The sequence below is a fragment of the Mauremys mutica genome, chromosome 8, assembly GCF_020497125.1.
Source record: "Mauremys mutica isolate MM-2020 ecotype Southern chromosome 8, ASM2049712v1, whole genome shotgun sequence".
Taxonomy (NCBI): domain Eukaryota; kingdom Metazoa; phylum Chordata; order Testudines; family Geoemydidae; genus Mauremys; species Mauremys mutica.
In genome coordinates this window covers 112,499,940-112,644,118 of record NC_059079.1, presented here as the reverse complement: position 1 = coordinate 112,644,118, position 144,179 = coordinate 112,499,940, and the positions used below count along the sequence as shown (strand labels likewise).

The 144,179-nt window shown below is 47.3% G+C and overlaps 1 protein-coding gene across 1 annotated transcript; it reads left to right on the top strand.

Moving 5' to 3' along the window:
• Positions 1 to 26,745: 26,745 nt before the first annotated feature.
• On the top strand, positions 26,746 to 129,330 carry LOC123376342 (complement factor H-like). The gene is given in 21 exon segments (XM_045028260.1): positions 26,746 to 26,818; positions 30,091 to 30,201; positions 32,460 to 32,654; positions 34,397 to 34,567; positions 37,350 to 37,529; positions 39,331 to 39,531; positions 56,785 to 56,952; positions 60,156 to 60,332; positions 70,732 to 70,908; positions 72,233 to 72,406; positions 72,848 to 73,030; positions 81,432 to 81,614; positions 82,049 to 82,264; positions 102,626 to 102,799; positions 105,705 to 105,914; positions 108,148 to 108,324; positions 113,670 to 113,846; positions 119,776 to 119,952; positions 124,616 to 124,798; positions 125,970 to 126,170; positions 128,433 to 129,330. Coding segments are annotated over 21 exon segments (3,543 nt in total). The 3' UTR covers positions 128,468 to 129,330.
• Positions 129,331 to 144,179: the final 14,849 nt, after the last annotated feature.

Genomic DNA, 144,179 nt, shown 5'->3' with positions numbered 1-144,179 from the left:
AAGATAATGGGTCTGATCCTCCACTGTCTTACATCTTACAAAGCACTTTACAGAGAGAGAGAACGTACAAAACTGAATGGCCATGTTTTGCAGTCACTAACGACAGAGCAGGTAAATGGCTGCACAAGATGCAGGACACTGAAGAATCAGGCTCTATCATTTTCATTTTTTCTGTTTTTTCCTTAGCACCGTGTAGTCTTACAAAACAGCAACTGGAGACCAAAAATCTGCTTCTGTCCAATAGGCGAAGACATGCACAATTGATTCAGAGTGAGCACACACTGGAATTTATGTGCAGTGAAGGATATATCCTCACAATCCCTTCAGTCAGGAAGTGTGTTAATGGGCACATGGACTTGCCTTCATGTATCTCTGGTAAATCTGCATTATATTTTGATAATTCAGTTTTTCAGTTTAATTTTGAAGGACATAAATCCACACTGTGTAGAGGTCAAGCATAGGAGTTTATTACACACAGCGCTGGCGGAGTGTCACTTTGCTTGTTAGGCTCAGAGACACTGTCAATCAATTGATTACAATAGAATCTGTAGATTTTCCATGGACGGGGAAAATGACGGGTAGGCAGTTCCACACCCCGGGATAGGTTTTGCAGCAAGACAAGATAGCACATTAACCAATGGTTAAAAGATTACATAGTGTCTCCACCCATGGTCTCAAGTTAGCAAGTTAACATTTAATTAATACTTTGATGAAACGTTATTAGTATAAAACATATATGTTGAATTCTGATTTGGGGTCCATAGGAATGAAGCAACTCCTTTGATTGTCCAACAGGTACATTCCTAGGGGTTAAAGCAAAAAAATGGCAATAAAGATTGTCCCCTTCATATCTTAAGGCAGGCATTGGTCCCTGGGAAGGGAGGTGAAAAGATGCCATATCTTATACTAACGTGCCAATTTTCATAAATTCAAGGTTAGATCTGTGGGAAGAACGTTCCCTACAGAAGAGACTGACACAATAAGAACAGAGATCCTTTGTTCAATTTGCAACTTTGAATAAGACACAGTTATTTAGTTCTTAGCTCCAACGCCTGGCAATTTGCTGACCAGGCCTATTTTAGCAAAACAAGATTATCTGTTTACCGCAGCTTTCTCTTAGCTAATCACTATTTGCTAGGCCTCTGGTCTCTTGACCAAACTCTGGACTTTGGGTCTGAAAAAAAGCTGGCACAATCCATATACCAGATTGTTATATGAAATGCACATGGATTTTAACCCTTCAGTTTGATTTCTTGTGTGCAGTCCAGTAGGTGCATGTAGTGTTCTGGACTGTGACACCTGCCCTTTCCATTAGACATAATCACTCATGAGGCACTGCACCACCCTCTGTAGGCATCTCTTACATGATGTTATTATGTATTTTCCACAGGGCTCCTGCCTCATTCAGGGTGAATTAATTGCTGTTCAGAGGGCCAGCACAAGGTAGGGCATAAATGGTGCATAGACCTTGTGCTGGTCTTCTGTGCAGGGATGAATTTCTCCTTCAGTAAGCGGATTAGATGGTAAATGAGAAGGTTTTTTGTTGTGTATTTGGTTGTCATGGTTTTGTTGCTATGGCAACTGAGTTCGATTATTATGGGTTAGCTCAACCGGTTTCAACCGGCTGAGGAGCTCTCTGTATATATGTAAATAAAATGGAGGTTTTGGTTAGCTGCCTGCTCTCTGGCCTCAAGTGATTGCTTCCTACACCGGCTGCCCCAAGGATATAACACTGGCGACGAGGATGGGATTCCGGTGCTGCTCCAGTAACAGAAGGAAGTAGAAGTTAAGGTAAAGAACAAACAAACAAGCTGCTTGTTTGCACTGACTGTGAAAGTGAAACTAAAAATCATGGCTACTCTGACCAGGCCCCTGGAGCCTTTTGATGAGAATACAGAGCAGTGGCATGTGTATACTGAGTGTTTTGAGCTTTTTGGTATTGCAAATGACATTACAGAAGCGAAGAAGGTGCCAATATTCTTAACTGTTGTAGGTGCTAAAACCTACTCTCTGCTACGCAGCTTACTACACCCTGTTAAGCCTGAGACTAAATCTTACAGTGACATTGTGGAAATCCTGGGGTCTCATTTCTCCCCAAAACCACTGGTAATTGCTGAAAGATATAGGTTCCACAAAAGAGACCAAAAGGAAGATGAAACAGTTGTACAATTTGTAGCCATTTTAAAAAAGCTAGCAGAACACTGTGAATTTAAAGAAATGTTACATGATGCCCTGCGTGACAGGTTAGTGTGTGGCCTGTACAGTGAAGCTATACGGAAGCGCCTACTGACAGAGGCTCAGCTTACCTTACAGAAGGCTGTTGATATTGCTGTCTCCATGGAACTGGCTACAAGGGAGGCACAATACATCGGTGCACCCCCTAGGGTGCAAAAAGTGTCACAAGAACCGACCCACAAAACTGTGCAGAGTCAAGAATGTTACCGCTGTGGTAAGCCGGGTCACCAGGCATCAGAATGCTGGTGTAAGGACCTGGTGTGTCGACACTGTGGCAAAAAGGGACACATTGAGTGTGCCTGTAAACAAAAGAAAAAGAGGCCTGTGGTCTGGCCGACAAAAAGAGGAACCCTGCATACCCTAGAGCAGACCCAGGATGATCAAGGTGACACCTCATCACAAGAGGAAGTGCCACTGCATGTTTTGTCTTTGGCAATGGGCTCACATGAATACTGGGTAACCCCGTTATTGGATGGCAAACGTATACGCATGGAACTGGACACCGGTGCAGCCGTCTCACTGATCTCCGAGACTGTGTATAAAGAAAAGCTACAGCATCTTCCGCTTAAGGCAACAAAAACTGTTCTGAAGACGTATACGGGAGAAGCTGTGCCTATGCTGGGCACTATTGATGTTAAGGTGGAGCTCAATGGACAGGTGGCTAAATTGCCACTGTTTGTGGTGAGAGGTAACTACCCAGCCTTAATGGGTAGGTCTTGGCTTGGGAAGATTCAACTGAACTGGGCAGAAGTGCACCGGATGACTAAAGAAGAAACCAGTCTAACCCCTATACTAAGGAAACATGCTGCTGTTTTTGGAGATGATTTGGGAAGTATGAAGGGAATCACTGTGACATTGAACATTAAACCTGGCAGTCCACCAAAATATCTGAAAGCCCGAACTGTGCCATATGCCATCAGGCCAAAAGTTGAAGCAGACCTGGAGCGCCTGGTCACCAATGGAGTCCTAATACCAGTTACCCATAGCTCATGGGCCACTCCTATCGTTCCAATCGTGAAGAAAGATGGCTCTCTCCGGATTTGCAGTGATTTTAAAGTCACTGACAACCCAGTGTTGTGTGCAGAGCAATACCCGCTTCCCCGCATCGATGACCTCTTCGCAGGCCTGGCTGGGGGACAAAAGTTCAGTAAGATTGATCTGAGTCAAGCATATTTACAGATGCACGTCGATGAAAAGTCCCAAGAGCTGTTGACTATTGTGACTCATAAGGGGCTTTATCGATACTGTCGTCTACCCTTCGGAATAACATCTGCTCCCGCCCTGTTCCAGAGGGCTATGGACCAGATCTTGTGTGGCTTGTCAGGAGTTCAGTGCTATCTGGATGATATCCTGGTCACTGGAAGAAATGAAGAGGATCACTTAAAGAATTTAGAGGCTACCCTACAAAGACTGGAAGAGTATGGCCTACGAGTTCGCAAAGACAAGTGTGAATTCTTCAAGCCCTCTGTTGAATATTTGGGACACATCATTGATTCTGCAGGTCTTCATAAGGCCCCTGCAAAAGTTAAAGCTATTGTGGAGGCTCCCCCACCTCGAAATGTAAGCCAGCTGCGCTCGTTTCTAGGACTCCTGAACTATTATGGAAAGTTCATCTCACAGTTAGCCACACTGCTAAAACCACTTCATGAGCTCCTTGGGCAGAACAAGGCCTGGAAATGGACTGAAGCCTGTGATGTTGCGTTTAACAAAGCTAAGGATGCATTGCTAAATTCTGAAGTTCTAACGCACTTTGATCCATCCTTACCACTGCAATTGGCCTGCGATGCCTCCCCTTATGGAGTGGGAGCAGTCGTGTCACATATTATGCCTTCAGGTGAAGAGAGACCTATTGCTTTTGCTTCACGCACTCTAAGCAAAGCAGAAACTAACTACGCCCAAATCGAACGTGAGGCATTAGGAGTTGTTTTTGGAATTCGGAAGTTTCATCAGTACCTGTTTGGGCGAAAATTTACTCTTCTCACAGACCATCGACCTCTGACATCAATTTTTGGACCTTACACAGGCATTCCCCCATTAGCTGCTAGTCGTATGCAACGTTGGGCATTGTTACTTTCAGCACACACATATGAAATCAAATATCGGAAATCCACTCTACACGGCAATGCAGATGGCCTCTCAAGGTTGCCTTTGCCGGTTAAACACGAAGATAGTGCCCACAAGGAAATCTTCTACTTTGAACAGGTAGAGAATACACCCATCACTGCTACTCAGATAAAGAAGGCAACTCGCGTTGACCCAGTATTGTCCCATGTTATGGACCTGGTGATGCATGGAACATCTCGACAAACCTCTCCGGTCTCATCAGACCTTGTTCCCTACATGTCCAAGCGGACGGAGTTATCGGTCCTATCTGGTTGTTTGTTGTGGGGGAGACGTGTCATTATTCCACCACCACTGAGATCACAGATGTTAGAACAGCTACATTCCAGTCACTGTGGAATAGTGCGCATGAAGGAAATTGCATGAAGCTATTTTTGGTGGCCTGGACTGGACAGCGCTATTGAAGAGAAGGCAAAAGCTTGTATGTCATGTCAAGGTGTGAGGAATGCATCCCAGTGGGCACCCCTACACCCATGGGACTGGCCTGAAAACCCGTGGCAACGTATTCACGTTGACTTTGCTGGCCCCTTTGAAGGAAGCATGTTCTTGGTGGCAATAGATGCCCATTCTAAATGGCCAGAAGTCTCTATAATGCAGTCCACTTCTGCAGAGAGTACTATCCAAAAACTACGAGGACTCTTTAGTCGTTTTGGTCTGCCAGAACAACTTGTGAGCGACAACGGACCGCAGTTCGTTTCTCAGGAGTTTCAAAATTTTATGAAAGCAAATGGGATACACCACATCACGTCAGCACCATATCATCCGTCCACCAACGGATTAGCTGAAAGATTTGTGCAGACAATGAAAAACGCTTTGAAATCAGCAAGGGGACAACACTCCATTCAAAAGCGTCTGGATACCTTTTTACTTTCCTACAGAAACACACCTCATGCTACGACCCACGCATCTCCAGCCTTTCTAATGATGGGACGACAGCTGCGCACTTGCTTTGATCTGCTGAAACCTTCTGAACCCCGACAAATTGTGCAACATCAACAGCAATATCAAGTCATCAGATGGGCACCCAGAGCAAAAGACCGAACCTTTAGCCCGGGACAGCCAGTTTTGGCTCGGAATTATACTTCCAGAGCTAAATGGGTTCCGGCCACAGTCATCACTCAAACAGGACCTGTTTCCTACACAGTCCGGACTGCAGAGAATCTTACCTGGCGGCGACATGTAGATCAGCTGTTGCCAGGTCATGCCAGTCCTCAGGACCCATCTGCAGTTGAGGGGTCTGACTTCACCTCTTCTGGTGAGGGATCGAATCACGAGTCACCTGTTTCTGACTGTTCTCCTCCATTACTGCCGGCAGCTGAGATACCCCTTTGCCCAGCACGAGCTGATACCACCTCCTCACCTGTTCGTGCTGCAGACCCTGAGCCCCTAGTGCTTTCGGGTGCAATAACACCAGTAGTTCACCGTAATCCACCTAGAGACAGAAGGCCTCCTCATCGGCTGGATCTTTAGCTAGGGAGAACCCACGGTTATGGGGCAAAATAATCCCCAGGGTTTAGCCGGGAATGGAGGCAGTCTACCCTCCTTCTCTAGTCTAGTTTGTGTTTTATTTAGGGGATGTTCTTATTAGGGGGGGAGGAATATGTTGTGTATTTGGTTGTCATGGTTTTGTTGTTATGGCAACTGAGTTCGATTATTATGGGTTAGCTCAACCGGTTTCAACCGGCTGAGGAGCTCTCTGTATATATGTAAATAAAATGGAGGTTTTGGTTAGCTGCCTGCTCTCTGGCCTCAAGTGATTGCTTCCTACACCGGCTGCCCCAAGGATATAACATTTTTGACAGCATGCGCTGCCATTTGCCCACTTACCCATCTCCCTGGATCTGCTTCTAACAACTGAAAACACTGTGCAGCGTCACATTTAGCATCACTTGTTTGGAATGTCCTTCCTCCTGCCTTTGGCATTTGTGAGTAATGTGGCCAATAAGGCAATGGGCTGTACATAGAAAGGTGAGGATGAAAAGTAATATTGAATAGTTATCTCATTCAGTGAGCACTGGCCAGCCTGTGCACTGAATGAGGCAGAGGTCCTGCAGGAAAAATAGGGTGTGATCAGGTGACTAAAGACTTCAGTGTAATCCATATACATATTTTGAATGCTTCACTTTGTAATCTTAATAATCTTTTAACATAGATTTTGATGGAGTTTTGTATGTAATACAAATATGTATAATCGAGAGTGTGAAAGAGAAAGGTACATACAAAATACAAGATATACAATTAAATACTTTGCTTGTAAAAATTAGTATCTGAATTAAGTGAATAAAACCCAAGAAATTCAGAGCCCCATCTTCAGCTGGTGTAAACTGACATAGCCCCATTGTGTTCAGGCGAAGTAACCCTAATCTACACCAGCTGAGGATGAGGCCCATAGTATTTTGGTCATTGTGCCTACCTTAGCCACATGAGGTTTTTACAAGTGGTTTCCCTAATTTGGACAAGGAGCCATTTTACACGTGCAGTATGAAAGCCAAAAAATTACATCATAACCATTTTTGCATAAGATTATTATAATTGTCATTTTTTCCCTTTAGAAACAGGAAAAAACTGTAGCCGTCCACCTACTATTGAGAATGGAGACATAACTACTTTCTTGGAAAAAGGATACACATCTGGCTCCTTTGTGGAATTCAAATGCCAACTATTTTATGCAATGGAAGGACAGAACAGATCTTTTTGTGACAATGGGAATTGGACAAAAGCACCACTTTGTTTAGGTAAAAAAAATACTGCTTTCTTAGGCTTTGAGATTTATGTAGAAATTCACTGAATCAGACTCATCACTTGTGTAAACACAAGTGCTTACTTGGGGGGTTACCAAGACAACCACACCTTTTTCTTGTTTTAGAGCCATGTGCTATCTCAGTGGAAGAAATGGAAAACCAGATGGTAGAGCTGAATGGGAGACCAAATGAAAACATATCGCAATTGGTGTACCTAAAACGTGGTGATTTTCTCGAGCTTCGTTGCAAACCAGGATATGTACTTGCAACTAATTTATCTCAATCTACTTTTATGGTGCAATGCAATGGAAATCCAATTGTCTATCCGGAATGCAAAGGTAGGTGGAGATGGGCTCTAGTGGGTATCTCAAATATCCTGCTTTCTGTAGAGGGCACTCTGCAATGATAGGAATAAGTGAACGGGAAAGAGCTGCTTCTTTGCTCTCATCACTACAGTGCAGCGGGGAAAGCCTTCCAGACTGGACTTGTGTTAAGCTAATTACTTTTCAGGGGCTAATAGACACCGTGAGGCAGATTCTCCCTGGTCCACTCTGGCCCCTCGAATTAATTTAATAACCAAGTGGCATTTATTTGTCATACAACAATTGTAAAAATGTAAATGAGTTACTGTCTGTTACTAGGCATATCTAAGGCTATTTCAGATGTTACTGAATCTATTCACGGAGTATTTAATGGCAGTACTCAGATGCCTTCTCAGAAACACAGTGTTGGGAGCATCTCAGCCCTCTTTTGATAACAGAACTGAGGTCTATAATGGGAAAACTGAGTTTGTGCCTGGAGCTTGGTTTGTCGGTATCGGGTATGAAAGTGCTGGGAGTGGGAGCAGTGTACAGATGGTATGCAGTGGTGGATTAGTCACTGGGCCAATGGGGCCCATGCCCAGGGGCCCTGGACAATTGGGGGGCCCTGGATAAATGGGCGCCCCTGTAGCCCGTTCCGCTCTGTCCACCCAGCGCTCCTGCCTGTGGGGGGAGTCCCCGTGCCCCACCCCTGGTCTCTGGCAGGAGCACTGGGTGGGCAGAGCTGGGCAAGCCCCTGTGCCCTGACCTTGCTCCCTGGCAGGAGCACTTAGTTGGATGGGGGTGACTGCAGGTGGAAGGGGTGAGGCCCACTTGCTCTGGCCCAGGGCTCCACAAAAGGATAATCTGCCTCTGATGCTATGGTCAACTGCTGGGTGTAACACTTTGTAACTACAGGATAACACAATGTCCTTTAAATTTCTAAGCTACCAGTCCTGAGACAGCATATTTACCAGAGCTGGATTGAAAAATGGAGAAACAATTTTGTGAAAAGTGTTGACATCTGATAGTTTTACCATTTTGCAAGGTTTAAAATAGAGCAATTTTCATTTTAATGTTTTCCCCACAAAATTTTAACTTCAGTATATTTAATGTTATTTTTTCCCATCAATCCTTCCCCCCCTTTTTTTTTGCATCTTACTGCAAATAAATGAATAATGTCCAGGGTTCTTCTTCGAGTGATTGCTCACGTGTATTCCACAGTAGGTGTGCGTGCTCACCACGTGCACCGGTGTCGGAAGTTTTTCCCTTAGCAGTACCTGTGCCGGGGGAGCAACGCTGCGACCCCTGGAGTGGCGCCTCTATATTGCGCTATAAGGGGAGCTGCGTGCTCCCCCCACCCTCAGTTCCTTCTTGCTGCCAGTGAAGGTAGTCGGAACTTCTGCTCCAGCTTTGCTGCAGCCTTTCTAGTTGACCGTAGTGGTACCATTAGTTTAGTTTTGTTAATAGTTTCAGTTGTTAAAGTGGGATCGGGGCATTCCCCGTGCCCCAGGTTTCAAGTCCTGCGACTCCTGTCGCCGTTCTATGACAAGAAGTGATCCGCATGCTGAGTGTCTCCGCTGCTTGGGAGAGACTCACGTGAGTGAACGCTGCAAGATCTGAAGGTCATTCAAGCCACGGACTAAGAAGGAGAGGGACATCAGGCTTTGCTCTCTCCTGATGGAATCGGCGCTGGCCCCAACTCCGGCACGCCGACCGGACTGGGGGCGCCCGGCACCACGTCCCTCAGTGCGTAGCGAGGTCCTCTCCACTAGCTGGCACTGCTCCATTTCCAAGAAGCAGGGGAAGACATCCATGTCGCAGTCGCGCTGAGAGAAAGAGAGGGGTGAGGCTGGTCCCGTGCTGGGCAGCCCTCGATTTCCCCAAGCCCCTTCCCCCCCGGGCCCAAGGTCTCTGGCTCGTGTTGAGTGGAGCAGCCTGGTACCGTCCGCGAGTGCCTTTCCTTCCGTCAGGATGCCGTCGACACCAGAGGCCCTGCAGGCCACACGAGACATCATGAGCTTACTGGTACCTGGGGTGCCTCAATGATGAGGTTAACTGTAAAGAAATAAGAAGTGATGGAATGGATAAGACAGAGTCTGTCTGGGCAAAAATCACATTGGGAAAGAAAGCTACTAGAGCCTCCCCTGAGATAGTGCCTGGGGTGTGCTACAGACCACCGGGATCTGATTTGGATATGGATAGAGACCTCTTTAATGTTTTTAATGAAGTAAACACTAATGGGAATTGTGTGATTATGGGAGACTTTAACTTCCCAGATATAGACTGGAGGACAAGTGCTAGTAATAATAATAGGGCTCAGATTTTTCTGGATGTGATAGCTGATGGATTTCTTCACCAAGTAGTTAAAGAACCAACAAGAGGGGATGTCATTTTAGATTTGGTTTTGGTGAGTAGTGAGGACCTCATAGAAGAAATCGTTGTAGGGGACAACCTTGGTTTGAGTGATCATGAGCTAATTCAGTTCAAACTAGATGGAAGGAAAAACAAAAATAGATCAGGGACTAGGGTTTTTTATTTCAAAAGGGCTAACTTTAAAGAATTAAGGACATTAGTTAGGGAAGTGGATTGGACTGAAGAACTTGTGGCTCTAAAGGCGGAGGAGGCCTGGAATTACTTCAGGTCAAAGCTGCAGAAACTATCAGAAGCCTGTGTCCCAAGAAAGGGGACAAAAATCATAGGCAGGAGTTGTAGACCAAGCTGGATGAGCAAGCATCTCAGAGAGGTGATTAAGAAAAAGCAGAAAGCCTACAAGGAGTGGAAGATGGGAGGGATTAGCAAGGAAAGCTACCTTATTGAGGTCAGAACATGTAGGGATAAAGTGAGAAAGGCCAAAAGCCATGTAGAGATGGACCTTGCAAAGGGAATTAAAACTAATAGTAAAAGGTTCTATAGCCATATAAATAAGAAGAAAACAAAGAAAGAAGAAGTGGGACCGCTAAACAGTGAGGATGGAATGGAGGTTAAGGATAATCTAGGCATGGCCCAATATCTAAATAAATACTTTCCCTCAGTCTTTAATGAGGTGAATGAGCCGCTTAGGGATAATAGTAGGATGACAAATGGGACAGAGGATATGGAGGTAGATATTACCACATCCGAGGTAAAAGCCAAACTCGAACAGCTTAATGGGACAAAATCGGAGGGCCCAGATAATCTTCATCCGAGAATATTAAAGGAACTGGCACATGAAATTGCAAGCCCATTAGCAAGAATTTTTAATGAATCAGTAAACTCAGGGGTTGTACCATACTACTGGAGAATTGCTAACATAGTTCCTATTTTTAAGAAAGGGGAAAAAAATGATCTGAGTAACTATAGGCCTGTTAGTTTGACATCTGTAGTATGTAAGGTCTTGGAAAATTTTTTGAAGGAGAAAGTAGTTAAGGACATTGAGGTCAATGGTAATTGGGACAAAATACAACATGGTTTTACAAAAGGTAGATCATGCCAAACCAACCTGATCTCCTTCTTTGAGAAGGTAACAGATTTTTTAGACAAAGGAAATGTAGTGGATCTAATTTACCTTGATTTCAGTAAGGCATTTGATACAGTTCCACATGGGGAATTATTAGTTAAAATTGGAAAAGATGGGGATCAATATGAAAATTGAAAGGTGGATAAGGAACTGGTTAAAGGAGAGACTACAACGGGTCGTACTGAAAGGTAAACTGTCAGGCTGGAAGGAGGTTACTAGTGGAGTTCCTCAGGGATCAGTTTTGGGACCAATCTTATTTAATCTTTTTATTACTGACCTTGGCACAAAAAGTGGGAATGTGCTAATAAAGTTTGTGGATGACACAAAGCTGGAAGGTATTGCTAACACAGAGAAGGACCGGGATATCATACAGGAAGATCTGGATGACATTGTAAACTGGAGTAATAGTAATAGGATGACATTTAATAGTGAAAAGTGCAAGGTCATGCATTTAGGGATTAATAACAAGAATTTTAGTTATAAATTGGGGACACATCAGTTGGAAGTAACAGAGGAGGAGAAGGACCTCGGAGTATTGGTTGATCACAGGATGACTATGAGCCGCCAATGTGATATGGCCGTTAAAAAAGCTAATGTGGTTTTAGGATGCATCAGGCGAGGTATATCCAGTATAGATAAGGAGGTGTTAGTACCGTTATACAAGTCACTGGTGAGACCTCATCTGTGTGCAGTTCTGGTCTCCCATGTTTAAGAAGGATGAATTCAAACTGGAACAGGTACAAAGAAGGGCTACTAGGTTTTCCATTCCTTGGATCATCCTATCTTATGAAAGGATACTCAAAGAGTTTGGATTGTTTAGCCTAACCAAAAGAAGGCTGAGGGGGGATATGATAAATATATCAGAGGGATAAATATTAGGGAAGGAGAGGAATTATTTAAGCTTAGTACCAATGTGGACACAAGAACAAATGAGTATAAACTGGACACTAGGAAGTTTATACTTGAAATTAGATGAAGGTTTCTAACCATTAGAGGAGTGAAGTTCTGGAACAGCCTTCCAAGGGGAGTAGTGGGGACAAAAGACATATCTGGCTTTAAGACTAAGCTTGATAAGTTTATGGAGGGGATGGTATGATGGGATAGCCTAATTTTGGCAATTAATTTGGCAATCGATCTTTGATTATCAGCAGGTAAGTATGCCCAGTGGTCTGTGATGGGATGTTAGATGGGGTGGGATCAGAGTTACTACAGGGAATTCTTTCCTGGGTGCTGGCTGGTGAGTCTTGCCCATATGCTCAGGGTTTAACTAATCACCATATTTGGGGTTGGGAAGGAATTTTCCTCCAGGGCAGATTGGCAGAGATCCTGGAGGTTTTTCTCCTTCCTCTGCAGCATGGAGCATGGGTCACTTGCTGTAGGTTTCTCTGCAGCTTGAGGTCTTTAAACCACAATTTGAGGACTTCAATAACTCAGACATAGGTTAGGGGTTTGTTACAGGAGTGGATGGGTGAGATTCTGTGGTCTGCATTGTGCAGGAGGTCAGACTAGATGATCATAATGATCCCTTCTGACCTTAAAGTCTATGAGTCCCGCGAAAAGCCGCCGCTGGGTGCTCATCAGACATCCCCAGAACAGCACAGCCCTCACTCTGAGACCCGCTCCTTGTCTTGTTCAGTGCGGTCATCTCACAGCTTGCTTCAACCGTCCACACCTGTCAGACCACCAGAACGGGAGTCTCGAGGCCCCTCCATGCCATGTAGTGATGGGCACAGGCACTGGGACAGGCGCCGTAGATGTTCCTCTTCACATTGCAGCTACTGAAGCTGGTCCCGCCATCATTGACGTCGATGCTCACGTTCCAGGTCCTGCTCGGCCGGACATTGCATGTGGGGCTCCCCTCGCCATTCACCGGCACCAGATCGCCGTAGCTCCAGACGGCGGGGCGAGTACTAGAGCAGCATGTTTGCAGGGTACTTCTCCTCGACATCGAGGTCCTGATCCCGCGGAAGGCACCGTAGCAGCCACCATTGTTCTCGCTGCTCCTATGGGACCGTGGCTTGACGGTGACCTCAGCATCGGCAACCAACTGCCCAACTCTGGGTTGTGCAGCTCAGCTGGAACAGCTGCTGCCACAAGGCCCCCAACTTGGTCAGTGGTAAGGGGCACTGTGGCAGGGACAGTGGTGTCAATGGGCACAGTGGCCACAGATGCCTGCCCAGACGGGATCCCGTTCAGTGGTCGGGGAATCCCAGGCTCTGTCGGCTTTCCCTTCCCGACAGAGGGACAGGTCAACAGGCCCTGGGTCTGCGGCTCCACACCCGGACTCTGACCTGGGACTTGACCCCCAGGTACCGCCCGAGGCCCTTGGCTCCATGCCGTCCCTTTCCCCTGTACTGGACGACACCATAGCGGCACCACAGCCCGCTATTCCACAGGAAGATTTCAAGGTGAATCAAGACCTCCTGAAAAGAGTGGCATCCAACCTGCAACTCCAAGCTGAGGAGATGGAAGGTCCGTCTGACTCGCTTTTTAATGTGCTGTCATCCTCGGCACTGGGCTGCCTGGCCCTATCCTTGCACCAGGGAGTGGCCAACATCTCTAATACCTTGTGGCAGACTCCTGCTTCCTTGGCTCCTATTTCCAAAAAGGTGGAGAGGAAGTACTTTGTGCTGGCTAAGGACCAGGAGTACCTATATTCCCACCTGGCACCTAACTCACTAGTGGTGAAATCTGTAAACCATCGGGAGGATAAGGATGCCAGGAGTCTAGACGCATTTGGAAGGAAGGTTTATTCTTTGGCAAGCTTCCAGCTCAGGGTGACCAACCATCAGTCCCAGCTGAGCCAGTATGATTTTAACTTATGGGGGTCCCTACCCAAGTTTGAACCTCTCCTCCCAGAGTAGGACTTCAAGGACTTCAAGGCTCTCGTAGAGGAAGGGGTGGCGACGGTGAAAGTGAGCCTTCAGGCAGCATCGGACGCTGCAGATACAGCAGCCCGTTCGATGGCTTCCATGATTTCCATGCACAGGGCGTTGTGGCTCCTCCTGTCCGGGCTGTTGGCGAAGGTCCAGTCCCTTATGCGGGACCTGCCCTTTGATGGTAAAGCGCTGTTTGCCAACCAGATGGATGTCCATCTGCACGGGATGAAGAATTCCCGTACCTCCCTGCAAATCTTGGGCCTCTATGTTCCTCCGGCTAAGGACTAGCCCAGGCCACAAGCATCGGCTTCGCCTGTGCGAAGCACATACGAGCCCCCGTCTAAGAGACCGAGAGACCAGAGGCATCAGCCTCACCATCAGTCCCGCCCAGTCCCGCAGACCGGGCCCTTCAAGGGCAAGAGGCAGGGAAAGAGGCGGTGTTGACTATTTGCAGGGGGGCAGCAGGCCTGTTGCCTGGGAGACCCCCGATTAATAAAGTTTGTGTTCTGCAACCGATTGTCTGCCTTCCGAGTGGCATGGTCCTGAGTCATGTCAGACCAATGGGTCCTCAACACCGTTTCAAAGGGCTATATGTTACAGTTCAGTTCACTCCCACCCCCCCATCCCAGCTGGGCCATGGGGACTTGGAGCAGGCCCACCTCCTAGGGCAGGAGGTGGCGCGTCTGATGCACCTGGGGGCGGTCGAAAGAGTACCAGTACAACTCCAGGGCAGAGGCTTCTACTCCAGATATTTCCTGATCCCCAAGGCGAAGGGCAGTCTCAGGCCCATCCTGGACCTGTGGGCCCTCAACAGGTTTCTGGTCTGCTCCAAGTTCCGCATGGTGTCCCTAGCCTCTATTATTCCCTCTCTTGACCTGGGGGATTGGTGCGTGGCCTTGGACCTCCAGGGTGCATTTTTCCACATCCATATATTTGAGGGGCACAGACGCTTCCTCCAACTCCTGGTGGGGTTGGACCACTATCAGTTTACGGTCCTCCCGTTTGGCCTGTCCACAGCACCGAAGGTCTTTACCAAATGTATGGCGGTTGTAGTGGCCTATCTCCGATGGGAAGGTGTGCAGATCTTCCCATACCTGGACAATTGGCTTCTCAAGGGCAATTCTCGATCCCAGGTACAGACCCATGTGGAACTGCTCCTGTCTGCATGTGCAGATCTCGGCCTAGTGGTAAACGAATGTTAGTTCCAGTGCAGCACATAGAATTCATTGGGGCACTGCTGGACTCCCGAAGGGCCAAAGCCTCTCTCCCTCTGAGCAGGTTCGAGACCCTTAAAGGTCTCAGCACTTTGGTCACGGCTGTCCCAGTGACAACGGCAAGAGCATGCCTTCAGATCCTGGGGCACGTAAGTGGTCTGCCATGTCAGGCTTTGAATGAGGCCCCTCCAGCTCTGGCTAACCTCCCAGTTCTCCTAGACCCAGGATGGGCTGAACAAAGTCCTCACGGTACTGTCCCTGGTAGTTGCCTCCCTACAATTGTGGTCACACCCGAACAACATGCTGTGAGGGGTTCCCTTCCGGGAGGTGTCCCCATCATTAGGCCTGGTGTCCAATGCATCGGACTTGAGCTGGGGAGCCCACATAGGGACCATGCAAACCCAGGGAAGATGGTCTGTCTCAGATTTGTCCCTCCAAATAAAGGTCAGAGAGCTCAGGGCGATATGCTTGGCGTGCATAGTTTTCAGCATGCACCTTCGCGGGAAGGTGGTCAGAGTCCTCACGGACAACACTGCCACGATGTACTATATCAACAGGCAAGGCGGGACTTGTTCCTTGGTCCTCTGCCTGGAAGCCCTGAGCCTATGGAAGTTCTGTATAGCCCAAGAGATCTCCCTTTGGGCTTTACACCTGCCCAGTGTCCGCAATGTGCGAGCTGATCATCTCAGCAGGATTTTCTCCCACCAGTACAAGTGGTCGCTCCACTCGGAGGTCGCTCTCCAGCTCTTCCAAGGCTGCGGAGTTCCCCATGTAGACCTCTTTGCAACCCGTCAGAACTGGTGTTGTCCCTGGTTCTGCTCCAAGTGGGCGGAATAGAGAGGGGGGTAATCTTGGACGCCTTCCTCCTGCAGTGGTCGGGATAGCTTTTCTACTCCTTCCCGCCCTTTTCCCCTCATCAGCAAGTTCCTGCAAAAAGGAAAAGCAGACAGGACGTGTGTCATCCTCACAGCCCCAGACTGGGCCCACTAACACTGGTTCGGGACCCTCCTGCACCTACTAGTGGTCCCCCCGTGGAGGTTACCGATTCGCCCGGACCTCCTCTCCGAGGACGGGGGCCACCTCCTCCATCCCAACCTAGCAGCACTCTATATGATGGCATGGTTGTTCAGTGGCTAGACGAGGAGGAGGGGAGATGTTCAGAGGAAGTCAGACGGGTGCTGCTGGAAAGCAGGAAGCTGTCCACACGAAGGACGTACCTGGCTAAGTGGTCCAGGTTCTCTAGGTGGGCTGGGGAGTGGGGAATCTCCCCATCGCCCACACTGCTCCAGCTCATCCTTGAGTACTTCCTGTCCCTTAGGACCCAAGGGCTGGCTTCTGCCTCTGTCAGGGTACATTTGGTGGCCATATCGGCCTTCTACCAGCTGGTGCAGGGCCAATTGGTCTTTTCCCATGCTATGACCTCCCACTTTCTGAGAGGTCTGAACCGGTCATTCCCATATGCTAGGCCCCCTGTTCCACAATGGGACCTAAACTTAGTGTTGTCCTGTCTTACGGGACCTCCCTTCAAGACCTTGGGCAGGTGTTCCTGGTCTCACCTCTCATGGAATGTAGCATTCCTGGTAGCAATCACGTCAATCCGATGTGTCTTGGAGCTCAGGGCCTTAACCTTGGAACCCTGTAGCAGGGTGACCCCCCTGCTTCGGCACAGAGGGGTTTAAAAGTGGCCTGGCAAGGCTTGAGAGCGGCAGTTCTCAAGACTGGGTTAATGGAGGAAGTGGCTGCAGGTGAGGCCACGCCCCAAACTGAACCACAGCTGGCCCCTATAAAAGGCCAGGGAGCCAAAGGCAAACAGTCTCTCTCTGCCTTCAGAGGGAGATGGGCCTGGGTGCTTAGGAGCTGAGATAAGTACCTAGGGTGAAGCAGGGCTGGGGAAGGGCTGAGGAGCTGAGGAGCTCTAGCCAGGAAAGCCCCAGGCTGCAGCCTAGCACAAGGCCAACGGGTACTGGGGGTTGCAGAGGGCATCCCAGGGGTAGGCCAAAGCAGCAGGTCCAAACCCAACCGTGCCAATGATGAATAGGCTGATACTGCAGTCTGCCCCAGGGCGTGGGGCTAGACAATGACTGACAGTAGCCACATACTGAGGCAAGGTAGGGATAGAGGGCGGGGGTTCCCTGAGACAAAAGGGGAAGCCCAGAGCGAAAAGGGGTTACTGCCAGGGGGCAGCACCCCGCAGAAAAGGGGCACCGGGTCCAGGGAGGGACACGGGGGCCTGAGAACAGGTGGATCACCAGCCTGCAGAGGGCGCTCCGGTGCTGAACAAAGCTAATTCCCAGAATAACCAGCAGGAGGTGCCGCAGGGGTGAGTCGACCCGTTTACAAACCCCCATATACTGTCTTCCACAAGGATAAGGTCCAGCTTCACCCACATCCCGCATTCCTCCTGAAGTTGGTCTCCGCCTCCCATATGGAACAGGACATTTTCCTTCTGGTACTCTGTCCCAAGCCCCATTCCTCCAACGAGGAACATGGTCTTCACAAGCTCAATTTGTAGAGCGCTGGCCTTCTATCTAGATGGGACCAAGCCATTCTGGAAATCCGCGCAACTCTTTGTTGCCTTGGCCGAGCGTATGAAGGGGCAACCGATTTCTACCCAGCGACCTTCTCGCTGGATCACCACGTGCATACGCACGTGTTATAATCTGGCATGGGTTCCCCCTCCACCAATCATCAGGGCACACTCAACAAGGGCTCAAGCCTCATCGGCTTCTTATGTAGCCCACGTCCCTATCCAGGATGTTTGTAGGGCTGCCACACAGTCCTCTGTCCACACGTTTTCTTCGTATTATGCGATCATCTCCCAGGCTAGGGATGATGCTGCATTCGGTAGGGCGGTACTGCAGCCCGGAAACCCCTAAACTCCTATCCACCTCCATCAGATCTAGCTTGGAGGCACCTACTGTGGAATACACATGAGCAATCACTCGAAGAAGAAAGGACAGTTACCTGTTCCGTAACTGGCGTTCTTCAAGATGTGTTGCTCAGGTGTATTCCACATCCTGCCCTCTTTCCCCTCTGTCGGAGTTGTGCGGCAAGAAGGAACCGAGGGTGGGGGGAGTGCACAGCTCCCTTTATAGCGCGATATAGAGGCACCACTCCAGGGGTCGCAGCAGTGCTCCCCCCATACAGGTACTGCTAAGGGAAAAACTTCTGACACTGGTGCACGCACACCTACTGTGGAATACACCTGAGCAACACATCTCGAAGAACGCCAGTTACGGAACAGGTAACTGTCCTTTTCATCTCACTTTTTCCTTTTTCCACTCTGGAAATTTTGAAAACTTCTCCAACTTTGATTTTGCTACTCTGTAACTATACAAAGATGAAAAAAAGAAAAAGTGGAGGAAAAAGCCCTCAACACCATTCAATCTATTGTATTTAGTAAAAAGGTGAAAACGGTTGTAGAAAGCAGAAAAAACCCAAAATTTAAAATATCAAATTTTTATGAGAAACTGGAAAAAATTCAAACCAAAACCAAACAACCAAAATTTTGGTGTGAAAGTATTTGGTTTAGAAAAAAAGACCATTTCTCATTTAAAAGCAATAGTTTTGAATGAAAACTTTTGAACAGCTGTGGCATGTGTATTGCTTAATTAAAAATCAGTATGTCCACTTTCTATTTGGCAACTTCTTAAATAGCATTACAGTAAAAGTAGGGAACATAGTGTCTTCCCTCCAATGCAATTTCCATACGTTTTATTCAGAGATAAATCACAATAATTGCTGATGGATTGTACAGCCCACTGGCCTATTTTCATTTGTAAAATGTATTTGTTTCATTCTCCTTAGAAATTGTATGTGATCCTCCAGGAGTGGTTAATGGTAGATTCAGACCTCAAAGGAACATGTATAGGGATGGTGATGTCCTTATAATTACGTGTAATCATGGATTTCATATTAATAATGAACAAGATACAGCTGAATGCACAAAGAATGGCTGGTTGCCTCCTCCAGGATGTAGCAGTAAGTTGCATTTATGTCCTATCTTGCTTAACAAATGTAAAAATCCAACTCAGTATACTAAACATATAAGATCAAGAATGCACTTGGTAACCTAGTATTTTTTTTAAAATGTCAATTGTGGGTACTTGGTCAGGCGTTTGGCCCTTTCCTTTGACAGTACATAAAACTGACAGGTACATTTGTATTATTTTGTCATTTACAAAATGGATTGGGTCTGTATTCAAGGCCATTTATTTTGTAAAATAACTTATTTTTCTTGCCTTTAAAATAAGGGATTGACAAAAGCTATGGATGAAACTGGGGAGTGTATAAGCAAATGTAGATGTCTCCAATCAATATATATAGTAGGCTGCTGACTTGGTAAAATGCACTGGGATCAGTCAGATGGCAGGATGTCAGGCAAGATACAGCAACTTCCAAAACTGGAGGATGACCTTTCCTCTCCATAGCTTCACCCCACACCCTTCCACAACAACTGCTCCTTTTTCTGTGGGATGCCCTCCCTACATCGGCCTGAAAAACCCAGGAGGGTGCCTCCGACCACAGAGATCAAGTCCAATTCTGGCGATACCAGTACTACGGACCTGGTGCTGGGTCTGAGGCAAGGAAGCAGGAGCATAATCATGGCAGTAAGTCTTCCTCCAGGCTACACAGGACCATGTGCTTTCCATGAATTCCAGCCATGGAGAAGCGGTGCATTCCAAGACTCACAAACAGGATAAGAAATCATGTAGACTGGCAAACCTGCTGGTACCAAGCACCGAGCCGTACACATCTTCCATATCAGGCCCCCCTTAAGTCAAGGGAACTGCCGGTTCTTCTTGGAGTAGTGTCTCTCTGGGTGCTCCACTGTAGGTTTGTCCGTGTCCCTTTGCTGCTGATTGGAGAACTTTGGTAACAGTGTCCGTTCAGCCCGCACATGAGCTGCTCCTCTCCTGCCATGAGGCTAGCCAGCATGCGTGGGCAAACCCTCCTCAGTTCATTCTCAGTTGCCACTGGCTAGAGATGGAAATATAGCTGTCTGTTCATGGATTGTTAACTCTTTTAGAATTTCTAATTTTTAGCTTCCCTTTAAGCCTTTTTTCTTTATTTATTTCATTTATATTTAATTTTGGTTGCTGCCCTTCCCCCTCCCCCCTCAAAAAAAAAGAAAAAAGAAAAGGACTTTGTCTTCCTGTGTGTGGGGGGGACTCCCCTGGAAAAGGGTATGCCTATCTCCCGGGGCTTCAAAAAGTGCCTCAGTTGTAAGGAAACTATCCTGGTGACTGATGGTCACTCAGAGTGCGTTCGCTGCCTGGGAGAGAAACAAATTGCACAAAAATGTGGCTTGTGTCAGCAACTAAAGTTCAGATCCAGGAATGACAGAGAATTGACGCTCAAACTCATACTCACAGAGTTATCCTTCCAACCTCTGGAGTTCTGACAGAAGCCCTCACCACAACCCTCTACTTCGAATGGAGGTGAGCCCAGGGAGATGTTGGTGAGCCATTCTCCTAAGGCCTCTAAGTAAAGGTCCGTGAGTCCCTATAGTGAGCCCTGATCAAGCTGAAAATGATCTCTGGCTCAATCAGTATCATCGGTAACAACAGCACCAAAACCATCTAAATCTGGTACCCAGGGTATGCTCGATACTGAACTGACAGAGGAAGTCAGGTTGCCTGAAGACCCAATGGGCACAGGCAAGGAAGCACCAGTATCATGGGGGTGCACCCCGAGGAAAGCTCCATCAGTATGGATATTAACATCCGTACTACCTGTGGTACACAAGGCACCAACAGACCTCACTATCAACCACTTTGGTAGAAGCCTCTCGGCACTGACAACCACTGCCAGTACTTTGTCTGATGCACTGGACTTGCCCCTGCACAGTAGTGGGGTCCCAGTACTGAGATCACACAATGCCCTTGACTTTCCGATGACTTCCTGCCACATACCATCCTCTTTTTTGTCAGAGGCAGAAAGTGAGCCAGAGGACATGGTTTCCCGCCACTCTTCTCACCCACCATATAGGGCCCAGTGTCAATAGGACAGCAGGCATATCGCCCCTCCGATCCACAGCCTCCCTGGTTTGATCAGCCATGGTACCAACCATCAGGCCCCTTCCCATTACAATGGCCATACTGGACACCTAGGCATTTACCTCTAGTGTGACCTACCAGCAGCCAAGCAAACACCATCCTTCAGCTACTGCCTCAAGGGCTTCTGAACCCCCTGAACAGGCAAAGGAGGAACTGGAGGCCGAAGTTGAGGAGGAAGTTACTCCTCAAGCCCCCTTCTCATTGTCATCAGCAGATAAGACGCTGATGCCCACTCTGCCATCTATGGCAGTTGATTTTTAAACTGTTCCAGGACTTGGAACAGAGGGTGGCAGAAGTGCTACAAATACCTTTGCAAGAGATGACAGAGTCGCATCACAAGCTGGTGGATATTTTACATTCCTCCATCTCCTCCAGAGTGGCCCTCCTTGTTAATGAGGCACTACTAAACCCCACCAAGGTCATATGGCAGACCTCTGCATCTGTCCCACCAACATACAAGCAGGCTGACCAGAAATTTACATGCCAGTGGAAGACAGGGAATTTCTCTTCTCCTACCTGCCTCCCAATTTGATCATTGTGGATGCAGTTAATTCTAAGGGCTGCCAATACCAGTTTAAATCCACCCCTTATGACCAGGACTGGAAGCGCTTGGACGTTTTTGTTGGGAAAGCATACTTCTTGGCCACCCTCCAGTTGCAAACTATGAAGCCTTATTGGCAAAATATGACTATCAGAACTATGCAAAACTCAGTTCTTTTATTGAGTAGCTCTCCGATTCTCATAAGTAGCAATTTAAGTCCATATTCAACAAAGGCCAACTGGTGGCTAAGACATCTTTCCAGTTTGCACTTGATGCAGCTGACACGGCAGCACATTCAATGCCTCCTGCCATTGTGATGAGAAGGGCCTCGTGGCTTCATCTGTCTGGCTTCCCAGAGGAGGTCCAATGGACCATGGAGGATCTTCCTTTTGAAGGGATAAAGCTATTCACCAAGAAGACCGACGCCTCCCTGAACACATTAAAAGATTTCCAGAACCACTCTTTGATCCCTTGGGATCTATACACCTGGGTACAAAAGAAAATATAGCTCTCAGCCACCGTTCAAACCTCACTCATCACAATATTCATAACAGAAATCATATGAACCCCAGAGGAAGAAGCCCAGATTCCCCAGGTGGAAGACATCAGGATCTCAGCTCACTTCCACTCAACCCTCCACCTCAAAGCAAGAGTTTTGACAGGTTAATCAAGGTGCCCGTAGAACATTCTCCTCATCGTTATCTCATGCTAGAAAACCCCACCCATCCCTTCCAAGACCATATCACCCCATTCTGTAGCACCTGGGAATGGATAACCTCTGACAAATTGGTGCTGGAGATCATCCGGGATGTATACCACATCTATTTCTCCTCCCCCTCAAGTGCCCTTCCCCGTCCCTCTTCAGGAACCCTTTTCATGAGAGCCTGCTACATCAGGAGATAAACCATCACCTCAGCATAGGAACTATAGAGCCAGTGCCCACACATCTAAGAGGCAGAGGCTTCTACTCTCGTTACTTCCTGATACTGAAGAAAAAGGTGGGTTGGAGACCCATACTGGACCTCAGAGTGCTCAAGAAACTCATCAGGGCTCAGAAGTTCAAGATGGTCACTTTATCAATGATTATTCCGGGATTAGAGAAAGGAGATTGGTTCTTGGCTCTTGGCCTCCAAGGTGCATACTTCCACATTTTGATTATACTGAGTCACTTACGTTACCTCAGGTTCACACTAGGCTAAGACCACTACTGGTACAGAGTACTCCCTTTTGGCCTCTCATTGGCTCCCAGAGTATTCTCCAAGGTCCTCTCGGTAGTGGCAGCCCACTTACGCTCTCAGGGCATCATGATTTATCCTTACCTGGACAATTACCTTCTTAGGGCACATTCCCTTGCCCAAGCCCAGCAAGTCACCCAGACCACACTGGACCTGTTCCAGAATCTAGACCTACAAATCAAAGCACAAAAATTGTCATTAACACTAATTGACATTAATATAGGTTAGAATTCATAGGAGCCAACCTTTAGTCCATCCAGGTGAGAGTGCTCCTCCCACATCACAGATTATTCAGTCTCTCTATTCTGATACAGTGCGATCCAGCCCCACAGTTTCAGCCAGATGTTACCTCCAGCTCATGGGGCATATGGCCGTGGAAACAACGTTATACTCATGCCAGACTGCGCATGAGATGCCTCCAAGCAGGGTTCTATTCGGTTCAGTTTGCAGGCTGATCAGAGACAACATAAACTACTATCGATGCCCACCAAGGTTAAGCAATCCTTGGACTGGTGAAAGGACCTAGTAAATGTCTGTATGGGAATCCCTTTTGTTCAGCCTTCCAACATCATCAGTCCTGACCACTGATGCATCCCTCATAGGATAGGGTGCGAATCTCAACAGTCTCACAGTGCAGGGCACAAATGGTTTCCATCTGAGAAGTGCCTTCACATCAATCTGCTTGAACTCAGAGCAGTCAGAAACGCGTGTACTCACTTCCTCCCACTGATCAAAGACACGAACACAAAAGTCACAATGGACAATATGGCCTGCATGTATTACATAAACCGAGAAGGAGGCACCAGGTCACCCTCCCTGTGCATGGAAGCACTAAAATTATGGAACTGGTGCATTTCCCACAATGTCATGATATCAGCAGCCTACCTACCAGGAGTACACAACATGACAGCGGACAGTCTCAGCCGCAAATTTCCACATGACCATGAACTGGAAATGGATTCGGTGGTTCTCAACAACATATTCAGACAATAGACCTGTTTGCTGCTTACCAGAACAGGAAATGTTCACAGTACTGCACCAGAGTGGGGATCAGACAATACTCCATGGGAGACGCTCGCCTCCTTCCATGGGACAAGGATCTTCTTTACGCCTTTCCCCCATTCTCTCTAATACAGAAAATGCTGTTAAAGTGAAAAGAGAAAAAGCAAACATCATACTGACTACTCCCACCTGGCCTAGACAGATGTGATACCCTTACCTGTCACAGCTGGTCCACTATGTCCACCGATGATTCTTCCAATCACTCCTTACCTTCTAATGCAGAACAAGAGCTCCTTCATGGTTCCTTCATGGTTCCAGCACATATAGACATCTTGCTCTAAGGAGGTACAGGAGGTGTTATTACACACTGAGAAAAGAGCTACTCTTACCCACCTACAAAAGTGGAAAAGATTCCAAATCTGGTGCCAGCCCAAAGGTGTCACCCTGAATACAGCCACCCTACCAGTAATCCTGGACTACCTGTTGATTCCCAAGAAATTGGGACTCTGTTAGTTTACTAACAGTTCCCCTAGCAGCAACTGCAACCTTTCACCAGCAGGTAGAAGGATACTCAATCTTCTCCCATCTGACTATAAAGAGATTTCTCAAAGACATAGTGAACCTTTTCCCCAACCCACTCCTCCATGGGATCTCAACCTAGTGTTAAAAGGACTGACCAGATTGCCATTTGAACCCCTGACAACTTGTTCATTAACTCACCTTCCCAAGAAGATGGTGTTCCTGATTGCCATCACCTCAGCAAGAAGGATAGGGGAGATAGCGGCTCTGGTGGTGCATCCCTGCTTCACTGTGTTCTTCCCTGACAAGGTCACTCTTATACCACATCCAACGTTCACTCCCAAGGTGACTTCCGCATTTCATATGAATCAGTTTATTCAGCTTCCAACCTTTTATCCCAAACCTCATCAGGATAATAGGGAAACCATCCTCCACACACTTGACATGAGGAGAGCCTTGGACTTCTATTTAGAAGATCTCCAAGACTCTTCCTCTCCATTGCAGATAGGTGAAAAGCTACAGTGATTTCAGCACAGACTCTCCAAATGAGTCTTGATGTGTATCGAACTCTGTTACCAGATGTGTTATAGAACAACCCCATCTTCAATATGCATGCACTCTTTGAGATTGGTCTCCTCTTCTGTCACCTTCTCTAGGGTTATCCCTATGCCAGAAATCTGCAGAGCAGTTACCCGGGCATCTGCACACACATTTGCAGAACACTATGCCATCCTGGGGAGTCTGCTGCAGATGCCATATTCAGTGCCACGGTACTATTACCCATAACAGATTCAACTCTGAAGCCTCAGCCTCCAGTGGTGGGCACTGCTTGGGAGTCACCTGCAGTGGAGCACCCATAGGGATACTACTCAAAGAAGAATAAGAAGTTACTCGCCTTGTGCAGTAATGATGATTCTTTGAGATGTATGACCCTATGGGTCCTCCATGCCCCTCCCACATCCCTTAAACTTCGTAGTTCTTGTCTTTGACTCTGCAGTAGAGAAGGAACTGAGAACGGTTCAGTTCTTGGCTCTACCACACAGACCCTCTCCGCCACTGCATAAGATGTCCAGAAGAACAGAAGCAACTGTCAATGTTGGTCTCACACAGAGGCAGGAACTAAATGTCAATTCTGGGCCCCAGGGTAGAACAGTTAATGGTCCCCCCACGCATGCACAAGCCGCACCCGCATGGACACAGTCTGCCTGACATTTAGGTGGCGCTGTGCCTGCGCTTGCTGGTGCCCAAAGAGCTGCCAGTTGCGCGCGCTCTTCCGGCACGGCCAGGGCTTCCACATGCCTGCCCAGGAGGGTTGCCAATTGTGCAAACCCAAAGACCATTGCCCTTCTCCAAGGCCCTGCCCTCTGCTCACTCCATCCCCCATCCCTCTGTCACTCACTCTCCCCCACCTTCACTCACTTTCACTTGGATGCTGCAGTGGGTTGGGGTGCGGAATGCAGGCTCTGGGATGGAGTGTGGGTATGGATGTGTGTGTGTGTGAAGGGTTGGGCTCTGAGAGGAAGTTTGGGTGCGGGAGAGGGTGAGGACTCTGGGAGGGAGTTTGGCTGCAGAGTGCAGGCTCTAGGCTGGGGCAAGGGGTTGGGGTACAGGAGGGGCTCAGGTGGTTGGCACTTACCTCAGGGAGCTTCTGAAAGAACACCCCTCTGGCAGTGGCTTCTAGGCGAGGGCGGGGGGGGGCGGGGAGGTCACCGCATGCTGCTGCCCACAGGCACCACCCCTGCCTGCAGGCACTGCCCCTGCAGCTCCTATTGGCTGCAGTTCCCGGCCTGTGGGAGCTGCAGAGTTGGTGCTCAAGGTGGGGGCAGTGTGCGGAGACCCCTCGTTCCCCCCAGGGACCATAGGGCCATTCTGGATGCTTCCCAGAGTGGCGCAGAGTGAGGGCCGGCAGGAAGCCTGCCTAGCTGCACTGCGTGGCCGGCAGTGGTGGCCTGAGGCCCCTGGGCCCTTTTAAATCACCGGGGACCCCGGGCAATTGTGCCCTTTGTCCTCCCAGTCAGTGGACCTGCCCACTGGTGCTGGTATAAAGGGCCCAGCCAATCCCAAGTCCTCTCAGTTCCTTCTTATTTCCCAGGACTTTAACTGGAACTGTTCTTCTTGCTTTTGCAAATACTTTCAGTAGACTGTGTTCTCTTGTATTTATTGTAAATAGTTTAGTATTATTAAGGTTATTAGTGTTAATTAGTGAGTTACGTTTTTACCCCATCTGAGGGTTTTGGTTGATTCCCAGTGCCAAGGGATGCCTCAGTCAGCAGGCTTCAAGGCCTGCTTTTCCTGTAACAAGGTTATGCCCATGAGTGACCCACACTCAAGTTCCTGGAAGTGCCTTGGGGAAGCTCATATTGGGGAGTGTTACCAAATTTGCAGGGAATTTAAGCCGAGCATGAAGACAGATCATGAAGCCAGGCTAAAATTTCAACTCATGGAGGCAGCCTTGAGAGCTCTGACTGAGCCAGGTCGGTCAGACTCAGCACCGAGTGTCTCGGTGTTGTAAGAAGTGCACCTCCTGCTGTGTCTGAGTTCCAGCATCGTTCACCATCCCCGGTGCCTAAGAAGAGGCATAAGAAGCAGACTGCTGTAAGGTGGATATCCCTAGCATGGAAGTGTGCTAGGCATGGGGATAAGAGTGCAGTTTAAAGGTAAACACCCCTCTGCTTAGGTACTGCAGAAGATGGCATCATTGACTGTCAGCTAGGCAGATTCCATCAAGTCTGGAGTCAGAAGGAACTCCTTCCATATCTATGGCACTGCACTGTACCAACACTATATCGGTACCGACTACGGCCAGAGATGTTTGCGGCTGCCAGGCACCTCTTGACCCTGTCAGTACCGATATCATTGGTGGTACAAGATTTGACGGTATCCATGGCAACAGACACAGGAAAATCAGCAGGATCACTTCAGTGCTCAGTTTGCCCTTCCATAATATCAGAAGGAAAACTGGAAACACTCACTTCACTGTGGGTTTCTCCAACTTAGCACTGAATGCCGGTACCATCTGGAATAGTGGCTCTGTTGTCAATGGAAGGAAAGTTATTGTCTTCTGAATCAGGGGTTGGGTCCTATATCTCCCATCCTTGGAGCTGCTCTTACTATCCCTCCATAGACTCTGCCACAGGAGTACCATCGAGTGGTTCACCAGGAGATCACTGGGGGCCTCCTCCTGTCCAGTGGCCTTTTCGGATTCTAGGGTTTCCCCCCTTCCCATTTCCAGATTGTATTCCAGGCAGGGCCGCCCAGAGGGGGGGGCAAAGGGGGCAATTTGCCCCAGGCTCCGCAGGGGCCCCCAAGAGAAGAGCGGAGGCTCCCGCCTCCGCCCCTCTCCTGGAGCCTCAGCGCATCAAGTGCCGAGTCTCCGCCGGGGCCCCTGATCCCCGCCCCGCTCAGAGCCCGTGGGGAGGGGGCAGGGCTGGGAGCTCCAACGGGGCCTGAGCCCCGCCCCACTCAGAGCGGCGTGGGGAGGGGGCGGGGCAGCTGCCTCCGCTCGGCGGGGAGCTCGCAGCCCCGCCCCCCCACCCCGCGGCTCTGAGCGGGACGGAGCTCAGGCCCCGCCGGAGACGCGCTCGGGTAAGAGGCTGGGGCCGGGGCCGGAAGCGGGACCCGCCGCCGAAGCGCAGCCCGGTCTTCGGCGGCGGGGGGCCCCTTCTGTTCCGGGACCTGCCGCCGAAGTGCCCCGAAGGCCCGCGGCGGGGACCCCCTCCCGCCACCGAATTACCGCCGAAGACCGGGCTGCGCTTCGGCGGCGGGTCCCGCTTCGGCGGTAATTCGGCGGCGGGGGGCTCCCGCCGCGGGTCTTCGGGGCACTTTGGCGGCGGGTCCCGGAACGGAAGGGCCCCCTGCCGCTGAAGACCCCGGGCCCCCGGAATCCTCTGGGCGGCCCTGATTCCAGGCACGTCTATTCAGTGGCATCAGAAAGGCGTGAGGTACCTACCCATTGGGCAGCACCCATTCCTGACTCTGGTACTAAGCCTGGTACCGGATATCAAAAGCCAGCTCAACAGTATCCTGCAGATCAAAAAATGGAGCAAGAGCATCCACAGCTAGTGCTGGTGTCCTCTTCCTCCTTCCCTGATGAGGCAGTCTCAGGAGGGGGCATGTTGCCTCCCCCAGATGAGTATAAGGCACAGTAAGAATTGTTAGAGGGCTGCCTTAAATCTGGCATACAGGTGGAGGAAGTAAAAGAATCCTCTCACCACCTGGCCAATACTTTAGACAATGCAGGTACTTCCATTATGGACCCAGTAAAGGGACTGTGGCAGACCCCTGCATCCTTTTTCCACACTTCAAAAAGGGCAAATATTATATACTTCCCAAGACTGAGTTCCTTTCCTCTCTCCCCTGGGATGCCTGGTAGTATCCTCTGCCAATGAGAGGGGAAAGTAAGGGCATTGGAGTGCAACACCAAAATCAAAAGACTTAAAGAAGTTAGATCTGTTTGTTAAGAGAGTTTATTCTACTGGGAGGAGGAGGTGCAGCTCAGGATTGCAAACCAGCATGCCCTTTTGGGCAGGTGCGACTTTAATGTATGGGACTCCATGCTAAATTTTAAACACATGTTCCTAGAGGATACTAGGCAGGAGTTCTTCCCGATAGTGGATAAGGGAAAATCTGTGGTGAGGACCTCGCTGCAAGCTGCAGTAGATGTGGCTGACTTGGCTGCTAGATCCATGGCTTCAGCAATGGCCATGCAAAAGAGCACTTGGTTGCAGTCCTCCGGGCTCCCCCAGGAGGTCCAACAGACTGTGCAAGATCTGCCCTTTGAGGGAGTCTTGTTCTTTTTGGAGCATACTGATGCTAAGCTCTGAGGGTTAAAGGAGTAAACTTTAAAAATCCCTTGGGTTGTATACCCCAGAACTCCCTCACTGTGAAGTAAATGGAGTCTACAACATAATCTTTTTTTTCAAACTGATTTTTATTTAATATTTGCCTGCCTAAAACTGTTTAGGACCCGATTGTGATATCTTTGCTCACATTGATTAGTACCTTTCTCTAGAGCCCTGTGTGGGACTATTTTTTAAACTCCACTCCCATCCCGCCCTGCAATACCCACTCCCACCCTCTCTTGCATTGTTTCTGGCATTTTTATCCTGCTCCAAACCAAAAAAAAATCTTAGATCCTACAAATCCCGCAAGAGAGGGGAGGGAGATAAACACGTATAGGAAAGAGAAGCTCAAACAATATAAATAGCATTTATACTGCTTTCATGACTAACTATAGCTCTCTAGAAAGAGCTTTAGTAAATTGAATAAAAAATCTTCTATATAGTAAGATATACTCCATTACAGTCTGGCTGTTTTGCACTGCTCTGGCAATGCAAAACATCCATAAACTTGGCTTAATCTGCCATTTTCACCAGGCTTATGCCTCCTTTGTGCTAGAGGGTACCAGTGAACTGGGCTTAGAAGTTGCAATTCTCCCTAATGTTGTGGGACCACAGTGAATTACAATGGCTTCTATACAGAGGGGTGAGCCAGAGTTTAGCATTAGCAGCTCTCTGTAATAAAGAAGCTTCAATGGAGCTTTACTTCTGCCATTTACCATTCTGCTACTGTGAGCAATAGGAAGTTTAACAAAGTGGAGAAGGAGCCCAGTAGAGACAATATTGTTTTCTTCTCCAGGCGAATGTTTTGGGTTAGTTTATGTATTAGAACAGGGGAAACTACTTGCATTGTTTTAACTGTAATAGCATCACATAACCTGTTAACACATAATGCTGCTGTATTTTAGAGTTTTATATTTTGGTTACAATTTTTTTGGTAAGTTATCAGATGCTCAGCCAAAGAAATTTCCGTGAGTGTCAGGCAGATGGATGGAGCAATGAACTCCCCCACTGTGAAGGTAAATGGAGTCTACAACAATCTTTTTATCAAACTGATTTTTGTTTAATATTTGCCTGCTTAAAACTATTTAGGACCCAACTGTGATATCTTTGCTCACATTGATTAGTACCTTTCTCTAGAGCCTTCTGTGAGACTATTTAAATTTTGCTCCCATCCCGCCTTGCAGTGCCCACTCCCACCCTCTCTTGAATTATTTCTGGCATTTTTATCTTGCTCCAAACCAAAAAAAATCTTAGATCCCACAAATCCCGCAAGAGAGGGGAGGGAGATAAACACATATAGGAAAGAGAAGCTCAAACAAAATAGCAATTTCCCAAATAGGCTACTCTTGGTAAACTGACAAGAAATGTAGGGTTTTCCTCCAAACTTCCACAGTCTATTTTTTTTGTTTTGTTTTGGGTTTTTTGTTTGTTTTTTTTCCCCACCCAATATTATGGCAGTGTGTCCTGCAGGACCCACAGGATCCCAGTCCGGCTGCTGGGCTCTACCTTACTCCACATGTAGTCCGATTGGTTTCAGTAGTATTACTCATTCAGCATGATCAACGATGTCACAATCTGTCCCTTAATGTTGTTCTTAGATAATCTCCTTCTTAATTTTGTTCTGTAGAGCTTTAATACTTATGGGGAAAGTGTTCCATCATACAATGAATGCACATCCCACAGTACAGTATTTGTGTTATGATGTGAATGTGACTTTGGCCAGTAAGAATTGTTGTTATTTATATTTCTTTAGTCCCAAATTTTTAAGGGTTTCTCACTAAAGGAAAAGCATGACTACCTGTGAATGTGTGCGCTTAATCGTGCATGATTATAAATTTATAAATCTTTATAGATTTGTTTGAGGAACCCTGAAATAGGATGCAAAATCAAAGAATGTGCAGATGACTGATATACTGGAGAAAGTTGGGAGAAGAAAGAGATGGAGGCAAAATTCTGGTCTCAGATATGCACATACACTCCCATTAATGTCTTTGCGAACATCCAAGGGTGGAATTTGGCCCCATCTAATTGCTACCTTTGTAATAAGGAATATTTGATCACATATATTTATTCTTTTTCTTGGGTTAGTGCAGTTATGGGAAATTAGAGATATGGGCCAAACTTTCTGCTGAGATAAATTGTACTCACTTATACCAGTGATGAATTTAGTCCAATATCTTTATCAAGGATTTTGAGCTAATAACTGTGAACTGACAGATATGTTTTGGTCAGTCTGCAGTTCTCTACAGTTTTCCAACTGATTAGTCTGTGAGCAGATGTAGTCTTGGCATAAGCAAGAGCAACTAATGTTGACTTTTAGCAGGGCTTGAGCTGTGAGTGCCACTGGATATGTTAGTTGGACCCCCATCTATCACTCAAGGCAATTCTAGGTGAGCACTCTGTCTGCAACCAGGACGAATGCACAGCAGAGTGAGGAGACTCCATGTACCAACTTCCTCTGGTGTCTCTCAGTCTGACTTTATATCATACTAGTCATGGTGGCATCTGAGTATGTGATAAAGCTTAATTTTGTGTTTACTATGTAGTTTACTTATAGTATTTTTTTCAATTGTTCTGTATTTTAATGTTTATCATAAAATCATAGGACTGGAAGGGACCTCAAGAGGTCATTTAGTCCAGTCCCCTGCACTCATGGCAGGACTAAGTATTATCTAGACCATCCCTGACAGGTGTTTGTTCAGCCTGCTCTTAAAAATCTCCAATGATGGAGATTCCACAACCTTCCTAGGCAATTTATTCCAATGCTTAACTACCCTGACGTTTAGGAAGATTTTCCCAATGTCCAACCTAAATTGCCCTTGCTGTAATTTAAGTCCATTGCTTCTTGTCCTATCCTCAGAGGTTAAAGAGAACAATTTTCCTCCCTCCTCCTTGTAACAACCTTTTATGTACTTGAAAACTGTTAGCATGTCCCCTCTCAGTCTTCTCTTCTCCAGACTACAACAACCCATTTTTTTTTCAATCTTCCCTTCTAGGTCATGTTTTCTAGACCTCTAATATTTTTTGTTGCTCTTCTCTGGACTTTCTCCAGTTTGTCCACATCACCCATAACTGGACACAATACTCTAGTTGAGGCCTAATCATCGTGGAGTAGAGAGGAAGAATTACTTCTTGTGTCTTGCTTATAACACTCCTGCTAATACATTCCAGAATGATTTCTTTTTTGCAACACTCTTTAGCTTATTTTTAATGCTGATTTTGTTTTCCAATATAGTTACAGAGTAGGCCTTAAATTATAGCTTTATTTTTACAGTGAGCAAGTGTTTACCAGTAAATGCACCAGAAAATGGAAAAATCCTTGCAGCTGGTGTATATGAGGCAAACCAAGAATTTTCTTTTGGCCAAGTTGTACAGTTTGAATGTAATATAGACTATAAACTTTCTGGATCTAAAGAAATACATTGCTCAGCTGATGGACATTGGAATGCTGCTGTACCTACATGCATATGTGTAAAGGAAGTAAAATCTAGAAAATTTAGTCATAAAGTCTTCTAGACATTCCCCAATCTTCACTGAAAAGTTAACACTGATGATACATAAGACATTATACATGAGTGAATAAATGGAACAAGAAAGTACCTACAGCTGAGAATATTGATTAATTTTTTGCATATTCTAATACTATCTATTCTGTTGACAGTAGATCATCTAGATAGTTGGCTTTTTGGAGCCAAAACTAATAGGAAGGAATGAGATTAATTATATTCCTTCCTGTATATCAAACAGAATTGTAGCCTAATTTCCACTCAAGTCCACCTGACTTGTTATACTGTTGTGTTGCATTGAGAATGTATGCTCTTCAGGGCAGAAACTGTGGCTTTGTTTGTTTTGTAAAGCATATAGCATATTTTAGGAACTTAGAAATAACATCATCACATTCTACATGAAATGTATCAGGGATGTGCCTATTTCTTTTCCTAATAGCATGAACTTGGTAAGCGCCACTTTACATCTTTCCACCTCCTTGGGTGCTGAGATATCAGGGGATGTTCCATTCCCTCATTTCTTATTTGGGTGGCTCAACGTCCCGCCACAGACATGGAGGGAGTGGCATTCTTCAGTACCTAAAATACTAGTTTTTCACGTCTCCTGAAATAATATTGCTTAACACAGAGCACTCTTGTCATATCTTATTTCTAGATCCTGCCCATTCATTGAGAAGAGTTGATCTCTGTGAGCACATCTGACTGTAGGCTATATCAGTTGCTTTTAATTTTTACCCATTCAACCTGCAACTGAACTAGGAGCAAACAGCCAGGTTCTGAAGTAAAATTAATCAGCCAGAGTGTTTTTTGTTAATGATATGGTTTTACTAATGAAGTGCATTAATCTTTCCCCTATGCTGAGTGTGACATATAGAGGATAACTCCATATGTAATATCTTTTTAACTGCTAACTTGTCACATGCACATATTATTATCTATTCTTAAAAATTAACAGACTAACCTGCAAACAGAGTTTGAGTCTATATGACATTTGATATTTACTATCAAAACCAAGTATGCTTCCACTTTATTCGTATTCTTAAAGTATTTAAAACTGAAACAATCATGATGGATCATGCTTTTTTCAAATTGGCATGGGCAAATATCACTTATTTGATTCTTAATTTGTTTTGTAAATAGAGATCATAGTATGAGATTGATTTACCAATGTACTTGCATCAGGCATACTTGCTTCTGAAAAGATTTCTTAACATAATATTTCCATTTAATATTGAACCCAATGAGTTTTCAGAGTCAGGAAATTGTTTATATATTAACTGATTATGAAGTGTTTATTTAGGAAATGTATGACAGTGACAAGCACGTTGGGCTAACTTTTGCAGCTCTGGCACCCCCCTACTTCTTATAATTCAAATGTGGAAGACTGGTATTAAATATGTAAGTTGTTTAAAGCTGCTGCAAGAGTGCTGCTGCTTTTGTGCCATTGAGCTGACATTGTCTTGTGTATATTTACCCCAAATTGCAAATATATCTTCAAAATCCAAAGAAAGATTCATGAAATCTATCCCAGGGTCTAGATGGCCTTTTATATTTTATACAGAGACTTAAATTCTATGATGAAACACAGATTTACTAATCTTAAAACAGCCATGTCAAAATGAAATTTTGTATTTATTTTCTAGGGGGTGTTTTCTTAGTCAGGCATCACAACTTTTTTTTTAAATTTTGTTTCTTTTGTCCTTAGAGATAACCTGCGAACCACCAAGAATTAATAATGGAAATTTAATGACTCCAATGAAAGTTTACAGGGAGAATGAACGATTGCAGTTTACTTGTAATGCTGGATATACATTCGGTGAAAGATCTGATGCAGAGTGTACAGAATATGGATGGCGTCCAAAACCATTTTGTAAAGGTCTGCTTTTGCCCATTTTATACTGTGTGTTCTGTTACTTTTATCTAGCTGGCCAGCTATGGTCCTGGTCCACAACTAATGTTCCAAGGTACTATAGTAATACAAATACATAATTATTATATATGCTTGTAGCAGGGTGGATCCTGCTCCTGCTGAGAAGGGGTTTAAAAAGTGGCCTGACAGGGCTTGAGAGCAGTGGCTCTCAAGGCTGAGCTGATTAGAGAAGTGGCTGCAGCTGGGGGCCACGCCCCAAACTGGAGAAGCAGAGCCTTATAAGAAGGCAGGGAAGCTAGACAGTCTCTCTCTGCCTTCAGAGAGGGATGGGCCTGGCTGCTTAGCTTGAGATTGGATACCTGAGTGCAGCAGGGCTGGGGAAGGCTGGGGAGCTCCAGCCTAGAAAGCCCCAGGCTGCGGCCTAGAAGTGGGTCAATAGGTACTGGGGGTTGCAGGGGGCAACCTAGGGGTAGGCCAAGGCAGCAGGTCCAAACCCAACTTTGCCTGTGATGAGTAGGCTGATACTGCAGTCTGCCCCAGAGTGTGGGGCTAGACAATGACTGGCAGTAGCCAAATACTGAGGCAAGGTAGGGATAGAGGGTGGGGGTTCCCTGAGAGAGAAAGGGAGACCCAGAGAGAGAGATGGGGGGTTACTGCTAGGGGGCAGCGCCCCATGTAGAAGGGCACCGGGTCCAGGGAGGGACACGGGGGCCTACGAACAGGTGGATCACCAGCCTGCAGAGGGTGCTCCAGGCCTGGACTGAGCTAAATTCGGAGAGCAACCAGCAGGAGGCGCCGCAGGGGTGAGTCCAATCCATTTACAATGCTGTATCCTGGAAAGTAGTGACTCTGAAAAGGATTTAGGAGTCATAGTGGAAAAACAACTGAACTGTGATGCTATTGTAAAAAGGGCTAATTCAATCCTTGTGTAATGTATAAACAAAGGAGTAGTGAGTAGAAGTAGGGAGGTGTTTTTTACCTCTGCAAAAGTCATTGGTGAGACTACTACTGAGATTACTGCATCCAGTTCTGGTGTCCAGTTTTTCAATATCCTTTCTAAAATGTGGAGAGGAAGCAGAAAGGAGACAAATTATTTGAGGTCTTGAAAAAATGCCTTACAGTGAGAACTGAAAGAGCTTATTCTGCTTAGTTTATTTTTAGAGCATGGTATCTTGCCCTCAATCTGTTGAGCATTCTTACTCCATTGTAAAACAATGAAGTGCCTGCCTGCCAACCAGTGTAGCCTGCTGCAAACAGAGTGGACATGTACATCTGACCTAACCAACTCCAGTCTAAGAACAACTGTTCAAAAAGGGTCCCCTCCCCAACAACACAGTGCTACAGAAACACTCCATACAGAAAGAAAAATGCAAAAAGAGCCACTGAAACCACATGAGATTCCTGATTGCTCTTGGGTTAAAAAATGAATATACTGTCACATTACAGGCGTCAACATCTCCTGATTTCAGTGGCTACTGTTATAGACTCTAATGTCCTACCAGCCAATGAAAGCTGGACACATTTTCCATTGCAGCATGTAAACACCTTGTTTGGTTTAGTCAGTGGGATCATTTAAGAGGATGATGTGAGGATCTCTGGATTGGTTAATAATCAATGAGAAGATTATAGGCTTGGTGGAGATTGTTGACACTGGGGGCAATGGTTGGGATAATTAGGTAATTAGCTCAGTAAGGGGAAGATATATAATTGGAAGGATCTTTCTGACACATGCCTGTGCTATGTTCTGCAGTGCTTGGACTCTAAAGATTAAAGGTACAGATGGGGAAAAGAAACAGACTGTGTGCATGTTGTGAATAAGGGAACACGCAAATGGGACAGACAGTGCAGAACATCAGGTAGCTGAACAAACGCCCTTTGGTAGGGGCCTTAAAAAAAAAAAATCTCCAGAAAGAGTTAGCAAGCAGAATGGGAGATAGGTGGCCTAGAAGGAGTGATATTTCACCATCAGTGTTGCAACCCACACCATCTCCTGGGATACTAATGACACCACTGCACCTTCATCTTGATCCTGAAAGATGTCCTGATGAGATTGGGAAAGAGAGATGAACACAGAAGACATCGCCACCTTCACCATCTCCAGCTAAATCCTGAATACCACCAAAGAGAGGGGTTTCCTTCTAAAATCTCCCTATAGCTAAAGGGAATAAGAGATTTTGTTAAAATAAAGCCTTACTTCCAACTTTACATTTCAAATGCTTTAACTATTTTTCCTATGTCTTTTAAAGGTTAACATGATTTTAATGGAGTGTTTGTCATGGGACTAAGCAGGCCTAGGGCACTGTACTCAAACCACTGAACCATGTTTGTGTTGTACCATGATGGTGTTATGTTAACACCTTGGAATATCTGGAACAACTTATTCCATCCAACCAAACATGACAGGAAGGTAGTGTGGAATGAGTTGCCAGAAGAGATTAGAAAAATCCAATGGGATCACCTTTAGATCTCACTGCAAGACTTCATTTTTTGGTAAAGTTTTTTCACAATATTCAGAATGACACTTATAACAACTGACCCCTTCTCACCCCCAAAATAAAATAAATTACCCCAAGCAAATACTCTGATCTCTAAAGATAGGTAAAAAACTGTAGACTTCATCAAATCCATAGGAATCTCACCATGCCAATTTTATGCAGATGATGTTCAAATATGACAGTGCTAGTAAAGCTAGGGGGAAAAAAAGATACAAATAATTTTAAATTGAAGGGGGGACTTACAGCCTAAAGTCTTTTTTACAGTTGCTAAACTTGAATCTGTTTTTGTTTAGAAATTAGATGTGATCCTCCAATAGTGACTAATGGAACCTACCACCCCAAAAAAGAAGTGTTCAGAGAATTGGAAGTAATCAGAGTACACTGTAATCAAGGATTTCACTTTGAAACGGACAATAGGGAGAAGACAGCAGAATGCACAAAGAATGGCTGGTTACCTATTCCAAGATGTATCTGTAAGTTACTTTTATTTTAACATGTTTTTAAAATATCAAAGCCCAAACAATTATACAATGATTATGCAATTTCTGCAGTTGAGAATGTAAACCGAAATGAAACAGGTATACTTGCAGGGTTTTTCCTTTTACAAAGTTTAAGAACATAAGAACGGCCATAGTGGGTCAAACCAAAGGTCCATCTAGCCCAGTATCTTGTCTTCTGACAGTGGCCAATGCCAGATGCCCCAGAGGGAATGATCAGAACAGGTAATCATCAAGTGATCCATGCCCTGCCACCTATTCACAGCTTCTGGCAAACAAAGGCTAGGGACACCATCCCTGCCCATCCTACCTAAAAGCCATTGATGGACTTATCCTCCATGAACTTATCTACTTTCTTTTTGAACCCTGTTATAACCTTCGCCTTCACTACATCCTCTGGCAAACAGTTCCACAGGTTGATTGTGTGTTGTGTGAAGAAATACTTCCTTTTTTTCATTTTAAGCCTGCTGCCTTTTAATTTCATTTGGTGACCCCAGTTCTTGTGTTCTGAGAAGGAGTAAATAATACTTATTTACTTTGGACTTGAATAAAGCACCTGTGAAAATATGATATGGTATAAGTTAATGCAGCTGTAAATAACTATACAACTAACATATACACAATGATTTATTTGACAATGTGCTAGACTCAACCCTTCTACAGGGAAGATTTGTAGCGGTGTGTTTTATCTATCCAAATGATAGCATGCCAAGCACAATACCATTACTGTATGAATGGTATAAAAGAAAAAAAAACTATTGTCATAATTGGATTCAAGTATCAGAGGGGTAGCCGTGTTAGTCTGGTTCTGTAGAAGCAGCAAAGAGTCCTGTGGCACCTTATAGACTAACAGACGTTTTGCAGCATGAGCTTTCATGGGTGAATACCCACTTCTTCAGATGCAAGACATCTGAAGAAGTCTTGGATTGAGTCACTCACATCACAGCCCTAGATTTGTACTATCCATTTTTGTTTCCTCATTTATTCTGAACGGTCACAGTCTCTTCCTGAAGAAGAGCTCTGTGTAAGCTTGAAAGCTTGTCTCTCTCACAAACAGAAACTGGTCCAATAAAAGCTATTGCCATACCCACTTTGCCTCTCTAATATCCTGGAACTGACATGGCTACACCAACAATACATACAACAGATTCTTTCAGGCAGTTCTTTTCCCTGTGCAAAATCAAGAAGTTCTTTCTTAAATGTTTACTCAATCTTTCCTCAGATAAAATCCCAGTGGCTGCAATGAGAGTTTTGTTGAATAGGGACTGAGTAAAATCTTATCGAGGACTTCAGAATTTGGCTTTGATGATTAGAAACAAATGAAAGCTGTCTAAAACAGGAAGAGGTGTAAGTGGATTTGGAGCCCAGCAATGGTATTATAAATTAATTCTCTGATAATGTGACTCCAGATATCTTGGGAAACATGGAGTTAATTCCCCCTGGATCTGCACACAAAGGGAACCTTTAGTATGTGGATCATGTCCTGTCTTGTGTGGAGGAAATTCCGTCACCTCCATGACACTATCTTGCCAACTGGGGGATGGCCCTGTATCATGAGGAGATCCCACACAACATGTGGGTTCTGGGGGCTGGAAACACTGCCTACCAGGTGAAAGCTCTATCTTGTGCTCCAATGGAACAATTCAGGTAAACTGTGATTGTAACCTTGCAGAGCTCTTCTCTCCTTCCACCTCTTCCAATGAGTGTCCACAGAAGGGGGCAATTTTTCTTGCATGTACCTTGTAATGTTATACATTTTAAACTTTTCTTTTTAAAGTGAGACCCTGTGACTACCCAAATATAGAAAATGGAGCATTAACTGACTATTATGAAAATTACAAGGAACGAGCCTTTCCAGCACAGTTAGGCATGTCAATTTACTACAGATGTCTTGATGGTTACGTATCTGAAAGAGAGGAGAGGTGGACTCTGATCACATGTACTAAAGCAAGCTGGTCTCCTATGCCAAAATGCCATAGTAAGTAAAACATGTTTGTATTATTTTCTTAAATTCTAGTCTACTATAAATAAATTATATACAGCAACGGACAGAACCAGGACTGCGACAGAAGGTGGGTGTTACTATTCTGCTCCATTCTGGCTCCTTGACTCCCCCAGCAAAGACTGTCACCCAAGGACATGAGTGTCTCTTTAAAAGGATTCAAAAGCATAAGAAGGAGGCAGTACTTGGAACAGGCCTTCAATAAACCAGTTGTAGGATTTGCAGAGGGGTTGTTTGTATTTTGTTCTTTTTTTCCCTCTTTTTTTCCCCTTTCGCCTTATTGCTGATACCTTAACCAGCATTTCTGTTTCTCTCACAAGGGAACAGGATAGAAATTGGTATCCCTTTGAGAGTGAGAGTGTTTGTGGAAGGTACTGGGATCTTTAGGATTTAGAAAAGGTGAGCAAAGATCAATAATAACCTGTGTGGAGAGAGACCTAAGAGGAGGGGTATTTTGTGTTGTGAAATTTGCTACACGAAGAGAGGCTTAGGTGGTTCTTTTGTCTTTGGGATGTTCAGTTGTAAGAAAACTGCCTGTGAGAGTGACAGAACTATAGGAATTCTTTTCTCTTTTGTGCCAGTGCCCATGTGTGCACATGCGTACACGCACACTCTCTCCTCCTGCAGTGTGGGAATATATTGTTTCTTAGAAGACTTTTGCAGCTTGCCCTGGAGATTACTATTTTAGGCTGCATATTTTATCCCTTTTTCAGGGCTGCTCTTTGGTGGCAAAGAGGGTGGAGTGCCACTGCCAGATGCTCTGAATATGGAGACCTACAGCTGGTGATCCTGAGATGTACGAAGTCGGCTTTGCAACACTCTGGCTATACAAAGCAGATTTAAAGCTGACCTAAGTAGCCAGCTGAAGACTCCTCTATATCATTCCACTTTGGAGTCTCAGGCCATCCATCAAATAACTTAATCTAATAACTGTCTATAAAACCTTTCCTCCTATTTGTACAAAGACTAGCCAAATTCTGGTAATTTTCTAAATCATACAAAACTACAGATGAAAGAAACTTTAACAAGTCAATTGTTACAATGAGACGTAGGCTTTTTTGAGTACATTGATGGTACATCAATTATCATACAAATAATCTCTATACCCCTAACTAGACAAATATTTGATACATAGCTAGTGTAAACAGCCTAATTCTCAGTCTTACACAAGATCATAAAATTATGATTTTCAAATAAAAACATCAACTATTAATATCATAATGAACAATTGTGTAGTATTTCATATACACAAATACTACAGAAATCATTTTACTATTCCTGCAAATTATTAATAATAATATTTGGCTGTGTTCCAATAGTGAGTAGAGGCATAACTGAGATTGGATCCCCATCACTTTGTACTGACACAGCAAGAAACAGTCCCTCACTCAAAGAGCTTGCAATCTAAATAAACAAAACAGGCAAAAGGTGGAAGAGAGACATGGAAAGGTGTAATGACTTGCCAACATTCACACAAGTTAGTCTCAGAGCCAGGAATAAAACTCTACTCTCCTATTGGCCAGATCAATGAGTGGAGGCCCCCTTTTCATCAACTCAGTATTAATAAAAGCAAAAAAGTACCCTGCTTATGACAACCAACAAATCATGTATATTACTGAATAATCATTAAAAGAAAATCAAAGACAATGAACAGAATAAACTGCCTGGGTAAACATAAAAATATGGAACATTAAGAGCCTAATTTAATGATGCATATTTAAACTGGTATCTTGCAAATTTTAATTGCTGCAAATTCAGTTGTATCTTGAAATGACAGTGTTTGAAATAAATCCCATTCAATTGACACAATAGCCAGAGCATTAAACTTTTTGTCTCAGCTTGCCTTAAAAAAAAAGTTGTTTTCAGTCAAGTATGGCAGAAACAATGATCACTCTGCTTCACAGTTAACAATGGGTACAGTCAAATGCAGTCTCCACGCAATGTAAATATTCAGGAAAACATTGCTCAGATATTTATCATACAAACAATGTGGTGATTCCAGTAACTTCTATCCTGCATGTCACAGCATCTTATAAATTCTGAAAATTGATACATTTTGGCAGAAAGCTGAGGTTCTAGATCATTCAAGTAAGCATTGAGCAATGTGTGAGTGCATGTTTTCATCTCCCCTTCACTTCATTTGATCAAGAAATGTAAGAAAACCGAACGTTGTGGATAATTAGTGTACCATTAACTTCTTTTTAGTTCTGAACTTCATTTATGGAGGATAAGATAAAAGCAGTCAACCTGAAATGTCCCTTTCCCTCAAAGCAGTGTCACTTCTGCCATCAGGAAATTTTTTTCTTTACAGTATGTTTGTGCACTTCATTGTTGGATTCATCAGCATAACCTCCCAATTGTTCTAATTGGTAGCTTCTTAATTGGCTCCAGGTATCCTAATTAGCCTTCCTGTCTTTATTGGTTCCAGCAACTTCCTGATTGTTCTGGAAGAGCCCATTATCTTTCTTAGGGAAAAGAGACTTGCTTAATCTGGGGCTAATATTTCTACCTTCTATCACTCTTGTTTAGCCCTGTGACCTCACTCCCATTCCTGTTATCTCATTAGTTGTTCCCCGCAGTTATTTGGTATCCCGGACCTGTGGATCCTCCCCTTAGGCTGCGGGGAGGTTCTTTAGCAGTGGGCTCTGCCCGCCCACTTACTGGATACCAACAGGATCACTCTCCTGTAGCCATTTGGCCTGACCCTGTCACACAGGTTTTTAAGACAAGGAGAGGTTCTTGTTTCCTTTTAATAAGATTGTTTCATAGAAGCTTCCATGCCTGGGCAACACCACAAAAAAGATGTTTTCTGAACAAAACTGAAACATTTATGTCTTCCATGCAACAATCAATACTGCAAGTCCTAGCTAAGTTCAGAGAAGAGCTATGCATGTCATTTGGATCAATAAACTGTTCATAGTCTGGAAGAGCGAATTGCCCATCTAGCTTTCAGTTGGTATAAACCCAATTAAGTCCTCTTTTATGGCACCATGTATGCAGTAGCAGAAAATGACAGATAACTGATTTTCATTGGTGATATCAGGAGCTGAATCTACCATCAAAGAGTAGTATTTTGCCTGTTTGACTTCAGTTACAATGAATTCCAAAACCTTATGAGCTCAATGAACACAGTTTTTTTTTTTTTGACGAGTAGGATGGGTAATCTTTCTCTTTGTTTCCATAGTGTTTAATATGCTCTCTTACAAACTGGTCAAATTAGATGATGGCTTCAAGAATATCTAGATAATTTTGGTTCTGAGGAAAGCCAATAACTTCCTCGCTCTAAATGCTAACCCGCATTCATCAAGAATCTTAACTGTCACAGTATGTCTTGAAACGTCTTCCCAGTAAGCAGTTTGTGTTGGACGCAGCAGTAACATCTCCCTGTCAATGTGATTCTTGCTTTCTGAACTTGCTAGCCATGCAACTATGGGGTTACAGTGTTCCATGTTGTTTTCATGAGAACAAGTCTTTTCCTCTGCTTTTTTTCCAGTTGGAAAAGCCTGCGATTATGAAGGTGCTAAGATTATTAGGCAATTAAAAGTGTTTTCACATAAAACAGAATACTGCTTCTGTGGGTTTAGAATGCTTTGACCAATGGCTCTGACAATGCTCTCCAGTTGGTAGTTTTCATTCAAAAAGAAGAGGTGAAAGATACCATTTCTGATACTCAGAAACTATAAGTTTGTCATTTCAGAGTTACAGCCGTGTTAGTCTGTATCCGCTGTGGCAGAGCTCTGACCTTGCCCCCGTGGGTCCTGCTCTTCTAGGCGGTTTATGCTAGCCTCAGTGGCTCACTGTGACCCTCCAAATAGCCCTTCTCGCTCTAGGGCCAGGGTTACAGTCTACTGAGCCCTTTTCATCACAGGCCAGCAAGGAGGTTGGTGAGAGAACTCCCACAGCCTCTGTTGTCCCTGGGGGGGCTTATTTCAGAACATTTTAGCCTCCTGTCCTGACAGGGGCCTGACTTCCCCTCCCAGGAGATGTTTCTGTAGTGGTGGGTTGGGGGGAACCCAGGCCCACCCTCTGCTCGGGGTTCCGGCCCAGGGACTCTAATGGTAGCGGCTGTTGGCAGCCAACCTTTCACTACCAGAATTGCTACATTTCCCTGGGCCACTTCCCCACAGCTCTCCTGCTTCTCCCTTCTTCACCCTTACCTTAGGGCTCCCTTAACGATGGTTTGAGGGTGTCTTCATTAACCAGCCCTTCAGCCGCACTTTCTCTCCTCTGGCTCCCTGGCTTTCCTCTGCCTGACTAGGGTGAGCCCTTTTTTATAGTATCAGCAGGGCCTTAATTAGAGTCAGGTGGTCACATTAGCTTAATGGCCTCACCTGACTCTTTGCAGGTTAATTAGAGTGAGGTGTTCTCATTAGCCTGGAGCAGCCCCTGCTCTGGTCAGTCAGGGAACAGAAAACTGTTAATCCAGTGGCCAGTATATCTGCCTTCTGCTATTCTGCTGTACCCAACTGGCCTGGGTCTATCACACCGCAAAAAGAACAGGAGTACTTGTGGTACCTTAGAGACTAACAAATTTATTTGAGCTTAAGCTTTCGTGGACTACAGCCCACTTCTTCGGATGCATAGAATGGAACATATAGTGAGGAGATCTTTGTACACACACAGAGAGCATGAAAAGGTGGGAGTTGTCTTACCAACTCTGAGAGGCCAATTAAGTAAGAGAAAAAAACTTTTGAAGTGATAATCAAGATAGCCTAGTACAGACAGTTTGATAAGAGGAGTGAGAATACTTACATGAGGAGATAGATTCAATGTTTGGCAGTTTCCTCTTTGGAATCTGTTTTTGAAGCTTTTCTGTTGCAATATTGCCACCCTCAGGTCTGTTATTGAGTGACCGGACAGGTTAAAGTGTTCTCCTTCTGGTTTTGAATGTTATGATTCCTGATGTCAGACTTGTGTCCGTTTATTCTTTTGTATAGAGACTGTCCAGTTTGGCCAATGTACATGGCAGAGGGGCATTGCTGGTACATGATGGCATATATCACATTGGTAGATTTGCAGGTGAATGAGCCCCTGATGGCGTGGCTGATGTGATTAGGTCCTATGATGATTTCACTTGAATAGATACGTGGACAGAGTTGGCATCGGGCTTTGTTGCAAGGATGGGTTCCTGGGTCAGTGTTTTTGTTCAGTGATGTGTGGTTGCTGGTGAGTATTTGCTTCAGGTTGGGGGGTTGTCTGTACAGGTCTGTCTCCCAAGATCTGTGAGAATGAGGGATCATCTTTCAGGATAGGTTGTAGATCTTTGATGATGTGCTGGAGAGGTGTTAGTTGGGGGCTGAAGGTGACAGCTAGTGGTGTTCTGTTATTTTCTTTATTGGGCCTATCTTATAGGAGGTGACTTCTGGGTACTCGTCTGGCTCTGTCAATCTGTTTCTTCACTTCAGCAGGTGGGTATTGTAGTTTTAAGAATGCTTGGTAGAGATCTTGTAAGTGCTTGTCTCTGTCTGAGGGAATGGAGCAAATATGGTTGTATCTCAGAGCTTGGCTGTAGACAATGGATCATGTGGTGTGTCCTGGATGGAAGCTGGAGGCATGTAGGTAAGTGTAGCGGTTAGTAGGTTTCCGGTATAGGGTGGTGTTTATGTGACTGTAGCGAGTCGGTGTGGCTCCCCTCTGGTCCAGCAGAGGGAGCTCCCTGCCAGACGCCCAAGTGGGCTGAGACACCACTTCCTGTTCCCGCCCCCCGGAAGTCAAGGGGTGGGACAGGAAGTATAAAAGGAAGGTGCCAGAGCTCAGTCAGGAGCCAGCAGCCGCCAGGAGCAGACGTGCCGGCGGGAGCTCCTGACTGGGAGCCCTCTAGGAACCAAGGCAGCTGCCCAGACTGGCCTCCGCTTCCCCGCGCCCACTACGAGGAGGAGCTGCCAGAGCTGCCCCGTGACCGGTACTGGGACGAGCCGCCAGACCGCCCCTGCACCCCCCCCGAAGAGGAGCCGCCGGGGCTTCCCCGGCCCTGCTACCCGGAGGAGCTGCCGGAGCAGGCCTGGCCGGACTTGCCGGAGGTGCTACCAGACCTCCCACCAAGCCCGGACCCGGAGGAGCAGATGGCCTTTGACTGGCCCGAACCTGGTACAAGTGTGCAGGTAGGCCCCGAGGGGGATATGGAATGTAGCCCGGGGATAGCCGACCCCTGTCAGGCTACCGGCACTGAGGTGCCCATGTCGGTGTGTTGCGGTCAGGACCCCACTGACCGGTGGCCGTGAGAGCCGCCACTAGGGCCCCGGGCTGGAACACAGTGGAGTGGGCGGGCCTGTGTTCCCCCTGCCACCCCACTCGCGGGTGGCAGTTTCCCCCTCACCTCAGCGCTCAGGCACAGAAGCCTGCAATTACCTTTGCTATTGCCCAGCCCCTGCTCCAGAGGCCTGGGCTTATATTGACTTTGCTGTTGCCCAACCCCTGCTCCAGAGGCCTGGGCCTATATTGACTTTGCTGTTGCCCAACCCCTGCTCCAGAGGCCTGGGCCTATATTGACTTTGCTGTTGCCCAGCCCCTGCTCCAGAGGCCTGGGCTTATATTGACTTTGCTGTTGCCCAGCCCCTGCTCCGGAGGGCCTGGGCTTGAATTGACTTTGCTGGTGCCCAGCTCCTGCTAGAAGGGTCTGGGCCCAAGGACGGCTGTCCTGCTGCCCGCCCTGACTGAGGGCCAGGGCGTATACTTAGTGACTGTGTGCCTTGAGGTCAGCCCCTGCCTGAGGGTCTGAACCCCTGAAACCTTCGAGAGACTGATTGCCACCCGGCCCCTGGATCCAGAGGGCCCGAGGCGTAGGGTTGAGCTAACCTGATTCTTGTCGCCCACCATTTAGAGGGGACAAGGAGCGAGTCGGTGTGGCTCCCCTCCGGGTCTGCAGGAGGGTTGAGCCCCGACCCGCCAGCTTACACTGGTGCCTTCTCTGAGGACCGACGAACTCCTACCCTGTGAGTAAGGGTAACAAAGCCGAGGGGAGAGGGTTACCTACCCCTCTGAGGACCAAGCATGGACATGGAGCGCCTAATTCAGCGCCTTGTGGAAAGCCAAGAGCGGCAGCAGGCTGCTCAGATGCAACAGCAACAGCACCAGCAGGCCGCTCAGCATGAGCAACAGCAGCAACGGGATGCCGCCCACCTCCGGCTCACCCAGGAGCTACACGCGGCCCAGATGGAGCAGCAGCAGCAGTTGCTACAACAGCTGGGGACCCAGCTCCAACAGCTCCTGGTTACCCCCCCTCACCCTACGGGAGGACCGGTTGGCGAGGGGGCAGGAAACCCCCGGATGGCGGCTCCCCTCCGCTTGACTAAGATGGGCCCGGATGATGACCCCGAAGCCTTCCTGGTCACGTTTGAGCACGTGGCCCTAGTCGCAGGGTGGGCCCGGGAGCATTGGGCCACACTGCTGGCCCCGTACCTGACCGGGGCGGCCCAGACGGCTTACCGAGACCTAGCGACTGAGGACGCGTGTGATTATGACCAGGTAAAAGCAGCTATCCTAGACGCACTAGACATCAGCCCTGAGACGTTCCGGCAAAGATTCCAGTGCCAGACGTATTCACCCGGCGCCCGGCCGCGGGCGGTGGCACAGATGTTAAAGGAGGCCGGCCGCCGCTGGCTCCTCCCCGAGCTCCGGACAGCAGAACAAGTGACCGAACAAGTCATTTTAGAACAGTTTGTTAACATCCTGCCCTCCCGAGGAAGGGCCTGGGTGCTTCGCCATCGCCCGGCGACGCTCGCGGCAGCGGTGTCGCTTATGGAAGACTTCCTTGCCGCCGAGACAGCGACGGGGCCAACCCTTCCGCGACCCAGCACCAGGCCCAAAGCCCCCCGCCCAGAGGAAAGGGGGAGCCCCGCGAGCGCCGTGCGACATCCCGGCCGCACGCTTGCCTCGCACCCGGAGGCTCGAGTCCGGTGGCGGGAAGCTGAACCCCGAACAAGACCTGTCGGCCCCAGCCCCGGAACCCCAGGGGTCCGGCGAAGCCCGCCCCGGAGTCCAAGCCGAGGGGCCGCTCGAAGTAGCCGGCCTGAGCTCGGTCCGTGCTTTGGTTGCGGGAAGTTGGGGCACCTCCAGAGGGATTACCCTGACATGGACTGTAGCTACGGACAGGTGTGGGCTGGACACAACCGGGCCCGGCCGGCCCTACATCCCAAACTCACCATCGCCGCGGTCGTTGGGGGCCGGAGCGTTGAGGCCCTGATCGACTCCGGCTGTGGCCAGACACTAGTCCGCCAGGGCTTGGGACCCCGAGCAAACCCCAGTTTGCAGCCGATACACTTGCAGTGCATCCACGGCGATGTCCGACCGTATCCCAGCGCCCGAGTCTCCCTGACGGTCGCGGGGGTCACCCGGAGCTTAACCGTCGGCCTGGCTCCACACTTGGCGTATCCCGTTGTCCTCGGTCGTGACTGGCCCGCCTTCGAAGAAGTGCTTCGAGCTACACCGACCCTAGAAGCGGAACCCCGGGAGCCCCTACCCGAGTCCACCGGGGACGCCATCGAGGGGGAGCCCGCAGCCACAGACGACGCGGAGAGGCCAACGGGACCCACCCGGGACCCCCGCCTCTGCACCGATTTCTGCCGCGACCAACGAGCTGACCCCACGCTCGGCCACTGTTACGAGCAGCTCGCGGCGGTGGATGGGGCCATCCTGGACCCCCAACGGGCGGCCAAATGGCCACACTTCGAGCTACGCCGAGACCGACTCTATCGGATAGACCGAGATTCCCGCACCCGCGAACCACAGGTTCAGCTATTAGTCCCCCAGTGTCACCGGCGGGCCGTACTGAAGTTGGCCCACGATGTGCCGGCCGCCGGGCATCTGGGGCAGGAAAAGACCTTGGCAAGGATCCTGGGGCGGTTCTTCTGGCCAGGGATCCATCCCGACGTCCAGAAGTACTGCAGCTCATGCCCGCAGTGCCAACTCGCCGCTCCACCAGGGGTGCCTCGAGCACCCCTGGTCCCTATGCCACTCATGGAGACACCCTTTGAGCGGGTGGCCATGGACCTGGTGGGGCCCCTGCCGAAAAGCACGGCCGGGTTTCGGTACGTATTGGTCCTCGTCGACTACGCCACCCGGTTTCCGGAGGCCGTCCCGCTACGAAGTACGACCGCCCAGGCCATTGCCAAAGAGCTGATAAAAATATTCGCACGAGTCGGACTCCCCCGGGAGATTTTGACAGACCAAGGGACCAATTTCACCTCTCGGCTGTTGAGACAAGTATGCACCATCTTGGGGGTAAAACAGCTCCGCACGTCCGTATATCATCCGCAAACGGACGGGCTGGTGGAACGCTTCAATCGCACCCTCAAAGGGATGATGCGGAAGTTCCCACCAGAGGAGCTCCGCTACTGGGACCAGTTCCTACCGGCCCTGCTATTGGCCATCCGGGAAGTCCCCCAGTCTTCGACGAGGTTCTCCCCATTTGAACTTCTGTATGGACGCCGGCCGCGGGGTCTCCTAGACCTGATGCGGGAGACCTGGGAGCAGTCGGCCTCCCCAGCCCAGGGCCTCCTGGAATATGTCCTACAGTTACAGGGGTACTTGTCCCAAGCCGGGACCCTCGCGCGGGAGAATTTGAAGAAGGCCCAGGAGCAACAAGAGCGAGCCTATAACCAAGGGGCTCGAGACCGGGAGTTTAAGCCGGGGGACTGAGTCCTACTCCTCCTACCGTCCAGCGAGTCCAAGTTATTGGCTCGCTGGCAGGGTCCATATGAGGTCGTCCGAAAGGTGGGAGCAGTTAATTACGAGGTACGCCGACCCGATAGACGCCAAGGGACTCAGCGGTACCACGTAAATCTACTAAAACCGTGGCATGACCGGGAGGGCCTCTTAATCAACCCGTACCCGCCCGAGCCAGAATTGGGCCCCCGAGTGCCCGAAACAGACGAGCCCCCGACTCCCCTGCTTGGGGAGTCACTTTCCGAGGACCAGCAAAAACAAGCCAAGTGCCTCCTGCGGGCCTTCCAAAAGACCTTTCCTGCCGTCCCGGGGTACACTACGCTGGTCTGCCACTCAATTCAAACGGAGCCCGGAAAGGTGGTCCGAGAGACAACCCGGCCGCTGCCCTACAGGATGCGGGAAGCTGTCGAGGAAGAGGTACAAGCGATGCTGGCCCTGGGGGTCATCGAGCCCTCCCTCAGCAAGTGGCGTAGCCCCATAGTCCTGGTGCCCAAGCCCGATGGCACCCGTCGGTTCTGCATCGACTTCCGGGGGGTGAATGCCATCTCCCGTTTCGATGCCTACCCGATGCCCCAAGTGGACGAGCTATTGGACTGACTGGGAGAGGCCCGATTTATTACCACCCTGGACCTCAGCAAGGGGTATTGGCAAATCCCCCTTGAGGAGACCTCTAAAGAGAAGACCGCCTTTGCCACCCCGACGGGACTGTACCAGTTCACCAGGATGCCCTTCGGTCTTCACGGGGCCCCCGCGACCTTCCAGAGGCTGATGGATCGCCTGCTTCAAACCCATCACGACTATGTGGCCGCGTATCTGGATGATGTGGTCGTCTATAGTCGTCGGTGGGAAGACCATCTGCCCCGGGTCGCGGCCGTCCTGAGGTCCCTAAGACAGGCGGGGTTGACGGCTAACCCCAAGAAGTGCCGGGTCGCCTGGCAGGAGACTACATACCTGGGGTACACTGTTGGCAGGGGGCAGGTAAAACCCCTGGTGGGAAAGGTCCAGGCCCTAATGGAATGCCCGACCCCAACCACCAAGCGGCATGTCCGGCAGTTCTTAGGCCTGGTCGGGTATTACAGGAGATTTGTCCCACAGTTTGCCTCCATAGCGGCACCCCTCACCGGCCTGCTAACAAAGGACAGCCCCCGGCAACTGAAATGGACCCCAGACTGCGAGTCAGCCTTCCGGCGCCTCCAGGGATGCCTCTGTCGGGAACTGGTCCTGTATAGCCCGGACTTCGATCGACGGTTCATCTTACAAACCGACGCCTCTGAGGTAGGACTGGGGGGCGTCCTGTCCCAGGAGGTGGAGGGGCAGGACCACCCCGTGCTGTACTTAAGCCGGAAGCTGTTCCCCCGCGAGCGGAATTACGCGGTGGTGGAGAAGGAGGCGCTGGCCATAAAATGGGCCTGCGAAGCCCTCCGTTTCTACCTCTTGGGGGCGCCTTTCACTCTGGTCACAGACCATGCCCCCCTCACCTGGCTGACATGGATGAAAGACAAGAATGCCCGCATCATGAGGTGGTACTTGGCCTTGCAGCCGTATGCTTTCACTATTCTGCACCGGGCTGGCAAGGACCATGCGAACGCCGACTTCATGTCCCGTATTGGGGGAATGGAAGGGTCTGGCCCCGATCGGCGGGAGCCAGACTTGGGGGTGTGTGTGTGTGTGTAGCGAGTCGGTGTGGCTCCCCTCCGGTCCAGCAGAGGGAGCTCCCTGCCAGACGCCCAAGTGGGCTGAGACACCACTTCCTGTTCCCGCCCCCCGGAAGTCAAGGGGCGGGACAGGAAGTATAAAAGGAAGGTGCCAGAGCTCAGTCAGGAGCCAGCAGCCGCCGGGAGCAGACGTGCCGGCGGGAGCTCCTGACTGGGAGCCCTCTAGGAACCAAGGCAGCTGCCCAGACTGGCCTCCGCTTCCCCGCGCCCACTATGAGGAGGAGCTGCCAGAGCTGCCCCGTGACCGGTACTGGGACGAGCCGCCGGACCGCCCCTGCGCTCCCCCCGAAGAGGAGCCACCGGGGCTTCCCCGGCCCTGCTACCCGGAGGAGCCGCCGGAGCAGGCCTGGCCGGGCTTGCCGGAGGTGCTACCAGACCTCCCACCAAGCCCGGACCCGGAGGAGCCGATGGCCTTTGACTGGCCCGAACCTGGTACAAGTGTGCAGGTAGGCCCCGAGGGGGATATGGAATGTAGCCCGGGGATAGCCGACCCCTGTCAGGCTACCGGCACTGAGGTGCCCATGTCGGTGTGTTGTGGTCAGGACCCCACTGACCGGCGGCCGTGAGAGCCGCCACTAGGGCCCCGGGCTGGAACACAGTGGAGTGGGCGGGCCTGTGTTCCCCCTGCCACCCCACTCGCGGGTGGCAGTTTCCCCCTCACCTCAGCGCTCAGGCACGGAAGCCTGCAATTACCTTTGCTATTGCCCAGCCCCTGCTCCAGAGGCCTGGGCTTATATTGACTTTGCTGTTGCCCAGCCCCTGCTCCAGAGGCCTGGGCCTAGATTGACTTTGCTGTTGCCCAGCCCCTGCTCCAGAGGCCTGGGCCTAGATTGACTTTGCTGTTGCCCAGCCCCTGCTCCAGAGGCCTGGGCTTATATTGACTTTGCTGTTGCCCAGCCCCTGCTCCAGAGGCCTGGGCTTATATTGACTTTGCTGTTGCCCAACCCCTGCTCCGGAGGGCCTGGGCCGAATTGACTTTGCTGGTGCCCAGCTCCTGCTAGAAGGGTCTGGGCCCAAGGACGGCTGTCCTGCTGCCCGCCCTGACTGAGGGCCAGGGCGTATACTTAGTGACTGTGTGCCTTGAGGTCAGCCCCTGCCTGAGGGTCTGAACCCCTGAAACCTTCGAGAGACTGATTGCCACCCGGCCCCTGGATCCAGAGGGCCCGAGGCGTAGGGTTGAGCTAACCCGATTCTTGTCGCCCACCATTTAGAGGGGACAAGGAGCGAGTCGGTGTGGCTCCCCTCCGGGTCTGCAGGAGGGTTGAGCCCCGACCCGCCAGCTTACAGTGACCATCGCTTATTAGCACTGTAGTGTCCAGGAAATGGACCGCTTGTGTGGATTGATCTAGGCTGAGGTTGATGGTTGGATGGAAATGATTGAAATCATGGTGGAATTCCTCCAGGGCTTCTTTTCCATGTGTCCAGATGATGAAGATGTCATCAATGTAGCGCAAGTAGAGTAGGGGCGTTAGAAGACAAGAGCTAAGGGAGCGTTGTTCTAAGTCAGCTATACAAATGTTGGCATATTGTGGGGCCATGCAGGTACCCATAGCAGTGCCACTGACTTGAAGGTATATATTGTCCCCAAATATGAAATAGTTGTGGGTGAGGACAAAGTCACAAAGTTCAGCCACCAGGTTAGCTGTGACATTATCGGAGATATTATTCCTGATAGCTTGTAGTCCATCTTTGTGTGGAATATTGGTGTAGAGGGCTTCTACATCCATAGTGGCCAGGATGGTGTTTTCTGGAAGATCATCAATGGATTGTAGTTTCCTCAGGAAGTCAGTGGTGTCTCGAAGATAGCTGGGAGTACTGGTAGCGTAGGGCCTGAGGAGAGGGTCCACATAGCCAGACAATTCTGATGTTAGGGTGCCAATGCCTGAGATGATGGGGCGCCCAGGATTTCCAGGTTTATGGATGTTGGGTAGCAAATAGAATACCCCTGGTCGGAGTTCTAGGCATGTATCTGTACAGATTTGTTCCTGTGCTTTGTCGGGGAGTTTTTTTAGCAGATGGTGTAGTTTCTTTAGGTAGTCCTCAGTGTGATCAGAGGATAATGGCCTATAGAATGTGGTGTTAGAGAGCTGTTTAGCATATTGGTCATATTCCAATTTATTTATGATGATGACAGCACCTCCTTTGTCAGCCTTTTTTATTATGATGTCAGAGTTGTTCCTGAGGCTGTAGATGGCTTTGTGTTCAGAATGGCTGAAGTTATGGGGCAAGTGATGTTGCTTTTCCACAATTTCAGCCTTTGCATGTTGACAGAAGCAATCTATGTAGAAGTCCAGTCTGTTTCGACCTTCCAGAAGAGTCCACACAGAATCCTTTTTTTTTTTTTTGGTAGTGCTGGTAGGGAGGATTCTGTGGGTTAGTATGCTGTTCAGAGGTATGTTGGAAATATTCTTTGAGTCAGAGATGTCGAAAGTAGGATTCTAGGTCACCGCAGAACTGTATCATGTTTGTGGGTCTGGAGGGACAAAAGGACAGGCCCTGAGATAGGACAGACTCTTTTGCTGAGCTAAGAGTATAGCTGGAAAGATTAACAATATTGTTGGGTGGGTTAAGGGAACTACTGTTGTGGCTCCTTGTGGCATGTAGCAGTTTAGATAGCTTAGTGTCCTTTTTCCTTTGTGGAGAGGCAAAGTTTGTGTTGTAAACGGCTTGTCTAGTTTTTGTAAAGTCTATCCATGAGGAAGTTTGTATGGAAGGTTGTTTTTTTATGAGAGTATCCAGTTTTGAGAGCTCATTCTTAATCTTTCCCTGTTTGTCATTGCGATTCTGAAAATAGAGCAGATCTTTCTCAATACATGTAGTACAAAACTCTTCCATTATCAAACAAGGCCATTTAGCCAGATTTTGTTCAACACTAACAGCAACATCACCCCCTTTATCGCTATTATTCATTCTACCTTCTGTACGGACAAGTGTTAGAAAAAGTGGGTCATCTTTTTCATCGTTAGTTTTCTCCTTGATTTCAGGAATGCTTGCCTTTTTCTTCTGAAATCTCCTGAAGGAACAAGTTCATACTCATATCTTTGCTTTGATTATCATTTTCTAAGAAAGATGATCCACCATCATGGAAGATGATTCTGAAGCAGTACTAACAGAGAAATAGTTAGCAAGTTTGGGTAACTTGCTTACAATATTATCTTTCTAACTTAGCTTTCCTTTTTGCTGCTCTGTTTTGAAATTGTCAGCTGGACATCTTGTTTAAGCAAGGTTAAAATAATACTGTAGTTCTGTCATTATCACCCAATGGCAATTAATACCACCAATTCACACCGTCATTACCAACAATTCAAAGTCTAAAAACATTAATTAAACTTTAACTGTGAAAGCTTAAGGAATTGGGACAAAATCAATATCAGCAGGGGCATACATTAGGTTTTTTTGTTCTTTTCTTTTTAGTATTAACACAAGTTATGATCAAAATCTCCCTTTTATAATGTATATTTTAAGGATTGGCAGCTCCGCAGGAAAGCAGAGGATTGGGGCTGCTTCCCCCTTACTCCCCACTCTCCGATCTAGCTTCTGTGCCCAAACTACTAGGCCAGGATTTCTCAACCAGAGGGTCATGACCCTCCCAGAAGGGTTGGGAAAGGCCATTAGGGGCATTGGGAAGTGTTGAATATGCTATTATAATCTGAAACAAAAGAAATCTTGTTCCCCGACTCCCTGCACACCATTACTCTACCAGGTCAAATATTTTCTATCAACCTTTTGAAACACACACACACAAATGATGTATATAGTCTGGGTAGTTCTGGCAGGAGGGGTAACTAGTTGGGGTAATGAGACGTTGAGGAGTAGAGCTGGAGAGGCAGAGAATCCTAAGAGTCCACAAAGTCTTTAGCTAATGCCCAGGCTTTCTCAGATTTGTGCACAAAACATTTTACAAAGCCAGATTCTTTCTACTTTAAGTGGAAAATTTTGAATGCCAGTTGAAGAAAACTGTAATCTATTACTCTTATCCATCTATTATGCAGAATTTTTCATGAAGCACCTGTAAATGTCTTCTTGTCTGACCAGCTGTTTTCATGGCCCCTCAAAAGGTCCGTCTACACCAGGGATTGGCAACCTTTGGCCTGCGGCCCGCCTGGGTAAGCACCCAGGCGGACCAGGCCGGTTTGTTTACCTGTCGCGTCCGCAGGTTTGGCCGATGAGGGCCCCCAGTGGGAGCCCTCAGGAACTGGCATGGGCTGAGAGATGTGCTGGGTGCTGCTTCCAACAGCCCCCATTAGCCTGGAGCAGCGAACTGTGGCCAGTGGGAGCCCCAATCAGCTGATCCCTGGTCTACAGAGTCCATAGCAAAGAACCTTCAGGTTTGTAGCAAGAGATTTGGGCTTGCAGAGGTTGCACTGCCACAGTAAAAATATCTATATAGAGATTACAGCTGAGTCTTTCCTGGCATTCACAGCTCATGGAAGTGGGTGGGAAAAAATGTTAAATATTCAGGGAATCAGAATTTTGGTACCAAACCTTGTTCTTTGCTCCTAGGCTATCAGAGGCTTAGTGAGCTGTGAAGGCAGCATCTTTAACCCTTAGCAGGAGGGAGCAAACTGTGTTGCTCTGTAGCAAAACTCCTGGCTTAGTCTGAGCTAGTGATAATTGGATCCTCAGTAATTTACCTTAAGGCCTTGGGGGGAAATCCTGCTTCCACTTAGATCAGTGACAAAATGCCATTGAGTTCACCAGGTTCAGGGTTTCATCCATAAGTGATGACTAATGAGTGGGAAATGGTAGATCTCCCGGAGAGTTCAGAGGAAAGGAAAAAATGCCACTGGCCAAGAGCACCATGTTATACTGCTAGATAATATTGGGAAGGGAAATAAATGAGTCTCCAGGAATTCATCTTTAATTGAAGAGTATGTCATCTGATGAATCCTCCAGGACTACGTCCAACCAAAATTGGCAACCCTAACAAGAGCCCAAACCCAAACCTGTCTGAATAATATATTTCAATCTGCTGCATGAAACAAACATTGTGAATTTAGTTTGGAGGGCTTAACACAGTTACCTTTACACTTCATCACACTAGTCCAGTGACTGAGCATGGGGAGAAGGAAAGTAAGAGATGCTTCCTTTGGCTGTTGGCCCTCTCCTGTCACCTTGTTTATCCCGGGCTGCTGATGTGATTGCCATTACAATGGCATGATTTAAACAGTCCCATTACACATGACTTTGGTTTTTATTTTGGATTAATGGAACTTTTCAGCTAGTGCCTGAGCCTGAACATAAACCCAATCAACAGCAATGGTATCTATGTCCCTACATGTTGGTGTTTCAGTACCTATATCATTTGGATTCTGTAAAGATGCTTTTTGTTTTAATAATCAGATTCAATGAGCATCACAGTGATATCTATACATAAAATAACTTGAGGGAATAATATGATTGATAACGTCTTCTGGAGGCTAATGCTGTAAATGAATCTGTGCAGACACCACTACTTAAGAAACATATTGGGCAAGATTTTTTGGCTGATGTAAATCAGTGTAGTTCCATTGAGGTTGATGGAGCTTGCTGTTTTGCACCAATTGAGAATCTGGACCATGTGACCCAATTCTTTACTGCCTTGCATCTTGTGTAATTGTTTACACCTGTGCACAGTTGATATAACAAATTTCAGGCCGGTGGAAAAATCAAGCGCTTTGATTCATATTTGAAAATAAAGGTCTTTTCAGTATAAAGTACTACAGTACTATGCAGCAAGAAGATCTTATTTGAAATATTTTTTTCAAATAAATAGCTAGTTTTGAAGAGGGTGGTTTGTTTTGTTTTTTCTTTGTTAAATGTCTGACTTCCATTTGCTAACCGAATGTAATCCTTTTCTTTTTTCCTTTAGAAAAGTGTTCTCCTGGTCATTTGGAAAATGGTAGATTTCTGTATAGCTCTTGGAAAACCTACAAAGAAGGTGATGACATTTCATATGTGTGTTCTCCTCATAATCTGAAAACCAAAGTTACATGCACAAAGAATGGCTGGTCACCTACTCCAACATGTACTTCTACCAGTAAGGAACATTCATGTTCTATTGATCAGCTTGTTAAAAAACTTGTAGACATATTACTATCATCCTCTGCCTGAAATGAAAACAAATACCAGTCCTAGCAGGTGATTTGTCATGACAATGCACATTTCTGACCTGAGTAACTGTGTGATCATATTGCATTGACCTTCAAAGTTCTTCACCCACCCCTGCTTGTTGTATGTACGGTGACCAGGTGTCCGGTTTTTGACCAGAACACCTGGTCAAAGGGGATCCTGGCAGCTTTGGTCAGCACCACTGACTGGGCTGTTAACTGTCCAGTTGGCAGTGCTGCACAGCGGGACTGGCAGGATCCCTGCCAGCCTTGGTGCTGTTCCCGGGAAGCAGACAGCATGGCCCCCTCAGGCTCCTATGCATAGTGGCATCCAGGGGGCTCTGCACACTGTCCTAGCCTCAAGCGCTGTTCCCACAGCTCCCACTGGCTGGGAACCATGGCCAATGGGAGCTGCGGGGGTGGTGCCTACAGACAGGGCAGGGCGCAGAGCTGCCTGGCTGCACCTCAATGTAGAAGCCTGAGGGGGGACATGCCGCTGCTCGAGGTAAGCGCCACCCGAAGCTTGCACCCCTGAACTCCTCCTGGGCCCCAAACCCCTGCCCCAGTCCTGACCACCCGACTGCCCTCTGAACCCCTTGGTCCCAGCCTGGAGCACACTCCTGCACCCCAAACCCCTCATCCCTGGCACCACCCCAGAGCCTGCACTCCCTGCCACACCCCTTCCTGCACTCCAACCCCCTGAGCCAGCCCAGTGAAAATGAGTGAGTGAGGGTGGGGAGAATGAGCGATGTGGGGGCAGAGTGTGTGGGGGGCCTTGGAGGAGGAGTGGGGCAGCGGGCGGGGCAAGGCTGTTTGGTATTGTGCCAGTGGAAAATTGGCAACCCTAGTTGTTTCATTTTTAAAAGTTAGATTGTTAACTCTTTGGGACAGGTACCAGGCATTTCTTTGTCTTCTGTGTAGAGATGAGCATATCTTTTTGTAATATAATAATAATAGTCCCCAACCCCTCTGCCCAACCCTGTTCTTCCTTAACTCAACCCCATCGCCATTCTTATTCTCACCTCTCAGCACTAAAAATAAAAATGTAGCTGTGGCCACTTGAGCTGTGGGAGGAGCTAGCCTCCGCACATATGATCCTGTCAAAGATCATAGGTATGTACTGAGGTGGCTAGCCACTTGTATCACTGCAGCAATACTCTTATTTTTAATGTGCTAGTTTGTTTGGAGCTAAAGCTAAAATATGTCTCTTCATGCTAGAATGTACAAGTTTCCAACTCTTATGTAGACATACCCACAATCTCAGTGCCAGGCATGAGTGTGGCCCCTAGGAACCAAGAGAGACAACTGCAAGGAAAGTTCTGTTCAGCCCCTGCCACCTTGGGCTTGAGCATGTTCAGTAGAGATGGAATCTTCAGAGAATAATCAAGCTCCAAATCTGTATTTTCATAGGTTTATAACATGGCCCAAATTGGGTGCATTTTTCTGAGGACAAAAAAAGGTGAATCTTTGACACCAGGTGGACACCACAGCCAAATGTTGAGTCCCTGCTCCAAACCATGGAAGTGCTAGAGGTTCTCAAAAAAACAGCTCTAACAATAACTTAGCATCGACAAAACAGAATATTTTGCTCAAACATCAGTCTCCGAAACAGCGAAACTGTTTCAGCTTAAACTTTTCAAAACAAAAAATGATGCTGCGGCAGACACCAGACATGGAAAACTTCAATCCAAATGGTTAAAGTCTAACAAAGTTGCAAGCAATTAGAAATGGGATTTTATCATTCAGAGAATCAGGCAAATTTAATAAAAGATGTTACTATTAGCTCCACCTAATATTTATAAATTGTGACATTTAGCCACTGGTCTGGCCTGTGTTTAGGGATAGTATGGAGGCAAATTTCAGAGTGTTACCTGTGTTAGTCTGTATCAGCAAAAATGACAAGGAGTACTTGTGACACCTTATAGACTAACAAGTTTGTTTGGGCATAAGCTTTCGTGGGCTAAAACCCACTTCATCAGATGTAAGGCAGATCCCGTCTTTTCATGTACTGCTATATATATCTTCCTACTCTATTTCCCCCTCCATGCATCTGATGAAGTGGGTTTTAGCCCACGAAAGCTTATGCCCAAATAAATTTGTTAGTCTATAAGGTGCCACAGGTATTTCTCATTTTTGTTGAGGCAAAGTAATCCAGGGAGCAGTTGTGCTCAAGGAAATCCTGTCTTTCTGTTCTTTACCAGGCATGAGTTGTGTGTGCATTACACCATCTTTTGGGATAATGCAGCATGTTCCTCTGTCTATACCTGGTCAGCACTTCTGGGTGTTGCAAAGTGGGTTAAAGCCATGGTTCCACCTTGCCCCTCTGCCTCCCCTTCCTCCATGGAGTGGCTTGCACAGTTTGTCTGGTAGCTCTGGGTGCTTGAACATCAGTTAAGATATCGTGTGTAAAATCAAGTCATCAACCTCCATAACAAAATTCAGACAAACACATCCTGCCTCAAAGCCTCATTCCCTCCCTATCTCTACTCTCCCCAAATGCCCAAGAAAGTAGATGGGCTGCGCAGTGTATCCTGGAAGTCAGCAAATTCAGGGAGAGAGTGAATTCCAAAATGGAATGCCTCTCCAGGATAATGCCCTGCTATAAACACCCTCTCCTTTAAACTGAAGGGCCTAGCATGAATGCTCTATTGATCACAGCTGTGGAAATATTGCAGTGGGTGAGGCTGTCTCTGAAGAAGGCAGGTTAAGTGATGATTTCTGTGTGATGTTTTATCACTGTCTTTCTCACTGATGAGCCCCTTATGATTTGAAGGTGCTTCACCAAATTACTTATACATACAGCACATACAATACAAAGAGAGAACTTTTCCCACAAAATAAGAGCTGGCAGTGTCAGACTCAAAATGACCATTTTCAGTTCAACCGTCTTTTATATTGGCTTTGAGAAATCAGTATCAGGAATGATTGTGAGAGATAAGAAACACTGATATACACTATGATTTCTTACCTTCCCTCCAAAAGTATGAAGGAACTTCTTGTTCAAATACTTTTTAAGTAGTGTTCCTCCATTTCATTTCAGGTGTACCTCTTCTCGTGGTCACCCTATACCTATGAAAAGCATGTTAATTAACAGTGTTTATCTTGAGATAATGTCATACTCTCTCTATTTTAGAAATCTGTGAAAAAGTTGAGATACAGAATGGTTATTTCTCTGAAAGTAAGAGCAGATTTAATTTAAACGAGGAAGCAACATATGGGTGTCAGATTGGTTACGTGACTCCAGAAGGAAAAGCTGTGGGGAAGACACAGTGCCTTCAAGAAGGATGGACTCCTTTACCAAAGTGCATTAGTGAGTAATTTAATGATTGAAGAACTTTCTACTTTGCTCCTTTTTTCCCCGAGTAGAGGATGAGCACCATGTTCAGGTATGGGGAGAAGTTTGAAGCTTCATGTGGGGAAACTTACAAGGCTGAGGCTCCTTGGGTTATGCCTTACTATGACTGGACAAAATTGATCTATTATTTGGGGGAGGTATTACCATCATAAATAAAATAACTTACCATTGGCTGATCAGAATTTAAATCATAAAGACTTAAATTTTATGTAAAAGCATTAGAGCACAAAATTATAAAATCTTTCTTCCAATTGTTGTCACTTTAGGTATCTTAGTTATAGTCCTCTGGTTTCGGGAGTCCCTTCTCTCCAGATGAGAGGAAATATGGTGATTAAAGTGGACAATTAAATCTCCCACTTTTGTGGGACAATAACTCCAATATTAACCCAGTCCAAGTGGGGATCATCTCTTCCTTTTATTTCAGGCTGCCTTATTTCCTGGCTATTCCTCTTTTTACCCTATTAGTATCCACATACACAGAACATAAAAGAACTTGCTTATAATTTGTCTTCAAATGAAGTCCATTCCATCAAAGAGTATTAAATAAACAGCATAGCTACCAAGACCTAGAAAATCCCATCTACATTATCTGACTGTGAAATACAGGAACTTTAAGTTGTTTGCAGTTCTGGCTCTACAAAGTGGTGTCCCGTACAATAGCACCTGCAATAACTCTTGGACACTGGGATGTTTCACACAGAATAGTCTACAAAATTGGCTCAATAAATGAATAAACCTTCCTTTGGATGCATGGCTTTTTATAAAGTAGTCTCCCATATTTCCAGTCAAGAATAATTCTCATGTTTCTACAGGGAGGAGATTCCCTGCAATATGTGACTCATTTGGAAATTAGTAGGGAAATGTTTGACTTTTGTGGTGTTCATGAATGTTTTGATTTGAAAATAAAGGCAGTGAAAATGACAGTGCCAACGCATGGATTAGTTTGGTTGGTAAACAAGGACCAGACCCTCAAATGGGATAAAACAGGGCTAAGTATTAGGGACACATAATTGAATGCAGTGAGAACTCCTTATTTACTGTTGTATGCTGCTTTCCACCTTTGCCTTTTTATATGTATGTCCTACACTGGAGCAGAATCTAACCCTTACACATGATTCAAGGGATCATGACTACAACCTAATTGTAACTATCACAGTAACAATGGGTATGTCTACACTACAGGATTATTCCGATTTTACAGAAACCGGTATTTGGAAACAGATTGCATAAAGTCGAGTGCACGCTGCCACACTAAGCACGTTAATTCAGTGGTGTGCCTCCATGTACCGAGGCTAGCATCAATTTCCGGAGCATTGCACTGTGGGTAGCTATCCCATAGCTATCCCATAGTGCCCGCAGTCTCCCCTGCCCATTGGAATTCTGGGTTGAGATCCCAATTCATGATGGGGCAAAAACAGTGTCGCGGGTGATTCTGGGTAAATGTCGTCAGTCAATCCTCCCTCCGTGAAAGCAATGGCAGACAATCATTTCGCGCCCTTTCCCTGGATTGCCTTGGCAGACACCATAGCACAGCAACCATGGAGCCTGTTCAGACTTTTTTCACTGTCACCGTATGTCTATTATACTAGAGATACTATTATAACAGTCATATTGTACTGTCTGCTGCTGTCATGGGTGCTCCTGGATGGCCTCGGTGAGGTCGGCCGGGGGCACATGAACAAAAATGGGAATGACTCCCCAGGTCATTCCCTTCTTTAAGTTTTGTGTAAAGGTAGAGTCAGTCCTGCCTAGAATATCAGGCAAGTCTACTTAAGAACCAGAGAAGCAAACGGCCACTCCGGGTCCGAGCCCGAGACATCGCGCTGAAATGATGAGCTACTTGCCATTCTAGGGGGTGCCCCTGCAATAACCCCACCTATTGCTTCCCTCCTCCCCCACCCCTCCTGGGCTACTGTGGCAGTTATCCCCCCCATTTGTGTGATGAAGTAATAAAGAATACATGAATAAGAAACTGACTTTATTGCATCTGCAATCGGAGATAAAAGGGGGGGCAGCCTCCAGCTGCCATGATATTCCAGGCAGGACTGAATCTCCATTAGACAAAGCTTAAAGAAGGGAATGACTGGAAGTCATTCCCATTTTTGCCCAGGCGCCCCCAGCCGACCTCACCAAGGCCAGCCAGGAGCACTCACGGGATGATGATGACGGATATCAGTCATATTGCACCGTCTGCCATCAGGAAGGGTAGGGGAGGGGATGCTGCTGTTTAGCGCTGCAGCACCGTATCTGCCAGCAGCATCCAGTAAACATACGGTGACATTGAAAAAAGGTGAGAAACAATTTTTTCCCCTTTTCTTTCATGGGGGGGGAGGGTCTGATGACATATACCCTGAACCACCTGCAACAATGTTTTTGACCCTTCAGGCTTTGGGAGCTCAGTCAAGAATTCAAATGATTTTCGGAGAGTGTGGGAACTGTGGGATAGCTAGAGTCCTCAGTCTCCCCTCTCTCCCTCCCTCCCTCCCTCCGTGAGCATCCATTTGATTCTTAGGCTTTCCTTTATGCTTGTCTCAGCTCCTTAAGTTTCACGCAGCACTGTGTTGAGTCCCTGTTGTGGCCTCTCTCTATCATAGCCTTGGATATTTTTTCAAATGCTTTGGCATTTCGTTTATTGGAATGGAGTTCTGATAGAACAGATTCATCCCCCCTGTGACGGGGCAGGGCAGCCCCGCACTGGTACAGCAGGGGTTAACCCTTCTTTACTAGCAGAGGAAGCCATGCCCAGGAAGTTCTGCTGGGCATGCTCCAACTGGCAGACCAGTATAAAAGCCTGCAGGTCTGCTCAGTCAGGGGTGGCCACCGGGGGAGAAGGACGCAGACCGTCAGCCTCTGCAGAGGGAGAGCCCAGGAGCTCGGACCGGGGCGCCAGCCGAGCCGGGGCCGACCCGGGGCCCCTGGGGAGGGACGCCGGCAGTGACGGACCTACGGGGGAGCCGCTCCCACAACGCAGACGTCCGGCCAGGCAGGGTAGGAAGTGACCCAGGGGCATTGTAGAGACTGACAGCCTTAAAGCTGCAGGACCACTCGGCGTGTTGCGGGCGGATCCCCGCCGAGCGGGAGGCAAGGAGAACTTGCCACAAACAGGGCCCTGGGTCGGGGCTCGGTGGAGAGGGAGGGCCCGAGTCCCCCTACCCCACCCCGTAATACCCCACCCCGAAGGGGGTATTTATGGACTCAGGCCGCTAGGCCGCACTACCCCACTCCGAAGGGGGTGTGTAGGGACTCAGGCCGCTAGGCCGTGCTACCCCACCCCGAAGGGGGGGGTTATGGACTCCGGCTGTTAGGCCGCACTACCCCACCCCGAAGAGGGGGTTTATGGACTCCGGCCACTAGGCCGCGCTACCCCGCCCCAAAGGGGGGGGGGTTATGGACTCCGGCCGCTAGGCCGTGCTACCCCACCCGAAGGGGGCGCTTATGGACTCCGGCCGCTAGGCCGCGCTACCCCGCCCCGAAGGGGGCGCTTATGGACTCCGGCCGCTAGGCCGCGCTACCCCACCCCGAAGGGGCGCTTATGGACTCCGGCCAACAGGCCGCGCTACCCCGCCCCGAAGGGGGCGCTTATGGACTCCGGCTGCTAGGCCGCGCTACCCCACCCCGAAGAGGTGTGTATGGACTCCGGCCGCTAGGCCGTGCTACCTCGCTCCGAGAGGGGGGCGGTTACAGACTCCGGCCGCTAGGCCGTGCTACTCCACCCCGGAGGGGGTGTCCATAGACTCTGGCCGCTAGGCCGTAATACGCCGGCCACCAGGGGCAGAACGAAGGACAAGCGAGTGGTGCAGCGCTAGGCCCCAACCCGCCCCTGCCACGAGGGGGCGCTGGGGCACCTGGCCCATCACAATTGGCACCTGACGAGGGACTTGAACAGGCCTGAGATAAGGCCACAGGGCCCAAGATGGACCCCGAGAAACTTTTGCAGTGGCTGCTGGAGAATCAGCAGCAGCAGATGGCACAACAGCAACAGCAGCAAGCGCAGCTGCTCCAGCAGCTGGCGGCCCAACAGCAGGCACAAGCCGCCCAGCGACAGGAACAGCAGCAGCAGTTGGTCCGGGAACTGGCGGCCCAGCAACAGACGAACCAGGAGCGGCTGGTTCAACAGATGGCGGCGCTAATCAGACCGGCACCGGGTACACCTCTAGGGGCCGTCGGGGGCAACCCCGACGAGGGTCTCGGGAGATTACCCGTGCGCCTAGCTAAGATGGGGCCGGGGGACGATCCCGAGGCCTTCCTCGTGACCTTTGAAAGGGTCGCGACCGCCATGCAGTGGCCCCTCGCCCATTGGGCCACGATACTGGCACCCTACCTGACGGGCCCAGCCCAAGCGGCGTACCGGAACTTGGGCTCCCAGGATGCACTGGACTACCCGAAGGTTAAGGCCGCCATCTTAGACGAAGTTGGCGTCAGCCCTGAGACCTACCGCCAGCGACTCCGCCGGGAATGATACACGCCCGGGGCCCGGCCGCGGGCCGTGGCCCAGCGAATCCGGGACCTCTGTTGGCGGTGGCTGGAACCGGAAGGGCGGACGGGCGCTCAGGTGGCTGAGATGGTAGCCTTAGAACAGTTCCTTCAAGCCCTGCCCCCGGGAGGGAAGGAATGGGTACAGCGACACCGCCCCAAGACCCTCGCGGACGCGATTTCCCTGATGGAGGACTACCAGGCGGCCGATGGGGACGTGAAGGCCAACCCCAGGGGGGGTGAGCCCAGTAGACGGAGCCCAGGACAGGCCCAGGGCCCTCGGCGGCTTCCCCAGCCCCCCGAAATACCAGTAACCCGGGGCCCTAGGGCGACACCCCGGGACAATATCCCACGACGCTCGGAGGAGGCCCCCGCAAGGCCTGGCAGCCCCCGCCACAACCCTGCCGAAGAAGGGAGACGAGACCGCTGCTACGAGTGCGGTCAGGTAGGGCACTTCAGGAGGGAGTGCCCGTACATGGATTGCAATTATGGGCAAGTGTTGACGGCGGGTCACCGGGCCCGGGCTTGGGAGCCGGGGAAAATTGTTCTGCCGGTGAAGGTGGATGGGACGTCTGCCTGGGCCTTAGTGGACTCCGGGTGTAGCCAGACGGTTATTCGGGAGGGGCTGATCAAGCCCACCGGCCCTGCCGGGGCCCCCATCCAGCTACAGTGCATCCATGGGGATGTGAAGCCTTACCCCACTGTCTGGGTACAGCTGGAGGCGGCCCAACACCGGGCGCGGTGTCTAGTGGGGGTGGCTCCCAAATTGGCGTACCCCGTGGTCCTAGGGCATGACTGGCCGGGCTTCACAAGCCTCTTGAGGGAAGGGGCTACGCCGCCAGGGAGGAGAACTGGGGAACGGGCTAGACGGCCGGGATTTCTAGGCCAGCCAACGGCAGAGGACCCCCTAGAGGGACCCTCGGGGAGCTCCGGGAGAGGGGTAAGGAGCCAAGTCCCTATCGACGCGCCAGCAACAGAGGGCCCGGGCTGGCTAGATGTGGACACCGACTTCCTCGAGGAGCAACGAGGGGATGCCACTCTCAGCCGGGCTTGGGAACAGGCGACTAGTCCACCAGGGGAGGACGACCCGCCCCACCGCCGGCCACAAGGGCCCCGATTTGAGATCCATCGGGACTTACTCTATCGGGTGGTGCTCGAACCACAGACAAAAGAACTACGCCAGCTATTGGTCCCGCGGCGGTTCCGTCGGGACTTGCTCCGCCTGGCACATTCGGTGCCGTGGGCCGGACACTTAGGCAGAGAGAAGACGTTACAAAGGGTGGCCCAGAGGTTCTTTTGGCTGGGCATCCATGCAGAGGTACGAGACTATTGCGCCTCCTGCCCAGAATGCCAGAGAGCCGGCCCAAAAGGTGTACCAAGGGCCCCCCTTGTACCCTTGCCCGTGGTGGGGACGCCTTTTGACCGGATAGGCCTAGATCTCGTGGGACCCCTGGAAAAGAGCGGCACGGGTCATAAGTACATCATGGTGGTGGTCGATTATGCCACACGCTATCCCGAAGCGGTGCCACTGAGGTCCACCACGGCACCGGTCATTGCTAACGAACTATTACAAATCTTCGCTCGGGTAGGTATCCCGAGGGAGATATTAACAGATCAAGGGACGAACGTGACCTCTAGGTTGATGGCAGAGCTGTGCAGGCTGCTGAACATCCGGGCACTAAAGACCTCCGTCTACCACCCCCAGACGGATGGCTTGGTCGAGCGATTCAACGGCACTTTGAAGGCCATGCTGAGGAAGTTTGTAGAAGACGACCCACGACACTGGGATAAACTACTCCCCGCACTCCTCTTCGCGGTGCGAGAGGTACCCCAGGCATCTACGGGGTTCTCCCCCTTTGAACTCCTCTACGGGAGGAAGCCTAGGGGTATCCTTGATCTCCTAAGGGAAACCTGGGAAGAGCAGGAGACCCGTGTTCGCGGATTGGTGCAGTATATCCTCCATCTGCGGGAACGTCTCCGGGAGCTAGGGGCCTTGGCCCGCGAAAATCTGGTGAGAGCTCAGCAGACTCAGGAGGCTCAGTATAACAAGGGGGCCAAGGTACGAACTTTCGGGCCAGGGGATCGGGTCCTCTTGCTACTTCCTTCCTCAGAGTCCAAGCTGCTAGCCAAGTGGCAGGGCCCCTTTGAAGTGGTCAGGCGGATGGGGCCGGTCGATTATGAGGTACGGTTGTCCGGGCGAAGGAGGGATACCCAGATCTACCACGTGAACCTCCTTAAGGCCTGGAGGGACCGAGAGGGCCTGCTGATAGCCCCATACCCGCCAGAACCGGAATTGGGGCCGCTGGTGGGAGAGCCCGAGGCAGCCGAGACGGCGGACATAGGCCACGAGCTTACCCCAACCCAGCGGGACCAGGTAGAACGACTGGTGGCGGCGTTCCCCGTGGTTTTGTCGACGCGACCCGGGCGAACCACGTTAGCAAACCACCACATCGCTACCATTCCAGGACACAAAGTGCGGGACACACACCGCCCGCTCCCCAGGAAGATGTGGGAGACCGTGAAGGAGGAGCTCGGGCTGATGTTAGCCTTAGGGGTGGTGGAAGAGTCGCAGAGTGAATGGAGGAGTCCCATAGTATTGGTCCCCAAGCCAGATGGAACAGTCAGGTTTTGCATCGACTTCCGCAAGGTAAATGCAATTTCACGGTTTGATGCCTATCCCATGCCCCGGGTGGACGAGCTGCTAGAGCGGCAAGGAAAAGCCGAGTTCATCTCCACCCTGGACTTGACGAAGGGATATTGGCAGATCCCGTTGACACCGGCCTCACGAGAAAAGACAGCATTTCCAACGCCGTTCGGACTCTACCAGTTTACGATGATGCCGTTCGGATTGCACGGGGCCGCGGCGACCTTCCAGCGACTCATGAACCAGCTGCTGAACGCCCACAACGAATACGCCGCAGCGTACATCGATGACATTGTCATCTACAGTAGCACTTGGGAGGAACATCTACAACACTTGACTAAAGTTCTGCAGGCATTAGGCGAAGCCGGCCTCACCGCGAACCCGGCGAAATGTCACCTGGGCCAGAAGGAGGTGACTTACCTGGGCTACACGGTAGGTCGGGGTCAGATCCGTCCCCTCGTAGATAAGGTGGAAGCGTTGAGGACGTACCCCACGCCCACAACCAAGCGGCAAGTCCGACAGTTCTTGGGGCTGGCCGGGTACTATCGGCGGTTTGTGCCTAACTTCGCCACACTCGCGGCCCCACTAACGGAATTGACACGCAGTTCACAACCCCAGAAAGTACGTTGGACGGAGGGCTGCGAAAAGGCCTTTCGCGCCCTGAGGGAACAATTAACCCGGGAACCGGTACTAGTCCAACCGGATTTTTCAAAGCCCTTTATCCTACAGACAGATGCCTCGGAGGTGGGACTGGGGGCCGTACTGTCACAGGAGGTAGGGGACGAAGAACACCCGGTCTTGTACCTCAGCCGCAAGCTGTTCCCCCGCGAAACCCGGTACTCCACCATAGAACGCGAGGCCTTGGCAGTAAAGTGGGCGGTTGAGGCACTACGGTACTACCTATTGGGGAACCCCTTTTCCTTGGTGACTGATCACGCGCCCCTCCGATGGATTAATAATATGAAGGAGACAAATAACCGGATCATGCTGTGGTACCTGTCCCTCCAACCCTACGCCTTCCGCGTGTCACATCGGCCAGGCAGGGCTCATGGGAACGCGGACTTCTTCTCCCGCATCGGGGAGGAGGAAGGGGAGGCGGGAGTCCAGGGTCGGCCGGCCTCGGCGGCTGTCTTAAGGGGGAGGGTGTGTGACGGGGCAGGGCAGCCCCGCACTGGTACAGCAGGGGTTAACCCTTCTTTACTAGCAGAGGAAGCCATGCCCAGGAAGTTCTGCTGGGCATGCTCCAACTGGCAGACCAGTATAAAAGCCTGCAGGTCTGCTCAGTCAGGGGTGGCCACCGGGGGAGAAGGACGCAGACCGTCAGCCTCTGCAGAGGGAGAGCCCAGGAGCTCGGACCGGGGCGCCAGCCGAGCCGGGGCCGACCCGGGGCCCCCGGGGAGGGACGCCGGCAGTGACAGACCTACGGGGGAGCCGCTCCCACAGTGCAGACGTCCGGCCAGGCATGGTAGGAAGTGACCCAGGGGCATTGTAGAGACTGACAGCCTTAAAGCTGCAGGACCGCTCGGCGTGTTGCGGGCGGATCCCCGCCGAGCGGGAGGCAAGGAGAACTTGCCACAAACAGGGCCCTGGGTCGGGGCTCGGTGGAGAGGGAGGGCCCGAGTCCCCCTACCCCACCCCGTAATACCCCACCCCGAAAGGGGTATTTATGGACTCAGGCCGCTAGGCCGCACTACCCCACTCCGAAGGGGGTGTGTAGGGACTCAGGCCGCTAGGCCGTGCTACCCCACCCCGAAGGGGGGGTTTATGGACTCCGGCCGCTAGGCCGCACTACCCCACCCTGAAGAGGGGGTTTATGGACTCCGGCCACTAGGCCGCACTACCCCGCCCCGAAGGGGGGGTTTTATGGACTCCGGCCGCTAGGCCGTGCTACCCCACCCGAAGGGGGGGTTTATGGACTCCGGCCGCTAGGCCGCGCTACCCCACCCCGAAGGGGCGCTTATGGACTCCGGCCACCAGGCCGCGCTACCCCGCCCCGAAGGGGGCGCTTATGGACTCCGGCCGCTAGGCCGCGCTACCCCACCCCGAAGGGGTGTGTATGGACTCCGGCCGCTAGGCCGTGCTACCTTGCCCCGAGAGGGGGGCGGTTACGGACTCCGGCCGCTAGGCCGTGCTACTCCACCCCGTAGGGGGTGTCCATAGACTCTGGCCACTAGGCCGTAATACGCCGGCCACCAGGGGCAGAACGAAGGACAAGCGAGTGGTGCAGCGCTAGGCCCCAACCCGCCCCTGCCACGAGGGGGTGCTGGGGCACCTGGCCCATCACATCCCCATACAGAGATCAGATTCAGTATCTCACGTACGGTCCATGCTGGAACTCTTTTTTGATTCTGGGACTGCATGGTCACCCGTGCTAATCGGCGCTCCACGCTGGACAAACAGGAAATGAAATTCAGAAGTTAGCCGGGCTTTTCCTGTCTACCTGGCCAGTGCATCCGAGTTCAGATTGCTGTCCAGAGCGGTCACAATGGTGCACTGTGGGATAGCGCCCGGGGGCCAATACCATCAAATTGCGGCCACACTAACCCTAATCCAAAATGACAATACCGATTTCAGCGCTACTCCCCTCGTCGGGGAGGTTTACAGATACCGATATTAAGAGCCCTTTATATTGATATAAAGGGCTTTGTTGTGTGAACGGGTGCAGGGTTAATGCGATTTAATGCTGCTAAATTTGATATAAACTCGTAGTGTAGACCAGGCCAATATGTAGTGAAGCAACTGGAAGAAGGAAATTATATTCAGTTTCAAATGGTAGGAAAAAGGCAATGGCCTGAATCCAAGGAAGGAAAATTTTTATGCTAGACATTAGGAAGATATTCTGAATTTTAAGAGCATTAGTGTTGACTCTCAAGGGAAAGGTTTGAGTCACTATTATCACTATAGATTTTCAAAGACAAACATGTCTGGTAAACATTAGTGGGAATGATGTAAGAAGCAAGCATGCAAAATGCAGGTATATATTTATTTCCTAAATGTTTTGTTCTAGTCTTGCCTTCAAAATCTATGAACACTTTCTTTTCACCACCACATGTTCCTAAAGAAAAATTAAGGAGATACAATGTGTGTAGAATTTTTCATTTTTTACTATACTGGGCATTTTTTACTATACTGGGCAATTTTTACTGCCCAAATTCACAAAGGTAGATATAATGAGAATGCTTTAGAATACCAGAGTTTCTAATTAAGAAAAAAAACTAAATTTCTCTGATTCTACAGAAACATGTGAAAAGCCTCGTTTCGAGCATATTAATTTCCACACAACTCGAACGGTGTTTCTGCCTGATGAAACACTGGAATATGAATGTGCGGATGGATACCAAACTGTAAATAAAATCACAACAGGTTATACAGTGTGTGGCATAAATGGATGGACTCCTGAGCCCCAGTGTCTTGGTAAGGTGTTTTTGTTTTTTGTTTAATTAAACTACTACTCTGCAGAATGAATTCCTTTGACTGTTATAGTTGCTATATTGATAACTAGTTTAAATAGCTCTGATGTAGGTGCAGGTTACATTGTGGATAATGACTGGGTGGGAAGTGTTCATGTCTGCTGGGACAGTCAAGAATCATTTATTGCATTCAGTCAGCAATCCCCAGGAAAGTGTGTTCTTCGTAATCTTAATCTTTACAGATTACTGTACATCTTTCAGGAATCAGATTTGTCTTGCAAACCTCCAAGTTTCACCTCCTTGCAAAATCAGACATAAAAAGTCCACTATTACTGAAAAATGGCTTCCTTTCTCATTTTTACCATATAACAATAAAATAAATCCATTGGAATATAAATATTGTACTTACATCTCAGCTCTACAGGGAGGGACTGGCTGTTTGTGCAGCGTCTGGTGCTGTGGAGTTCTCCACATGTACTGGACACCCCAGACACTACTGCAATACGGACAATAAATACTGTCCCCCTGGGTCAGGCTCTGAGGGAAGTCTGAGGAGGGTTGGAGGGGCTGGGGTATCTCTGCTCTGCACAGATCCAGATTCGCTGGGATTGAGAGCTTCGTGGTCTGCTCAGCAATAGCTGCATCTGTCTGTTCCAGATTCTGGATGGAGCAGCTCTGATTCAAACAGAGTCCAGATTAAATTAAAAATTAATGGAACCATTGGGAAATAAGAGGTAATCAGAGCAGTGGAAACTGCAGAATTATTATTGTACTATGAAAGTCAAACAAATCTTACAAAAATTTTGAACAAGTAATAGTTGTATTTTAAGTCATGACAAATAACAATCCAGGTTGAAAAGCCAGCATTATTAACTGATTATTTGGTGTATTCCAAGTGTGATTTTTCTGAGTAAGGATCTGTGGCTATGAAAACTACCAGTTTCTAAATTCCTTTCAAAATGTTTATAGTTAAATTAATAGAATGTGGGGGGAAGATTATGGAAAGTCACCCCTTCATTTGGTTAAATGTCATCTTTGTTTTTCCTCCCAGTTATGTCCTATTGTGCTTGGTTTTTTTCCTGCTTGCCTTCTTTTCTTTCCCACCTTAGATGGAGTTCTTACTCTTTTACAAATTCCCAGTTTTTTCAGCAAGATTCTTGTTCTTGGTGCTAACCAAAGCCCTGATCGAAATCAATGGGTGCCTTTCCATGGTTTAAAACTGGTTTTTGATCAACCCCTTTTGTTCAAATCTTTTGTATTTTAAATACTTTCCCCTAGAAATATTTGCTATAATATATTTTCTTTCCTTTCCTCACCACCATCTTTAGCAATAGAATGTGAAATGTTGACATTGTCCAAAGGCTCAGTTTCCCCCCGGAAAGGTAAATACGATAATGGAGATGTGGTAACTTTTTCCTGTGCAAAAAGTCACAAAAGAGTGGGACCTGACTCCTCTCAATGCTATTACTTTGGATGGTTCCCAGCATCTCCGACATGTAAAGGTAACTATTTCTCTTAGGCTTATTTAAGTAGGATACCTATTAGTAAATCTGTCTCTTCAATACTCAAACTCTTCTGTGGGCTCTTTCTGGATCCTAGTGTCTATCCCAAGGTGAACTACCCCATCTATCCTCATGCCAATCACTTACTAACCCACTGTGCCTTCATTTCCCATTTGAAACTGTGAATTTGTTTCCATCCATTTTGATTATAGTGAAACTGCCAGTTGTGTGAACTGGTAGTAGGTTGAACTCAGGGCACTCATTTCCATTTGTGACCTAAAGTAAGATTTGAATCCAAATCTCCAGAAATAAGGTTAATTAATTCATTGGTCAGCTGTGCCATCTTTCTGCACTTGAAGCAGTGAATTTGGTTTTTTTCATTTTTTATTGTAGTCTATTTTTAATTGAAACAACTGTTTAGATATAATCTCTTTGTATTAGAGGAAACCAAAGCTTGTGGAGAACCACCCAGCATTACCAATGGGAATATTATCAGTGAACTTCATGAGAACTATCAGCATGGTGACTCAGTGGAATATGACTGTGACCTCAGTTTTAAAATTATTGGATCAAGAAAAATAGAATGTATTGATGGGGAATGGACATCTTTACCTTCTTGCACAGGTAAAATATGTTATTTTCACACTTTTAGGATTAATATAGATTAATAATTTTCTATTTTACACTTTTAGAGATTTTCCAAATCAAAACTATACCTACTTAAATGTAACATACTGGCCAGTGTACATAGTTTCTGTACCAGAGTCCTCTCTGAGATGGACTCAAACCCGTGCTAGTGTTTTTATTGACCTGACATCTAAAATACTTCCAACGGCCAGCTGTAATTTGCAGAGTCTAGAATCCTGGCTGATCAAAAGCACTGAAATTTCAATTTTGAGAGTCCATCCTGATAATTTACCTAACGCTGGAGAGCATCCCTTAGTATGCATATTAGCTAACATAGTTTTAAAAAAATAAAATAAATGCATTATAATACCTTCTTGTAGTTGCAGCATATTTAGAAATCAAACAGATTTTTTTGGTTGTTCTTCGAGTGATTGCTCACATCCATTCCAGTTAGGTGTGCGCGCGCTGCGTGCACGTTCGTCGGAAGACTTTTACCCTAGCAACGCTCGGTGGGTCGACTGGGCGCCCCCTAGAGTGGTGCCACTATGGCACCGGATATATACCCCAGCCGACCCATCCACCCCTCAGTTCCTTCTTATCGCCCGTGTCGGTCCTTGGAACAGTGGAGCGCTGCTTAGCTGACCTCCACTTCCCTAGCTTACTCGTAGTTTCTCATTCGTTATTGTGTACATAGTTATAATTCCTCTATATTTATATCTAGTTAGTTATATTTACTGGTTTAATAGTATAGTTAGAGTAGTATTAGTTAGAGGGGTTTGGGGATTAGCCCCTTCCCCGCACCCGGTGCCAGAGCACATGCCCGGCTCCCCGGGTTTCAAGCCGTGCTCGGTCTGCCACAGGCCGATGCCGACAGGAGATCCACACGACTCCTGTTTGAAGTGCCTCGGGGAATCACACTTAACTGCTAAGTGCCCCATTTGCCAAGCTTTCAAGCCTCGGACTAAAAGGGAGCGGGACATAAGACTTAGACAGCTCCTCATGGAGGCGGCTCTCACCTCTCCATCTTCGACACCGAGCGCTGCTCAGTTGGAGACCAGAAGCACCTCCTCGGCACCGGACCGTACCGGTCTGCCCAAAGCCTCTCGGCACCGGATGCCACGGGCACCGAAGTCAGCCCCGAGGCGCTCCCTCTCCCCGAGGGTAAAGAAAGCAAAGAATGCTGCCGCCTCGGCATCACCCGCACCGAGGCCAGAGAGTGTGTCTAGGTTGGGCCGCCCGGCGCTGACACCCGCCGCGGCACCGACTAGGCCAGCACCGCCTACTCCGGTCCCGCAAGGGCCGTCGAGTCCGGCACCAGTGACCTCCCCGGCACCTGCCACGGTAGATCTCACCATACCGTCCACGCTGGAGGCGTTCGCAGCGGCGAGAGACCTGATCGCCTTGACAGACTCGGCATTGGCTCCACCCCCGGCACCGCCGGTGAGGGTAATTCAATCGATTGGCAAGCCAGCCCTGATTAGACCACCTTCTGTTGGCGCAGCGGACCGGCACCGCTCACGATCGCGGTCTCGCAGATGCTCCAGGTCCAGGCGGCGCTCCCGCTCTCAATGCTGCTCTCAATGCCGCTCGCAGTCCCGGCACTGTTCCGTCGCACGGCACCGGTCAGACTCATGGCACTGATTGTTTTCACGTTCCCCGGCTCGCTACTCCCGGCAACGCTCCAGATCCCAGTACCGCTCCAGGCACCGTACCTCCCGAAGCCACTCACGATGCCGGGATTCGAGATCTCGGTCGACCTCCCGGCACCGGTTCAGTCTCAGGTCCCGATCTCGCTCTCGGTACCGAGATGCTTCACGGCACCGATCCCCGGTGCGTAGGGGAACCAGGTCTGTTGGGACATCGGCCCAAGGCTTCTCTGCGCCTCCCTGGCCATCCAGACACACATCGGTGTCGTCTTGAGCGGACAGCTACTATGCTGAGGACCGTGATTCGGATGTGCCCGCCGGAGTTTTCCAAGAAGCCCGGCATCAAGACCAAGGTCCTCAACAATGGCCCTTTTGGACGCCTTGGGCATACCACCAGGCCCAAGCTGCTCCGTTGGCTCCCGCATGCGCTGCGTCATCGGAGCACCGAGCACCAGAGGCCGCAGTTAGCCGTCCCCCTCCAACCGGGATGGATGACCCACTGACCCATCCTCCGAGTTCCCCGGTACCGCTGGAGCAGGAACCAGTTCAACACCAGGAGGTCGTATGGGACCCGCTCGTCCCTGGTGTTTCATCCTCTTCCTCGCCAGATGAGGCAGTGGCAGGGACCTCCTCCTCTGGACTATCACCAATAGACCTAAGGGCCCATCAGGACCTCCTCAGGAGGAATGCACTGAATATGAACCTACTGGTAGAGGAGGTCCCGGAGGTAGAAGACCCAGTGGTCAGCATCTTGTCGGCAGATACGCCACCAGAGTGGCTCTGCCCTTTATCAGGACAATCTAAGTTAACGCTGACACCTTATGGCAGTCCCCGGCTTCCATTCCCCCTACAGTGAAGGGGGTTGAGCATAAATACATGGTACCCTCCCGGTGGTACGAATACCTGTACGTCCACCCTCCTCCCTCCTCCTTAGTTGTCCAATCAGTCAATGAGAGGGAGCGCCATGGCCAGCAAGAACCAGTCCCAATGTCTAAAGAGGCTAGGCGAATGGACCTACTCGGTCGCAAGGTTTACTCCGCAGGCGCCCTACAACTCCTGGTAGCAAACCAGCAGGCTCTGCTGAGCCGGTATAGTCATAACACCTGGGCGGAACTGGGTAGGTTCCAGGAGCTACTTCCACAGGACTCACACCAGGAATTTGCTGCTTTCCTGGAGGAAGGGAAGAAGGTGGCCCGAACCTCCCTTCAGACCTCTCTAGATGCGGCCAACTCGGCAGCCAGAACTCTGGCCTCCGGCATCACCATGAGATGCATCTCCTGGCTGCAGGTCTCCAATCTCCCGCCGGAATTAGAATATACGATCCAAGACTTGCCCTTCGATGGCAAAGGTCTGTTCTCAGAAAAGACGGACCCCAGGCTTCAAAGCTTAAAGGGTATGCATACACCTGTGACCCAACGCAGACCCTTCCATCCCCAACCTTACCGTCCGTACTTCGTGCCCAGGCACAGGCAAGACTTTTCTAGGCGACGAGGTTGAGGTGGGCGTAGGCGTCAGTCAGAACCCCAGACGGGCCAAAACCATGGATCCCCCAAACATCCGGGGGGTCCAAAGTCTGCCTTTTGAAGGTTCGCCCGAGGACAGCGTACCAGTTTCTGGACAGGATCCTTTTCCTCCCTTCTCCAACCGCCTTTCCTACTTCCTCCCGGCGTGGTCCCAGCTGACCTCAGACATCTGGGTACTACGCACCATGAAACAAGGATACCACCTCCAATTTGTTTCAACCCTGCCTTTCCACCCCCACATCCCGGTCCCTCTTCAGGGACCCCTCTCACGAGCAATTCCTCTTACAAGAGGTGCAGACACTCCTCACCATTGGAGCAATAGAGGAGGTACCAAAAGAGGAAAGGGACAAGGGGTTTTACTCCCGTTACTTCCTGATCCCCAAGTCAAAAGGGGGCCTCAGGCCTATCCTAGACCTGCGAGGCTTCAACAAGTTCATAATAAAGTTGAAGTTCCGCATAGTCTCCCTGGGGACCATTATCCCATCCTTGGATCCTGGTATGCTGCCCTCGATATGAAGGGCGCGTACTTTCCCATCGCCATTTTTCCTCCGCACAGGAGGTATCTTCGTTTTGTAGCCGACCATCGGCATTTCCAATTTGCGGTCCTTCCCTTCGGCCTCTCCACAGCCCCAAGGGTGTTCACAAAATGTATGGCAGTAGTTGCTGCACACCTCCACCGTCAGGGGATTCACGTGTTCCCGTACCTGGACGACTGGCTCATCAGGGCCTTCAAGGCGCAAGTCATGCAGCACGTAGGCATCGGCAGGAACCTATTTACACGTTTAGGCCTGATGCTCAACACGGAAAAGTCCACTCTGGTGCCCACTCAGCGGCTAGACTTCATAGGAACTGCCCTGGACTCCACTCTAGCCAAGGCCTACCTGCCTCAGCCGCGATTCCAGGCAATGGCAGCAATCATTCGAGGTCTGCAGAACTTCCCCACGACCTCGGCTCGCACCTGTCTCGGTCTCCTAGGTCACATGGCTGCCTGCACTTATGTGACCAAATATGCCAGGCTCCGCCTTCGACCCCTCCAAACGTGGCTCAATTCCGTGTATCGTCTGGGCAGGGACCCGATAGACACATTAGTCACCATTCCACAGAGCACCCTGCGCTCCCTCGACTGGTGGCTAAACCCCTCCCTGGTGAGTGCAGGATTACCGTTCCATCCGCCTCAACCCTCACTATCCCTGATGACAGACGTGTCATCCCTTGGATGGGGGGCTCACCTCGGACACCTTCTCACCCAGGGCCTTTGGTCATCCAAGGAACTGACGCTTCATATAAATGTTCAAGAGCTGAGAGCGGTCTGCCTGGCGTGCCAGGCATTCCAGAAGCATATGCACGGCCGTTGTGTCTCAGTGTTTACAGACAACACAACAGTCATGTATTATATAAACAAGCAGGGAGGGACTCGATCTTCCCCCCTCTGTCGGGAGACCATCTGACTCTGAGAATTCTGCATAGCCCACTCGATGGACCTGGTAGTGTCCTTTCTCCCAGGGGTTCGGAACACTCTGGCGGATCAGCTGAGCAGATCCTTCCTGTGTCACGAATGGTCGCTGAGCCCAGACATTACTCATGCAATTTTCCAGAAGTGGGGCTTTCCCCACGTAGACCTATTTGCGTCTCGCGTGAACAGGAAATGCCACATGTTCTGCTCCTTCCAGGGTCTTTCACCAGGATCGATCTCGGACGCGTTCCTCATGTCGTGGAAGCACCGACTGCTCTATGCCTTTCCACCGTTCCCCCTGGTTCACAGAGTCCTGTTAAAACTCCGCCAGGACAAAGCGCATCTCATTATGATCGCGCCAGCATGGCCCAGACTGCACTGGTACACCACACTGCTCAACCTCTCCATAGCCAGCCCGATTACTCTGCCATTCCAGCCGGACCTCATAACCCAGGATCACGGCAATCTCCGCCACCCAGACCTGCAGGCCCTCCATCTCACGGCGTGGCTCCTGCGTGGCTAGACAAATCAGAGTTATGCTGCTCCGCTCCAGTACAGCATATTCTCTTGAGTAGCAGAAAACCTTCCACTCGGTCCACATATCTGGCCAAGTGGAAGCACTTCTCTTGCTGGTGTGAGGCGCGGAATGCTTCTCCCTCAGAGGTCTCCATCCCTACTATTTTGGACTACCTCTGGTCCCTCAAGCAGCAAGGCCTGGCATTGTCTTCTTTGCGGGTGCACTTAGCGGCCATCTCCTCATTCCACCCAGGGGAGAGTGGCCACTCTGTGTTTTCACACCCCTTAGTTACTCGACTTCGTAAGGGCCTCGAGCTCCTCTACCCCCAGGTACGCCACCCTACCCCTAACTGGGACCTCAACCTAGTCCTAAACAGGCTTATGATTCCACCGTTTGAGCCATTGGCCACTTGCTCACTGCTATACCTGTCCTGGAAGACAGTTTTCCTAGTAGCCATTACATCGGCCAGGCGGGTCTCCAAACTTCGAGCGCTTACGGTGGACCCGCCATATACTGTTTTTCACAAGGACAAGGTGCAGTTGCGACCACATCTGGCATTCCTCCCGAAGGTGGTATCAGCTTTCCATACCAATCAGACATCTTCCTTCCGGTTTTCTTCCCGAAGCCTCATGCATCCCCATGGGAGCAGCAGCTACACTCCCTAGATGTCCGTAGGGCACTCGCTTTTTATATTGATCAGACAAAGCCGTTCCGAAAGTCCCCCCAACTGTTCGTTGCAGTGGCCAACCGGATGAAAGGCCTGCCCATCTCCTCACAGAGGATCTCCTCTTGGTTAACGGCGTGCATACGCACGTGCTATGACTTGGCTCATGTTCCCTCGGGCCATCTCACCGCCCATACTACCAGAGCTCAGGCTTCATCAGCCGCCTTCCTGGTCATGTACCAATCCAGGAAATATGTCGCGCAGCTACCTGGCCATCGGTCCACACCTTCGCTTCGCACTATGTTCTGGTCCAACAATCTAGAGATGATGCAGCCTTTGGCTCGGCGGTTCTGCACTCCGCCACATCTCACTCCGACCCCACCGCCTAGGTAAGGCTTGGGAATCACCTAACTGGAATGGATATGAGCAATCACTCAAAGAAAAGACGGTTACTCACCTTTGTAACTGTTGTTCTTCGAGATGTGTTGCTCATATCCATTCCAAACCCACCCTCCTTCCCCCCTGTCGGAGTAGCCAGCAAGAAGGAACTGAGGGGTGGATGGGTCAGCTGGGGTATATATCTGGTGCCATAGTGGCGCCACTCTAGGGGCGCCCAGCCGACCCACCGAGTATTGCTAGAGTAAAAGTCTTCCGACGAACGTGCACGTGGCGTGCGCACACCTAACTGGAATGGATATGAGCAACACATCTTGAAGAACAACAGTTACAAAGGTGAATAACCATCTTTTTTATCTGAAATGAAAATGTGCATTTATAGGAAATAATTACAGATGTTTTTCTGGAATAAAAGGATATTGTGACCTAAAAATAATAGATAAAATCCAAATTGTTAACAGATCTACTGGAGGTTCTATGATTGTCTTGGCAAGTCTAGTGATTTGGGCTTTGGCCCGCTGAAATCATCATTGATTATGTTTCCATACTGATCAGGGGCGGCTCCAGGCCCCAGCACGCCAAGCGTGTGCTTGGGGCGGCATGCCGTGGGGGGGCACTCTGCTGGTCGCCGGGAGGGCGGCAGGCAGCTCCGGTGGACCTCCCGCAGGCATGCCTGTGGCGGGTCCGCTGGTCCCGCGGCTGGGGTGGAGCATCCGCAGGTACGTCTGCGGGAGGTCCACCGGAGCCGCGGGACTGGCGACTGGCAGAGCACCCCCCGCGGCGTGCCACCCTGCTTGGGGCGGCAAAATTGCTAGAGCTGCCCCTGATACTGATCTATGAAAAATATAAGGAAAGGGGTGTAGCTGCTGGCCTCACTTTAGCACTGTGTAAGCTGAAATTGTTTCCTAGATACTATTTTCCGTGCCTTGCCTTAAATACATGTAAGCAGAACTTTTGATGAATACCATAGGATAACAGGTCAGTTGACTATTTCACTATCATCCTAACATGCTGCTGAATGTTGTTTATTATTATTTATGGAGCACCATAGGTGCACATAGCAAGGTCCCCGTCCCAAGGAGTTATGTTAAAACACAAGTAAAATATTTCTATAGCAAGTGAAAGACAGAGAAGTATAGAAAAGGATGTTTAATGAAGGGAGAAAAAGTTGCATGCTACCCAATCAGTGGGAAGCAATTCTATTTGTAGGGGCAACATGACATGAAGTACAAAGCCAAAAGTGGAATATAAAATAGAGTGATTAGCAAAGAGATTTGGGATGGAGCAGTATAAGGAAATGTCATAGCCAGGGAAGAAGTTATTCTCAGTCTTATAATTTATAGGAAGTTTCAATGTAATGCAGAAAAAGAGAGCAATAACGGCTAGGCTTTAAACAGGTACAGTGGGGTGACACGGTCGCAGCAGCAGGAGAGCAGAGGCTGCAAATTAGAAAGGGGAAAGTGTAGAATGTGGGGGTCAGGGAGCTTGCAGTTGTCAACATGGCAGCTGTGTGATTTTTCACTTCTTGGATGTGTGCACTGAAGATGGCAGGATTTTATTTTCTTTAAATATAAAGTGAGTATTGGGGGAGTGTAGTTTAGTGTCATGATAGTAGTGAACTACTAGCAATTTGTAGTGTGGTATTGTGTTTAATCTGAGTATTGATTTGATTTAAGATTTCCTTGCATTTTAGTATCAGAGGGGTAGCCGTGTTAGTCTGGTTCTGTAGAAGCAGCAAAGAATCCTGTGGCACCTTATAGACTAACAGACGTTTTGCAGCATGAGCTTTCATGGGTGAATACCCACTTCTTCGGATGCAAGCAGTGGCATTTTAGTGTTTTCATTCTTGTGAGAGAATATAAATTGAGCATTGCTAAGTTAATGATATTTTGTATGTGGAAATAGAGAGGAATAAGAGACAATCCTTACAAAACTTAGCTGTGAGGAGAGAAACGTTGAATACAGCCCTGGAAGATGTCCTATTCATAGAGAAGTGAAGGAGAGGAGTTTGGAAGAAAGGCAAATGTTATTACAAACTAAAGGCCTAGTTCTGCGCCCATTTAAGTCAATCAGAGTTTCACTTCTAACTTTAATGAGAGCAAAGTCAGGTCCTAAATAATTATTTTAAGTAAAGCTCTTTGATCATGTTTTTATATGTGCCAAGAATATAATATGGAATATTTATGCTCTTTTCCACAGAAGAGGAAAAAACCTGTAGACTACCACCCAGTATTACCAAAGGGAGAGCTGTCAATATAGACCGTCCACAGTACATTCATGGAGATACAGTGGAATATGAATGTGAAAAAAACTATGTAATGGTTGGGCCAAAGACAGTGAAGTGTCTTAGTGGAGAATGGATATCTTTGCCTTCATGTGCTGGTAAACTATTTAGATAATACTTTAAGCATTAAATTAACAACTTCATTTAAGGTTGAATAGAGATTATTCATCAATATTCAGGCAGATACAGTTTATATAGCTATTTAGAACCATTCTTTACATACTATAGTATATTCATAGTGTGTGCAAAGTTAAGCATGTGCATAAAAGCATCAGTGGCTTTCAACAGGGTTTGCCTGACCCCACATTTCAGTATATCTTTCCAACAAAGGTAGCTCAGTATCTTTGAAAGCTTTACGATGTACACAAACTAGAAACATTTTTTATTTTTTTCTTTGATCGCTTTCTCTTCTGGTAACTTTAGAGATTACTTATAACAATAGTAGACACAACATTCTCACATGGCCATGTATTTGCAAATTGAATGTCTGCCTTTAAATGGATATTTACTGGACACATCCTATGATTTAGAGCATATTTTAATTTTTGTGTTGGATTTTATTTAGATCAATCTGCTACATGTGCACTTCCAGACAATTTTGAGAATATAATCATTTTACAAACTGCCACCAACAAAAAGAGCTATAGGCACAGAGCACCTATAACATACAAATGTAAAACATATGGTACCAACTTTGTACAAACAATTTGTAAATATGGGGAATGGACACCCAAAATTGACTGCATAGGTAAGCTTGTGTATTTATATACAAATTGTTCTTTTCTACTTACAGTATTATAATTACCAAGTATTACATCTACCTTTTAGTCTGAGTGAAGTTCAGTAGTTTGAAAAAAACAACTGGTTTAATCATTACAACATATATCAGTTTATATGCCGAAGCATAGGAAACACAACTTGCTGCTTTTAAATTACTGGAATAATTTGACATTCTCTAAACCAGGGGTGCGCAAACTGTTTGGGCCGAGGGCCATATCGGGGAATAGAAATTGTATGGTGGGCCATGAACGTTTAGTGGGTTGTTTCCAGACAAGACGTTGATGATGGACATATTTCTTTGATGGAATCCTATTTATTCTCTGTCTATCTCTCTCTGTATAAAGTGTGTGTGTTTATATAGAAAGAGAGAGAGGGGGAGTCCTATTTCCCTGCATCCAGTAGGATCAAACAACAGAAAGTTTCTTTGTGCTAAGTTCCAAGCTTTTTCCAGCTTCCGCTGTACCCAAAAAGCACTATCTAAGCTTTCCCCCAAGACCGCTCCCTCCCCTAGTGCTTACTCTAGCGATCTCCTTGGCTTTCTGCTCCTTCCTTCTTTGTGATGTTCCTTTTTCACACTCAGAGACATACAGCTCCCCCAGTAAATGCCCCAGCCCCTGCATTTACTTTATCAGTCCCCAGAGAAATACCTTGGGCCATGTGGTTCATCTTCTACTCAGTCCCTGCCATGTTGCCTGTGTTTTGGATGGTGCTCCTATTGTTTCAGCTATCTAGCTTCATGAAGGAGCTTAATTGTTTTTCACAGGGATCTGGAATGAAAGGTGGTTGTTTTATTTCCCCCTTCCTCCCCGCCCCCAGTTTAAATGAAGTGTAACTCAATCCACAACCATAGGAATGATTAGGTTTGCTGTCTGTTTGACAAAAAGAGAATCCTGAAGACTGCTGGGGCTTTATGTTGTGTCATACCCTTACAAAGGCAACAAGTTCCTGGTTTTATTTCCTTACCTGATGCCTGTTAAAAAAAGTCCAGAGCAAAGAATTTGTGTCCTCAAATGAGCATTTGGAGTAAGCAAAAGAGAGAGAGTTCTACTCAGTCTTAAATTTAATATTGCTCATGAGGAAAAAGTAAATTCTTTTGGGGACACTAAAGTCCTGCTAGAAAATATCCATTCTGCATTGTTGTATGCTTTTTACTGTGATTTTTAAATTGGTTTGCACACCCAGTGAAGACACAGATGAATATTGTTATACCATCTGTGGTTCTCATTTTGTTTTATTCCTAGGACTTAACTGAGATATGGGTCAAATGTATTTAATTTTTTGTTTTGGTAATTTATCTTGAAGCTCAACAAAACTGAAATGTTTTAGTTGGTTGAAAGGTATTTGCAGTTTGAATTGCATCCCTGTCTATAAAGTGTCCACATACAGTGTGTGTGTGTGTATATATGTATATATATTTATTGTGACAGACCCAAACCAGTGGGGTACAGGAGTCTGGTCCTATTAGTATCCAGAAAGTGGGCGGGCAAAGCCCGCCCACTGCTAAAGGACCTCCCCCCAGCCTAAGGGGAGGATCCACAGGTCCGAGACACTAAATAATTACGTGGGACAACCAATGAAAAAAACAGGATCGGGAGTGAGGTCATAGGGCTAAACGAAGGGAACCTGATTGGGACACCGAGCAGAGAACCCCAGACAACGCCCACTGCTCCTCGAAGGCGTCAAGGGAGCCAGTGGACGCTGCCCAGAGGAACTCTGCCCGGATGCGTGAATGGACAGAGGAGCGGAAATAGGCCCCACAGTCGCAGGAAATCCCGTTGGCCAACCTCCTCTCCCTGGTTTTATAGATGGCTAGTTTGGCCAGGGCCAAGAGGAGGTTGATAAGGAGATCCCTCGACTTTGTGGGGCCACGGATGTGGAATGCATAGATAAACAGGTGAGGGGAAAAGTGCAACCAAAAACGCAAGAGGAGATCCAAGAGGAGCCGGAACAGGGGCTGCAACCTGGCGCACTCTAAATAAACGTGCGCCAGGGTCTCCTTCATGCCGCAAAAGGGGCAGGTGTTGGGGACAGGGGTAAACCGCGCCAAGTACACGCCCGTGCTCACGGCCCCATGAAGGAGCCGCCAACTGACATCCCCGGCAGGCCTCGGGACCAGGGCAGAATACAAGCTGGCCCACCGGGGCTCCTCACCCTCAAGAGGCGGCAGGAGGTCCCGCCATTTTGTATCGGGGCGGGACGCGAGGGTGAGGTGGTGAAGAGTGTGGAGCACGAGCGTGTACAGATGTTTTCTTGGCGCGGTCTGGAACAGAACCGGCTGCAGATCGGGCAGCCGGCTCGCAGCGAAAGGGCGAGGGGGCCGATTGGGTCCACGGGGCAGGGGCCCGATAAAAAGGTCCACGGGGCCTGGGGTGGAAGGTGGGCGGGGCGTGCCCTCTCACAGGACCCGGTCGAGGTAGGCCTGAGCAGCGGGCAGTAAAGCGGTCTTCACCTCCTGAAGTACGCGCCAGGGAGAACGAGGTCTGGAGAGCCCCATGCGCTGAGCGAGCGTCAGGGGATCCAGCCAGTCTCCCCGGTCGTAGTCCAGGAGGTCTCCGACCCTGGTGACTCCCGCCAAGACCAGCCTCTGGCGCACCGCGGGGGACTCTGCCACCTGCACACGCAGCTGGGAGTTGTGTAGCAGGGGCTCTGCAAGGAAACCAACCCCCACGGTGGCCGCCACAGACCTGGTAGTTGAAAAGAGCTTCCTGGTCCGGAGGAGGTCTTGGTAGAAGACCGGCAGCCCAGAGAGGTCTCGCAGAAGACCTCTCGGATGGAGATAAAAGAGCTGCCGGTCGTATCGGAGCCCTCGGAAGCGGCGGAGGAAGGCGTGTGCCAATATGCTCCACGCCGGACTACCAGCACCATACAGGAGCCTCTGCAGGGCCTGGAGGCGGAAGACGTGGACCTGAGTGCGCAAGCACTTCAGGCCCTGTCCCCCCTCCTCCAGGGGCAGGTGGAGGACCCCTGCAGAGACCCAGTGCGTTCCTGGCCAGAAGAACTCCAGAACCGCCGTCCGGAGGTTGGCCAGGAAATCCGGGGCCGGGACCAGGGTGTTGAGCTGGTACCAGAGCATGGACAGGACTAGTTGATTCAGCACCAGCGCCCTCCCTCGGAGAGAGAGGCACCAGAGTAGTCCTGTCCATTTCCGGAGCCGCGCCCTCACCCCGCCCTCTAAACCGTGCCAGTTCTCCGGCGGAGACGGATGTGTGGCAAAAGGTAAATGCCGAGATAGAGCAGCGGACCCGCGCTCCACCGGATGGCCTGAAGCGCGGGTGGGAGGGAGCTCGCCTGCTACCCATCCCCGACCACCAGGCCAGAGCTCTTGACCCAGTTGACCTGGGCGGAGGAGGCCGCCGAATAAATGGCCTGGCAAGCCTCCACCTGCGCCAAGTCACCCAGGTCCTGGACCACAAGGAGCACATTGTCGGTGTATGCCGACAGGACCAGCCGCAGCTCTGGCTCCCGGAGCACCAACCCCGTCAGCCTCCGACGGAGGAGACAGAGGAAGGGCTCGATCGCCAGAGCGTACAGCTGACCCGAGAGGGGACACCCCTGCCGTACTCCTCGCCCGAAGCTGACCGGCTCGGTCAGGGTCCAGTTGAGCCTGACCAGACACTCCGCGGAAGCGTACAGCACCTGGAGAAAACCCACAAACTGGGGTCCGAGGCCAAATGCTTGCAGAGTGCCCAGGAGATACCCGTGGTCCATCCTGTCGAATGCCTTCTCCTGATCCAGGGACAAGAGGGCGAACGACAGACCATCCCTACACCCTAATTCCAGGAGGTCCCGGACCAGATACAGGTTATCAAAGATTGTGCGGCCCGGGACGGTGTAGGTCTGGTCCGGGTGGACCACGTCCGCCAGCACGGACCCTAGCCGCATCGAGATGGCCTTCGCAATGATTTTGTAGTCCATGCTGAGGAGCGAGATGGGACGCCAATTCCGTAAATCGCGGAGGACCCCCCTCTTCGGCAGTAAGGCGAGCACGGCTCACCTGCACAAGAGAGGGAGGACCCCACCCCGCAAAGACTCGGCCCAGACGGTGACTAGGTCTGGGCCGAGGACGTCCCAGAACACGCGGTAGAACTCCACAGTCAGCCCGTCCATGCCCGGAGATTTATTGGTGGGCATGCGACAGAGGGCTTCCGAGAACTCAGCCAGAGTGAGAGGCAGCTCTAGCTGGTCCCGGTCACCTGTGCTGACCGTCGGGAGTCCGTCCCAGAGCACTTTGCAAGCGTTAGAATAGGTCGGATCCGGGGAGAAAAGAGTCACGTAGAAGGCCCTGGCCCTCCCGCACATCTCTACGGATCCATGAGGGGGGTGCCGTCCTCTGCCAGGAGGCAGGTGACGTGCTTTTTGGCCCCCCTTCTTTTCTCCAGGGCGTAGAAGAAGCGGGAGCCGCGATCCATCTCCCAAAGGAGGCGGATGCGGGATCGAACAGAGGCACCCTGGGCACGATGATCCTCGAGGGCCCGGAACTCCTCCCGCTTCTCCCGGCACGCTCCGCAGAGGGATGGATCCTCGGGGCTGGCGGCCAGACGCCTCTCCAGCTCCAAGACCTCCCGTTCCAACTGCTCTATCGCCGCATCCCTCCGTTGGCTGGCGCCCCGGGTGTAGTCGCGGCAGAAGAGCCGGGCGCGCACCTTCCCCAGGTACCACCACCGCCGCGCCGAGGGAAAGGCACGCCTCTGCCCTCGCCAGGCCAGCCAGAACTCCCGGAAGGACGCCACGAAGCCCGCGTCCTCCAGCAAACTATTATTAAAGTGCCAATAGGCCGGCCCCGGCCTATCCGCGCAGAGAGAGGCCGTCACGGTGGCAAGGTGGTGATCCGAAAAGGGGGCCGGCCGAACGCTGGAGGAGTGGGCTCGTGAAAGGTGGAAACGTGACAGGTAAATGCGGTCCAACCGGGAGTGGCGCGACCGATGGGCCTCCACGCGGACGAAGGTGAACATCGAGACGTCGTCCGGGTGGTGGTCGCGCCAGACGTCCACCAGGAAGTAGCGTTCGACGATCTCCTGGAGGACGTTTGCGGCGGCCGGGCACTGCTCGGTCCCTGAGCGGCCCCGTTCCTCGAGGGTAGTGTTAAAGTCCCCACCCAGGACCAGGCACTCACAAGGATCCAGGGAGCCGAGGAAGGCGGACGCCTGCTGATAAAAACACAATCTCTCCGGGCCCGATGTCGGGGCGTAGACGTAGACGAGATTAACCACAAGCCCCTCCATGCGGACCTGGAGGTGCAGCAGGCGGCCTGGCACAGCCTCGGCAACCCCCAGCACCTTGGGCCGTAGGTCGGGGGAGAACAGGATCGCCATTCCGGCCGAGCGAACCGAGAGGTGGCTAAAGTAGACCCTGTCCCCCCACTCCAGCCACCAGCTAGCTTCAGCGGCCGGATCCGTATGGGTCTCCTGCAGGAATACCACAGAGTACCTCCCATCCCGAAGGAAGGAGAGCACCTGGCTCCTGCGGAGACCCATCCTACAGCCCCAGGTGTTTAAAGTGGCAAACATGATCGGCGCCATGAGGAGGGCTGGGGGGGATCCTCGCCGGCAGACACGCCCACAGCCTCCGTTGGGCCGCGCAGCAATCCGTGACCAACCCCATAGGTGAGTAGAGAGCTACGGAAGAGGCAGACCCACCGGTTGGCCGCGGCGGCCTGCTTCCCGGTCCTCTTACCCTCCCCCATGAGGGCCCTCACGGCCCAGAGGATCGGATGGAAATCCCCCCACTGCTGGAGCGCATGTTGGACCTTGTTACGGGAGCCACGGACGTCCTCAAGGAACTCCTGCAGCTCCTCCCTCAGCGCATGGGGGGGCGGGGTAACGGACCGATGACCGTCCCCCAGTGGGGCCCCCGTCACAGCCCCGTGGCCCACCGAGGTGGGCAGGCAGGGGGCAGACCCTCGACATGGCGTCTGATGGGCCGACGCCACGCATCCCGCCCCGCTCCCTGGTTCAACAGGGGGCGGCGGAAGGAGAACAGCAGCCCCTGATGGGTCAGGGCAGGGAAAAACAACTAAGGCTGCTCCCTGGGGCAGCAATGGCGTCATGGGAGGTGGAGGAGACAAGGACGGAGCCGGCATCAGGGATAGGGCAGGAGTCAGGAGTAGGGGTGGGATTGGGAAGAGAATCAGGGAGAGGGGCAGAGGCAGGATCCTGAGCCTCAATAGTTAGGCCGCAGGAAGGCGGCCCCTCTTGGTCAGGCTCAGGGATCGTGGGAGCGGGAAGGGGACCCACAACGATGCCGGGCGCAGCCACGACGCCTGGAACGACAGCCACGGCATCTGGAGATGGAAGGTCAACAACGGGGTCCCCGTCCGGGAAGGAGGTCGGTTGGCCCACAACCAAGAGGGCCCCCCCCCGGGAATTGGGTCCAGGCAGCGGGGCACCGGCCGTCGCCTCAATGGGCTCGGCGGCCATCAGTGAGGTGCCACCTGCAGCCAGGCTGATGGAAGACCCCAGGGGACCCTCAGAGGCAGGAGCAGAAGCGGCAGTCAGGGGAAGGGAACCCAGGGACAGGGGGACCGAGGTGAGGTCACACAGATCGAGGCTCGCTAGCAAAGGGTCGTCCTCCCCCTGTGTAACCGGGGTCAGACCCAGGGCCTCGATCTCCTCATAGATGGAGGGGAGATTGCCGTCCGCCACCCAGGGGCCCTCCCCGCCAACACCCGAAGCGACGCCCACCTCAGTGCTCGCGGGGGCTCCGGATGGCGAGGGGGCGAGAGGGGCTCCCTCGGGGGTTTCCTCGAGAAGGGACCCCGGAGCAGGGGCAGCATCACCATCCGGTGCTGCCACGTCGTGCCCAGCCGGCACCACAAAACGGGCGTCATCAGGGGGCAAGGCGGAAGGCTCGTCATCGGCGTCCCCCTTCCTGCTCTTCCGGGGGGTCTCCGAATCCGAAGAACGTAACGGGGCCCGAGCCTTCCGCTTGCCCCGCTTCCCCTGCACTAAGGACCAGCCCTCCATGGCATCATCCGGGGGCCGGCTAACAGGGGTCGGGTCTGGGGGCAAGGGCGGTGGCTCAGAGACTCGGTAAGGCAATGGAGGGGCAACAGGAACGAGGGAGGAGTCTCCCTGGGGCGGGCCCTCTCCCATGCCCGGCGTTATCTCCGCCATACCCTCCTCCACAGCGGTGGACTGAGAAGGAGGAGGGGCAGCTTCAGGTGCCAGGCAGCCAGGGGCACTGGCGGTGATAGGGCCGGCGCCATGCCGGGGTTCGGGGGTCCCGGATGCTCCTCCGTGCCGGGCCAAGGGGCAGTCCCTCCGGACGTGCCCCATCGCCCGGCAGAGGTAGCACCGGGCCTCCCCCGTCGAGTAATGCACCCGGTAGCGGGCTCCCTGGTAGGGGACCACAAAGGACCCCTTGAGTGCCTCTCCGTCATGCACCGCCGGTGGCAGTTGAAGCTGCACTTGCCGGCGGAACGAGAGGATGTGACGGAGGGCGGGGTCCTTGCAGCCGAACGGGAGAGGGCTGATGACGGAGATAGGGCGCCCCAGGGCAGAAAGGGCGGGCAGCAGGGTGGCATTGGGCAGGAAGGGAGGGACGGAGGTCAGGATCAAGTGGACCCCCAGGTCTTCCAAGGGCTCTAGGGGCACGAACACGCCCCCCATCGCCATACCCCTCTCTACCGCCTCCTGGGCGGTGGCCTCCGATGCCAGGAAGAAGACCACCCTCCCGTACATTTTGGAGGCCGCCACGATGGCCGTGGGCCCCACCACCCTCGCCAACGCCCGCACGTAGGTCTCCACGTGGGGCAAGGCGGGCACCAGGAGGCAACGGACGCCGTGCTTCCTGGTCAAGGTGGGGAAGGGGCCCCGGCCGCTATAGACGGTAGCGGAAGCGGCAGTTGGAGGAGCAGCGTGGGAGGGACACCTGCGGAGCTGGTAGAGGGAACAGCGGGGAGGGATGCCACGGCCGGTGGCGGGGCCGCGGCAGCGGGGGTAGTCCCCGCCATGGAGGGCTTGGTCTTTTTAGCGGGGCCCTTACCCTTCTTCCCACCCTGAACTTTCCCACCGGCTGGGAGGGCTCCCCCCGAATCAGAAGGGGCGAGGGACGTGGCAGCAGCGGATGTCTCCCCGGTACTTGCCGCTGCAGGTGCCCCAGTGGGGGCAGTGGCAGGTAGACCGGCAGCGGCGGTCGAGGTAGAGGCTTGCAGAATGGACATGGGGGTGTCTGGAGGAGGGGCGGTGGGAGCATTGCGAGGGGTCTCCCCCCGCCGCGTCCCCCACCATAACGAAAGCGGGGAGGGGGACAAACAGCGAGGGGAGGGGAGGGAAAGGAGGCGACCCCCCCCCCGCTAGGCTGCAGGCTCGGGAGGAGGGTGCCAGAAAGGGAAGGCTAAAGGGCGTGGGGAACAATCAAGGACCCAGGGGCGGGAGGGTGGCAGGTCACCGACCCAGAGGGAATTCCGGCTCCTCTAGTTGCACTAGGGGATCAGGGGGGCTAACAGCATAGGGGGGTGCAGTGAACAAGGGCAAACTCAAATGGGGGAAGCGCACAAGTGCATGGAAGGGGGCATGGGCGCATGAGGGGAGGGGCTAATGAGGGCTGGGGAAGCACAGGGAGGGGGGGAAAAGTTGAGCTAGGAGCGGGGCAGAGGGACCACAGGGCTAGCTGCAGGGCTGGGGCAGGATAATCAGGGCCACAGAGGAAACGGGTGGGGCAGACAAATGTGGCAAAGGAGAGGGGGCCAGGCCAAGGGGGTGTGGGTGGGGGGTGCGCCCACGGACACTTGTGCAAAAAGTCAATTGTAGCTGGCTGCTGCTGCAGGCCCAAATGGTGGAAGTGGGCGTGGCAAGGCAGGTGAGCAGCTCAGTCCCAGAGGCAGGAGATTGAGGTAGAGAGAAAACAGCCAGCGGGGGTGGTGGAGGGGCAACGATGGTGGTGGGGACGAAGGGGGACACGGATGGACCGGGGGCAGGCTCCACGCCACACCCCAAGAAGAAGGATTGCTAGGCAGAGACAGGCTCCACCTCCCGAAGAGAGGGAAGAGCATCCTTGCAAGCAGGCTGGCTAACCTAGTGAGGAGGGCTTTAAACTAGGTTCACCGGGGGAAGGAGACCAAAGCCCTGAGGTAAGTGGGGAAGTGGGATTCCGGGAGGAAGCTCAAGCAGGAGACTGCAAGAGGGGAGAACTCCTGTCTCAGACCGAGAAAGCAGGATAATCAGCGAGTTATCTTAAGTGCCTATACACAAATGCAAGAAGCCTGGGGAACAAGCAGGGAGAACTAGAAGTCCTGGCACAGTCAAGGAATTATGATGTAATTGGAATAACAGAGACTTGGTGGGATAACTCACATGATTGGAGTACTGTCATGGATGGATATAAACTGTTCAGGAAGGATAGGCAGGGCAGAAAAGGTGGGGGAGTTGCATTGTATGCAAGAGAGCAGTATGACTGCTCAGAGCTCCAGTATGAAACTGCAGAAAAACCTGAGAGTCTCTGGATTAAATTTAGAAGTATGAACAACAAGGGTAATGTCGTGGTAGGAGTCTGCTACAGACCACTGGACCAGGGGGATGAGGTGGACGAGGCTTTCTTCCAGCAACTAACAGAAGTTGCTAGATCACAGGCCCTGGTTCTCATGGGTGACTTTAATCACCCCGATATCTGCTGGGAGAGCAATACAGAAGTGCACAGACAATCCAGGAAGTTTCTGGAAAGTGTAGGGGACAATTTCCTGGTGTAAGTGCTGGAGGAACCAACTAGGGGAAAAGCTTTTCTTGACCTGCTGCTCACAAACAGGGAAGAAATAGTAGAGGAAGCAATAGTGGATGGGAATCTGGGAGGCAGTGACCATGAGATGGTCGAGTTCAGGATCCTGACACAAGGAAGAAAGGAGAGCAGTAGAACAGAGACTCTGGACTTCAGAAAAGCAGACTTCGACTCCCTCAGGGATCTGATGGGCAAGGTCCCCTGGGAGAATAACATGACGGCGAAAGGAGTTGAGGAAAGCTGGCTGTATTTTAAAGAAACCTTATTGAGGTTGCAGGAACAAACCATCCCGATGTGTAGGAAGAAAAGTAAATATGGCAGGCGACCAGCTTGGCTTAACAGTGAAATCCTTGCTCCTCTTAAACAAAAAAAAACAGCTTACAAGAAGTGGAAGATTGGACAAATAACCAGGGAGGAGTATAAAAGTATTGCTTAGGCATGCAGAAGTGAAATTAGAAAGGCCAAATCACACTTGGAGTTGCAGCTAACCGGAGATGTTAGGAGTAACGAGAAGGGTTTCTTCAGGTATGTTAGCAACAAGAAGAAAGTCAAGAAAAGTGTGGGCCCCTTTGCTGAATGAGGGAGGGAACCAAGTGACAGAGGATGTGGAGAAAGCTAGTGCACTCAATGCTTTTTTTGCCTCTGTCTTCACAGACAAGGTCAGCTCCCAGACAGCTGCACTCTGCAGCACGGTATGGGGAAGAGGTGACCAGCTCTCTGTGGAGAAAGAAGTAGTTTGGGACTATTTAGAAAAGCTGGATGAGCACAAGTCCATGGGGCCGGATGCACTGCATCCGAGAGTCTAAAGGAGTTGGCCGATGAGATTGCAGAGCCATTGGCCATTATCTTTGAAAAATCATGGCGATCGGGGGAGGTCCTGGATGACTGGAAAAAAAGCTAATGTAGTGCCCATCTTTAAAAAAGGGAAGAAGGAAGATCCAGGGAACTACAGGCCAGTCAGTCTCACCTCAGTCCCTGAAAAAATCATGGAACAGGTCATCAAGGAATCAATTCTGAACCACTTAAAGGAGGGGAAAGTGATCAGGAACAGTCAGCATGGATTCACCAAGGGCAAGTCATGCCTGACTAACCTAATTGCCTTCTACGATGAGATAACCGGCTCTGTGGATGAGGGGAAAGCAGTGGATGTGCTATTTCTGGACTTTAGCAAAGCTTTTGATACAGTCTCCCACAGTATTCTTGCCAGCAAGTTAAAGAAGTATGGGCTGGATGAATGGATGGTAAGGTGGCTAGAAAACTGGCTAGATGGTCGGGCTCTACGGGTAGTGATCAATGGTTCCATGTCTAGTTGGCAGCCGGTATCAAGTGGAGTGCCCCAAGGGTCGGTGCTGGGGCCGGTTTTGTTCAATATCTTCATTAACGATCTGGAGGATGGTGTGGACTGCACCCTTAGCAAGTTTGCAGATGACACTAAACTGGGAGGAGTGGTTGATACGCTGGAGGGTAGGGATAGGATACAGAGGAACCTAGACAAATTAGAGGATTGGGCCAAAAGAAATATGATGAGGTTCAACAAGGACAAGTGCAGAGTCCTGCACTTAGGACGGAAGAATCCCATGCACTGCTACAGACTAGGGACTGAATGGCTGGGCAGCAGTTCTGCAGAAAAGGACCTAGGGGTTACGGTGGACGAAAAGCTGAATATGAGTCAACAGTGTGCCCTTGTTGCCAAGAAAGCTAATGGCATTTTGGGTTGTATAAGTAGGGGCATTTCCAGCAGATCGAGGGACGTGATCATTCCCCTCTATTCAGCACTGGTGAGGCCTCATTTGGAGTACTGTGTCCAGTTTTGGGCCCCACACTACAAGAAGGATGTGGATAAATTGGAGAGAGTCCAGCGGAAGGCAACAAAAATGATTAGGGGACTGGAGCACATGACTTATGAGGAGAGGCTGAGGGAACTGAGATTGTTTAGCCTGCAGAAGAGAAGAATGAGGGGGGATTTGATAGCTGCTTTCAACTACCTGAAAGGGGGTTCCAAAGAGGATGGATCTAGACTGTTCTGAGTGGTAGCAGATGACAGAACAAGGAGTAATGGTCTCAAGTTGCAGAGGGGGAGGTTTAGGTTGGACATTAGGGAAAAACTTTTTCACTAGTAGGGTGGTGAAGCACTGGAATGAGTTACCTAGGGAGGTGGTGGAATCTCCTTCCTTAGAGGTTTTTAAGGTGAGGCTTGACAAAGCCCTGGCTGGGATGATTTAGTTGGGTTTGGTCCTGCTTTAAGCAGGGGGTTGGACTAGATGACCTCCTGAGGTCCCTTCCAACTCTGAGATTCTATGGTTCTATGATTCTCCTTGTACTCTCTATGGCACTCTTGCTGGCCCATAGTTAGAATGTAGGAGAGAGCTCCCTGACTCCAATAGAGAGGGGGCACAAGCTGGACTAGGGAAGGGGAAAAAGTGTATTGGGACATGGAGCTGAGGGGAGGAGAGACTGGAGGCTGGCAAGAAGGGGAGATGGAATGGAGAAACTAGTACTTGGAACTAGGGTGGCGGGATATTGGGACTTGGGATCTAAATGGGAGAAAGGAGGGAATAGGAGCAGATTAAGGGGTGTGTGTGCGTGAGAGGGAGAGAGAGAGAGAGAGAGAGAGTGGGGGGAGACACAAAGAGGAGCCAGATCAGACAGGGAACAGAGAGAGGGGAACTGGGGCTGGCTGGGCACAATTCCTAAAGTAAGTCCTATGACTAAAATATAATCTTATAAGCAAATATCTGTGAAGCACATTGGGAAAGAGTTTGTCTCATCTCCACCTAGCGCTGGTTCATATAGATGACAACCTGCCGCTACTACCAGTTACTCCATTAACTCAAATGGCAGAGGTCTGTGCAGCAGATCTAAAGGTTCCAACTCTGTTCATGATTGATGTGGGTGTCAATAAGATGCCACATGATGGACTTTCTATTTTTATGTACTTTTAAAAAATATATAAATTACACACACACACACAGAGCCATGTTAAAAGAACATTAAGGTTTCAACTCAAGCACTCAAAAGTTAAGAAATGCCAGGTATTTTTTTAGCCCCATCTCTGTTGTATCTCACAATATTTAATGGAGTCATAGTGTTTAAGGGCTGAAGGGACCACTCGATCATCTAGTCTGATCTCCTGTATAGCACAGGCCATCAACAGCACCCACACACTAAACCTATCAATTGCAATGAGACCCAAGTATTACAGCCCACAGGAGACTAGACTATTATGTGCTAAAGGCAGAGAATAGGTGGGACAGAGGTGCGCCAGTGCCCAAGGATCCCACAATGGAACGGAAAGTAAGTGAGATATATCCAGATAATATTGGCAAATGACTGGAGAGGAAGGCAAAAGAACCCTAAGGTAACATCCAATCTGACCTGGGCTAAAATTCCTCCTTCTTTGTGTGCTGTCCTTGTGGGTGCTCCACTTCAATGGCTCCAGGACACATTATCACCTGATCGGAGATTTATGGTCTGGTCGGGCCATGCATGCGCAGCAGCTTTCTCACAGTGCCGTTGGAGTCTCTTCAGCACATGCACAGCTGACCCCCTCACTTCCATCTCAACCGTCTTCTGCTGAAGATGGAGGTTGGGGCAGTGCCACATCTTCTTCCCCTCAAGATAGAAAAAAATGATAATTGTTAGTTTAGTTTAAATTTTTTTCCATAGATAAGTTAGTTTGTTAGTTGAGAAAAAAAATCTTCGTTTTCTTCATTTCCAGGTTAACAGTTCCCTGTGGATCGCAAACCATTTAAAAAAAATGTCGGTCCACTCGGGACTTGACTTTAGATATGCCAGGCTCCCCTGGCTTCAAAAGATGTGGCTCTTGCAAGGAGGTTATGTGGAGCTCCGAAGGGCAGTCCCTCTGCATGAGATGCCTCAGGGAGACACACGTACCATCCAAGTGCATCCACTGCAACAATTTGAAGGCGAGAGCCAGGTGTGACTGGGATCTGTGACGCAAAATGATCCTAATGGAGAAATCACTCCAACCTGGATCTGAAAAGGACACCCCAAAGCCTTCCCCTAAGTGCTCCCCAAGTCGGTCTGAACTAACTAAGAGCACTGTTCCACCCTCTCAAGAAAAGAGGAAGCAAGTCTCGACCTCTCCACAACGGGAACCTCACAGAAAGAAACGGTCCCCCACAAAATCATTGCAAGTGGTGCCAACGGCCCCAATAGTCGGTACCTATGACTCCCCTGGCTCCTCTGGCACCAGAATGCACCACTCATAAGAACAAGGAGTTGAGACCGCAAACATGCCATGTCTCTTCCTCAGCACCGACAGTACCAACACTTGTGTCGGAGACTGTGCCGACCTTACAACCACCAGTGCTGACACAGGTCTTGGCGCAGCCACCTCCCTCAGCACTGTCGCCTCACCCAGTACTGATAGCCAGCACTGCAGTGTGGTCACTGGCCCCAACAAAGGCAAAACAGAAGACTTCTAGACACCCAATGCCTACTACTAAGACATCGGTACTGCACCCACTGGCACCACAACAATTCCTGATACAGGAGGACATCACTGTTGAATTGGTCCCAGAATTACCTCTCCTTGGCAATGCGGGATCACCTGTCACACAACCAACCTTGCCTATGGCACCAACAATGTTTAGTGACAGTGACAATGAGGATGAAGAGGAACAAGTGTTTTCATCACAGGGCTCGCCCACATCTCAACAAAAACCTACTGGAGGCACATCATGGCATGAAATCCACCAGTCACAACCTCACTTTCCATGGTATGGACCCCCATAGATGGGTCCCCAAATGGCATTCACGATGCAGTGGCCACCATGGGCATCATACAAAGCCCAATATGCTTGGACCTCCTCACTGCCTATGGCACAGCTCCGGTCCCCTCCTGTATCCCCAGGGCTGGCAACATCAGGAGCCACGGAGGAGATGGCCAATGAACCAGAGGACGAGACTGCCCCCGAAGAAGTGTCACATGAACATAACTCTTCTCCAGATATAGCCATTATGCAACCTCCACCTACTATGGCTGATGACTTTAAACAATTTCAAGAGCTATTGAAGTGCATAGCACTCAGCCAGGACATCCGTCTGGAGGAAGTCCAAGAGTACCAACACAAACTATTAAAAATTTGACAACCATCTTCTGTGTCAAAAATTACCCTGCCCATCCTCAAACCTGCTGGTATCATTAGGAAATTTCATTAGCACACTTGACTTTTTGTGTCAAGGTCATTAATCAAAATATTGAATAATATTAGTTGCCAGATGGAGCCATGAGTAGCTCCTCTAGTAACCTCCCTCCAGTCCATTAATTCACCTTTCAGAATAACCCATTACCTTCTCCCCTTTAGCCAATTTCTTATCCACTTTGCAATACTTGTACTAATCCCCATCTTCCCTAATTTAACAAATTTCTCCTGAGGCTCTGTCAAAATGCTTTGTTGAAGTCCACGAATATTAGATCTACTGCACTTCCCTTCTCTAAAAAATCAGTTATTTTCTCAAAGAAGGAACTCAATTTCTTGCATTTATTCTTGCTATGCCCCTGTGAAGTAGGGAAGTCCCAGTATCCCCATGCTGCAGATGCAGGACTGAAGCACTGAGATAATGGCCTCAGCTCACACAGAAAGTCTGTGCCAGAGTAAGGATGTGAATCCGAGGGCCAGTCTACACTGGCAACGCTGTCAAGGCAGTGCTTTAACGTGCCAGTGCAGCGCTGGGAGAGAGCTCTCCTGGCACTCTAAAAATCCACCTCAGCAAGGGGCATGGCTCCCAGCACTGGCACTTTACAGCTGCAACTTGCTGTACTCAGGGGAGTGTTTTTTTTACACACCTGAGCAAGAAAGTTGCAACACTGTTAATTGCCAGTGTAGACAAGCCCCAAGTCTCCCAAGAGCTAGGCTAGCACACTAAGCACTGGACCATCCTTCCTCTGTGGAATCTTAATTCAGCCCCCTTGGGATACAGTCATTAGTAATATGATCACATACCATCCATTCTGTGTACTGAATGAGGTAGGGGTCATATGAAAAAAAAAACAGGTGTGTCGATTAATCACAGTTAACTCACGCAATTAACACAAATTAGTTGCAATTAAAAAATGATCTTGATGTAATTACAGTTTTAATCACACTGTTAAATAATAGAATACCAATTCATCACTGTTTCTGTAACATATTTTGTTTTTTACAGGTCAGGGTTGTTAGCCCTGTGCCTAACCCCCAACCTGGAGGACCAGGGTATCTGTTTTGTCTGGCCCCTCCCCCGTAGACCAATCCAGCATGGTTGAACCTACCAGAAGCAAAAATCCCCCCACCGACACACACTCTGGGAATCTTTAGAGTATGCAACCTGTTCTGCCATGACAAGGCAGGGATACCAGAGAACAGAGAATACTAATTGAAATGTATTAAATATTTTTGGATGTTTTTCTCCATTTTCAGATACACAGATTTCAATTACAACATGATATACAAAGTTGACAGTGCTCACTTTATATTAGCTTTATTATATTAAAAATATTTTCACTGTGTAAAATAGCAAACAAATAGTATTTTTCAATTCACCTCATACAAGTACAGTAGTGCCATCTCTTTATCATGTACATGCCACTTACAAATATAGATTTTTTTGTTACATAACTGCACTCAAAAACAAAACAATGTAAAACTTTAGCACCTACAAGTCCACTTAGTCCTACTTCTTGTTCAGCCAATCGCTAAGACAAACAAGTTTGTTTACATTTGCAGGAGATAATGTTGCCTGCTTCTTATTTATAATGTCATCTGAAAATGAGAATAGGCATTTGCATGGCACTTTTGTAACCAGTATCACAAGGTATTTATTTGCCAGTTATGCTATACGTTCATATGCCCCTTTATGCTTCGGCCACTATTCCAGAGGATATGCTTCCATGCTGATAATGCTCATTTAAAAAAAGAATGCATTAAGTTTGTGACTGAACTCCTTGGGGGAGGATTACATGTCTCCTCCTCTGCTTTACCCACATTCTGCCATATATTTCATGTCATAGCACTCTTGGATGATGACCCAGGACTTGTTCGTTTTAAGAACTTTCACTGCAGATTTGATAAAACACAAAGAAGGTACCAATGTGAGATTTCTAAAGATAGCTAGCTCACTCAACCCAAGGTTTAAGAATCTGAAGAGCCTTCCAAAATCTGAGAGGGACTAGGTATAGAGCATGTCATAGAAGTCTTAAAAGAGCAATATTCTGATGTGGAAGTCACAGAAACCAACCCACTAAAAAAGAAAAACAACCTTCTGCAGGTGGCATCTGACTCAGATGATGAAAATTAACATGCGTCGGTCTGCTCTGCTTTGGATCATTATCAGTCAGAACCCGTTATCATAATGGACTCATGTCCTCTGGAGTGGTGGTTGAAGCATGAAAGGACAAATGAATTTTTAGTGCATCTGGAACATAAATATCTTGCGACACCAGCTACAACAGTGCCATGTGAATGCCTGTTGTCACTTTCAGGTGATATTTTAAACAAGAAGCGGCAGCATTAAGTCCTGCAAATGTAAACAAACTTGTTTGTCTGAGCGATTGGCTGAACAAGAAATAGGACTGAGTGGACTTGTAGGCTCTAAAATTATACCTGGTTTTATTTTTAATGCAGTTATTTTTGGACATCATTCTACATTTGTAAGTTCAAATTTCATGATAGAGATTGCACTATAGTACTTATATTTGGTGAATTGAAAAATACTTTCCCTTTTTTTTACAGTGCAAATATATGTAATGAAAAATAATAATATACAGTGAGCACTGTACATTTTGTATTCTGTCACTGAAATCAATATATTTGAAAATGTAGAAAACATACAAAAATATTTAAATAAAGGGTATTCAATTATTGTTTAACAGTGCAATTAATCACACAATTAATCGTGATTATGTTTTTATCACATGATTAATCATGATTAATTTTTTTTAGTGGCTTGACAGCTCTAGAAAAAAATACTCGGTGCTTATGTAATTAAAGACGGTATCATAATACAAACACACAAGGTGTCTGAATCAAAGTTGCACAGGCAACAGGTATCTTTAGTTCTGGCATTTACTAACTCTTGAGTACTTGACTTTTGCAACCTGAATATTCCTTTCACACTTTGCTTTTCTGGTGTGTGTGTGTGGTGTGTGTGTGTGTGTGTGTGTGTGTGTGTGTGTGTGTGTGTATTTCTGATGGATCTCGGTTTTCGATTAAATTCTGCTAAAGAGTAGGATTCCTTTTTCTCCAGAGGCCACACTACAGAGTAAACTATGTGAATCCTTACACACACCTCCCTCCTTAAGAAGTGGCGCCTCTGGCACTGACCCTCTCCCACCCACCTATGTCTTGTTTCCTCCTATCTCGCTTAACTATCATGCATGCGGATCCCTGCATAGCTCAGCTCTGTGACACAATAGACAATGTGCATCTCTTGTATGACTGCCACACAACATACTCTTGCACCTCCACCAGTTTCCTCAGTGGAATGACACTGGTTTCACCATTCAGGAAATAGGCTGGATTAGAGCCTTGAGCAGTTTATAGCATCTGAGGGTATGTCTACACAACGGGATTATTCCGATTTTACAGAAAGTGGTATTTGGAAACAGATTGTATAAAGTTGAGTGCACGCTGCCACACTAAGCACATTAATTCAGTGGTGTGCGTCCATGTACCGAGGCTAGCGTCGATTTCCGGAGCGTTGCACTGTGGGTAGCTATCCCATAGTTCCCGCAGTCTCCCCCGCCCATTGGAATTCTGGGTTGAGATCCCAATACATGATGGGGCAAAAACAGTGTCATGGGTGATTCTGGGTAAATGTGGTCAGTCAATCCTCCCTCCGTGAAAGCAACGGCAGACAATCATTTCGTGCCCTTTTCCCTGGATTGCCCTGGCAGATGCCATAGCACAGCAACCATAGAGCCCATTTAGCCTTTTTTCACTGTCACCGTATGTCTACTGGATGCTGCTGACAGACACGGTACTGCAGTGCTACACAGCAGCATTCACTTGCCTTTGCGAGTTAGTAGAGATGGTTACCAGTCCTATTGTACTGTCTGCTGCTTTGGAAATTGGCAATGATGGTTACCAGTCCTATTGTACCATCTGCTGCTGTCATGGGTGCCTACTAAAGAACCAGAGAGGCAAATGGCCATTCCAGGTCAGAAGCTCAGACATAGCACCGAAATGATGAGCTGCATGCTATTCTAGGGGGTGCCCCTGCAACAACGCCACCCATTGCTTCCCTCCTCCCACACCCCTCCTGGGCTACCGTGGCAGTTATCCCCCCATTTGTGTGATGATGTAATAAAGAATGCATGAATAAGAAACACTGACTTTATTGAGATAAAACAGGGGAGGCAGCCTCCAGCTGCTATGATATTCCAGGCAGGACTGAATCTCCATTAGGAAGAGGAGGGGATGTTGCTGTTTAGCGCTGCAGCACCGCGTCTACCAGCAGCATCCAGTAGACATACGGTGACATTGAAAAAAGGTGAGAAACGATTTTTTTCCCCTTTTTTCTTTCACCGGGGGGGGGGGGCAGATTGACGACAGATACCCTGAACCACCCGCGACAATGTTTTTGACCCTTCAGGCATTGGGAGCTCAGCCAAGAATGCTAATGGTTTTTGGAGACTGCGGGAACTGTGGATTAGCTTGAGTCCTCATTGCCCACTCCCTCCCTCCATAAGTGTCCATTTGATTCTTTGGCTTTCCGTTATGCTTGTCACATAGCACTGTGTTGAGTCCCTGCTGTGGCCTCTGTCTATCATAGCCTTGAAGATTTTTTCAAATGCTTTGGCATTTTCTCTTTTGGAACGGAGTTCAGATAGAAAAGATTCATCTCCCCATACAGAGATCAGATTCAGTATCTCCCGTACGGTCCATGCTGGAGCTCTTTTTTGATTCTGGGACTGCATGGTCACTCGTGCTGATCGGCGCTTCACGCTGGGCAAACAGGAAATGAAATTCAAAAGTTTGCGGGGCTTTTCCTGTCTACCTGGCCAGTGCATCTGAGTTCAGATTGCTGTCTAGAACGGTCACAATGGTGCACTATGGGATAGTGCCCAGAGGCCAATACCGTCGAATTGCGGCCACACTAACCCTAATCCAAAATAGCAATAACGATTTCAGTGCTACTCCCCTCGTCAGGGAGTATTATAGATACCGGTATTAAGAGCCCTTTATATCGATATAAAGGGCTTCGTTGTGTGGACAGGTGCAGGGTTAATGCAGTTTAATGCTGCTAAATTCGATATAAACTCGTAGTGTAGACCAGGCCTGAGTTAACTAGAAAAATAACTTCAATTACAATAACGGTTTCTTTACTGTATGATGGTGTGTTATGCTCTTGTTATGGAGTAGGAAGAAGAACTGCTCACAATGAGAGGCCATTACAAAATGTCTTATTTTAAGCCCACATTTATACTTCATTGATTATAATGTAATTCTTTGAGTCAATGCAATATGATTATGATGCTAACTAAATGCTGAGAATAGTTAATAAGGATCTGTGGACTGCACATGTTTCTGTCTATTAACTGTTCTGGTTTGTAATGAACTTTTACATTTACCATTGTTTGAATCAAAAGATCTAACTGAAATATCTTTTGCTAAAGAAAGAAAATGCCCACCTCCACCTCAGCTTCCGGGTGCCATCAAGAACACAGAGACACGAAACTATGAGAGTGGTGAAAAAATAGCTTTTATGTGCCTAGAGCATTTTGAACACCAAGGAGTGAAAGAAATAATGTGTAAAAATGGGAAGTGGCAATCACCACCGCACTGTGTTGGTCAGTATGGGAGTTTATTTATATTTCTTTAGGTGCATCAGTCAGTGGAAATGTACAAACAATATCAGTAACAGGACAACTGCCATGTCACTGTTAGCCCCTTACACATTGTGGTAGTTAGTGTTCATGTATTTTGTAAGAAGTCATTATCAATCGTTCTGTGCACAAAAGCATTGAAAAATAAAATGAACAAAGTAATCAGACCTGTAATACTAGACTAATGGGTTAAAGGATTTGAATCGTATGCAGTATGTTGTTAATGGGTTAAAAATTAACTAGGATCTGAAAAATGAATATAGTAATGTCAAAAAGTACAATCTGATATCAGAACCTAATCATTTTTTTATCCTACCACTAAGGGTGAAAGTAGGGACTATTAAAGCACAGATGAGACTCTCAATGTTTATTTAATAAAATTAAGTGCTGTGAAAAAACATATACAAATGTTGGTATGTTTTGTGTGTGTTTGTGTGTGTGTATACTGAGCCTCATATACATACACACAATATTTATATAATTTAATGTTGCAAAATCAAGCATTCAAAAATTAGGAAAAGCCATAATTAAGGCTGGCTGTGCAACCTTAATTTAACCCCCTTGTGTGTATTCATTATGTTAATTTTAATTACATGATCACACACAATTTTTTTTCCCACAGAATCTCTGCCTTATCCTGTAAAAGGATAGTTGCTCACCTAATGAGCAGCCAATATTTTGTTTCATCCTCATTACCTAGTAGTCGACCTAGTGTTTATTTACTGCATGCTACTCAAACCTTGCTAGAAGTACACAATTTTATATTTCCTCCTCAGCTTTTATGTGGTACTTATCACTATATCTGCTGAATGCTTTGCAAATATGAATTAATTTATTTTCACAACACCCCTCTGAATTGTTTTGTGTATATGTGAGTGTATGCATAGCAGGAATTATGAAGATATAACCAGTGACTAGATAATTAAGGCTGTGTATTATTTTTTGCAATTTAAACTGGTTTAAAATTCCTCTCTTTCAAACTTTAATTATTTAATTTAATCACAAAGTTTAATACCGTGGTTCTTCAGGGGAAAATGTATTTAATTTAATTTTATTTTTTGGTGGGGAGAGGGGAAAATATTTATTAACTTTTAGAGAGGGAACTTTTATATAATTTATTCTTTCTTTCAAAATTGTCCATGAGATTCTAAGCATCTTTTCAGGTCCCTGCAGCTAAAGGCTCACAGTCCCAACAAATTTCAAACCAGATGCACAATCTCAGAACATCAAGCATATGTCAGTTTTCAGGGTTGTTGTTGGTTTTTTTTTCTTTTTTTGGTTTTTTTTTAAGTTAAACTTGAAAAGTTATTCTCTTATTCCTCACAAATTAAAGTAACTTTGTGGCCTGGAAGGAACTGAGGATACAAAACAGCTAATGCCATTCTCCAGCGCAGCCTTCCTGAGCTCACTAGCCTTCCTGCTTTCTTTCAAAAACTCTTCTTGAGATTTCTGTTTCTCTTGGAAATTTGAGTATTCTGAAGCCACGTGGACATCCCTACTCATTCTTTTCATCCTGTTATTTCTTTTCTGTGTACCTTAGGGACAAATGGTGTTTCTCCTGGTAACCAGCAGAACTTTAAAATTATTTCTAAAAATATTTTAACTGGCCAAAAATATAACTCCATTCAAGCTGATGTAGAAAGCCTCACAGATAGCGTTGCTGTACATTAGTCAAAACCAATACTTCTATTGCAAGCTGATCTGTTTACATATCAGTTTATAATTCATTGTCCATTGCTTCTGTGTAACACATACTATCTCCTTTAGAACTAGACTTGCAATAGATCCCATCCATTTTCTGTTAATGAATCAGATTCAGATTCTCATCAGAATCCAACTGATTTTACTATATAATTCAGTTTTAGAGTGGCCCTTGCTGTCTGATAATGATCTCCTGACTAGATCCTTTAAAACAAAGAATTGTGAAGAATCAAAAATGGATCTAGTTTCTTCATAATATTATAGTGACACCATTTTCCATTTTTGCTAACCCATTCAGATTTATACTCCGGGATCATATCTGATCCCTAGCAGAACTCTCTGAGAAAAAATTGAATTTCCTCCTCCTCCATCCTGATTGATAATCAAACAGAATTTTGAATGGATTTAAGTGTCCTTCTCTTGTTAAACCCAATATAACTATCTAAATCCCATGTAATATGTTCATTCAGGAATACTTGGCAAACTCAACATAATTCACTGAAACCAAACAAGTGCACACAGTATGACATAACTGAAATCTCTCATTCATCTAGAGTAACCTTAGGAGTAAAAGGTCTTTTGGCCCCCATTAGAACATACCTACCTGTTTCATCAGGGCTCAAAAGTGATCTAGGGGTTTTGATACTCCTCATGCAGAGGTTGCATCTACACTATAATATTTTATAGCTCTCTCCCAGGATAAGTGCATTTCCAGTAATTGAGCCTCTTCTGGTGTAGACTGGACTCTAGTATTTTTAGCATCAAATCATGAAACCGTTTACGTTACCATGCACTGTTGCAATTTCACTTGTTCTGGAATATGAGTACAAAAACTTTAGTGTAGACAAAGCATTAGAGACTTCCTTTCATTTCTGAACTCCTACAACAAGATGATACGATACCACGTGCACTGCACTGCTTGTAATGAATGAACCATGTTTAATAGACTATAGGCATTTAATGGACCCTTGCAGTATGGTCTAGAATCCACCTATTATTTGGTGCTTGAGGCAATGGGAAATCATGTTTAGGGTGGGTAAATCTAGAATGTTCACCAGCCTTAAAAAATCACCACAATTTATTTTCACTGCAGTTCACTGTTACTTTCTCTTTGAGTTTTAGACTATAGGTGCAATTGACATACTAATTTTATTTTTTTCCAAAACAGAAGAAAAATTATGTTTCCAGCCGCCTTCCATAGCAAATGGTGAGATTCTCAGTCTAGAAAATCAGAACTTAAGACAGGAGCAATCAGCACCAGTGACTTATCGGAATGGTACCATGTTAACATACAGTTGCAACTCTGGCTTCATGTTACGTGGACTACCTGAGATAATTTGTAAGGCTGGAAGATGGACCACAGCTCCTACATGTGTTGGTAATTACATTGTGTAGAATTTTCAAAAGCAGTTCATTTAGTGGAGAGGACAATAAGTTTCAACTGGAGGCTAAATTATAGGAAAGAATGATTCTGTATGTAACCCTTCTGGCAGGTGGAGCCAGCAGCAACAAGGGCCGGGTTCAGTATCTAGCAGTTCCTTTTCAACAATACAACACAAAACCGTCTCGAGCCTCCACCCAGTGACCTGGGACAATTACATCCCACCCCCCGGGTGCCCCTAAGTGGCAATACTTCCCCTCTCACAAGCACAGAGTCTGAGTGTAGCAAAAACTTTTAATAGAAGGAGGGAAGTAACTCAGCATTAATTTGGGAAAACACCACAACCAGGATTCATAAATACAAACCATGAGAAAAAGACACACCCCCAAGTAAGTTTGGCAGTGTCCATTTCCCCTCAGAGTCTTAAGTCCAGCAATGGGGGAGGGATAGCTCAGTGGTTTGAGCATTGGCCTGCTAAATCCAGGGTTGTGAGTTCAATCCTTGAGGAGGCCACTTAGGGATCTGGGGCAAAAAAAAATTGGTCCTAGTGAAAGCAGGGGGCTGGACTCGATGACCTTTCAAGGTCCCTTCCAGTTCTAGGAGATTGGTATATCTCCAATTATTACCTTTAACCCCAAAAGACTTTTTAACATTCCATCCCTTCTCTGTACCCCACTCTCAGTTGCTGTCCTTGGCTGGTGCAGCCCCAGAGTTCAGAGGTTCATCTGCAGAGTTCACCTCTCACCCTATGTGTAAGGCAAGGGGTGGGGTAAAGAGGCACCTTACAAGCTGTATTGTTCAAGCACTTGGTCATCACCCGAACAGCTGTTTGCCACACCTCAGCAGGGCTCTGCTGCCCACTTGCCACACCTCTCCACCAGCTGCCCCACACACTTAACACATCTTTCAGTGATGTCAACTGTTAGTGCGGAAGCCGCACTGCTAGTGCATAGAGGGCAGTCTCTTGCAATAGAAACACTATCCCAAAGTAGGTCTAATACTTAGATCTAAGTATTACTGAGTTCAGCTCTACATCATGTAACAAAACTTTCAATTGATTCTAAATTAGTTCTTTCATTATACCATGGAGAGAGAAAGGATCAAATGGTGTCTAGGAACCTTAAACAGGGCCAACATCACCAAGCACAAGTGTCTGTCCCCACCCTTTCTTAACTCATTGGGCTTTGGAACCCATGTCTCCTGCCTAGCAAGTGGCATTCAGTTGAGGGTGAGTCCCTCCATTGGGGTATGCCAGGTATAGTTCTGCTGCCCTCGGTTTGCACAACAAGGATAACATCCCTTTATTACTTGTTTATCCCTTGTTTATCCCCAATAACAAGGAGACTGGGGATCCAACACCAGCCACAAGTGATCATTTGGGCAAGCAATCCCATCATGCTGAGTACCTACGCAGGGAGGGTGTGTCCATGCAAATGAGATCAGCTTCTGAAGCCTTTTTCTATAGCTCGCCACTAGATGTCAGGGGAGAGCTTGTTCAGACTGCTTACATATCTATTTGTTCAAATTGCTGTAAAAGCTTATTTTTCTTGCTGAGGGTCTTTAGAAAGCTTCTGATGTGTGACAGCTTCAGGATTTCTGGTTAATTGGTTGTTTTCTGTTTGTTTTGAGTAGTTTTAGTTTTTAAAAGCTCCCAACTAGGACTCAAGAGGTCTTCATTCAGTTCCTGGCTGAAATGCACAAACTCCCTTTATAGTCTTGGACAAGTCTTTTTATCTCTGTGTCTCAGCTTCCCATCTGTAAAATGAGGATAATAGTATTCTCTATTTGATAGTGGGGTTGTGAGGATAAATCCATTAATAGTTGTGAGGCACTTACCTATTATAGTGACAGGGGCCATATCAAGTTCCTACATGGACAGTGTATTTTCATCAAAGTTCTGTTGAAGGAAGCAGACACACCACTGTATGAGGTGTCCAGAAGAAGAAGAGCAGCTGCAATTATTGGTCTCAGACAGAGGCACAAACTAAATTTCATTAGTAACTGAACTCCTAGTGTATTTAGGGCTAGTGTTTATTTAATTTTCAGATGGATTTTTAACAGGGCTCATGTTGCAAGTTTCATCGCCCACCAACAACTTAGTGCATGTGTTTAGGTTCTGGATGAAACCTTTATTTAAAATTAGGCATCCATATAAAGAGTTACAAAGGGCTTAAGTAAAAAAGGTGGTTTGTGGGGGGGTTACACTCATTTTGATCTTGTGTCTTTTCAGAAATGCCATGTACAGGTGTTCCAAATATTATCAATGCTCAGACTGAAAGCACAGTGAAGCATAGTTATAAGCCTGGTGAAACAGTACGTTATCAATGCCATCGTGGTTTTACCATCAGTGGACCATCAGAAGTTACGTGTAAAGCAGGGAAGTGGTCCACACAACCTGTATGTGAAGGTACAGTGAATAATTTGATCTAACTTTATAGAATCTAGTTACTCATTTTTTTTATTACTATTATCATTATGGGCACTCAGAGACCACCTGGATGGGTCAGACAGATAGAATAAATTACAGAATGCTGATACAGAAACAATAAGTAGCCAAATCATGTACTGATAATTTCAAATACAGAGGGGATTGAGAGGAATCAGTGTTTGCCAAAAGGGGGCAGGGAAGGAAATGGTAGAACAATAAATCTTTTTTGCAAGCTGCTAAGAATATAAATTTAAAATAAATTTTAAAAATATAAAATCTGTGCTCACTCTCTTCCCTTTCAATTTGTTACAATTCACAGATGTACATGTCAGTATACAGAGCTCAGTTCAGCAGTCATTTCTCTCCTTTAAATCATTAAAGTCAATGGGTGCTTTGTCTGGAAATCAGAGCCTTCTTCATGTCCGACTCTGGGTTCTGCTACTCAAGCAGTCAGGGATTTAAAGGCATTGCTGATCGAGAAAGACAGACGGCTTATTACAGCATTAAGAGCCATGTTATCAGCCCTGACTGTGTCAATTCTGAAGAAGGTGGTAAGGGAGAAGATGACCACTGTTAGCAGTGCCAGATCCCATAGATCAGAGTTTTCAGATTTGTCTGATTCTAACAGTGCCTCTATATAGCTCTGGCTCTGAAATCCAGGCCAGTCTAATTTCAGCTTCAAGGACCAAGTGGGTAGATCTGAGTATTTCACCAGATCCTGTGCCATTCAGGTCTTCCACTCTGACTTCGACACCTGCTCCAATTTCAGGTCCATCTTTGGATCCAAAGAGGACTTTTACTTCAGTGACTGATGTACAATCATTCAGTTATAAACACTCTTCAGATCTAAGTGAGAAACAAAGGGTATTGAGGAAGGCATTTTTCACCAATTCCAAGGTCTGGATCATCTTCATCTGAAAAAAGAAAGGCAGAAACTATTAGTTTCTCTCTTGATCCATCTCTACCTCCTTCTCCTCCTCAGCCTCCTACATGGTATCCACAAACAGCTTTCTCTCGATTTATTTCTCTCCACCCTCCAGGTCCATTGCTGTCTCCATTACACTCCATCACACATCCAAAATCAATTCCATTATTTATATGAAGATAGAGGAAGAATAAAGAGAACTGATTCTTCCCAGTTTGTGCCTCCTTCTGTGGATATGTTCTCAATACAAGTTACTGTGGAGACTGGCAGCCCGAGGCTCCATAGCCTTATTAAGTGCTGATGCTGTAACTTTATAGCTGTTCTCCATATGGCTGGAGATACAATGATTCACCTATAAAGGATCTGGCTGCAGAGAATCCTTGCGTCTGGTTACAATGGATCTGTCTGCATCTCAGATGGATACTCTGTCTGCTGCCTGATACTCTGTCTGAAGAAGATGAGGCGATCAGTCCTCTTTTTAAATAAAAACATGCTGACACAGACTACTCTTCTGATTTGTCGCCAGATGAGAATGTCGGGGAGAATTCTACCTCTTCCCCTTCTCATGGCAGCAGAGTTTCATGACCTGATGGATCACATGGTGTCCATGTTGAACTTATATTCCATAGCCATGGAAGAAACCTCCCCTCTAGTGTTTGGAGGAAGCTTTTGGTGCCACCTCCAAGAGTAGGATGTCACTACCAATTTTTAATGTTCTGCTGCAGCCTGCTAAGATTATTTGTTCCACTTCTGCCTCTTGCCATCTTATTTCTAAGAAAGACAAATTATATAAGATAATCAGGATGAGGTGTTTTCATATTTTCACACACATCCTGTATCTAATTCACTTGTGGTGGCTGCTGGTAGCAGTTTGAGGTCTGGACAAGCATATTTCACTCCTGCTGACTGGTGGAAAAATATTGATTCCTTGGGAAGAAAGGTGTTTTCTTCTTCCTTTCTAAGGGCTAGTCTACACGTACCGTCCGGGTCGACGCGGTGAGTTCGACTTCTGGAGTTCGAACTATCGCGTCTGATCTAGACGCGATAGTTCGAACTCCGGAAGCACCGCGGTTGACTCCGGTACTCCACCACTGCAAAAGGCGGTGGCGGAGTCGACCTTGGAGCCGCGGACTTCGATCCCGCGGCGTCTGGATGGGTAAGTAGTTCGAACTAGGGTACTTCGAGTTCAGCTACGCTATTCATGTAGCTGAACTTGCGTACCCTAGTTCGACCCCCGCCCTTAGTGTAGACCTGCCCTTAGTCTTAGGGTGGAAAGCTATCAAGCAGTTATGGCCTGCTATCAGTTCCACCTATGGGAAAATATAGTATTGTTTCTGCAGGATTTGCCAGATGACAAACAGAATTTGCCAAATGAAATCCTAATGGAGGGTCAAAATGTAGCAAAACACACACTCAGGGCCTCCTTTAATGCTTCAGACTCTTCTGCCAGAGCATTGGCTTCTGAAGTTACTCTGAGGACACATGCTTGGGTTTGCTTTTTTACTCTGGCTCTCAATACTAGAATAAAGGTAGAGGAAGTCCCCTTCGAAAGAGATGGTCCTTTAAGTAAAAAGACTGACATGTTGCTGGGAAAACTGAAGGAGACAAGAATGACAGCCTGCTCTTTGTGTTTGTGTTTGATTTCTTCTGTTAAGATTATACTTTCTACCCCTTCTTTCCATAATCAGAGACATTATTATCCACAATCTTCTTTGGCTTATTTCTCGTCAAATCAAAGATGTCGGCAACGGGCTACATTTCTCCAGAGGTAAAAATTCTCAGTTTTTCAGTTTTTCAAATTGAGGCCTAAATCAAAATAATTTGCTTCTTCCCCATCATCTTCATTGAACACCAGGCTTCTGCTTTGATGTGATGATAAAAAGTAAAAAATGAAATTGCAATGACTCGTCCCTTCCTCTTATGGAGAGAGGCTAACCCATCATTTCAGTAAATGAAGGCTTAGTACATTAGATAAATGGGTCATAGAAATTAGAGAGAAGGGCTATGCCATTCGGTTAGAGAAACTAACCCCTTCAAGTGCCCCATCATCCCTTTCCAGGGAACCATTTCACAAAGTTCTGCTACTTCCAGAAGTGTAGAAATTACTGCTTATATGTACTGCCAATAAGGTATCTGAACAGCAGAGAGACCAAGGGTTTTATTAAAGATACTTTCACATGCAGAAAAAAGAGTGGGATATTTCATTCAATTTTAGATTTCAGAAATCTGAACAAGTAGATTTGGATGTTTTGGTTCCACATGTTAACTCTGGCTTCCATAATGCCTTCACTTTCAGCGATGGATTGGTTTGCGACCCTTGATTTAAAGAACAAATATTTTCATATTTCTATCTGACACAGTCATTGAAGGTATTTTCATTTCATGGTGGCAGGATGCCATTTCCCATACAAGGTGTTTGCATTTGGCCAATCCACAGCACCAAGAGTATTTATCAAATGTCTCTCTGTGGTAGCATCACATTTGAGAAAGCAGGATAGTTTTGTTTACATATTTGTATGATTGGCTGTTGAAATGTGGAGCTACATCTGAATGTCAAAAAGTCAAATCTCTACCTAACTCACATAATTTTATTCATGTGCTCCTTAATGCACACCGCATCAGTGAAAAATCTTCTTACCAGAGAACAGATTTTTTAAAAAATAGTGCAATATGTTTTAAACATAAAAAATGTCAAACTTAGAAAATAATTTTCTTCCTGAGTCTCATGGTCATGACTACTTGTATGACTCCATTTGTGCATTTCAGAATAAAGCCAAATAAGCCAAAATAAGGCCAATAAGCATTGGATGTCTCAGGTCTACAGGCCAAATCTGAACAATGTTCTAACACTAGTCAGTCTGCCTTCTGGACTTCACCATCAGTGAGAGGAAATTCTGATGTATCAAAGGGGGGAGGTCTCATCTGAGTCAGTGTACTGTTTGAAGTCATTGGGCTTATTTGAAATAGTCCAGATTTTTTACTTGGATGCAGGAAAAATCTGATTCTCCTGTCTCAGCTTCCATACCTTGTGTTGTAGATGATTTAATATAAAAACTGAAGGGTTATCTAATTAATCTTTGAAAGTTCATTTTGCAGTTATTATAACGTATCACGTTTTAGTTTATAGTAGATTGCAGTTGGGGCATAATATGGATAATAAATTTGAGAAGAAAGTATCTAATATGTATGCTCTTTGAGGGATCTTGTCCCTTCTTGGAGTCTTAAACTGGTTTTATCTATATTTCTGAAACCACCGTTTGAACCCTTGGCTGAGTATTTTTTTATTTTTGATATCTTAAGTCAGCATTCATTATTGTCATGTCATCAGCCAGAAGGGTGAGTGAATTAAAGGCCTTGATTCCCCCTTTAAGTCTTTTCATAAAGATAAGGTGGTTCTTAGACTTGATCCCAGGCTTTTGCCAAAATGACTCTGAATTTCACATAAGTCAGACAATTTCCTGACATTTTTTCCAAGGCCACATACTAAGCAGGGGAAATCTGCTTTATGTACTTTGGATTCAAGAAGAGCTCTTGCATATTATTTAAATGGAATTAAAAGGTTTTGAAAATAATCTAGGTTATTTGTGTTTTATGCTAAAAGTTTCATGCATCAGACCTTATCTCTCTAGACTGTTTCTAAAAGGATTAAATAATGAATTGTTGAATGTTAAATGTTAACAAATTCTTGTACCTCGGATACTTTGATCTCATTCCATGTGGTAGTGTCTTTTGCTTGCCTTAAGCAAGTCCCTTTTCTTTCAATTGGCAAAGTTGCAATGTGAACTTCTGTGCACACTTTTACTAATCATTATGTTCTCAATTAGGCTTCTAGGGCAAATACTATATTTGGTAGAACAGTGGTCTGTGATGTCCTCCAGTTTATTTTCCTCACTGCTTTTCAGACTACCCATAAGTGGGGATATGCAGAGCCACTGGAAGAAGAAATGAAGGTTACTTACTTGTAAAACAGAGTTTTTTGAAATGGCTTTTCATATTCACACATCGCACCCACTTTCCCCTCTTTCTCAGGGTGCTTTTGGGCTGCATCTCTGGGTTGGCAGTGAAAGGAACTGAGGTGATAGAGTGTGCCCATGACTCATTATATTGCTTCATCCTCAGAAAGTTCAGAGATGGAGAGGGAAGGTTTTAGAAGGAGTGTGCATAAGCAGATGCTGCTTGGAGAAGGTTCAACCATTAAGCATAATTAGGCAGCACAATACCTCACATGTGCAAATATGCAAAGAACTTCCAATATCTCAAAGAACTTCAATTACAAGCAAGTAACCTCCACTTATATAAGTGCACTTTTTGATGGAACATAACATATTTCATGAAAATAAGATACTACATTAATAGAGTTTCACTACTAGTATGTTTATTTGTCTCTCTCCCTTTTCAGATGCGACATGTAGCGCTCCACGTAAAGTTCCCAATGCTGATATTGTAAATGATAAGGAGGGAAGGTATCTGCCTGGTGATAGAGTGCAATATAAATGTAGGGAAGGATTTGAAAGTATGGAATCAAATTATGTAATTTGTGAAGATGGAGAATGGTCACAACCACCAATTTGCAAAGGTAGGTGTTTGTATTTTAATTAAAACAAGTAAGACCAGGTGCACTTTGGTGAGCTGGGAGCATACAGTCATAGGGCTGGAAAATAACTTGAGAGGTTGTCTAGTCCATCCCCCTGTATTGAGGCAGGATTAAGTATACCTAGATAATCCCTGACAGGTAACCTGTTCTTAAAACCTCCAATGATGGGGATTACACAGCCTCCCAAAGTAACCTGCTTCAGGACTTAACTTTCTAACTATGTAGACAGTAGTTAGGGTGGAACTTTCACCTTTCTTGTTTTACATATGACATTCCTATTAATACTTCCCAGAATGACATTTGCCCTTTCCACAACAGCATCACACTTTTGACTCATTCAATTTGTGATCCACTATAGTCCCTGCTCCTTGAAGTGCTTGCACCTGTCCATTCCACTTTGATTGTGTGTGCACTAGTTCATCGAAGCCAGAGAACATATTCCCATAGTGGTACCTGTCGAGGTGGTACATGCACTTTTGCTGCACACTCATGCTTGTAACTAAGGGCATAATTGGGCAGAGTTAAGAACATAAGAAAGGCCGTACCGGGTCAGACCAAAGGTCCATCTAGCCCAGTATCTGTCTACCGACAGTGGCCAATGCCAGGTGCCCCTGAGGGAGTGAACCTAACAGGCAATGATCAAGTGATCTCTCTCCTGCCATCCATCTCCATCCTCTGACGAACAGAGGCTAGGGACACCATTCTTACCCATCCTGGCTAATAGCCATTTATGGACTTAGCCACCATGAATTTATCCAGTCCCCTTTTAAACATTGTTATAGTCCTAGCCTTCACAACCTCCTCAGGTAAGGAGTTCCACAAGTTGACTGTGCGCTGCATGAAGAAGAACTTCCTTTTATTTGTTTTAAACCTGCTGCCTATTAATTTCATTTGGTGACCCCTAGTTCTTGTATTATGGGAATAAGTAAATAACTTTTCCTTATCCACTTTCTCAACATCACTCATGATTTTATATACCTTATGAACATATGTTCTTATGTTCTTTCTCATTATAAATCTTTTTAGCATTCTTTTATTGTAAATGGTTTAGCATAGCTGTAATTTAGATAGTGGTACTCATTTTCAAATATTTTTTTGTTTTTATCTTGTTCTTCTTCAAGTTTTATTTTCAATACCAGGGCATGTCTTAATCCTTGGGATTTAAGTGCTGTTTGACTGTAGCAAATCTATGATGGTCACCAATTCTCACTCCTACTGCTTGAAGTGGGAAGGACATATTAGGCATAAATACCCTATTTGTAGATGGTTTAAAACCAGATCAAAGAAGCTGAAGGCAGTTTTACTTTGAGATGTCCCGGTGGAAGCAGCTTTGTGTCCCCATTTGGAACCCAGCCACTTGGCCATACAGGGATTCAGATTCGACTCTCTAAGCACACTGCTAGACTTTGTGGCCTCCCCACGTCAAAAAGAGCCAGGACGAAGACATCATTCTTTGTCATGCAATCAGCAGAAGTCATCCAGCACCTCAGCCTCTTCAACCAGAAAAAGTCGTCATCGTCTTCATTGTCGTCTTCTTCAAAGAAGACCACTAGTGAGGTTAGAGCTAAACCAGCTCTTCCCCATAGTCCCACATTCAATCAATTCAGAGTTGTCGACTCCAACACCTCATGGCCAGTCAAGACCTTCAACAGCATAGACTTCTGCTGCAATGCATGTTACTGTTTTGGTATCTACAACACCTGAGGTGTATGCATCAGCCAGTGATATTTTATGCCTGTTGGTGCTGAATTACCAGTGCAGAACAATGTCCAGTATCTGCCTATTCCCCTAACTATGGTACTGGCATCCTCCTTGGCAGGGGCGGCTCTAGAAATTAGGCTGCCCCAAGCAGCGCGGTGCGCTGCGCTGCCCTTCCCGGGTCCCCTCTTCCCGCGGCTCCGGTTGAGCTCCCGCAGGCATAACTGCGGCAGGTCAACCGGAGCCTGGGACGAGCGGACCTGCCGCAGGCATGACTGCGGCGGGTGCCGTGGTCCCGCGGGTCCGGTTGATCTGCCGCAGTCATGCCTGCGGGAGCTCAACCGGAGCCGCGGGAAGAGGGGACCCGCTGCAGTCATGCCTGCGGCAGGTCCACCGGAGCCAAATGCCGCCCCCCCGGGAAAGGGCCGCCCCACGCGCCTGCTTGGCGCGCTGGGGTCTAGAGCCGCCCCTGCTCCTTGGCACTGACATATTCAGTGCCATTGGGAACTGAGCCTTTGTAAGTAGTACCAGAGTGCTGAAGCTCTATTGTCCAGCAGATCTCTTCATTAGGAAAGCCCCAGATGCTTCCTCTGGTACTCTCTATCTTATGTTGGTTCAGGTCCCACAACCCATCTGCTCCACACAGTACCTTGCCAGCTTGGCATTCCAATGCTGTCTCTTCTTCAGACTAGAAGTGGGATCGTAAATATTGGGATCTCATTACAGGAGATCTTAAGCATCTCCTTATTCCTGATTGTGCAGGTCAAGGCCCTGTCACCACAACTTTTACAGGAGCAGACTGAGACATAGCTTCCTTTGGAGTTGAGCATGGTATTGCATGAAGTACAGCAGTGGACTTTCTGGAATCTGAGGGGTTTCTCCAGACTCCAGATCATCTTCTCATAGTCAGCATTCTGCTAGGGCTCAATCAAAGTGCCATTCTCTAACTGCTACCATTCTGCGTACCAGCACTGGTACCCAGCAACTGAAGGAAATTATCTCTCCAGTTTCTGATTCTCCTGTTATAGATGTTCAGCAGACAGTAGAGCAGATTGACACTATTCCTTTCACTCAACACTTCTTCATTATTTACAGATGAGGTTCCTGTTTCAGAATCATCTTCCCCTGACCTAGACGATTATAAAATGTACCAGGAATTTATGAAAAGGGTAACCACCTCTCTAGGAATACAAACTGAGTTGGTTCAGGATAATCCACACAAACTGGTGGTGGTTCTTTGAATAGTGTCCCTATAGGTGCTCCACTGTAGGTGCATCTGTGCCCCTGCACCTGTAATGGGAGATTGTTGGTAACAGTGTCTGTTGAGCCCACACATGGGCTCTTCCTCCCTCATGGTCTCTCTCAAGGCTGTCTAGCACTGCAGGAGTGAAGCCCCCTCAGTTCCTTCTCAACCTCCTTTCTCCTTGAATGGAGCAAACAGTTTTCCCCTCCTTATCTGCGTCATTAGCATAAGTAGTAGCTGTTTTTGTTTCTTTTGTTCTCCTTAATAGTTAGTGTTTCCTTTTTACCCCATTGGGATTAAAAAAAGAAAAGAAAAAAAGAATTTGTTTCCTGCCCTGTCTGGGGTGATTTTCCCCTCCCACAGAGCTTTTAGAAGACACTCTTTAAAAAAAAAAAATAAATAAAGGGGAGGAAAAGAAAGAAGACAATTTCTTTTGCATCCCTCACTGTTAGAGGATAATAGCCCCCCGTAGAGGCATGCCTGGCTCTTCCGGCTTCAAGAGGTGCCTCTCCTTCAAGGAATTGATTCCTGTAATGGACAGACACTCTCACTTGTCTGGTGCCAGGGAGAGTCCCATATCCCTTGGAAGTGATCCCCCTGCCACTTCCTAGCATCCTTGCCTGCAGCAGGCTGTGCCTGTGTGAGGTAAGCCAGGGGCACTTCCCAACCACAGTACAGTACTGTACAGTATACAGTATAATGCCTTTTGTCTGCCCTCCAAAAATTTCCTTGGAACCTAACCCTCCCGCACTTACATTAAATCGTATGGGACAATTGGATTCGTTTAACATTGTTTCACTTAAAGTTGCATTTTTCAGGAACATAACTACAACGTTAAGTGGGGAGTTGCTGTATGTTGGCAGCCATTTTACTAGCTGAACCAAACTATTAGTAGCTGTAGTGAGCTGATTCAGATAAATGTTGCTCTTTGTATTTTACATTTTTATCCCCTTCTCGGAGTTTTATGCAGGAGCCAGTCCCACCCTTTCACCATGGGTCAAGCTGGGGGTTGGAGAGTTGGTGGTTCTCTCTTAATCTCTACTCTCTTGGTATACCAAGGTGAGATGTTACTCTCAGGAGATTCTGCAGATGCTGAAAACATGATTGCCTCATAGCGTGGTTTTCATACACCTTTGGGCAGGGCTGGGTTAAAGCACAGGCACAAATAGGAACTTACTCTCTGGCTCTCAGGGTCCTATGTTGCCCTCAGAATCTCAACCTTCATTAAAACATATTGTTTCTAGTCTGCATGGTCTTGAAAACATTCAAATGAGCATAACTGATTTTGTGAGCCTGCATGAGTCGGAAGCAAGAGGCAGGGAAGAATCCTCATGACCCCACAATTAGAGGTTGGAGGTTGAGGGGGTAGAAAGTGGTAACTATCTCCCAAATGCCATCCATTCTCTGTCGATTGTACAGTTCTGTGATACTCTTTTGGTTATTTTCCCTGTTTTGATGACCAGTGAAATCACCTGCTTTAATCACCAGTTGGGCATCTGAGCCAACCCCATTTAGATTCACAAGATATTCACCTCACTTAGAAATATTGTTTCAAGCTAAGCGCAGAACAAGGCAGGCATCTTGGCATCAATTACACTCATTCAGTTATTTTTATGGTTTTCCTCATGATCTTTACTTTAGTTTTCCACATGAAAGCTCAGAGTATGAAGCATATAAAATAACCACCCCGCATCCCACCCAAAAAGTGCTGACAAGCCCAATTTGAGCGCTGCTTCCCATCAATTGTTTTCTGCCAGCTGGCCAGATGATACGGTGCATTTAACTAAATGGTAATATTCCCCCCATCCAGTTGCTGGAATTGCTGTCTGTACCTCCATCCCATTATTGCAACCCAGATTGAAACAGGAACTAAACAGCTAAAGGCTGCAGCTCCAAAAGAAAGACTCTTCTCACCTATGCAAATAGAGTTGTGCTGTACTCTCAGCTGCTTGTCCTTTCAAAGAAGATGCAGCATATGCTTATACACCTCACCATGAACCTAGCTCTGCCCAGATTGGACTGCCTAGCTTTTGGAGAGCTGCCAATTTTGTGAAGCCCTTGCACTCAGTGCAGTTGCAGCTCCAGGGCCTTAACTGGTTCCAGTGCCAATGTCTCTTGGGAAAGAAGGTGGTCTGTCAAGCAGGTAGGTCATTCACTGATCATTAGGCTGTAAATATATAAACAGTATCTTATTATAGTAAACTAGCAGTGCTACTGACACAGAACAGTCAAAAGAGGAGGAGGATTTGATGCTCCAAGGGAGAAACCCAGCTCCCTTTTCTCTTTTTACAATGATCTTTTAAGCAGAGCTGACACTGGCCACTAGCACTCTGTGAAGTCTCCTCATGGATTTGAGAACCATTAGTTGGACACATGTTAGATCTGTGTGGTCGGGGCCAGAATGAAAACTGGAAAGACAAGTGGCTCCTGCAAAGACACTCCTTTCCTCTGGCTAGTCACCTGAGAGCTACAGATTTGGAGTCCTGAAGGCCCTACCACCTTTACATGGAAGGGAAACAGAAGAAGTTATTGCAGAAGCTTACATGGCATTGCCCTTGTTATTTCTGGGGGAGATCTTGCCAGAGTCTAGTTGGCATAGTCACCTCAGCCATAGAGCATAAACTGTGAGTGGGTTAGGGAAGAAGAGCACAATATGATGTGTAGAGAGCTCGTCAGAAAGTTTCCAACAGAATAAAGATTGATTTGTCAAGCATGAAGTGTTTTCCAGAAACTTGATGATTTTGTTTAACTTGCATCTTAACACATCCATGCATCTTAACCCAAAAGAATTCACTATTGGATAGCCTTTTTGTCACCTCCCTGCAATTTAAAGTGTTCTGTTAAACAGGACTGGTTAATCACTAGAGGATTTGACTAGAATTTGTACACAACTAATCCAATACCGTAAGTGCTAACCTGATGGCCTTCATGGGAATGTGTCAATGACTGTGTTTTCATGTGTCTTTTCAGATATGACATGTGGACCTGCACCAGAGATTTCTCATGGTAGGAGTGTAGGTGCTAAGCAGCAAAGGTATTTCCCTGGTGATAGAGTGCGTTATCGATGTACACAAGGTCTGAGCCTTATTGGGTCTCCGATGGTAACATGTAAACAAGGGAAGTGGTCCCAACCACCAGAATGCAGAGGTATTTTAGTTTCCTATTTCTAAAATAGCCCAATAGTGATGATATTGTTAGAATCAAAAACTTCACTCTCATTCAGAAGAGTTTGCTTTCCTATTATCTTTTATTTTAATGCACAACTTTATGCTCATTTGAAAGCCAGAAAGCAAATCTATTTCTAGTCTGTGATGTTCTTGGCAATGGTCATGTGGAGCGTTAATGAGAAAATTCTCACATTGGGCCAGACCCTCAGCTCCTTATTCCAGCAAACCCTCAGTGGATTTTAGTGGGAGTTTGGCCTGAGTAACTTCTGAGTAAAGGATGAGGGCCAAATTTTGCCACCTCTGCTCATGTTGAGTAGTTAACATTGACTTCAGTGTACCTAGTGTAACCCACACACCTCCTGGGTGTGGTGGTTTGTCCCATCTAGTGGCACTGAGACCACTTAGAGATTAATGAGTCTGCTAGAGCCTTAGCTAAGGGGCATAAGGCTTTTAGCTCATGCCATAGAGGCTCATGCATTTAGCTTCAGAGATCCCAGGTTCAATTCTGCCCGGCGATGACTGGGGTCTGTCAGAGTTTCACTAGTCTGATGTGAGATTTCAGGATTTGACCCACAATATAATGTGAATAAGGTTGCATGATAGTGCTCTTTTTTGTATTTTTTAGGACCACAGTTTCACTACTACTTCCAAATGAGCTAGATAATACACAAGAGACAATTAGTGAAATGTTCACTCCATTGAAGTCAATGGAAGAAACTTTGTTTGACTTCAATAGGACCAAGATTTCACCATGTATCGTTAAGCTTCCAGAAAAAAGTGGTCACTCTACTGGTTCATTTTAAAATTTTTTTGACATACCAGGATTTCATTGGCTGTCTGGGTGAATATGCATATATATATATATAAAAAATCTGCAGTGTTACAGCACCTTTTTCTGAAAGCCAAAATTGTGATTCTAAAAACTAACTAGATAGTAATCTGCAACTATTGTTTACATTGAGTGCTACCATGACTAAAGCTAAGATTATGTCACAAGGTCACGGAAGTCATGGAATCCATGACTTTCAGAAATGTAGTAATGGCAAAACAAATTGTGAAATACATAGATGTTAACATGCATTATTTCTAGAGCTGTCAAACAGTTGAAAAATTAATCAAAAAATTAAAAACATCACAATTAATCCCAGTTTTAAGAGCAGTCCTCTAGATGGGTGGTTGAAGCATGAAGGGGCATATGAATGTTTAGCATTTCTGGCACGTAAATAAATTGCACTGCCAGCTAACAGTGCCATGTGAACGCCTTTTCTCAGTTTCAGATGGCATTCTAAATAAGAAGTGGGCAGCGTTATCTCCTGTAAATGCAAACAAATTTGTTTGTCTTAGTTATTGGCTGAACAAGAAGTAGAACTGAGTGGACTCGTAGGTTCTAAAGTTTTACATTGTTTTGTTTTTGAGTGCAGTTTATGTAACAAAAAACAAATCTCAGTTTGTAAGTTACACTTTCATGATAAAGAGATTGCACGACAGTACTTGTATGAGGTGAATTGAAAAATACGGTTTCTTTTGTTTATCTCTTTTTTACAATGCAAATATTGTAATACAAATAATATAAAGTGAGCACTGTACGTTTCGTATTCTGTGTTGTAATTGAAATCAATATATTTGAAAATGTAGAAAAAACATCCAAAATATTTGTAATAAATTTAAATTAGTATTCTATTATTGCTTAACAGGGCAATTGAAACTGTGATTAATCACGATTAATGTTGTTAATTGAGTTAATCTGTTTTGAGTTAGTTGTGTGAGTTAACTGCGATTGACAGCCCTAATTATTTCATTTTATTCAGCTAGTACATTTCTAAATAAAGCCTTAAGGTCAGAGCAATAAAGAAGAAATGTTAATATATATAAAATCAGAGGTTTAGCTGAAAATATTCTTACACATTTACTGTATATTTAAATAGTCATTAAATAATTATACAATGTCTTAATGATAGAGGCATGAGGGAGAAGTGTTAATACATATATAGAATGCTGTGCTTTTAGTAGAATATATGCTTTTTATGCAACTAGTGCATTTCTAAATAGTCATTAAATAATTTAATCATTCATCAATAATTCTTTGTGGAATTGTTTAATCAACTTTTTATTTAGAATTGTACTAACTGCATACATTTTTTTCTAAAAATAATTCAATATATTCTCCTATAAAATGTTCTATTAAAATATTTTCCTCTGAAAATGAGGAATATTCATGTTCATCTGAGTCTTAACACTTCTTTATTCAGCCATTTCTAAGATTTCTGTAAACTATTAATGTACTAACTCATTTTTCGCTAAAGATGCATGTTAGCCTCTCATTTTTTTGTTAAAACTTTACACTTCTTTACTAGATTTTATTTGGATTTGCATTAAATATATACAAATGTTCTTGCTAAAATGAGGAAAGGTCAAGAAACATATTTCTTTAATTCTAATGCATCTAATAAGAATAAATTAAATAGAAAGGCAAAACTTTTTTTCAAAATGGCCACCAGTGCCAGAAATGCACATTTCTAAAAATGAGACCTAGGGACATGGGTGAAAGTAACTTAAAGGACTTACCGGTACTCTGGAGTCTTTAGGAGGGGGCGAGGCCTCTAGCAGAAGAGGCCTTTAAGTACTGGGTGCTTTAAATCAGGATTTAAAGGGCCCAGGGCTGGGGCTGTGGTAGCAGCATCTGGGAGCCCTGGGCCCTTTAAATCACCCCTGGAGCTACCAGCTGCAGAGGTGGCTAGAAGCCCTGGGGGTGATTTAAAGGGCCCGGGGCTTCAGGTGCTACTACCGCAGTGGAGCCCCAGGCACGTTAAATCACCATCAAAGGAGGTCCTGGCCTCTGGTGGAGCTTTAAAGGGCCCAGGGCTCCGCTGCAGTAGTGGCAGCCGGGAGCCCCTAGCCCTTTTAATCACCGCCAGAGCCCCGCTGCCGCTACCCCAGGGCTCCAGCAGCGGGGTTCGGGTGACGATTTAAAGGCCCCAGAAGGTAGCAGCAGTGGGAGCCATGAGCCCTTTAAATTGCCACCCGAACCGCGCTGCCGGAGCCCCGGGGTAGCAGCGGCAGCCAGGGGCTCGGGAAGTGATTTAAAGGGCCCAGAGCTCCCGCTGCCACTGCCACCCTTGACCCTTTAAATCATCCCCAGAACCTGCTGCCGAAGCCCTGGGGTAGTGGCGACGGTGCTCTGATGGCAATTTTAAGAGCCAGGGCTGTAGCAGCTGCTGCAGCCCCGGATCCTTTAAATAGCCACTGGAGCCCCACTGCCACTACCGCATGGCTCTGGGGACGATTTAAAGGGCCCGGGGCGATAGCTGTGGTAGGCACCCTGGGCCCTTTATATCACTGACCAAGTCCTGCTGCTTCCCCATGGCTCCAGCAGCAGGGCTCTGGCAGCAATTTAAAGGTCCCAGGGCTCCAGCTGCTGCTGGGAGCCCCAGGCCCTTTAAATTGCTGCCAGGGGAAGCCGATCCGCCCAGGTATGGCACACCAGCTCTTGCCGGTACACCATACCGGGGCATATTGTCTTACTGTCACCTCTGTCTAGGGATGAGACATAAGGCAAAAGAACCGGGTCATAAAGCAAAAAGGGCTCAAGGAAACCTCTCAAATTATATGATCAGTACAAGTAAAGCTTTTTTACTACTCGTGTTAATTTGTAGCCTTAGCATTTTCAAAATTTTACCTTGTTTACCCTAATCCCACATCCCTTTCCATGAGAAGAGAAGCAGAGAGAGGAAATGGGAGCTGGAATTTGAAAGTAAATTTCAAATTATGAGTTTGGCTTCTCTATTAATTATTTTTAAAATCCACCTTCCTGAGGGCCTTTTCCAAAGGGCAAAGCTTAGCTACGTTTATGAGTTTATCAATTATAGGGACATCAAGAGGCTTCATACTTTCCTTTCTCCCCTCATTTTTATGGTATTCATGCCAATTTATTTCTCTAGGGTTATTCTGAGTTTCATATTCCACTCCTTTGGCCTGTATTATTCCAACTTCTATTTAGCCGGTGTCCTTTTATCACTATTTTACCCTCAGTCTTGCTCTTCTCTCAATATTCAGATACCATGGTAATATTATAATTCACAATACTCTGAGACAAGTGCTGGGTGCATCAAACACCCTACATGGTAATATGGTCATGGAGAGAATAGGTACTGCACATGGTTGCACTCCTCAGTGACAAAAAGCAGGTTGATTGGTCCACATGAGCCTGAGGAGGGGAGAAACTGGGCCAAAGCCTCTCACTTTCCATTTCCCCACTAGTCAGTGTTTAAGGCAGAATGGTGGGATTAGTAGGGCAGAGATGATTGACTTAAAAGATCACAAACTAACCTAATTCTCTGCTTGAAAAGCAACCTGAAATCAGGTCTTGACAAAGCTAGAGTAGCTAGTTACCTATTTTGCCATCAGTTCCATAGTGTTGGTTGTTAATAAACAAATATCATGCTGCTTCAACTATAAAGATAAAGCTTTTAGTCTTTTGTGTTCAGTTTCAATATCAGGCTGATTCTTTTTCGCTTTTCCCTTGAGATTTTTCTGACTCTGTCAGAGCATATTGATAGCGCTATTGTGTAATATTTGTGACCTTACAGCATTTACTGTAAATAATCGCTGATGCAAATATTCTCTATTTCTATACTTACTTTTAGAGGCTGCTGGAAAGTGTGGGCCCCCACCAACTACTGATAATGGAGACACCATTGACTTTGCAAAGCCAGTATATGATTCAGGTTCAATTGTGCAATACAGATGCAAAAGTTTACATATAATGAGGGGATCTGAATTTGTTCGCTGCGAGTCTGGCCAATGGACAAACCCACCAGTTTGCTTAGGTAGGTACAAAAATCTATAATATAAAAAAGAACTGTGGTGAGTATATATTTTCCATATTATGAGCCCAATTCTGATGTCACTTGTACTGGTGTAACACCACATTAATTCCATCAGTCTGAATGGAGTTACTCCTGATTTAGACAGGAATATGTTAGGGGACAACTCTCCTTCTTTTTAGGGATATCACTGCAGATTTTTCTTTAAAAAGATCAGGAAATGGCAAACAGCCATGCCATTATAAGTATTTAGAATGTACTCCCAAAATAATATCTCAATTAAAACCTGTAAAAACCCACTACAATAAAACCAATGTTTACTGTAAGTGAAACGATGTATTCAAATATATTTTTAGTTGAAAATTTTTCAATTAGAGTAAATGCTATGAACTAAAATTCAGTAACTTATGGAATGGCATGAGGAATATTGGTCATTGCTCCTTAGTGCTAGGAGTAGACAGAAGCTGTCATGAGCAGCAGCAGATTCTGCTTTTGCCTAGGGGGAGCTTTAATGGCAAATCTAATGCAGTCTGCTCTACACCAGCGTCTTTCTAATCTCCGTATGCTCAGAGTGAGAGGAGGGAATGGCTGGAGTACATTGTGGTGCAGTGTTCCAAAGCTGTGTGGTTCTTAAATTATGGTGAACTTATCTTGTGGGCTGGTTTGTCCTCCACCTGACTTCACATCTCAGGAATAACCTGACATGTCCCCTTTCTCTTCTGCCATGCCATCTATACCAAAGGGGTGGGGGATGACAATGGAGAGCCCAATTTGCTAGCTTTATACCAGCAAAGAGCATCCTTCCACATGGAGAGTATTCTGTTGGCCAGGTCTGGTTAGGTTCTGGCCCATTTGCATCAGCTGAGTGGCACAAAGGGGCCACATAGTAAAATGGAATCAAATCCTCTCTGTTCATCTACCCCAGTCTCCTCTCTGTCCCTTCCCACAATATCACACTGGTTGGTGTGAAAGCCTCCTTCTCTAGAGTTCCTTTTTGTTCCCCCAACTGTACAATCTCTCCTTTACTTTTCAAATCTTGTCAGAAAATATTTCCCTGTTTTATTTAACTGTGTAAAGCATCTGGGGACAGTGTCAGTGTCAATGTAGTTAGTGAATAAAATTTCCAAAAATAGATCCACATGTACATAATGACATTACATTTTTCTTTTTCCAGAGTCATGTACAGCATCCCCAGAAGAGATGGAGAAAAATAATATTGAGCTGAAATGGAGGGAGACCGCTAAATTGTATGCAGAAAGTGGAGATGTTATTGAATTTGACTGTAAAAGGGGATATGAAAGGGATCCAACATCTTCGTCATTTATAGTACAGTGTATGGAGGGGAAATTAGCATATCCTAAATGTAAGAGAAGAGGTAAGTGATCTCTAATTACACTACAGTACTGGTGAATATTCTGACTAAAGATTTCTTAATGTTTACTGAGGAATTCTAGAGTTTAGAAAAATACAAAAATGCATGGCAGAGTGGCACTATTGTGATGGGTACCATATAAACTCATGGGAAAACATGGATCCCGACCCAGACCTCTTGCAATCTAAATAGATAAGGCAAATGGGAGTAAAGAGATGCAGCTCGCAAGCAAAGTGACCACACTACTACTTGAGTTGGGACAATCACCCTCTGACATCTAGGCTTCTGTGAGTTACAGACAGGATAGAAACATTTTGCAAGTGTCTTGTCTTACCCAACTTCTCTGGCTGGCCCAGTTCCTCATCCAGACAGCTGACTTCCATTGTGGTCTGTAGTCCTTTGATAACCCTCTGACACTGATTTTTAGCTCCTAAATCCTTGCTTCAGCAAGCACTGTTAACAGGTTACATGTTAGGCAAAACTACCTGGTCTCCTCTTCCTGGGAAACCTTCTGATCCATGGGAATCAGTTTGCTTGTCACCTCATTTATCTGCCTTGCCATTCCAGAGTGGGAGTGTTGCAGCTGGGCTTCTCAGTCTGCCCAGATACTTAGTAGCTGCTGCCTGAAGAAAGATTTAGGCCAGGTCTATACTTACAAGCTGACAGCAGCACAGTTGTACCAATACAGCTGTGCGCTGTCACAGTGCTCACCTAGCCTCGTTATGCCGATGAGAGCTCTCCTGTCAACATAATCAAACCAGCTCAGTGAGATCTCTCATTGACATCGCTCTGTGCATGTGTGTGCTTATGATGGCAAAAATTACATTGCTCAGGGGGTATTTTTTCACACCCCGGAGCAACAAAATTTTACCAACATAACTACTAGTGTAGACATGGCCTTAGACTGCATGGCATCTCTCAGTCCTTTCTGGTAAACCTCCCACTGTCGCTTCAATACCTTTTGCAAAGTCTCCAGCTCCTGTTTTAGCTGCTGTTTTAAATCCTTTTGGCCATCTTTGACTTTGTGCTTTTTAGCCTAAGCCTTTAGCCAATATTCAGGGTCTTCCACCATTTTTTAAGTTGGGAGGAAAAAATTGGTGTAATATCAAGTATTTCCATGACACAGCCCTTGTTATTTACAAAGAATGGACACAAAGTCCTGTTTCTCTGAACAGTTGGCTCAGACAACAGGAGGCAGTTTCCTTGCTCACAATTCCCAGCCTACCTTTACATTCACCAGTCTGACCAAAAAGATCTTTTCTGTCAGGGCCATGCTACCAATACGTCTATTGCTGTCTCTCCATAGCTTTCTGGCATGCTCACACATTCACACGCGCATGCACACACACTCCATCCCTCCCTCATTTAATCCCCAGCCCACCCATTGTCAATCCCTAGAGAAACCACTCAACCAGAATTGCTCTAGCCTTTGCCCACACCTTGCATATGGTCTAGTCCATGGGCAGTGGTTTCCATTGTGTCAGCTATCACTAGACAAAGGGGCATGTAACTGCTTCCTCATTTAGCCTGAATGAAAGATGAGTATCTTGCTCATCAGTTTCACTGAGGGCTGTGACTCCCCATCGATCAGACCTGCTTACTGCAAGCTACTCTATCTCCAGTACAACAATACTATCAAATGTATTGATGGAAAAATCTATTTTGTCTTACATCATTCTAGTTCTCCTGTCTTCTGATAAAGAATATTCATAATTGCTGATCTTCCAATATTAGGATGACTATATCATTGTGGCAATTCCCACATCACCTTTTGTAAACTAGTGTGAGAAATGACACCTCCTTTCTAGCATTATGGGATCAGAAGCAAATAATTCATGCATACATATGAAGAAGGCTGGCTGGAACCAGCTGATAAGAAGTCATGGAACGAAACAGGTTCAAGATCCCTGTTCCAAAAATTCCATCACTTTCAAGTGCTAATAACTACACCATGGATACTTATAAAAAAACCCAGTAGTATGTAGTAAATCAATGTATGGTTTTCTGTGCTACTTTCAAGTTCCACTTCAAAATAAGTAATCGTTTTTAATATGAAAAGTAGTTGAACTATCGCAGTTCAAGGGTAACTGCAATTATGTTTGATGGAGTTAGTTCCCATTTACTTTCCAAAAAAGGTTAAAACCATGCAGTATGAGTTTCATGCCATCCTGTTGAAATCAATATTCTGTTCCTGTGCAGTCCATAGGGGATTTGTATGTAATATTTGTTTAAAAAATTTGACATGTACTAAACTGATTTTTCTAGTGTTTGTTCTCTCCCTGACAGGTACTTCAGGATGAATAAAAAGAAGAATCAAGCAGATAATTTTAACTCTGATCTGAGGATCAAAATCCATTGACCAGTTATTTGTAATGTTCACATATTATGTCCTTTGTCAGTATTTTAGCTTAAATTGATTATATGTATCAGTTCAATACCTTTTTATATCATTGTTAACAATGGTTTAAAATATACAATCATAAAATAGTAGCAACAGATGGGCAAATAAATTCAAATTCAGATCAAACTACAGCTTTTTATGATATTTGGAAAAAGAAACTTTAAGGGGAATTGTACATATCTGCACATCCTGAATTACACACTTCTTGCTCGCTGAAACAGAAAGCAGCAGTATTTCCCTCTGGCCCAAATCAGGAACTCCAGGAAGTCTCATTAGAAACATTAATCTTGAGAGATTTTTAGCCTAATCACCACATCAGAAAGTTTGGGATATGCATGGAGGCTTTTTTGAGTTCTGCCCATCACTATTAGCTGTTGGTGATCATTCTTCCAAATGTTTTAGGCCATGCAACCAAAAAATGATCCTGTCATTTAGCACAGTTGTACTGAAAACATTGACTTCTCTGGTTAAAGTTGAAATTCATAGCGTCTTTAATTTTAAAAGGGAAAAATAATTAAGATTTGTATGATTAATTTACCACTCTTCTTAAAAAGTCTATTATTTGGACTTTTCATGTTTTTGATTAACACCATCATCTGAAGTGAAGAGGGAAGGAATCTTAGGATTTGTAAAAAAAATGGAGACAAAGATGAAAGCCTGCAGCTAATTTGAATATCAACATGATACTATGCATTTGGCATTGTGTGAATAAATTGTCTATTCCTATTTTCCACTGTATGTAATAAACTAGAAATTAGACTAGTGCTGTGACAGAGATGAATCATTACCAAAATCCACACAGACAGACAAATCCCACATATTGAGGGGATGCTATATGTAGGGAATGGATCAAATTCTGGACCTGTGGTACACACAAATAAGCACACTTAAAAAAAAGCACACTTATAAAAGCTGAAAAAAACTGCATTTATCTTCCTCAAAATTATGTGAATGTTGGAGTTTTTCACATTATTGCAAAACTGCCTGTAGCACTTATGTTACATATTCTCCTAGTGGAATCCATAGTCCAAATTTAGTCACCCAGGCTCCCTATTCAATGCAGGGGGAGAGTCAGTGACCCAAGGGTACATCTATATTTGAGCTTGGAGGTGTGATTCCCTGCTTGCATAGACATACTTGCCCTAGCTGTGCTCAAGCTAGCACTGCATAGGCACCAGCTCAGCCTAGTTTCCATGAGTACAACACTCATGCTACCTACTTGGGTGGCGAACCCAAGCTATTGCCGGTGCTGCAGCACCACTGGCTACTTTTAGGTGCTAGGTTAGGCTGAGTTAATGTGGGTACATACATGGGAGCTGGGCACCACATGTACCCTTAGTCTGGGAATCACAAAAGCCAGTAGGTTGAGCAAGAAGGCACCTCAGCCAGACTGTAGGGAATTCCAAGGACAAAGTTGTGGCCTAAGCCTTACCCCTCGGTGGCAGTTGAGCGCTTTTATCAAACTCAGGATACACAGTTGTGAACTCTTTCCTGGAGTTAAGCACCTAAGTCAGGTCAGCCCTTTCTCATAAAATACACAGCACTAGGTGGTGGTACCATTATTCCCTACAGCACACATGTTGTACTTAACATACTGCACAGGATCTTTTCGGGGGAATAAGGCAAAATGCCACATTTATGAGTAATACATGTAATTAACACTGTATCATATGCATATAATATATATATTACACTCATGCACACTCACACACACACAAGCACATTCCGTCTTGTTATTGTTACCAATTATTTGCTCCCCCTAACTGCACTGGCCAGGTGAGTTAGATAGGGGAGGAGTGGAGTCAGGCTTCTGCCAGTCCAGATCGATGCTCCCATGTTGACAAGATGAGACCCGGGGTCCTGTGCAAGACACCTTATATTTATAGCAGCTTTCCTCTTATGCAAATCTGTACCAGATTCAAAATCTGTGTCTGTGTTCGTTGGTCCTTTGTCCTGCTTCCTTCTGGGTATTGTTCCAATGCTGCAAAGAGGGTGTTTTCAAAAGAAGGTGCTTGCATCTAACCCCTGAGGCCGTCAGTATGACTGCTCGTCTTTAATGAGCCCACTTGACAAGTTTCATTGCCCTTGGGTCTGGCTTCCATCCCCACTGCAAGGGTTGCAGCTTTCTGGGGGTGCTGCCTTCCCACCTTCCTCATTCACACCTCGTTCATTCAACAGGGCAATTGATTAAGGGAGTGTGTGTGTGGGGGGGAAGATCTTATTCTACTTCTAGTGAAAATACATGTTTCTTCTACTTTAACTATCCTTTGGGCTATGACATGATACCAAGGCTTAACACAAAGTTTCTACATAAGTCTCTGATACAAAGTTTCCATATACCAAGGCTCATCAGTGCAAGGTTTCTATGAGGCTTTGATACAAAGTCTCATGAAAACAGAGGTCACACGTGGGTAGACCCACTACAAGATTATAAGAAGAGGCACAATGTAAAGTCATATGAAAATTATCAGAGATTTATCCACATGTGCACACACATGCATAAGTAGAAACCTAAGTCCAAAGCCTGATGCAGAGCGGGGACATGAAGTCAGGTCACCCAGGTAATTCACTGATTACTAGGCAATAGGTTATTCTGGCATATGTCTTTCTCACCTCTCCAATTGTAACTGTTCCACTTTCTGCCTAACTAATTAAAAAATTAATTAGATTTGAACTTGGGACTCCCACATCTGAGAGAGTCTCAGAAAACTGGTTTCAGAGTAGCAGCCGTGTTAGTCTGTATCCGCAAAAAGAACAGGAGTACTTGTGGCACCTTAAAGACTAACAAATTTATTTTAGCATGAGCTTTTGTGAGCTACAGCTCACTTCTTCGGATGCATAGAATGGAACACACAGACGGGATATTTATACATACAGAGAACATGAAAAGGTGGAAGTATGCATACCAACAGGCAGAGTCTAATCAATTGAGATGAGCTATCGTCAGCAGGAGGAAAAAAAAAACTATTGAAGTGATAATTAAGATGGCCCATAGAAGGTGTGAGGAGAACTTAACATAGGGAAATAGATTCAATTGGTGTAATGACCCAACCATTCCCAGTCTTTGTTTAGGCCACAGTTAATAGTATCTAGTTTGCATATTAATTCAAGTTCAGCAGTTTCTCTTTGGAGTCTGTTTTTGAAGTTTTTTTGTTGCAAAATTGCCACCTTCAAGTCTGTCATTGAGTGGTTAGAGAGGTTGAAGTGTTCTCCCACTGGTTTTTGAATGTTATGATTCCTGATGTCAGATTTGTGTCCATTTATTCTTTTGCGTAGAGACTGTCCGGTTTGGCCAATGTACATGCCAGAGGGGCATTGCTGGCACATGATGGCATATATCACGTTGGTAGATGTGCAGGTGTACAAATCTGACATCAGGAATCATAACATTCAAAAACCAGTGGGAGAACCAGTGGGAGAACACTTCAACCTCAGTATATAGTTCTTAGTTGTTGGGGGGTCCCCCCCCCCCGAGCTGTTGTTGCCTGCTGGGGCATGCCCGGGTCCCCCGGGTTCAAGCTTTGCAAGGATTGTGGGAAATTCATGCCCAAGACTGACCCGCACTCGGCGTGCTTAAAGTGCCTCAGAGAGAGCCACCAAAAGGACCGGTGCTCTATCTGTAGAGGTTTCCGCCCGTGAACTCTTAAGGACAGGGCTCAAAGACTTAGAGTCCTCCTGATGAAGGCGGCACTGCAGCCACCCTCGGACCCGGAGCCGGCCGAGGCAGTGCCCAGCACGTCATCTTCGGTGTGGAGCACCCTGGCACCGACATCAGGACTTAGGCCTCAGCCCAAGTCGTCAAAGACCCAGCACCGGACAGAGTCGGGTCTAAGGAAGTCGGGCTCAGTGCGGCACCGCTCGCCTTCGCCGGTGCCCGCCAAGAAAAGGAAGCCGGTGAGGGATAGGTCACCCCACCAGGATCCGAGGCTGACGCCGTCCGCGACCACGAGCGGACAGGCTGGGCTACAGCCCTCGGCGGTTCCGTCGACTCCCGCACCGCAGAGAGGGCGGTCGAGTCCGGACCAGCCTAATTCTCCGGATCTCAGCGGAGACCTATGCCCACCTTTGACGCCGGAGGCGTTCGAGGCGGATTCAGGTCTGATGGGACTCGCGGTGCCGGTCTCTCCGCACCGCAGGGAGTTGCCCACGGTGGTCCGTCCCCCAGTGCAGTTTAGGCGCAAACTGGCCATGCTGTCACCTCCCTCCCCGCACCGTGCCATGAGGTTGGCACCGGACCAGTTGAGAGGCCCGCCGCTGCCTCCTCACTGCTCTCCATCGGCACCGGGTGCCGCTCCCCCCAGGTCCTCATACTCAGAGACCTCATACTCAGAGGCAGACTCCTATCGCTCCAGCCTGTCATGGAGCAGGAGATCGGAGTCGGGGGCGAGCCGCCACCGTTACCCACAGTGGCAGCAACAATGGCAGCCACCATCGCAGTGGCTGTTTTGGACTCCCTGGGCCTACCACCAGTCGGTAGGCCAGGCGTTCGGCCCGCGATCAAGATCGGCTTCGGTTTCCTCTACTTCAGTAGCCCCGGCGCAGCTGCGTCCTCCACCAGCACCGTCGCTGAGCAGGGGTGTGCCTTTCTCAAACACAGCACCCCCTAGCAGGGCAGCGGCACCGGCGACGGCTTCAGAGCTGGCTCCGCAGGCACCGCATGATATGCCAAGCCGTTCGCTGGCGACCCCGGGACCCATCTCACGAGCAACTTCTAACTCAAGAGGTGAAGTACCTCACAGAGGCAGGGGCGGTGGAGGAAGTCCCACGGGAGCTCAGGGGAACAGGCTTCTACTCCCGGTATATCCTCATACCAAAGGCGAAAGGGGGCCTAAGACCCATTTTAGACCTGTGGTGGCTGAACAAGTTTGTACGAAAACTCAAGTTCCGCATGGTTTCCCTGTCCTCGATCATTCCCTCCCTGGATCCAGGGGATTGGTATGCCGCCCTCGACTTAAAGGACACCTATTTCCACATTGCCATAATTCCTCGACACCATCGATACCTCAGGTTCGTCGTGGCCAGTACCCATCTGCAGTTCACGGTGCTCCCGTTCGGCCTGTCAGCCACTCTCAGGGTCTTCACGAAGTGCATGGCAGTCATGGCTGCCTTTCTCCGCAGACAGGGCATCCAGGTGTTTCCCTACCTGGATGACTGGCTCATAAAAGGTCGTTCCAGGGGGCAGGTAGAGACACAGGTGTCGTTCATCAGGCAGACCTTTCTCGACCTCGGCCTCCTCTTAAACGAAGCCGAGTCGACCCTGTCTCCGACACAACAGATAGAGTTCATAGGTGCTGTTCTAGACTCCACTCACGCCAGAGCGTATCTGCCGGAATCCAGGTTCCGTGTGATTTCCGAGCTCATCCTAGATCTGTGCCATGCCCTGGTAACCACGGCGCAAGTGTGCCTTCAGCTGTTGGGCCACATGGCGGCATGCACCTATGTGGTGGCCCACACCAGACTCTGGCTTTGCCCGCTACAGTCCTGGTTGGCGACAGTTTACTGCCCGGCCAGGGACCCTCTGGACTTGGTGGTGTCCTTTCCCATTTTGGTGCTCAGCTTGCTGCGATGGTGGCTCGACCCGTGGGAAGTGTGCAAGGGTGTCCCCTTCGCTGCCCTGCAATCCTCCCTCTCCCTGGTGATGGACGCCTCGGATCGAGGTTGGGGAGCACACCTGGGTCACCTCAGGACGCAGGGCTTGTGGTCGCTGGAGGACCTCGAGTTGCATATCAATGTCAGGGTCTGAGGGCAGTCCGCCTGGCTTGTCTGACCTTCCGGTCCCACCTGGCCGGCAGATGTGTTTCAGTCCTTTTGGAGAACATGGCGACAGTCTTCTATATCAACAAACAGGGTGGTGCACACTCCTCTCCCCTGTGCAGGGAAGCCTTCGCGCTGTGGGATTTCTGCGTTCTCAGTGCCACCCACCTGACGGCGTTCTACCTCCCGGGGGAGCAGAACGGTCTAGCAGACACCCTCAGCCACTTTTTCCGGGGTCACGAGTGGTCCCTTCGAGTGGATGTGGTGTGCTCAATTTTCCAGCTCTGGGGTTTTCCCCGGTTACACCTGTTTGCTTCAAGGGAGAACAGGAAGTGCAGACGGTTCTGCTCCCTCCTGGGGCACGGCCGGGGGTCTGTGTCGGATGCCTTCCTGCAGTCCTGGGCGGTCGGTCTCCTCTATGCCTTCCCTCCGTTTCCCCTGATACACAGGGTGCTCCTGAAAATTCGCAGGGACCACGCGAGGGTAATCCTGATAGCCCCGGCGTGGCCGCGCCAGCATTGGGACACATCTCTCCTGCACATGTCAGTTCAGGCGCCCCTGTCGTTGCCCCTGCTACCGGACCTGATCATGCAGGACCGGGGCTCCCTCCGCCATCCGAACCTCGAATCCCTTCACCACACAGCATGGATGCTCCATGGCTGAACCAGGCGGAGTTACAATGCTCCCAGCAAGTTAGGCAGGTGCTGCTGGGTAGCAGGAAACCATCCACTAGGGCTACCTACTTGGCAAAATGGAAGCGCTTCTCCATATGGTCAGGCCAGCGAGGTCACAACCTGCTGGTGGTCCCAATCCCAATTGTCCTAGACTATTTGCTTCACCTAAGACATCTGGGACTCTCCCTTTCCTCCATTTGCATTCACTTGGCGGCCATATCCACCTTCCACCCGGGGGAAAGGGGTGCCTCGGTGTTTGCGAACCCGCTGGTTGGGTGTTTCCTTAAGGGTATGGACAGGCTCTTCCCGCATGTGCGTCCACTGACCCCTGCTTGGGACCTGAATCTGGTTCTCTCCATCCTCTCAGGGCCTCCCTTTGAGCCTCTGACTTCGTGCTCCCTGCTATACCTGTCATACATGACCGCCTTCCTGGTGGTGACCACCTCGGCCAGACGGGTGTCGGAGCTTCGGGCGCTAACATCTGAGCCCTCGTACACTGTCTTCTACAAAGACAAAGTCCAACTTAGACCTCACCAGGCCTTTCTACCTAAGGTCGTATCCCAGTTCCACATGGGCCAAGATATATTTCTCCCGGTGTTTTACCCGAAACCACACTCCTCCATGAGGAGCGGAGGCTCCACTCCCTGGATGTCCGCCGGGCCTTGGCTTTTTACATAGAGCGTACCAAGCCCTTCAGATGCTCAGCTTAGCTCTTCGTCGCAGTGGCAGAGAGGATGAAGGGTCTCCCGGTCTCCTCTCAGCGTATCTCTTCGTGGATTGCGACCTGCATCCGGGAATGCTATCATATAGCTAAGACCCCGGTCCCTCCGGTCACGGCCCACTCCACCAGGGCGCAGGACTCCTCTGCGGCGTTCCTGGCTCAGGTCCCGACTCAGGAGATTTGTAGGGCGGCCACGTGGTCCTCCATTCACACATTCTCGGCTCACTACGCCATCACGCAACAGGCGAGGGATGATGCAGCCTTCGGTCGTGCAGTCCTCCAGTCAGCAGTGATCTCTGACCCCTCCTCCTAAGGTTAGGCTTGTGAGTCACCTACTTTGAATGGACATGAGCAACCACTCAAAGAAGAAAAAATGGTTACCCACATTTTAGTAACTGTTGTTCTTCGAGATGTGTTGTTCATGTCCATTCCAATACCCACCCTCCTACCCCTCTGTCGGAGAGCCGGCAAGAAGGAACTGAGGGGGTGGAGCGTTGGCAGGCCCCTATATAGGGCGCCGTGGTGGCGCCACTCCAGGGGGCGCCTGGGCTGACCCTACGGACGCTGCTAGGGAAAATCTTCCGGCTGGCGTGCACACGGCGCGCGCACACCTACTTTGAATGGACATGAAAACACATCTCGAAGAACAACAGTTACTAAAAGGTGGGTAACCGTTTTTTAGCTAATCATGTTACAGTATGTTAGGATTGGTTAGGTAAATTTTAGTAGAATAATTGGTTAAGGTATAGCTAAGAATATTACTATATAACAGTGGTCCCCAACCTTTTTGTGACCAATAGCACATTCATGTTTTCAGAAGAGTGTGGCGGGCGCCAACAATTTTTCAAGGCTTATTTTTTATTTGTACATTAAATAATACAAAAAAACATATTTAATATTACATAATATATAAATCCAGAGAGAAGAGAGAAGCTGTGAGGACAGAGAACACTGGCACCCGCAGCCCTGGAGTACCTCTGTCCCCAGCAGGCGCGGGGTCCTGGATTCTCTCCCCTGCTGGGCACTAGGCGGGTCCTGCGCCTGCCGGGGACCGAGAACACTGGCACCCTCAGCCTGCAGCCCCGGAGCTCTCTGTCCCTGGCAGACACGGGGACGCAGCTTCTCTCCCCTGTGGGACACTAGGCAGGCCCCGCACCTACCGGGAACAGAGAACACTGCGCCCGCAGGCTGAGTTCTCTGTCCCCGGCAGGCGCAGGGCCGCTGCTTCTCTCCCCTGCTGGGCACCAGGCGGGCACACATAAATGCCCCAGAGAGCGCCATGGTGCCCGTGGGCACCACATTGGGGACCACTGCTATATAAATTAGGGGCAAACAGGAAGTAAGTTGGGATTTGAAAATAAGGAAAAAGGAACTTGGATTTAAGCTTGCTGGAAGTTCACTCCAATAAACATCGAATTGTTTGCACCTTCGGACTTCGGGTATTGTTGCTCTCTGTTCATGTGAGAAGGACCAGGGAAGTATGAGAGTGAAGGAATAAGCTCTCTAACATTATGCCCCACCTACTTTAATCCAACGAATTAAGAAAGAAAACATTATCCTACCCAAGCACTTTGGTGGAGGTGTCCATTTTTCTCCATTGCATGTTATCCTTTCAGATCCTGCCAGAGTACATCCTGGGTAGCACCTGTACTGAACAACATCACCCTCCCGATATTCTGCTTTCTCCCCACTGACAATTTCTGCCAAATCGATGTCAGGTGGATGTGGACACTCTTGAATTGCAACACACACATGTGTTAACCTATTACTGATGGGGGTCGAGGGGGAACAGAATTGAAGAAGCAACAGTGTTACATCAATTTTATGTGTTAAGTTCTTTGGGGTAAAAATTGTCTCTTATGTTAGATGCTGTTTAAACACAATGAGGCCCTGATCTTGACTGGGGTCTTTTGGCTAGAACAAAACAAATAATAATTAATGGGGGATAGTTCCATCATCAAAATTGATTAAAATAAAAGTCTGACGTGTGAGAGCTTCATGAATGTTCAATGGGTAACTTGAAGAAACACTGCTCCTTGCATTTCCTGTGTTAGAACATTATTTTCACTGATGTACATCATAAGAAGCTCCAGTTAATTGACATAAGAAAAGAAGTAATATTGTTTCTGTTTGCAATTAATGTCTTGACCTTAAAGTTGATACATTATTAAGTCATGAGAATAGGTGTAAGGGGATCTAAATACAAGTTTAAGCTAGGATATGGTGATCTAATTTACACCACCGTACAACATTATCTTTGAATATTCCTTATAAAGGGTCATGTTCTTTATAAGCTTTCCACATCACCACACTTCCTTATATTTCTAAGGCCCAGATCCGGCACCATTAGAGTCAGTGAGAGCTTTGACACTGACTTCAGTGAGTACAGGATCAGGCTCTGAATGAATATCAGCTATATTTTAAGGTAGGAAGAATGCCTTCTTGCCTCTCAGTTTGGGGTAATTGCTTAGAGAGGTAAGTCCTCCTCAACACTTGTGTTGATCCAGAACACCAGTCTAACCCTTTTCTTGGGGGAGGCAGAATAGCATTCCAGTATTTCTGATAATTGAAAAGGAAACCAATGATTATCCATGCTAAAATATGGGAATTTTCATTAGAGTGCTAATTCCAGCTTTTTGCCAGCGTCAGTTTATCAAAAATACACATGATAAATTGTCTAATTCATAAATATATAATGCTGTCAGAAAAAGGGTGTCAAAGTGTGTGATGGCCTGGCTTGTCCATATGTGAAGAAGTGGCTTGCAAAGCATCGATCAGCAGAAGACACAAAATCATGGAAAAAGATACCCGAAGAGACAGCACAAACAGCAAACTGATATCGTATTTGGGTAGACAATGAAGAATATCTTTCAGGTGTGCAATAAAAACGTACATTACTATTATAAGATATTCTTGCTGTTGAAATTGTGTGTTCTGGCACTTTTTTTTTTTAGGATTCGAGCTCTGGTTCTCCTTCATTTTAGGTACTGTGAGAAATTTTACCTGGTTTTGTATTACCAACCTGGAGAGTTTGGTATCTGTTTTAAGAACACATTACATTCCACATTATTTATACAACTGACTGATTGTTTATTAAAACACTTGATAGTTTTTCAAATAAACACAGTGTCTGGGGGAAAAAGAACTAGCAGAAGTTAATCTTAAATGAAAGCTTTCTTACCAATACATATAGGTACTGGAGACCAGCCTTCAGAGGTACAGGTAGTTTCATTAATTCCATTTTCAGATTTATATCCATGATTACATCAAAAGGTTGGGTTTTTTTTCAAGTTTGTCCACTATTTTCCCATTTTCTATCCTTCCACATTGTATTGCTGAACAAAAACAGAACAACATAATCAAAAAGACTATTGCAGATAATACACAGGAATACATGGCATATTGTACACAACGTATTGTACTAACATAATAGCACTGCATCATTAGTAGAGGTGGTCGATCTAGAAAAATAAGTATTTGACATCTGTTTTCTCAAAAAGCACAAAATATTTTGTGAAAAAACTTGTGATTTTATGACAAGTTTAAAGGAAATTTTTTGAAGTGTCACCCAATTTTTTTTTTAAACTTTAAGCATTTTTTGAACACGGTTAAAACTTTTTAAAGCACCTGGACTTTCTACAGTGACTTACACACTCAGGACCCAGAGTCCCATTGGCTTTCAGTGGTAGTTAGGATCTGAGGTGTTGAAGTCACTTTGAAATCGGGACTTAGGCTTTAACTCATCTGGGTGTTTCTGAAAACATGACCCCAGATACTCTAGATGTAATTAAGTCACTGACAGAAAATCAAAGTTAATTATAGTTCATATGAAAGTACTGGAAACATGAGCTGACAAAAATTCTGCTGACTCTTAAAATTGTCAGGGTCCTTGATTAAAACATGGTTGCTCTCTAAACTGAATACGACCATGGTTGCAATTTATAGCATAAACTGGATGTTATCTGTGTCTTGTAACTTTGGCTTGACTAAGTGAAGGCAAAGTGAAAACTCTCACTAATGAGCAAATTCCCTTTTAAAACAGGAAGAGCATCCAAATGTAACTACCAAGTACATTAAATTATTAGAGTTTGTTATTCTTCTACAAGTTTCTACAGTGCCTAGCATAAAACAGCCCTGATTCTGAGTGGGGCTATTGCAATACAAATAATAAACAATAATACTGATAAAGTGAAGAGAAGGCGCTCTCTCCTCTAAAATTGTTGCTTGATTTATTCAAGTTTTTTTGACCGATTAGGATTGAATGTGTTCAATAATGCTAGATGAGGTAATGCTGCACATTACCTGTAGTACTTAAAGTTAAATGCAATGACAACAGCATTCTAAAGTATGTTGTTTTTTCATTTAAAATCTATGGTTGAGATTTTTCAAATCTAGACAGGTTCTAGCCGTATAAACGTCCCATAAATTAATGGGAATGATGTGGCTAAATCCCCTCACTGGCTTTGAAAATTTCATTCAATATTTTATTTTGTTTAATCCATTCTACAATATCTTGCTATCAACCTAATCACCAAAATGTAGGTGCTATATTAGTTTTATTTTTATAATAGCACTATTTTGTCTAATTTTGTACATTGTTGGCTAATTTTTGTGTAGTCCTAATTTTCCTTTAAGATTGTGTTTGTGATATTATTAGTGTACACATATATTGCATTATCCCTAAAAGGCATCAAAACCGGTTAATGTAAAGTCATACAAAATGAAGTGTAATGATATTCAAAGAATCACATATGTACTGAGTGCATATAACTTTCTGCTATCATTACTGTATCAGTTTTGGTCACTCTGTAATAGGTATGGTGACAATTTGGAGAAGTGGGTTGGATAATTTATGGGTTTTGGCTGATGTTATGAAATTATGAAATTGCCGTATCAGGGAATGCTTCCATATGGATGTGGAATCCACCATTTGCTGATAAGGCTGTAAGCCAGGGGTGGGCAAACTTTTTGGCCCGAGGGCCACATCTGGGTGGGGAAATTGCATGCAGGGACATAAATGTAGGACTGGGGCAGGGGGTTGGGGTGTGGGAGGAGGTGTGGTGTGCAGGAAGGGGTTCAGGGAAAGGGGTTGGGGCAGAGAAGGGGTGCGGGGTGCATGAGGGGTCTCAGGGAAGGGGGTTGGGATGCAGGAGGGGGCTCAGGACAAAGGTGCAGGGAGGAGTGTGGGAGGGGACTCAGGGCAGGGGGTTGTGGTGCAGGGGGTGTGGGGTGTTGGTGGGGGCTCAGAACAAGGGTTTGGGGTGCAGGAGGAGTGTGGCAGAGGGCTCAGGGCAGGAGGTTGGGGTGCAGGAGAGGGTTGGGGTGTGGGCTCCGGCCTGGCACTGCTTACCTGGAGTGGTGCCGGGGTGGAACTGGCACCCACAGGGGCCAGTGCAGGCTCCCTGTCTGCCTTGGCCTCATGCTGCTCCCGAAAGCAGCCAATGCCATGTCCCTGAGGCCCCTGGGAGAGGTGGGGGGCAGAAGGGTCCGTGTGCTGCCCTCGCCTGTGGGTACCTCCCCTGATGCTCCCATTGGCCGTGGTTCCCCATTCCTGGACAATTATTCAAAAAAGCAGCTTCCAGGGTGTGTCAAATGGTAATTACAGATTCAACCCAATCTCCTACACCTTCTGTATCTACAATGATAATTGATGTTGGTAATGATGACTCTGAGGCACTGCAAGATCCTGAAGTGCCTTCTGAATCATCAAAGATTAAATTATGTTCAGTAGAGTTTTAGTATTAAGTGTATTTTTAGTGATCTGGGTGTACACCATGCGCTGCCCATAGTGATATATAGTGTCATAAGATAACCTACTGTATAGATAACTTTTACCTGTATACCTAAGTGCTTCAAGAAGCCAAGCTCTCTGCAGTGCAGTACTACTACTACTATACTTTATCCATTTTATTGTATTCTAATTCTTTGAAAATTGGTATTCCATTGGTAAGGATAGCGCTTAGTTAACCAGAATTTTTGATTAACTGGCACCTCCCATTCTGTCAACATGCCAGATAACAAAACTATTACTGTATATTGTTCTTCGTTTTTGTTATGCAGGTGATTTGGTGGGGGAGCTGTGGAAAACAGTAAGAGAATTTGCCCTCTACCTTCATCTCTGTAATTACAGCTGATCTGTGTTGCAGAGTTGCTTCCTGGGAACTTGGCATTGGTGGTTTGCTGAGAATTCCGGAAAAGGGGGTTGACTGAGTGTCCTTTGTGACTGCTCTGTTCCAAGACTGATGTATATAATGAAAGTAAATAAGCAGCATACGGCCCAGGTACAGTGGGCAAGTAGATCAGTACATCTTGTACTATAAAAACTGCAATGTATCTCTCTCTTTTGAAGGACAAGATAGAGGAAATTAACCTTATTTAAAGCTCACTTACGAATGCATCTGGGTACAGGAGACCATCCTGAAGAAGTACACTCAATTCTGTTGTTGTCATTTTCTGCTATATACCCGGCATTACATTCAAATGTTCTTTTTCTTCTCTGGAAGAAGAAACTTGGCTTTACCCTCCCATTTTCTATGTTACCACATGAAATAGCTGAAAACAAAGTAAATACATAAACTCAGACATACTGCGTGTAATCTGAAATCTCTGGTTGTATATTCTGCTGATATTATTAAGCACCGCTTAATACATTTAAAGAGAATGAAAAAGGATTTAAACTTGGTTGGAGCCATTTAGAGAAGCTGAGGAAAGTCTTCTGGGTGAAACGAAATGAAAACTCTCCTAGTAAAGGTTTAAAATGAAAATACTCTCATGGGTAACTAACACTGGAATTACTAACAAAAGTTAATTAAGACATAAAAATAGGCAAAGCAGTTTATATAACATGAATTTTTTTAAACTGAGCTGTCACCATTGCTAATGAATCCTGCTTGCTGCCCTGATTTTCCCAAAATGCACTAATGCAAATATGGTTAGGCAGCATGGAACATATCGACAAACACACACAGTTGTGGTAGCAGAGAAGTTGCTGTAGGAACACTAGAGGTAAGTCAAATAATGGATTTTTCATCTTGGTGACAAAAAAATTTGAAGAAAAATGTTTTGGATTGAGCTAAAAATGCCCCCCTCCCAAAATTTGAAGCAAATAAAAATACCCCAATATTGTATTGGGTTGAACAAAATGTTTCATTCCAATTTTGAGCATTTTGTAACACTTTTAATTTTTAAAGTAAAATGCAAGAAAAATTTGAAACAAGGTTTTCTTTTTTTAAGAATAAAAAATTGTAACCAAAAAAAAAAAGTCCAGAGAAATGATTTAATTTTTTTGAGAATTGTTAAAGGTTTTTTTATTGAAACAATTTGGCAAAATCAACACAAATTTATGAAACGTTGCAGAGTTGCTAAATCTGCATATTTCACTGAAAGCAGTTTTGGTTGAATGATTTCACCCAGCTCTAATTAATAGAACTCACCTGTGGTTGGTGGAACTGGGTGAGATGAGCATGTCAAGACCATGTCACAATAACGTAGTGATGCTTAATCTATGTGAAATATTATGGAAAGGGGGCAGCAGTGATGCAAAGAATTGTGCATTTCTGGCATAGTCAGCTGGTATAAACTAACTAACAGCTAAATTTGGAGAGGAAGAATTTTCTGTATAGCTGTTACACATACAAAATGACAGTTACTCCGTTAGCATCTTCAAAAGAGGCTCTGCCCTTGAAGCAGTGTCACTGCTTTACCTTGCCCCTCAGTTGTACTACTAAGTCACCATCAGCTTTTTCTACCCCAATAGGCCTAGGTGGTGGTATGTGCTCAAAATCTTTTCCTTTCAGCTATCTCTCTACCTTAACATGGTCTTTTTACAAGTCTATATTTTATTTGTATCTTAACATCTTATCTAATGCAGTGGAGCACGCCCATAATACCAGAATGGCAGTATATCCAAGCTGCGTCATCTCTGTGCCTCAAAAGTTTGGCCTGCAATTTTAAAGTGCTGGTGTAGTGTAGTGCTGTGCCCTGGACTCTGTCCTTACCAATGTCTTTTAATGGCTGACCTCTTGTTTATAATCCCTTCACTGCTGGGCCCCACACTCTGTCAATATTGCACCACAGATGTATGCAAATTTTAATTTAAAAGGCAGTCTTAGTGGTTCAAAAAGATCAATATTGTCCAGTAATTCCCCTCCCACATGTTTCCTTGAACAAGTGAGCCAACTGACACCCATCCAGCTGTATGGGCTCCAGGTTAGTAAGGTTCCTAGGAGCTAGGACAGGTTTTAAATCTAAGTATTATGGTATCTGAACAAGACTGATCTAAACTAGGGTGAATACAATGATAGATCCCACTGCCCCTGATCTAATGCCTGTTGAAGTCAATGGCAGATCCTGCTGATTTTAATGGGTTTTAGATCATGCCAACTAAGTGGAGAGAAATTCAATGTAATGCAAAAGAAGCACTTACAATATATTGGACTGTATTCTTCATAAAAGTCACTTAA